This window comes from Grampus griseus (genome assembly GCF_964374135.1).
Source record: "Grampus griseus genome assembly, chromosome: 12".
In the NCBI taxonomy this organism is placed as follows: domain Eukaryota; kingdom Metazoa; phylum Chordata; class Mammalia; order Artiodactyla; family Delphinidae; genus Grampus; species Grampus griseus.
The window spans coordinates 58,803,844-58,948,022 of record NC_139006.1 but is presented as its reverse complement, the minus strand read 5'-3'; positions in this window follow the sequence as shown (position 1 = coordinate 58,948,022).

The following is a 144,179-nucleotide window of genomic DNA, read 5'->3' as shown; positions in this document are numbered from 1 at the left end:
TTTTTTGTTTGTTTGTTTTTATTTATTTTAACATCTTAATTGGAGTATAATTGCTTTACAATGATGTGTTAGTTTCTGCTATATAACAAAGTGAATCAGTTATACGTATACATATGTTCCCATGTCTCTTCCCCCTCCCTCCCTCCCACCCGCCCTATCCCACCCCTCTAGGTGGTCACAAAGCACTGAGCTGATCTCCCTGTGCTATGCAGCTGCTTCCCACTAGCTATCTATTTTAGTTTTGGTAGGTATATATGTCCATGCCTCTCTCTCGCTTTGTCACAGCTTACCCTTCCCCCTCCCCATATCCTCAAGCCCATTCTCTAGTAGGTCTCTGTCTTTATTCCCGTCTTACCCCTAGGTTCTTCATGACATTTTTTTTCTTAAATTCCATATATATGTGTTAGCATACGGTATTTGTCTTTTTCGTTCTGACTTACTTCACTCTGTATGACAGACTCTAGGTCTATCCACCTCACTACAAATAGCACAATTTCGTTTCTTTTTATGGCTGAGTAATATTCCATTGTATATATATGCCACATCTTTTTTATCCATTCATCTGATGATGGGCACTTAGGTTGTTTCCATCCCCGGGCTATTGTAAATAGAGCTGCAATGAACATTTTGGTACATGACTCTTTTTGAATTATGGTTTTTTCAGGGTGTATATCCAGTAGTGGGATTGCTGGGTTGTATGGTAGTTCTGTTTGTAGTTTTTGAAGGAACCTCCATAGATACTCATTGTTTTGATTTCTCTACTGATTAGCCAGGTTGAGCATCTTTTCATGTGCCTCTTAGTCATCTGTATATCTTATTTTGAAAAATGTCTATTCAGGTCTTCTACCCATTTTAGAGTGGATTATTTGTTTTATTTATATTGAGTTGTATGAACTGTTTATATATTTTGGATAATTAACACCTTGGCAGTAGTATCATTTGCAAATATTTTCTCCCATTCCATAAACCTGGAAAAAGCAAAACCTTTTTGTTTTGTTGATGGTTCCTTTGTTGTGCAGTAGTTTTTATGTCCTATTTGTTTATTTTTGCTTTTATTTCTTTTGCTTCAGGAGACTTATCCAATAAAATATTACTATAATTTATGTCAAAGTATGTTCAGCCTATGTTCTTTTCTATGAGTTTTATTATTTCAGGTCTTACTTTCAGGTCTTTATGAGTTTGTATTTGTATATGGTGTTAGGGAACATTCTAATCTCATTGTTTTACATATGGATGTCCAGTTTTTCCAGAACCACTTGTTGAAGAGACTTACTTTTCTCCACTGTATATTCTTGCTTCTTTGTCATAGATTAATTGACCATAGGTACCTGTGTGTATTTCTGGGATCTCTATTCTGTTCCATTTTTCTCTGTGTCTATTTTTGTGCCAGTACTATGCTCTTTTTTTGTGTGTGTGTGTGGTACATGGGCCTCTCACTCTTGTGGCCTCTTCCATTGTGGAGCACAGGCTCTGGACGCGCAGGCTCAGTGGCCATGGCTCACAGGCCCAGCTGCTCCGCAGCATGTGGGATCTTCCCAGACCAGGGCACGAACCCGTGTCCCCCTGCATCAGCAGGCAGACTCTCAACTACTGTGCCACCAGGGAAGCCCAGTACTATGCTCTTTTGATCACTGTAGCTCTGTAGTATAGTCTGAAGTTTGGGAGGGTTATACTACCAGCTTTGTTCATTTTTGTCAAGCTTATTTTGGCAATTCAGTGGTTTTTTTGTGGTTCCATGTGAATTTTAAGATTATTTGTTCTAGCTCTGTGAAAAATGTCAAGGGTATTTTGATAGGGATTGAATATAATCTGTAGATTGCTTTGGGTAGTAGTCCATATTAACAATATTAATTCTTCCAACCTAAGAGCATAAGATATTTTTGCATTTCTTTGTAATATCTTCATTTTTCTTCATCAGTGTTTTATAGCTTTCAGAGTATAGGACAGTTACCTCCTTGATTAAGTTTATTCCTAAGGATTTTATTCTTTTTGAAGCAATTTTAAATGGGATTGTTTTTTACTTTCTCTTTCTGATATTTCATTGTTAGTATATAGAAACACAGACGATTTCTGTATATTAATCTTTTATCCTGCAGGCTTGTTGAATTCATTTATTAGTTTTAATAGTTTTGTAGTGGAGATTAAGGGTACTCTATATAGAGTATCATGTCATTTACTAATAATGACAGTTTTATATCTTCCCTTCCAATTCAGATACCATTTATTTTATATTTTTCTTGTCTGATTGCTGTGGCTAGGATTTCCAATACTGTGTTAAGTAGAAACATGAAGGTAGGCTTCCTTGTCTTGTTTCTGAATTTAACAGGAAGGCTTTCAGCTCTTCATTGTTGTGTATTATGTTGGCTGTTGGTTTGTTATAAATGGCCTTCATTATGTTGTGATATGTTTCCTCTTTAACCACTTTGATGAGACTTTTATCATAAATGAATGTTGAATGTTGTAAAATGCTTTTTCAGTGCCTGTTGAGATGATTATGTGATTTTTATCTTTCCCTTTTGTTAATGTGGTGTATCATATTGAATGATTTGCAAATGTTGAATCATCCCTGTGACCCTGGAAAACATCCAACTTGATCATGCTGTATGATCCTTTTTATGTATTGTTGGATTCAGTTTGCTAAAATCTGTTGAGGATTTTGCATCTATATCTCTCTATATTGATAACTTTATTTTTTTATAGTATCTTTGTTTGCCTTTGGTAACAGGGTAATGGCAGTCTCATAGAATAAATTTTGGAGTATTCTCTCCTTTTCAATCTTTTGGAATAGTTTGAGAAGGGTAGATGTTAATTCTTTATATGTTTAGTAGAATTTCCCTGTGAAGCTGTCTGGTCATGGACTTTTGTTTGCTGGGAATTTTTTAAAATTACAAATTCAATTTCACTCTTAGTGACTGGTCTATTCAAATTGTTTGTTTTTTCTTGACTTAGTCTTGGCAGGCTGTATGTTTCTAGAAATTTGTCCATTTTTTCTAGGTTGTTCAATTTGTTGGTATATAACTGTTCATAGTATTATCTTATGACTTTTTGTTTCTCTGGGGTACCAGTTGTTATTTCTCCTCTTTCATTTTTTATTTTGTTTATTTGTGTCCTCTTTTCTTCTTGGTGAACCTGCCTAATGTTTCATCAATTTTGTTTATATTTTCACAAAGTTAGCTCTTTGTGCCACTGATCTTTTCTAATTTTTTTTATCTCCTTTTTATTTATTTCCTATCTGAACTTTATTATTTCCTTCCTTCTGGTGACTGGGCTTTGTTTGTTATTCTCTTTCTAATTCTTTCTGGTTGTAGTATAGGTTGTTTATTTGAGATTTTCCTCATTTCTTGAGGAAGTCCTGTATTACTATGAACTTCCCTCTTCAAACTGCTTTTGCTGAATCCCATAGATTTTGAAATTTTGGGTTTTCATTTTTGTTTGTCTTGAGGTATTTTCTGATTTTCTCTTTAATTTCATCATTGACCCATTCAGTTTTTAGTAGAATATTGTTTAGTTTCCTGGTGATTCTTCTTTTTTTTTATTGCAGTAAATTTTCCTTACACTGCTGTGTAAGTTTCTGCTGTACAGCAAAGTGAATCAGCCATATGTACACATATATCCCCTCTTTTTTGGATTTCCTTCCCATTTACATCACCACAGAGCACTGAGTAGAGTTCCTTGTGCTATACAGTAGGTTCTCATTCATTATCTATTTTATACATAGTTGTCATTATTTTTCTGTAGTTGATTTCTTGTTTCATACCATTATGTTTGAAAAAAATGCTTGGTATAATTTCTAACCCCATAAGTTTGTTGTAGCTTATTTTGTGACCTAGTATGTAATCTATCCTGTAGAATATTCCAGGTGCAGTTGAAAAAATGTGTATTCTGCTGTTTTTTGAGGGAATATCTCATAGATAGCTTTTAAGACCAACTGATCAGTTGTGTCTTTATAACCACCGTTGCCTTATTGATTTTTCTGTCTGGATGATCTGTCTATTGATGTCAGTAGTGTGTTAAGGTTCCCTACAATTATTGTATTATTGTCAATTCCTCCCTTCATATCTGTTAGTATTTGCTTTATGTATTTAGGTGCTCCTATATTGGTGCATATATGCTAATGAGTATAATATCCTCTTCTTGTATTGATCCCTTTATCATTATAAAATCCCCTTCTTTGTTTTTTGTTATAGCCTTTGTTTTAAAGTCCATTTTGTCTGATATGAGTATTGCTATCCCCTCTTTCTTGCAGATGTTCTGTTCACATGAAATATCTTTTTCCGTTTCATAACATTCATTCTGTGTGTATCTTTAGCTCTGAAGCAAATGTCTTGTAGGCAGTATATTGAATGGTCTTTTATTTTTTCTCTTTTTCTATCCAATCAGCCATCTTATGTCTTTTCATCAGAGAATTTAGTTTATTGACATTTAAAGTAATTATTGATAGATATGTACTTACTGTCATTTTATTCCTGTTTCCAGTTGTTTTTGTAGTTCTTCTATGTTCACTTCTTTTTCTTTTTGTTTCTCCTGTTGTGATTTGATGATTTTCTTTTATTGTATGCTGATTTCCTTTCTTTTTGATTTTTGTGTATCTATTGTAGGTTTCTGATTTGTGGTTACCGTGAGATTTGTAAACATTGACCCATAATTATATCTATTTTATTTAAACTGGTAGTCATTTAAGTTCAAATACATTCTAAAAGATCTACATTGTTTTACTATTTTTCCCCACATTTTGTGTTTTGGATGTCATATTTTACAACTTGCTTATCCATTTTCTGTTGATCATAGTTATAGTTGCTTTTACAATTTTTTAAAAAATCTACATACTGACTTATTTATGTGATCTTCAATCCTTACTATGTATTTCCTTTTCCCATAGGGATTTTTCCTTTCCCATATACTTTTACATCTTTTCCATTTAAAGGTGACACTTCAACATTTCTTTTAAGCATAGGATTAGTATTGTTGAGTTCTTTTAGTTTTTGCTTGTGTGAGAAATTCTTTCTCTCTCCTATTCTGAGTGATAATCTTTCTAGGTAGACTATCCTAGGTTGCAGGGTTTTCCCTTTCAGCACTTTAAATATATCAAGTCATTCCCTTGTGGCCTGCAAAATTTCTGCAGAGAAATTGACTGATAGCCTTATGGGGATTCTCTTGTATATGACTCTATATGTTTCTCTTTTTGCATTTAGAATTCTCCCTTTATTTTTAACTTTTGTCATTTTAATTATGATATGTTTTCATGTGAGTGTCTTGGATTTATCTTGTTTGGGACCCTCTTAGCTTCCTGTACATTGATATCTGTTTTCTTCTTTAGGTTTGAGAAGTTTTCAGCCATAACTTCATCCTTCTTTCTCTCTTCTTCTTCTGGAACTTGTATAGTGTGAATATTGGTATGCTTGATATTATCCCAGAGATCCTGTATGTAGCACCTTTTTTTTTTTTTTTTTTTAGCTATTTGTCTTTCTGTCTGCTATTCTGATTGGGTGAGTTCCATTATTCTATCTTCCAGATCACTTATGTGTTCTTCTGTGTCATTTAGTCTGCTGTTCATTGCTTCTGGAGTACTTCTAATCTCAGATATTGAATTATCTATTTTTGATTAAGTCTTCTTTATAGTTTCTAGTTCCTTTTTAAAGTGATCTGTGTTTAGATGAATTATCTTCCCTAATTCATTTAGCATTTTTATTACCAATGTTTTGGATTCTTTTTCTTGTAGATTGTTTATTTCTGTTTTATTATTTTTTCAGGGGTTTCCTCTTGCTCTTTCAATTGAGAGTAGTTCTTCTGTCTTTTCATTTTACTTAAATTTCTCTGTCTCTATGAATTTAGGTGACACAGTTACCTATTGTGGTCTTGAAAGGGTGTCCTTATGTGGGAACATCCCTATGCTGATTCTGTGTGCCCAATGCTTTTGATGGGAGGGTTTGTTTTGTATGGATGCCAGTTATATCTTTCCTCAGGATGTGCTGGTTGCTCTCAGCTTGGTAGGGGCTGTGCCTAGTGATGGAGGAGCTAGAGCCTGAAAAGAGTGAAATAGGACTTCCTCTCTGCTCAGTGGCCATCACCATCCTGTCAGGGGTAGGGTCTATTCCCAAGTTGCTGGAGAGGAAGATCTGAAGCTTGGACTCAAGCTGGCTATGTTCCGTCTAGGTGTGTGATTTTTCTTCTCCCTGCACTGGAGCATTTGCCCCAAAGGAAGGGAGTGATGAAGCAAGTGGGGCTTATGTGCTTACAGAGGTCAAATGTTCTGCCTGTGTAGTCATCTCCACTCAGATGCAGCCTATGGTCACATAATTTCCCCTGTTGTGGTTTCCCCAGATCTAGTGCTATGCTGTCATGTGAAGTGGGCAGGGCCAGAGCATTTGCCTGGCTTGTGCTGGGATGCACTTCAAGGTGGTTTTGGGAATTCTGAGCCACCACAGTTGTCAGAAGTCTGAGCTGTTTCTAGGGTGCTCCTTGAGTAAGCACCAACTATGGCTGCCACTACCCCACCTGGGCTAGCCCTAGGTCCCTGGTTCACCTCTGTATTCCTAGATTAAGTCTTTTCCCAGGTCCTGGATGCCCTAGATCCAGGGCCAAGCTATGGTAAGGAGTGGGCTAGGTTCAGGTTAGCTTGGCTTGCTCTGGAAAACAGAACAAGGAGGCAGCTGCTAGGGCATAACTCTCTCCACCCTGCCTGAGGGCAAGACAGTACTTGTACACACCTCATAATTGGAGTCTAGATTTCTCCAGCATTTCTATCTGTCCCAGTGGTTTTCTGAACATTCAAGGGAGCTTGTCTCATATGCATAGGACACCAGGACTGGCTTGACCTGCTCACTTCCTAGGGTGAGGGTCTGCCAATGTAGTATTCTCTTTTCTTTTACTCTCTTCTCAGTGAGACACAAGTCCCCACCTGATGATTTTCTTCCCATCCTACCCAATTATGTCTTTATATTTCCTACAGCCTTGGTTGCATAGGAGCCCTTATACTAATTTCCAGTTAGTTTTCCATGAGAATTTTTCCACATATAGATGTATTTTCGATGTGTTCATGGCGGGAGGTGAATTTCATATTCTCATACTCCATCATCTTGATCTCCCTCATATTTAGAAGTTAATCTTACATTAATCTTTTTTATGTCTGGATTATTACACAAAACATTTCCATGTGAAAAAGCCTTAATGCTCTTACAAAAGACATTTATATTCTACAAACTGATAATAAAAGTTTTTAACTCAAGCAAATGTTGGTCTGATGGTGGAATAAAATAAAATAAGTTTGAAGCAAAAAGTTTTGGGAAAATTTTTTCTCAGTTTCAAACATAATAGTTTATTTTTCATTCACATAATCCAAACCAAATATTTCTGATTACTGGCTGAACTCTTCTTCAAATGGAGCTTCAGGGAAAATTTTGTGGCTCCAACTTTTTCAGTATATGGCTTTCAAAGTCCCCTTTATTACACTTTAAAAGATTTCAGGATTAGAAAGAGCGTGACAAATTGAGAATGGGAAGGTTTTATGGGAAGGACCTGGAAAAGAAGCAAAATACTACATTCATTACATTGACTGGAGCTTCTTCATATGGCCACATCCTACTGATTTATTTTTTAAGAAGAAGTGAAAATTGGTTTAGTAAAATGCTTGCCAGTTTCTGCACAATAGACATGCAAATAAATATCAGCTCTCTTTTGTTAAATCAAAATATACTTTCTTTTGACTTCCTCTGAGAGACAATTCATCATACATATATTTAACAGAGGAGTATTTTTACAAAAGCTTGCTCTAGACTATTCATTTTTCTCTGTCAGTTTATCCAAAGGCTGCCCAATATCTATAATAAGTAAATAATCTCTCCAAATTTCACTATTTCGTATTTAAGAACTTTTGCTAATCTCACAGCAACATAACTTGGTAACATATGCTTTTCTTCTTTAGGCACACTATACTCAGATTAAATAGAATAATATATCTATGATAGTAAAGGTCCCATTCATGCCATCCTGAATTTGGTTCATGTATTTACATCTCTAGGAATTTATTCATTTCTTAGTTTGAACTTATCCAAATTCTATCTTTAGATATCACTCATGGACCAGTGGTATATACTTTAAGGTGTAGTATATAAACTTAGCTAGAAAGGAATAATACCTTTGTCTATAGTTGTGGTGTATTATACTGAGGGTAAAATATTGGAATAAATTATGAAAGATGGGAATCGGGAAAGAACCAGAGATGCCCTAATAATCTTGGTTACTGACTCTAAACACTATTGGGTAGGATCAAAAAAATTGAATTAATGATAAATGAAAGGAATTCTAAAGGGTTGAAGAAAGATGGCCTGGGCAAATGCTGTGATCCCAAGCATGCATTTCCCTTCATGTCATTTTTCAGCCTGCTCAGAGTCAATATATATATACAGCAAGGACTACTTAGAGCAGCTGAAATGCAGTATACTCTCATTATCTTTCAGTTTCAGGACGAATGTTGACATTTCTATGAAAATTTCCTTTATTCCTTCTATTAAAAGTCAAACATCTTTTGTGAACTCACTTTTACCAAATAGCTCCTATATATGGTTTGATGTTTATATTTTTGTAGTATTATTTGTGTGCATGTTATAACTCTAACAAGTCATTTACATACTAGAATTTTATAAAATAAATAACATATTTAAAATATCAAACAGTACTAAGAATATAGTGTTAATTCAAAAATATATCCTCTGGAGGATCCCAAATTCTCTACCTTCTTCATTTATTAAAAAAGAGTTGATTAAATATTTTTTAATAAACAAATCAAAAAATTAATAAAGTAGATGATTAGGAGACTAGCATGTAATAGTAATGATAGAGTCACTTATAAACTATGACCTTGGGTAAAAGTTTAACTTTCATTAAAGCTCACTTTCCTTATGAGTAAATAAAAGTGTTGAACAAGAAGCTCTCTAGGAATCTGCATACTTCTAATTTGCATTGTCTTTCTACTCTTTTAAACCGAATTGCCACTAATTTGCTGCTTAAAACAATACCCATTTATTATCTCACAATTTCACGAGCCAGAAGTCTGGACATAGAATGACTCAACTGGGTTTCCTGCCCAAGGTCTCAAAGATTGAAATCAATGTGTCAACAGAGCTGCAATCTTATGTGGAGACTCTGAGGAATAATTCAATTCCAAACTCCTTCTGATGGGTGGCAGAATTTGACATGGCAAATTGAACCTTTCTCTGACTTCCCTTTCTGCTTCTAATTACATCTACATGATAAAGTTCCCTTACCATGTAACATAATATAACTGCAGGAATAAAACCAAGGAGAGAAGATAATGGAGCCCCAAAATCTATCTACCATAGATATTATATTCAAAAAACCTCTAGAGATGTACAAAGCCAGAATGAGTAGATTTCAGAAGTTATTATTGCCCACTACTTTGAGGACTGCAGTTAGCAACATTTTAGAGAGAGAATGGTTGAAACATATTTTCTTTTGCCGCGGGTGGGGTGCTTGCCAACCCTGCGAACAAATGATTCTCTGACATATAATTGTGATTTAAACTATTAACGAATAAGATTTTTCTATTTACTGAAGTCTACTGGCTATCCTAGGCAGCCTAAGGGTGGTGCGAAAAATAGTCCAGGGCATGGCAGGGTCAACACAGAAAGAGTTCTTTGAGCACCTTTCTCTCTTTCCAGTGCTAAGAAGCCATAACAACATACTATCCACTGAATGTTAAATAAATGTGCACTTAATTTATGCCGCATTTAATTCATATGTCTAAGTTGGCCTGACACAAGCTTAAATATTAATGTACATATTGCAGTACAGCTAGTAAACTTGGAAAATTATGTAAAATGTATTTAGAAATAATGCAAATTGGAGAAAAAATTTTTTCAAAAATATGTGGGATACCTCTGAATACAGAATGAGCACCTTCTGGGAATATTCCAATTTTACCTGCTGTCATCTCCCTCCAAATTACTTCGGAAATGCCAAGTTTGGTTGAGTATTGTATACACAGGTGGCTCTGTATAATTGCATTTAATGCATAGGGGAAAGAGAGGAGGAGTAAAATACCAATTTAGAATGTATGACTTTTAATAGAACTACATTAGCAAATGTAAAGCACATTATAATAAAATCTCCATATCTGGAAATCTACTGACGAAGGAAGAGTGTTCCAACCACCTGAATTTCCTGGTCTGTGGATGATTATCCTGAATTCCCTTCCTGCTTTGAAATACTTTGTAAAATGCATGTATTCACTTATATGAATTAAAAATTTGGCATTAGATATACTGTTGAATTATTGATTAAGGAAATCTGTCATAGATCTTTGTCAAAGATTGAGAGTAGAAATAAATGAGCTACAGTAGCGTGGATTGAACTGCCCAGAGCCCAACACGTGTCCCAGAAATGGAGTGCACAAGCGACAAATGGGGTGTCAAATATATTTGTAATACTGACCTTTGTTGTTGCCATTTACTGACAATATTGTAATGTGGTTAATTCAATTAGTTGAGGGTATTGGTGAATAGAAGCTTTTTTTGCTGCATACATGCACTCACATGCAAAGTGAAAAATCAATGCTGGTGCTTGTAGTCTATTTATTTAGTCCTTCCTGGCTCTATGGCTAGGTGGAAGTTTGGGACAGATATGCATTATAGTTATTTGAAAATCCTTTTGATAATTCTGTGTGGGGCATCAAAGGAATGATTTTGGAAATCATAAGGCAAAGTGTCAGTCTAGCCACGAACTAATGATGTGACTTTGAATGCCATTTTTCTATTTTTCCCAGTTGTATTAAGATATAATTAACATATAATACTGTATAAGTTTGAGGCATACATTATAGTAATTTCAGTTACATACATCATGAAATGATGTTTAGTGAACATCCATCATCTCAAACTGATACAAATATGAAGAAATAGAAAAAAAAAGATTTTTTTCCCTTGTGATAAAAAGAGTTTTTCCCTTGTGATTTTTCTCTAACAATTTTCGTATATAACATACAGCAATGTTAATTATATTTATCATGTTGTCCATTAGATCCCTACTACGTATTTATCTTATAATTGGAAATTTATACTTTTTAAATGCCTTCATATAATTCCCTCACCCCCAAACCCCACTTCTGGTAACCACAAATCTGATCTCTTTTTCTATGTGTTTGTTTGTTTTTGAAGTATACTTGACTTATAGCACTATGATATTTTCTATTACACAATATAGTGATTCAATATTTCTATACATTTCAAAATGATCACCATGATAAATCTAGTTACATTCTGTCACCATACTAAGATATTATGTAATTATTGACTATATTCCCCACACTGTACATTTTATCCTCATGACTCATTTACTTTGTAGCTGAAAGTTTGTACTTCTTAACCTCCCTCACCTATTGCTTTCTTCTCCTCATCTCCCTCACTCCTGGCAATCACCTTTTTGTTCTCTGTATGTATAATTCTGTTTCTGTTCTCTGTATGTATGTTTCTGTTTCTGGTTCTTGTTTGCTATGTTTATTCTTTTTATTTTTTATTTCACATATAAGAGAAATAATATATTATTTATCTTTCTCTGATAATTATTTCACTTATCATAGTACCCTCTAGGTCCATCCAAAGCAAATGGCAAGCTTTCATTCGTTTTATGGCTGAGTAATATTCCTTTGTATATATACACCAAATCTTCTTTACCCATTCATCTATTCATAAGCAATTAGGTTGCTTCTATATCTTGGCTATTGTAAATAATGCTGCAATGATCATAAGGGTGCATATATCTTTTCTAATTAGTGTTTTGGTTTTCTTTGGATAAATACCCAGGAATGGAATTGCTGGATCATATAGTAGTTCTACTTTTAACTTTTTGAGGAATACTCTTACTGTTTTCTATAGTGGCTGCACCAATTTACATTCCCTTCAGCAGTGAACCAGGGTTCCCGTCTTAGTCAACCCTTTTTATTTGTGGTCTTTTTTTTTTTTTTTTTTTTGCGGTACATGGGCCTCTCACCGTTGTGGCCTCTCCTGTTGCGAAGCACAGGCTCCGGATGCGCAGGCTCAGCGGCCATGGCTCACGGGCCCAGCCGCTCCACGGCATGTAGGATCTTCCCGGACCGGGGCACGAACCCGTGTCCCCTGCATCGGCAAGCGGACTCTCAACCACTGCGCCACTAGGGAAGCCCTATTTGTGGTCTTTTGGATAACAGACATTCTGACAGGTGTGAGACGACATGTCATTGTGATTTTGATTTGCATTTCCATGGTGATTAGTGATGCTGAGAAGCTTTTCATGTGATTGTTGGACATCTATATGTCTTCTTTGGAAAAATGTCTATTCAGACACTCTACCCATTTTTTTAATCCAGTTGTTTGTCTTTTTTTCTTTTTTGGGGTGTTTGGTTGATTTACCTCTCTTGCAATTAAGAAACATGAATGCACCAGGGGTGTGGTGAGCTCTCTTACATGGTAAAATGACTGCAAGGGGTCATTCAATTCACCCTCTTCTTTGTTTTTTATTTTAATATATCTTATTGGAGCATAATTGCTTCACAATGCTGTGTTAGTTTCTGTTGTAAAACAAAGTGAATCAGCCATATGCATACATATATCCCCATATCCCCTCCCTCTTGAGCCTCCCTCCTAACCTCCCTTCCTCTTAAGCCTCTCTCCCAAACTCCCCATCCCACCCCTCTAGGTCGTTGCAAAACACCGAGCTGATCTCGCTGTGCTATGCTACTGCTACCCACTGGCTATCTATTTTACATTTGGTAGTGTATATATGTCAATGTTACTCTCATTTTGCCCCAGCTTCCCCTCCCCCCATCCCATGTCTTCAAGTCCATTTTCTATGTCTGCATCTTTATCCCTGCCCTGCCACTAGGTTCATCAGTATCATTTTTTTTTAGATTCCATATATATGTGTTACCATACTGTATTTGTCTTTCTCTTTCTGACTTACTTCACCCTGCATGACAGACTCTAGGTTCATCCACCTCATTACAAATAAATCAATTTTTGTTTCTTTTTATGGATGAGTAATAGTCCATTTTATATATGTGCCACATCTTCTTCATCCATTCATCAGTTGATGGACACTTAGGTTGCTTCCATGTCCTGGCTATTGTAAATAGTGCTGCAATGAACATTGTGGTGCATGTCTCTTTTTGAATTATGGTTTTCTCAGAGTATATGTCCTATAGTGGGATTGCTGGATCATATGGTAGTTCTATTTTTAGTTTTTTAAGGAACCTCCATACTGTTCTCCATAGTGGCTGTATCAGTTTACATTCCCACCAACAGTGCAGGAGGGTTCCCTTTTCACCACACCCTCTCCAGCCTTTATTGTTTCTGGATTTTTTGATAATGGCCATTCTGACTGGTGTGAGGGGATACCTCATTGTAGTTTTGAATTGTAATTATACTTGATAATTATAAAGTTGTGTAAAAATTGTATTTGTATTTGTAGGAATAAGAGAAAAGTTAAAGATCAACATTCATTTGGTTAGAGACAGCATAACAGATGCCAAATAGTTTATGTGATGATTCAACAAATAAATGCTACAGATTTTTATGTAGTAGCAATTAATTGAAGAGTGAAATCACTTCCAAATTCAACAAGAAAAAAATTAATAAAGCTATTCTAATTTTCAGTCTTGTTTATTTTTTTAAAAAACACATTAGATAACCTTATTTGCTGGGTTTGGAGGCCAGTACATTAGAAAAATAAAAAGCACAAGACATAATTTCTCTGTTTTGAGCAAAGTTAAATGGACCCCCAAGTGAAAATATTTTCTCTGGCTAGCCCACATGTTTATTTATGACAATGAATGGGTCATAACACTTGAGGGTGAGGAGGGTTCCCTTTTCTCCACACCCTCTCCAGCATTTGTTGTTTGTAGATTTTCTGATGATGCTCATTCTAACTGGTGTGAGGTGATACCTCATTGTAGTTTTGATTTGTCTTTCTCTAATGATTAGTGGTGCTGAGCAGCTTTTCATGTGCCTCTTGGCCATCTGTATGTCCTCTTTGGAGAAATGTCTATTTAGGTCTTCTGCCCATTTTTTATTGGGTTTTTGTTTTTTCAATATTGAGTTGCAAAAGCTGTTTATATATTTTGGAGATTAATCCTTTGTCTGTGATTCTTTTGCAAATATTTTCTCCCATTCTGAAGCTTGTCTTTTTGTCGTTTATAGTTCCCTTTGCTGTGCAAAAGGTTTTAAATTTCATTAGGTCTCATTTGTTTATTTTTATTTCCATTACTCTAGGAGGTGGGTCATAAATGATCTTGCTGTGATTTATGTCAAAGAGTGTTCTTCCTATGTTTTCCTCTAAGAGTTTTATTGTGTCCAGTCTTACATTTAGGTCTTTAATCCACTTTGAGTTTATTTTTGTGTATGGCGTTAGGGAATGTTCTAATTTCATTCTTTTACTTGTAGCTGTCCAGTTTTCCCAGCACCACTTATTGAAGAGACTGTCTTTTCTCCATTGTATATCCTTGCCTCCTTTGTCATCATTGACCATAGGTGTGTAGGCTTATCTCTGGGCTTTCTATCCTGTTCCACTGATCTATATTTCATTTTTTGTGCCAGTACCATACTCTCTTGATTATTGTAGCTTGGCAGTGTGTTCTGAAATCAGGGAGTCTGATTACTCCAGTTGTGTTTTTTCCCCTCAAGTTTGCTGTGGTTATTTGGGGTCTTTTGTGTCTCCATAAAATTTAAAGATATTTTTGTTCTAGTTCTGTAAAAAATGCCATTGGTAATTTGATAGGGATTGAATTGCATCTGTAGATTGCTTTGGGTAGTATAGTCTTTTTCACAATATTGATTCTTCTAATCCAAGAACATGGAATATCTCTCCATATACCATGTTTGTGTCATCTTTGATTTCTTTCATAAGTGTTTTATAAAAACTTGATAGTTTTTTTATGTTATAAAATTAGAGATAAATGGTGGTTCATAATTATTGTTTAGCCTAATATTGGGCTGAATTTCTTAGCATTTTTAATAGAATCTGTTCAAATACATCAGAGGAAAAAATAAATTTACCAACAACATAAATTAGCTATAAATATAATTCACTCAGATGTACTAAAGTCTAATACACAGCAGTCTCTTTAAAGTGGCCTTAAACATGATATATCCATAAGATGATATGGTTATTATAGCTGAAATAAGAATGAGAATAAAAGGAACCACAGAAAGTGGAAGAATATTCATCTATGTTTAAAGAGAATTTCTGACATTTGGGGAGTAGTATTTTGGAGTAGGATAAGTTAAGCACTACATGATTCGCTATGAACCAGCAAAGAAGATTAATCTCTACTCATCTATCAGGAAGACTGATGGTCTTCTTTGGCTGGTTAATGCAGGGTCCTTTTTCAGTATCAGTTGTCTTAGTGATGTAAGTTTTATGGCTCAACAATTTTCCAAGGTTACTCTATTTATAGTGGACAGTAATTTGCCAATTTAACCACTGTTGCTTGGAGTAAAATTCATTCTGATCTTCAACTATATGTTCATATTTATTGTGATATGTGATGATTATATATCACGGCTGAGTAAGATCCAGAACGTTTACTATGGTGATTAAAAAGCTGTCAAAACACAACCTCAAATTTGTTTCTTTGGATTTAATATATAATAGAGCTTATATACATATTTGTTTTAACTAATTCTCTTATTTACCTCTTTATGCTACAGCATTTCTATTATCTTTGTTCTGTTCTTTGTTACAATTGGTAAAAATAGAGCCTGTACTTTTTAAAACTTCTCCTGGGAATTTGTATTAAAATTTAGCCAGTTTAAATTATGCTTTATAAGATGTATTTGGTCTGGAAGGAAGAAAAGGCTAAAAATAAAACCAACATCTATTAGGAGCTTCCTGTCGCATGTATTATTTCATTTAAATTATAAAATATTTTATTACTGTGAATATTTCATAAGTGGCTGTAGGATGCAAGGGTGAGCTGTCTTTTGGAAACAGTGTAATAAATATATGTATGGCTCAAACACAAAGCATTTCTACAGCTAAATTGCAATGTTATTCTAATTTAAATGTGAGTGGTAGCCAATCCAGAAATCTGGAATAAAACACATAGAAGGTCCTGAATTCAACTATTTACAAAATGCTGCTGAGGGAGCAGCACTATTAAAGTCTGCGTGGCTATCAAGTGATGATTTAAAAATTCATTGAAGGGAGATGACACCATGGACCAAGTAGTTTGAGAAGCCTAGAGAGGGATATTTGTAGAGAGAAAGGTAAGAGAAACAAGGGGTGCAAGGTAGAGATAAGGAGAAAGCACATGAGTCAAAAAGCAGAGGTAGGAAGGAGCAGGTGGGAATCATATTTCTAAGATAAGGACAAAGTGAAGATTAGATAGACATTGGATAAATATATGTTTCCTCATATAGTCCTTTTAATTTGATACCTTTTTTCTGTCAGTCTCTGATTTCTCAATAAAAATGTTTCCACAGGTCCCTTGTAATATCAATCAGTGAGAGCTCTCCCAGAGATCTCTGTCTCAACGCTAAGACTGAGCTCCACTCAACGACCAGCAAGCTCCAGTGCTGGACAACCCATGCCAAACAACTAGCAAGACAGGAACACAACCCCACCCATTAACAGAGAGGCTGCCTAAAATCAGTCTAAGTTCACAGACACCCCAAAACACACCACTAGATGCAGTCCTGCCACAAGAACACAAAATCCAGCCTCATCAACCAGAACACAGGCACCAGTCCCCTCCACCAAGAAGCCTATACAACCTACTGAACCAAACTTACCCGCTGGGGGGAGACAGCAAAAACAACAGGAACTACGAACTTGCAGCCTGTGAAAAGGAGACCACAAACAGAGTAAGTGAAGCAAAATGAGAAGCCAGAGAAACACACAGCAGATGAAGGTTCACGGTAACAACCCACCAGACCAGACAAATGAAGAGGAAATCAGCAGTCTGTCTACCTAAAATTGATTTCAGACTAAGGATAGTAAAGACGTTCCAAAATCTTGGAAATAGAATGGAGAAAATACAAGAAACGCTTAATAAGGAACTGGAAAAATTAAAGAGCAAACAAACAATGATGAACAACACAATAAATAAAATTAAAAATTCTCTAGAAGGAATCAATAGCAGAAAAACTGAGGCAGAAGAATGGATGACTGACCTGAAAGATAAAAGAGTGGATATAACTACTGAAGAGCAGAATAAAGGAAAAAGAATGTAAAGGACAGCCTCAGAGACCAGTGGGACAACATAGAACACAACAACAATTGAATTATAGGGGTCCCAGAGGAAGAAGAGAAACAGAAAATGACTGAGAAAATATTTGAAGAGATTACAGTTGAAAACTTCCCTAATATGGGAAAGGAAATTGTAAACCAAGTCCATGGAGTGCAGAGAGTCCCATACAGGATAAATCCAAGGAGAAACATGCCAAGACACATATTAATCAAACTATCAAAAATTAAATCAAAAGAAAAAATATTAAAAGCAGCAGGGGAAAGCAACAAATAACATACAGGGCAATCCCCATAAGGCTAACAGCTGACCTTTCAGCAGAAACTCTGCAATCCAGAAAGGAGTGGCAGAACATATTCAAAGTGCTGAAAGAGGAAAACCTACAACCAAGATTACTCTACCCAAGGATCTCATTCAGAATAGACAGAGAATTAAGACATTTACAGACATGCAAAAGCTAAGAGAATTCAGCACCACCAAACCAGTTTTACAACAAATGCTAAAGGGACTTCTCTTGGCAGGAAACACAAGAGAAGGAAAAGACCTACAATAACAAACCCCCAAAATTAAGCAAATGGTAATAGGAACATACATATCTATAATTACCTTAAATGTACATGGATTAAATGCCCCCAACAAAAGACATACACTGGCTGAATGGATACAAAGAAAAGACCCATGCATATGCTGTCTACAAGAGACCCACTTCAGACCTAGGGACACATAGGGACTGAAACTGAGGGGATGGAAAAAGATATTCCATGCAAATTGAAATCAAAAGAAAGCTGGAGTAGCAATTCTCATATCAGACAAAATAGACTTTAAAATAAACAACATCACAAGAGACAAAGAAGGACACTACATAATGATCAAGGGATCAATCCAAGAAGAAGATATAACAATTGTAAATATTTATGTACTCAACATAGGAGTATGTCAATACATAAGGCAAATGCTAACAGCCGTAAAAGGGGAAACTGACAGCAACATAATCATAGTAGGGTTTGCTGTCACACCCCACTTTCACCAATGGATAAATCATCCAAAATGAAAAATAAATAAGGAAACACATGTTTTAAATGACAGATTAAACAAGAGAGACTTAATTGATATTTATAGGACATCCCATCCCAAAACAACAGAATACATTTTCCTCTCAAGTGCTCATGGAACATTCTCCAGGTTAGAACACATCTTGGGTCAGAAATCAAGCCTTGGTAAAGTTAAGAAAATTGAAAACATATCAAGTATCTTTTCTGACAAGAACACTATAAGACTAAATACAAATTACACGAGAAAAACTGTAAAAAATACAAACACGTGGAGGTTAAACAATACACTACTAAATAATGAAGAGATCACTGAATAAATCAAAGGGAAATCAAAAAATACCTCGAAACAATTGACAATGAAAACACAAAGAGATAAAACCTATGGGATGCAGCAAAAGCCATTCTAAGAAGGAAGTTTATAGCAACACAATCCTAGCTCAGGAAACAAGAAAAATCTCAAATAATCAACCTAACTTTACACATAATGCAATTAGAGAGAAAAAAACAAAATTAAGCTACAAAAACCCTCAAAGTTAAGAAAAGGAAAGAAACCATAAAGATCAGATTAGAAATAAATGAAAAAGAAACAAAGAAAGCAATAACAAAGATCAATAAAACTAAAAGACAGTTCTTTGAGGAGAGAAACAAAATTGATAAAACATTAGCAAGACTCATCAGGAAAAAAAGGGAGAAGACTGAAATAAATAGAATTAGAAATGAAAAAGGAGAAGTAACAACTGACACTGCAGAAATACAAAGGATCATGAGAGATTACTACAAGCAAGAATAGACCAATAGAATGGACAGACTGGAAGAAATGGACAAATTCTTAGAAAAGAACAACCTTCTGAGCCTGAACCAGGAAGAAACAGAAAATATAAACAGACCAATCACAAGCACTGAAATTGAAACTGTGATTAAAACTCTTCCAACAAACCAAAACCCAGGACCAGATCGCTTCACAGGTGAATTCTATCAAACATTTAGAGAAGAGCTAACACATATCCTTCCCAAACTCTTCCAAAATATAGCAGAGAGAACACCCTCAAACTCATACTATGAGGTCACCATCACCCTGATACCAAAACCAAAGATGTAACAAAAATAGAAAACTACAGGTCAATATCACTGATGAACATACATGCAAAAATACTCAACAAAAATGCTAGCAAACAGAATCCAACAGCACTTTAAAAGGATCTTACACCATGATAAAGTGGGGTTTATCCCAGGAACACAAGGATTCTTCAATATATGCAAATCAATCAATGTGATACACTATATTAACAAACTGAAGGATAAAAACGATATGATCATCTCAATAGATGCAGAAAAACTTTCAACAAAATTCAATACCGATTTATGAAAAAAACCCTCCAGAGTGTAGGCATAGAGGGAATTTACCTCAACATAATAAAGGCCATATACGACAAACGCACAGCCAACATCATTCTCAATGGTGAAAAACTGAAATCAATTCCACTAAGATCAGTAACAAGAAAAGGTTGCCCACACTCACCACTATTATTTGACATAGTTTTGGTAGCTTTAGCCACAGCAATCAGAGAAGAAGAAATTAAAAGAATCCAAGTCAGAAAACAAGAAGTAAAGCTCTCACTGTTTGAAGATGATATGATACTAAACATAGAGAATCCTAAGGATGCTACCAGAAAACTCCTAGAGCTAATCAATGATTTTGGTAAAGTAGCAGGATACAAAATTAATGCCCAGAAATCTCTTGCATTCCTATACACTAATGATGAAAAATTTGAAAGAGAAATTAAGGAAACACTCCCATTTGCCACTGCAACAAAAAGAGTAAATACTTAGGAATAAGCCTACCTAAGAAGACAAAAGACCTGTATGCAGAAAACTATAAGACACTGATGAAAGAAATTAAAGATGATACAAACAGATGGAGAGATATACCATGTTCTTGGATTGGAAGAATCAATATTGTGAAAATGACTATACTATCCAAAGCAGTCTACAGATTAAATGCAATCCCTATCAAACTACCAATGGCATTTTTCACAGAACTAGAACAAAAAATATCACAATTTGTATGGAAACACAGAAGATTCCAAATACCCAAAGCAATCTTGAGAAAGAAAAATGAATCAGGCTCTCTGACTTCAGGCTATTCTACAAAGCTACAGTAATCAAGACGGTATGGTAACTGGCACAAAAACAGAAATATAGATCAATGGAACAGGATAGAAATCCCAGAGATAAGCCCACGCTCATATGGTCACCTTATCTTTGATAAAGGAGGCAAGAACATACAATGAAAAAAAGACAGCCTCTGCAATAAGTGGTGTTGGGAAAACTGGACAGCTACATGTAAAAGAATGAAATTAGAACACTTTCTAAAACCATAAACAAAAGTAAACTCAAAATGGATTAAAGACCTAAATATAAGGCCAGACACTATAAAATTGTTAGAGAATAACTTAGACAGAACACTCTATGACATAAATCACAGCAAGATCCTTTTTGACCCACCTCCTCGAGAAATGGAAATAAAAACAAAAATAAACAAATGGGACTTAATGAAACTTAAAAGCTTTTGCACATCATGGAAACCAAAAACAAAATGAAAAGACAACCCTCAGAATGGGAGAATATATTTGCAAATGAAGGAAGTGACAAAGGATTATCTCCAAAATATACAAGAAGCTTATGCAGTTCAATATCTAAAAAACAAACAGCCCAATCCAAAAATGGACAGATGATCTAAATAGACATTTCTCCAAACAAGATATACAGATTGCCAACAAACATGTGAAAGATGCTGTACATCACTAATCATTAGAGAAATGCAAATCAAAATTCCAATGAGGTATCAACTCACACTGGTCAGAATGGTCATCATTCAAAAAATCTACAAACAATAAATGCTGGAGAGGGTATGGAGTTTTACCCTCCTACACTGTTGGTGGGAATGTAAATTGATACAGCCACTATGCAGAACAGTATGGAGGTTCCTCAAAAAATGAAAGTATAACTACCTTATGACTCAGCAATTCCACTACGGGGCATATACCCTGAGAAAACCATAATTCAAAAAGAGTCATGCACCACAGTGTTCATTGCAGCTCTATTTACAATAGCCAGGACATGGAAGCAACCTAAGTGTCCATCAACAGATGAATGGATAAGGAAGATATGACACATATATACAATGGATTATTACTCAGCCATAAAAAGAAATGAAATTGAATTATTTGCAGTGAGGTGGATGGATCTAGAGTCTGTCATACAGAGTGAAGTAAGTCAGAAAGAGAAAAACAAATACCATATGCTAACACATATATATGGAATCTTAAAAAATATGGTTCTGAAAAACATAGGGGCAGGACAGGAGTAAAGATACAAACATAGAGAATGGACTTGAGGACGTGGGGAAGGGGAAGTGTAAGCTGGGCGAGGTGAGAGAGTGACATGGGCATATATACACTACCAAATATAAAATAGATAGCTACAGGGAAGCAGCCACATAGCACAGGGAGATCAGCTTGGTGATTTGTGACCACCTAGAGGGGTGGGATAGGGAGGGTGGGAGGGAGGCACAAGAGAGGGGAGATATGGGCATATATGTGTATGCATAGCTGATTCACTTTGTTATAAAGCAGAAACTAACACACCATTTTAAAGCAATTATACTCCAATAAAGAAGGTAAAAAAATATATAATTTAATTAAAAAAATAAATTTTCATGGTCAGTTTTATCTATTGTTCTAGTAAATAACCAATTTTTCACTATTTAATCTTAGAGAAAGGGTAATTTTCAGCAAATTAGGGGACATTGTAAATTATATAACAATCTATAAGTACAAGGCTTTATTTTAGACAAAAAAGAAAACCCCCAAAAGACATAAATGACAATGAACAAGCAGTCAATTATTAAATTGTTTGAAAATGAGCTAAATGACAATAGGCTTCCTCAAGAAAGCACAAGTTAAATAAATAAAATCTATTTATTATTTCTATTTTATGGCATATTATATACTCAAGAATAAAATCAAATCAGCAAGGAATACAAACATAGAGAAAGTAAAAATCACCCAAAATCCATCACACAGAGTTAATCACTATTTTGCTAAACAAAATTCCAGGCTTTTCTCCCTTCGTGTGTGTGTGTTTGTGTATGTGCGTGCTCGCGCATGTTCATGTGTGTGTGAAATTATATAGAAGTATTACACATGATCCTTTTTGATGTGCCTTTTCTATTTTAAAGTACATCTTGGAGATGTAGCTTTCAATTTCAATAGGTAACTTATTTAGTTAGTGATTATTTCCTCATTGGAGATACCAACAAATAAACTCCGACTGTAAATGAAGGATACATTATATATAACATCAATATTAATATCTGCATGTACACACATACTTATTTTATTCTCTTCTGAGAATAAATGCTTATAATTAATATTTTCTGTATAAAATGCAACAGATAGTTTTAAGTTTATTTACTTTTGACAAATGTTCATTGATCAACTATGATAAGCCAAGCATCTTCTACACTCAGGATGCAGCAACAAACCACATACAGTCAAACTCCCTACTCTTGTGGTTTTTACATTCTGGTGGGGGTGAGACAATAAAGAGATACATACTAAATCAAGAAAGGAAATGTGCTATGAATAAAAAGAAAGTAGGCTGTTGACATAAAGTTGACAAGGGAGAGCATTATTTTAGGTGAGCTTTGAGCAGTAACCTGGATGAAGTGAACACTTAATCATCTGGTGTTTGGGGAAGATCTATTCCCACAGAGAGACTGGTAAGTGTAAGTGCAATGCCTCAGGAACACTGTTGGCTCATCAAAGCAGAGTGGTGGTGCTGGATTGAGCAAGGTGGAGATGAAGGCCAGGGTGGCCATGGACCAGATCACACAAATGCTGGAAGGTCACCTGTACTACTTTATCTCCAAAGGATACCCCAGTAACCAAGTCTGCTGGGAGGATGTGGACCCATACCCTTTCACACAGAAGCTGGCTGGGCTTCTGGCACAGATTAGTAGATACACGGTGACAGAAGTGAACTTTTGGGCCTATATCCCTAACAGGCCTACAAGTTTCTGCTAGTGGCGCTCTGGGGAGGCCTGAACCTCCATACAAGGATTCGAACTACCCTGCTGGAGAGGCCACATGGAGGTAAAGAGGACTTGTGATCACACGTGACATACATTCCTCAATGGTGATAAAAGGGTTTGTAAATTTTAATTTTTATATAATAAAATTGTGTTCCAACATATTTACACAAATTCTTGCTCACCAACAATGTGCAAGCTATACCCTTTCTTAGAGAATTATTCTTGGCTGACAGGAGCCTTCTGGTCAGGGAGTTTAAGGATGTCCTGTACTCCACTTCTTCTTCCCAGCCACCTATAGCAAATTACTGACTGAGGGAGGAGGGGGATACAAAAACCTGTTCATCTGCCTAAAGAGGAAATAACCGTGCAGGGTTCTGCTCCAGATATTCCCCCCTCCCCACAATAGATGAGGCAAGGCTAGGCTTTTCCTGAGGTCACATCCTTTCTCTGCTCCTTCATCTTCCCTATCCTGCCTTATTCCTCAATTTTGGTTTTACTCACGAGCCCAAAGTCTTGTCTCAGGCTCTGCTTCAAGGAAATCCAACTTAAGACAAGTAGAATCTTGTGGAAAAGAGATCAGCAAACTACTACCTGAGGGACAAATTGGGTCAGTTGCCTGTTCTAGTAAATGAAAGTCTTATTGGAACATAACTATGCCCATTTATTTATTGCTATGGTTTATCTATATATTAAGTAGCTATCTTCTGTACTTCATAAGGTATAAAAAATAGTAAGAGCAAGTTTTGCCTCTCAGAAAATTTGCCATCTAAAACAGGACAAATACCATGAAAACCAACACTAAGTTTTGCCAGAGTAGATGTTAACTCTTTCCTCCTCTACACTCTATTCCTGGACTTAACCATCACTTGGCATATATTAATTAATCACATACTTGTGGAATTAAATAATAATATGACTATTAAATTAAATATGGTTTCATGTTAGACTAAACATAACTAGACTAAACATAAACAACTTATTGGAGTTAATATGTGTTGAATAGTATTTTTTAATACTAACAACCACTTTTGTGATATTTTTGTATTTGCCTTGAAATATGTCTTTACTAATTTTCTTCCATCTTAATACTATGTATATAAGAACTTTCATACTCATTGTCTTTAAAATCCAAAGGATATTAGACATTTTCATGGGCACTAGGTAATTCCTTAGTGTTATGTATCTCTTCTTCAGTCATTCTACCTCACCATTCTCGCCAGTAGAATATGATCATGAAATTATTTGAAAAATATTTAGTAGAATTGGGACATTTACTCCTATAGCCACATTCATCATTGAAATGATGGGTAAAATTTCAATTTAAGCAATTTTAAAAGAAATAATCCTTAGTAAAAAAGACAAAGTAAGTGTCAAGGTTGGATATTACTAAGAAATGAAACTCCAGTCTTCAGTACCTCTAATTTTCCTGTTTCCACTGATGAACAGCCATTTGCAATCTTGTTTCACTGTCTTTTCTGGTAAGATACAGATTTTGTACTTTTGGAAAATCAAAAAAGATACACTATTTTAAAAAGTCTAATACTGATTTAGCTGTTTATGAATAGTAAATATATAAAAGACTGTAACATGGAAGATCATATAGATAGATAAATGAGAAGTTGGCTAATGGGTGGAGACAACATATACATAGAGTTGAAACATAATAGCTTATGATCACTATTGTCAACAATTATAGTTAAGACTAGATGAGTTGAGAAGGTAGGCCAAGATCATGCCCAGAATTTTGTAGACTAAATAAACTTTCCTGTATCATCATTAAAATGACCTTTACTGCTGGATAAAAGGGCAGTGTGGGAACAGTGTTGAGGTGTTGTCACCCTAAAGATGTAAGACACTGATAAACACTGAGATTATTTTAGTGAGGATAGAAAACTTCACAGAGGAGCAGCTTTAGAGGGTTTTGCCATGGAAGAGGGGCTTATAAGTGTATAACTGTGAGAATTCAGTAGGCCTGAGTTGTCTATTTAAGGTGTCATGAGACTGTTTCTAAAGCTGAACTGAAAGAAAGGATGGTTTAGAAGTTGTGTTCACTCTATTACTTTGGATACCCAAGGAGATATCAGTGATTTTCTGGACAGGGTCTCAGAGTAAAAACTCTCCCAGGATTTTAAGGTCATTTGTGGAGAGGATTTTTAGATGTTTATTTACATAGCACCAGTAACTAATTCAGAACCTTGCACATGGTTGTTCAATAATTTTTTTAATTTAGATCAGTGAGTAACATATTTATTTGAAAGTGAAGCTTTAAGGAGTTTAAGAAAGTTTCAGGGGAAAAAGTAAGGAAAAAATTTTTTTTCAGTAAAATAACAGCAATAAGTCCAAAGGAACTTGACTTTGTCAAGCTCTAAATTTGGTCACTCCATTTTGGTGAAAATTTGAGGGTTGAAATGTTTCTGAAAACTCAACTACAAATGACTTAGGTTTCTTGAATGGTTTATACAAAAGGAATATAATGTTTTAGACATCTAAGAATATTTTATGTCTTTCCCCTTAGTGGTCATAATTCTTACAGATTGCTTATTTCTCATGCTATAATCCAGAGCCAAAATTGAAATTAAAAAAGTAAAAAGTAACTTGTGAAACTCAGTCCTGTTTCACAGTGGCCCTGGGTTAATGTGAACCATTAAGAATAAGCATGTTAAATATTCACGTGCATTTTTCTCTGTATTTTATTATTATTTTTTACTTTAAAATTTTAATTTATCTCAAAAGCTTTTAGAATATGGTATAAGATGAGGTGATAACTTGATTATTCCCCTAAATAATGTGTTAGGTAATAAATAATGTGATGCTTCTCTTGTCTTGCTTGTATTTCTTTATTTATATGCTAATATATATATATATATATATATATATAGACATAGACATGGCACAGTATCTGTTTTATTCCAATAATCTATCAATTTTTACATTGTTGTTTGAATATTGAGTAAAAATACCCCCTTTTATTAATTTTTATTTTTTCAAAATATTTTAACTGCTCATTGTTTCAGACAAATGCATTTTATTTATTTTATTCAAGTAAAGTCTGATTCCCATGACACCTTAATTCTCTTACTATAGTGTGGGATCAATAACTCACCAGATCTCTGGTTTTCCAGGATGCTTTGAACTCAAATCCATGCCCAATTTCAACAAGTGTCCCTAGCTGAAATTTTCTGTTAGAATTACCACACCCATTCAGTTATGGCTCTCTCTTTTTGTACTTTCGCAAGAATATGGTGTTAAATCTAAGATCCTTTTGTGAAACCTGATAAAAAATAATAATAATAACACATTAATAACAACTGTAATTAAAATTTACAAACATCTTTGTACTCTTAAGCAAATTAAATTTAAATATAAAATAGAATTTATCTTTAAGATAAACTATTGCCTTTTATTCTTAGAAAACCTTTTAGCAGAGTTTTGCCTCTGTGGTCTTTAATGAAGCTTTCAGGATAGAAAGCAACATATGCATTTGTCCACACTTCCTTTATATTATAGACTATTTACTGGCCACACTGAGTTATGTGTTTTAGTGGACATGCTCTGTTGGCTACTGCATACTCTCCTTCCTTCTTTCAGTGCTGACATTTATAGACTTCATCAATGGGGTCCCTTATACTTTGCTTCTAGTTGGGTTCAGCCAGGTGATATATCAATACTATCAAGAGATAAGGAGGGAGATAAAAGAACTTAGAGTATTTATTCCCTTAGTTCTCTCTCTTGTTGGTGGGTGATTGTACAGCAGTGGCTGAGTTTCTATACACTGTGGTGTGAGCATCTCCTACCTATGGGTCTCACTTGGTCCATAAAAGCAGTCTTTACTTATAATTGGTCCCTTGCTGCCACTAGCTTTACCATTCCCTGTTAGCCTCCTTTAGTATTGCTCAACATTATAAATAGTCTTTATTAAATACTCTTTAATTACCTTCTCTGAGTTTTCCATCTCTTTCTTGTCTGTGCCTGAACAATACATGTGAGTTCTTATTTGCTTGAGCAGGAAGAGTTGACATCTCTGCTCATCCAACACAGTCCCTCCAGTCTGTAAAAAGTCATGAGTTTCACCTCACGTGGGAGAAGTCAGAAAAAGTAGCTGTATTGGACAAATGATGTGATACATTACACAACTGATTAATTTATAACGTACTAAATAGAATAGTTCATTATATTTTGATGTAATTTAAATTGTCCTAATGAAGATTCTACACTGATATAGTAACCCATAGAAGTGTTTTTTTTTTTTTTTTTTTACTGTTCAACAGCAGCAGAAGGAATTGGTTCTATTAAAGGACATTAGAAGGTGGAAGATGGGCCTTGCCCCAGGGTGAAGAAGGAACATTGTCTTCTTTCTGAGACGTTACGTCAGTTGGGCCTGGGTTACAGGGCTTGATGGATCCTCAGCATTTTTTGTAGGTGTAAGCTGAGTTTGCATGAAGTAGAATATTGGATAGAAATACTCCATTCCAGCCTTGGAATGTCCAAATACTACTGCCATTTCAGTTAGCAATGAATAATTCTTTATATTATACCTTTTTTCCTTAGCATGATTTTAACAAAAGTTGTCAGATTAATAGAATGATCTAGTAATTCTAGGCCTATGGACTGATTAAGGTGTTGGCAGCACAGAGTGACAACTGAAGGATAGTTGTGTCCAGGATAAAGTCATTTTAAGAGGGTCATAATCACAATAGGAAGCAGCAAAAACATTGATATCAGGAACTTGTTCTTGAACCTGCAGAAAATTGGGAACCATTTGAATAGGCTAATTTCTGGCAATCAAGCTGGCAAGACCTCATGCATGTGAACCTTGGTTCCTGGCAGAATCTTTGACTCTATAATTAATCATTGATAAAACTAGACTATTTGTACTACAATGGTTTAATGTCTGATTATAAGTTCTAAGTTCATTTCAAACTGGCCTTTTACATTTCTTCAGGTTTTTTTGGCTATCAGGATATGAATACAAAAAAAAAGTTAGATACACATTAAATTAATATGTATAGAAAGGAAAATAATGGATAGATGAAAGAGGCAATATTGTATAGTGGGTGAGGACCATGAGTTTTAATAGCTGTGAGACCACAGGAAATTTGCTTAACACCTCTTTGCCTCAATTTCCTCATTGTGAAGTAGACCTAATAAAGTACTTAATACATAGAGTTATTGTGAAGAATTAAACCTTTTAATATATGTAAAGCACATAGACCAGTGCCAGTCATACATAGTAAGCTCCAAATAAGACAGCTATCAATTATACAACTATAATTGTTATTATTACCATTACTACCAATATTTAAGAAAATCATTATATAAAGAAATTGGATTGAAATTGAATAGTAGTGACAGTTGAGACATTTGTCTTCTAAGATATATTTCATTAATTATCACTAATTGTTTTAGTTAGCAAACTCCTATGTTTGAACTACTCTTGTTTTATTATACATATACACAACTGTGTACAGAACCTTCCTTTTTCATCTGTCTCACATATTTTACAGCCATGGAATTTCCCCACATTTATCATTTCCTAGAGACTGGGCATTTTCTCATGCTCCCTTTCCATTCCTTCTTGGATCTCTTACGTTGTTGAATAGAGAGCTCCAGCACAAATTGTGCTTACAAAACCACAGGAAGTGATTAGACAGGAAATTGTTATGAACACTAAAAGAATTACTAATATCTCCACATTATTAATTTAGACAGTAATTAGAAATTATAATTATTGCATCAATAAGACTTAACAAATAAAGAATTTGATTATTTTTCTCTTTATGTTTATAGTTTCTCTTTCAGTATATTACATTAGATAATACCAAAATGCAGGGGTTAGAAAGCCAGAATATACCTGTCAGCTTTAGGAAAAATGATGGTGAACATGATATACGTGAAATATGTTTTATGTCCAGCATGAATGCCCTGAAGGCAGAGGAGTCCAGTACACTTAGACTATAGCATTAACACTATCCCAGCAAACTCCCTGGGGATACTGGCTTTACATAAGCATAAATGGTAGCTGTTTATATTTTTATACAACTTATGATATTTGAAAAAAGGTCCTATTTGATCAAAGACATCTCCCCAATAACTAAATGCCTGAAATTTAATTGTTATTTTTTTTCCAGAATATGATGCATTTCTCCCCCTACCTCCTTTAAAAATGCAAAGAATAAGGAAGAGAGAGAAATTAAGGCATTGTACAGGTTAAATATATTTTCAGGCCTTCCCCAAAGTAAACAATACCTTGGAGTGAGATGCAATGGATACAGGTAATAAAGGAGAAAGAATCTGGCCTCATGAGTCAGGCAACTTGGATTCTAACGCTGAGTCTCCCACTACATTGGAATACAAAGTTTTGCAAATGTGTTCATTGCTTTTAGTATCATTTGCTCATTTATAGAACACTTCTAGGTGCAAAACATGGCTTCCAGTCTTGAGAATATTTCAGTCTATTCAAAGAAACTGGATGGCCCATGTCAAAAGTTAAATACCAGGACAATACAATATGTGATTCTCAAATGACTGGTATAAAAATATAAAAACTAAAAGGATAGGAGATTACTATGAACTGAGGTAAGGAATATAGGATCTAAGGAGTCTGTAAAGGATGAAATGGGCAAAAAGTACAGTGTGAACTAGTAAAGTCTGGCAAAAAGTACAGTGTGAACTAGTAAAGTGAATTATATTAGGTAAGTCTTTGGGTATACACTTGGGATACAAACTTTTTATGACTTATTTGAAATTATTATAATGAGAACATTTAGTTTTATGTTCTCATTAAAATTCCTGATAGCTTATATAGAATCTATACTTCAATCTTTATTCAGTTTGTTAGCTAAGAGTTAGCATTTGCTGTTTAACTCAGAGTTTATGTAGGAGAGAAATAATTGGGAGATCTATTTTCTCTCTGCTTTAATAAAAGAAAAAAAATTAAATGTCAAATGGAGCCATCAATTTTTGTTTCAAACTAAGCAACTACAGTCTCTGATAAAAATGAAGAATTTCCTTTTCAGCTGATAAGGCACAGAGTATTTACCTTTGGTTGATCATAGAAAGAAGTTGGCCTGGGCTATCCATCTGCCTTTTGAGGCTTTGTTAATATAAAAGAGACAATGAGACTGAAAGCGGCTTTTGACTTATTGAATCCTTTTCATATCCGGCACCCCTTCATGAAGGAAAAAAGAAGTCAGGTGGCAGTTAAATTAGATGAACTTTTCTAAAATAAAAACAAATGTGGGAAATTATAGGTTTCTCTCATCATTCTCAGGAGCTATATGAGAATTAATGTTGCTTGTGATTTCAAATAATACAGTTCACTTTATCTCCCTGGCCTTGCTGGCATGTGCTTAGCACAGCATGTGAAAAAGGAAAGAAACATAAGTACTAGTCCCACACCAATACATTTTAAAAACCTCCTTGACAACTATCTCAGTGTCCAGGTTGTCCTCTGTAGCCAAAAGTTGAGATATAGCCACTACATAGTGAGGCCAAATGCACCATAGGAAGAGAATATAGTTTTTGCTCTTTATTGAAAGTTAGCTCTATAGTGTGTGCCGACCTCCACAAACATTTTTTAAACATATTAAGAATTAGAATGTCTCAAAAGCATTGACTATTTTAATGATAACCTTAAGTTTCATTTTGGAAGTGAAGTCCACTTTCGTAGTCCTTTATTTTTGCATCTATACCTCAGGAAACAACCTCAGTGTCTACCTTATTTGCAGAAATAGAATCCCTTTTAAGGATTCTTACGTGTTTCTTCAATACCTGTTTGAATAGCACACTAAGTGGGGGTCCTACCCATGGAGTCATCTGGTCCCATTGTGCATAGTTCAATTTGTCAGGCAACCTCTCTCTTTGGCTGAACCTTCTCTTAATATACACTGATTAGCAATAGTTTTTACAACATAAACAATGCTCTGTCTATATATTACTATTTCAGACATTTTAAGAACTCCTCTTTTTTTTTTTTTTTAACATCTTTATTGGGGTATAATTACTTTACAATGGTGTGTTAGTTTCTGCTTTATAACAAAGTGAATCAGTTATACATATACATATGTTCCCATATCTCTTCCCTCTTGCGTCTCCCTCCCTCCCACCCTCCCTATCCCACCCCTCCAGGCTGTCACAAAGCACCGAGCCAATATCCCTGTGCCATGCAGCTGCTTCCCACTAGCTATCTACCTTACTACGTTTGTTAGTGTGTATATGTCCATGACTCTCTCTCGCCCCGTCACAGCTCACCCTTCCCCCTCCCCATAACCTCAAGTCCGTTCTCTAGGAGGTCTGCGTCTTTATTCCTGCCTTACCCCTAGGTTCTTCATGACATTTTTTTTTCTTAAATTCCATATATATGTGTTAGCATACTGTATTTGTCTTTTTCTTTCTGACTTACTTCACTGTGTATGACAGACTCTAGGTCTATCCACCTCATTACAAATAGCTCAATTTCATTTCTTTTTATGGATGAGTAATATTCCATTGTATATATGTGCCACATCTTCTTTATCCATTCATCCGATGATGGGCACTTAGGTTGTTTCCATCTCCGGGCTATTGTAAATAGAGCTGCGATTTATCTTATTTTTCTTAGCTTTCTCTTTCACTGATATTACCACCTGCTGTAACTCTTAATCAAGTAACTTGGTTTCTAAGCTTCTTATCACCCTGGCCATTCTGCTGCAGATTTGCCTTAATGTATCGGTAATTCTTTTACATATTTTATCTAGAACTGACCACTGTATTCCAGGTGTGAGCTGATAAGTGTAGAATACAGGAAAGTGTGATATAGACCGTATTTTTGTTAAGATAAACTAATGTTGATTTTCATAGCAGTCATATCATGTAACTTGTCAACTAAAATCTTGAAATTTGTTTTCAGTCTCATCTGCTGAAAAATACTTTTAGATAGATACTTTAAAAATTTTAGGTAGAAGATTTAACATTACTTCCGTTAAATTTCAACTTGTCTTTTGGGCTTGAATTTGCTATTCGCAGGTGTTGTACATTTATGATCCTAGGATTTCAAGGACTTAATCTCAAACTCTAATTACAAATATCATAGAAAATTCTTATGGACTGTATTTTCAAATAAAATGAAGCCCGTCAGTACTTCATTGTCAATAGTCATAGCATAATGCTTTCCTCCCACAGACTTTCTCTTAACCTTCCCTAAAGAATTTAGGCCTAACAGTCGTGTTTCAGTTCAAGTCAGGTACAGACTAAGGGGATGCTTCAAGAACTAAGGCCTGTCCTTTTCTCTTAAATTCCAAGCTTTTGACAAAAATTTTAATTATTCCCAAAGAAAGTAAAATGAAAGAAAGGAGAGTATTAATAAAGATGCAGTACTTTCAGAAAGGGGATTTTTACACCTATAAAATAAGTAAGTCCATGTAAGGAATTCTCATCAAAATAATCAACAAGTAACATTAAAGCTATTCATGGTATAAGAGAGGGCTAGACATGATCCAAACTCTAAAGGAACAAACTTTCTAATCAGGGTATTTAGAGAGAACAAGATGAACAAGTGAGGGAATTAAGAAAAGTTAAATGTTTTAAATAGATGTTTCAGCTGACAACATAGCAGAAGTTACAGATAAGTGGATGAGTAATTGTGAAATGAGTGTCATAGATAATGAATGAGGTGGTTGTGTGGCAGCATGGTCCAAGGAAGCTCTGACAGAAGGGATATCTTGAATGGGGCTTTTAAGAGTAAGATTTTGGGGACAGTGTTCTAAGCAGAAGAACAGAATGAATTGTCTTCATTGACACCTACTTAGTTCATACGATTAAGGTCTAAGGTCATGTTTATTTTGGAAAATCAATTTAATTGCACTACAACTCTTGAGACAAGTGATTATTAGTGGTTCCAAGTAATGAGACTAAGTTTTAAACAAACACTGGAATTATGTAACCTAATGAAAGTTATTTTTCCTTTTGTTCCAAATGAGGACCATGGCAAGCTACACATCATTCCTGGAATGCTCAGAAGGAAATTGGAAGAGCAATGATACAGAGCAGTACCAGCATGCTAAAGGATACAGGCTATGTGCAACTCATAGAGGTCAGGTCTGGAAAGGGTCATGAGTCTCAGTAAACAGAAATTCAAAGAGGTCCACAGAGTTTTCTAGAGAGTTTTGAACCACCAATTCCAGGAATAAGACTAAATTCAGGAGTGTTGCACTTTGTCAGGAGGTAAAGAATGTAAATTTGATCTTATATAAGTTTAGAATTTGTTCAGATCTCCTTCCTCTGAAATGTTTTTATCAGTCTCCTTACCTTAGATGCTCTTAATGGGTACCAATGGGCCTATTACTCTATATACTTAGACCAAAGATGCTGTTTTGCTGAAAACAATCTCAGATATTCTCCTTGGGAATTTCCATAAAGCCTGAGGTACACTGTTTGGAATATGGTCATTGGATTGCTTAATTAACAGTTTAAAACACAGTAAATTCATGAGACATGTTTTTCACATTTTGTGAACTGGATCTGAAGATAAGCCCAAAAGAAGAGTTGCTGTAATATTTGAGCACCTTGTGAATAGCTACAAAACTATAACAGTGTCATACAGTGAGTGCTTTAAATAATAACATTCACCTGAGTTCATAAGCTTTAATCTACTCATAAAAATATCAGTTCCATTAATTTAAAATCATATCAGGTACTATAATTATGAGCCTACAGGATTGAGATGCAGATAATTATATGTTTTTTGAAAAACATAATGTATCTTTCCTTTCAGTTTATAAATAATTTTCCCCATATTAAAAGGCAAAAAAAATATATATTCATGGTTTTCTTATAACTAAGATAATTGCAATTTTAAAAACTGAATTATATTAAATTTGGTTGCAACATCAAAATGCCAAAATTTTATTTTTTTAAATTGGAGTATAGTTGATTTACAGTGTTGTGTTAGTTTCAGGGGTACAGCAAAGTGAATCAATTATACATATATATGTATATATCACCTCTTTTTTAGATTCTTTTCCATATAGGCCATCTTAGAGTACTGAGTAGAGTTCCCTGTGCTATACAGTAGGTCATTATTAGTTATCTATTTTATATACAGTAGTGTGTATATGTTAATCCCAGCCACCCAATTTATCCCTTCCCCCTTTACCTCCTGGTAACCATAAGTTTGTTTTCTATACCTGTAACTATTTCTGTTTTGTAGGTAAGTTTATTTGTACACCTTTTTTAGATTCCACATATAAGATATATTGTATGATATTTACCTTTCTCTGTCTGACTTACTTCACTCAGTATGACAATCTCTATGTCCATCCATGTTGCTGCAAATGGCATTATTTAATGCTTTCTTATGTCTGAGTAATATTCCATTGTATATATGTACCACATCTTCTTTATCCATTCCTATGTTGATGGACATTTAGGTTGCTTCCATGTCCCGGCTATTTCACATAGTGCTGCAGTGAACATTGGGGTGCATGTATCTTTTCTTTTTGAATTATGGTTTTCTGCAGATATATGCCCAGGAGTGGAATTGTTGGATCAAGTGGTAGCTCTATTTTTAGTCTTTTAAGGAATTTCCATACTGTTACCCATAGTGGCTGTACCAATTTACATTCCCACCAACAGTGTAGGAGGGTTCCCTTTCCTCCCCATCCTCTTCAGGATTTATTGTTTGTAGATTTTTTGATGATGGCCATTCTGACTGGCATGAGGTGATACTTCATTGTAGTTTTGATTTTCATTTCTCTAATGATTAGTAATGTTGAGCATCTTTTCACATGATTTTTGACCATCTGAATGTCTTCTTTGGAGAAATGTCTGTTTAGATCTTCTGTCCATTTTTTAATTGGGTGGTTTGTTTTTTTGATATTGAGCTGCATGAGCTGTTTGTATATTTCAGAGATTAATCCCCCATCAGTTGCTTCATTTGCAAATACATTCTCCCATTCTGAGGGTTGTCTTTTCATTTTGTTTATGGTTTCCTTTGCTGTGCAAAAGGTTTTAAGTTTCTTTAGGTTCCATTTGTTTATCTTTGGTTTTGTTTTCATTACTCTAGGAAGTGGATAGAAAAAGATGTTGCTGTGATTTATGTCAAAGAGTTTTCTGCCTATGTTTTCCTCTAAGATTTTTACAGTATCTGGTCTTACATTTATGTCTTTGATCCATTTTGAGTTTATTCTTGTGCATGGTGTTAGGCAGTATTTTAATTTCATTATTTTACATGTAGCTGTCCATTTTCCCAGCATCACTTCTTGAAGAGACTTTCTTTTCTCCATTGTATATTTTTTGCCTCCTTTGTCATAGGTTAGGTGAACCTAGGTGTGCAGAAATATAGATCAATGGAACAGGATAGAAAGTCCAGAGAGAAACTCACACACTTATGGTCATCTAATCTATCACAAAGGAGCCAAAATTTTGTATATTAGAAAAGATATCTGGAAAACTTCCACAAGGTGCTACACTAAGTAATGATGCCAGAGGCTGGAAGGGGGAGCAGAGGATGGAGAACCCATGAGGGATCACATGGACTAGGTAACCTTCACCCCAGTCTAGAAGCACTTTTAAATTAAATTCATTAATTGTCATTTTGGTCTCTATCAACAGGGTAATAAAGAATGGAATATGACAGAATCAAATATAATTTGACCATCCTGAGTCTCCATATACTTGGTGATTGTGTGGACACTTTCCCTTTGTAATGTTTTTCAGTCTTAACACTGACATATTTGACCAACTAAAACTTGAAAGCAATTGTCTTGGAATTTCTGAAGTTTAAATTCCTAGTGCACTTAAGATTATATCCAGCACTTCTTTTCCTTACTATACTGACATGATGTATAAATCTTGAATTTATATGCATCTTAATTAGGGGTAAAATGAGAGATGGTATGAAAAATAGGCTGTCTGTAACAGAAGAACAAGTGTATTAAAGCATTCAAAATTAATTTCCTTTGGTTGAGAAAGTGGAAGTCCCTCTCAGCTACAAGAATTGGTACCAGACTCATGGGGAAGGATTGTGTCTTACTGAGTAGAGAGATCCCATGAATACAATGCTACTGGTTTTTCCTTCAAGTTCTGGGCAAGGTCCCTGCAGGAATATACCCCTATAATGCCATAGCACAAAACAGAAAACTTCAGAAAATGTGCAATCTTTATTTGCTTTTTATAATATACCTATGAAGAAATGAATGAGGAGTCCCAAGGCCTAACTGAAAGACTACAGATGAAATTTTGAATCCTGTCACTGTCATGGTGATCCTGCTTGTGTTACCAAATATCCATAGGCCTTGGCTTCCTCACTGACAAGTGGCAATATTAATCCTTACCTCATGTATACTTAAGTGAGGATTAAATGATAGTAAATGTAGTATCTGTCCAAAATCCAAGTGGGAATAATATTACCACTATTTTCAAGCTCTATGTTTGGGCTAACTTTCCTTTAGTTTATTTTAGTGTGCATTTTTTGTTTCCCTGAAGTCTAAGAGGTTCTCTCTTGGAAGACCAGTCACTAGACTCTTCACAGTATTATAAAGGTTTACTTTCTTTTGAGCTGTTTATTTGCATGGCCATCTTCCTCTGTGGGTTGTTAACTCCATGGCAACAGGCGTCACATGTGTTATACATACTTGTAACTTAGTTCCTCCTACCTTTAATAGCACCCACAGCCAGTCCTCACTCACTTCCTCATCTAGCCAATATTCCTCTCTGGTGAAATGACAAGGTTGGAGAAGTACATACTAACTGAGGGAAAAAAATAACCCCTGCCCAATTTCTTTAAATCCCCTCTGCTATTTTTCCTTTTCTATTTCCCAGCTCAGTTCCTCAGTCGTTCTTGCTTCTTTCTGACCTTCACTTATTCGACAAATCCAGTGCATTTGTCAGCCAGGTTATCATTCTGTTGCTAATCAATCTACTTCTGACCCATTAAAAATTAGCTTGTTCCACCACCAGACGTGGACCTGTACACCAGAAAGACAAGATCCATCCTCATCTACCAGAACACAGGCACTAGTCTCCTCCACCAGGATGCATACACAACCCACTGAACGAACCTTAGCCACTGGGGACAGACACAAAGACAACGGGAACTACGAACCTGCAGCCTGCGAAAAGGAGAACCCAAACACAGTAAGATAAGCAAAATGAAAAGACAGAAAAACACACAGCAGATGAAGGAGCAAGGTAAAAACCCACCAGACCTAAGAAATGAAGAAGAAATAGGCAGTATACCTAAAAAGGAATTGAGAATAATGATAGTAAATATGATCCAAAATCTTGGAAATAGAATAGAGAAAATGCAAGAAACATTTAACAAGGACTTAGGAGAACTAAAGATGAAACAAGCAATGATGAACAACACAATAAAGGAAATTAAAAATACTCTAGAAGGGAACAATAGCAGAATAACTGAGGTAGAAGAATGGATAAGTGACCTGGAAGATAAAATAGTGGAAATAACTACTGCAGAGAAGATTAAAGAAAAAAGAATTAAAAGAACTGATGACAATCTCAGAGACCTCTGGGACATTAAATGCACCAACATTCAAATTATAGGGGTCTCAGAGAAGAAGAGAAAAAGAAAGGGACTGAGAAAATATTTGAAGAGGTTAAAGTTGAAAACTTCCTTAATATGGGAAAGGAAATAGTTAATCAAGTCCAGGATGCACAGAGAGTCCCATAGAGGATAAATCCAAGGAGAAACATGCCAAAACACATATTAATCAAACTATCAAAAATAAAATACCAAGAAAACATATTAAAAGCAGCAAGGGAAAAACAACAAATAACACACAAAGGATTCCCCATAAGGTTAACAGATGATCTTACAGCAGAAACTCTGCAAGCCAGCAGAGAGTGGCAGGACATAACTAAAGTGATGAAGGAGAAAAACCTACAACCAAGATTACTCTACCCAGCAAGGATCTCATTCAGGGTTGATGGAGAAATTAAAAACTTTACAGACAAGCAAAAGTTGAGAGAGTCCAGCACCACCAAACCAGCTTTACAACAAATGCTAAAGGAACTTCTCTAGGCAAAAACACAAAAGAACGAAAAGACTTACAATAAACAAACCCAAAACAATTAAGAAAATGGGAATAGGAATATACATATTGATAATTACCTTAAATGTAAATGGATTAACTGCTCCCACCAACAGACACAGACTGGCTGAATGGATACAAAAACAAGACCCATATATATGCTGTCTACAAGAGACCCACTTCAGGCCTAGAGACACATACAGACTGAAAGTGAGGGGATGGAAAAAGATATTCCATGCAAATGGAAATCAGAAGAAAGCTGGAGTAGCAATTCTCATATAAGACAAAATAGACTTTAAAATAAAGACAATTACAAGAGACAAAGAAGGACACTACATAATGATCAAGGGATCGATCTAAAAAGAAGATATAACAATTGTAAATACTTATGCACCCAACATACAAGCACCTCAATACATAAGGCAAATACTAACAGCCATAAAAGGGGAAATCGACAGCAACACATTCATACTAGGGGACTTTAACACCCACTTTCCCCAATGGACAGATCATCCAAAATGAAAATAAATAAGGAAACACAAGCTTTAAATGAGACATTAAACAAGATGGACTTAATTGATATTTATAGGATATTCTCTCCAAAAACTACAGAATACACATTTTTCTCAAGTGCTTATAGAACATTCTCCAAGATAGATCATATCTTGGGTCACTAATCTAGCCTTGGTAAATTTAAGAAAATTGAAATGATATCAAGTATCTTTTCTGACCACAATGCTATGAGACTAGATATCAATTACAAGAAAAGATCTGTAAAAAGTACAAACACATGGTGACTAAACAATACACCTCTTAATAACAAAGTGATCACTGAAGAAATCAAAGAGGAAATCAAAAAATACCTAGAAACAAATGACAATGGAGACACGACGACCCAAAACCTATGGGATGTAGCAAGAGCAGTTCTAAGAGGGAAGTTTATAGCAATATAATCCTACCTTAAGAAAGAGGAACCCTCTCAAATAATAAACCTAACCTTGCACCTAAAGCAATTAGAGAAAGAAGAACAGAAGACTCCCAAAATTAGCAGAAGGAAAGAAATCATAAAGATCTGATCAGAAATAAATGAAAAAGAAGTGAAGGAAATGAGAGCAAAGATCAATAAAACTAAAAGTTGGTTCTTTGAGAAGATAAAAAAAATTGATAAAACATTAGCCAGACCCAACAGGAAAAAAGGGAGAAGACTCTAATCAATAGAATTAGAAATGGAAAAGGAGAAGTAACAACTGACACTGCAGAAATACTAAGGATCATGAAAGATTAATACAAGCAAATCTATGCCAATAAAAGGGACAACCTGGAAGCCAAGGACAAATTCTTAGAAATGCACAACCTGTTGAGACTGAACCAGGAAGAAATTGAAAATATCAACAGACCATCACAAGCACTGAAATTGAAACTGTGATTAAATATCTTCCAACAAACAAAAACCCAGGACCAGATGGCTTCACAGGCGAATTCTATCAAACATTTAGAGAAGAGCTAAAACCTATCTTTCTCAAACTCTTCCAAAATATAGCATAGGGAGGAACACTCCCAAACTTATTCTACAAGGCAACCATCACCCTGATACCAAAACCAGACAAGGATGTCACAAAGAAAGTAAACTACAGGCCAATATCACTGATGAACATAAATGCAAAAATCCTCAACAAAATACTAGCAAACAGAATCCAACAGCACATTAAAAGGATCATACACCATGATCAAGTGGGGTTTATTCCAGGAATGCAAGGATTCTTCAATATATGCAAATCAATCAACGTAATACACCATATTAACAAACTGAAGGATAAAACCCATATGATCATCTCAATAGATGCAGAGAAAGCTTTCGACAAAATTCAACACCCATTTCTGATAAAAACCCTGCAGAAAGTAGGCATAGAGGGAACTTTCCTCAACATATTAAAGGCCATATATGACAAACCCACAGCCAACATTGTCCTCAATGGTGAAAAACTGAAACCATTTCCATGTAAGATCAGGAGCAAGACAAGGTTGCCCACTCCCACCACTCTTATTCAACATAGTTTTGGAAGTTTTAGCCACAGCAATCAGAGAAGAAAAAGAAATAAAAGGAATCCAATTTGGAAAAGAAGAAGCAAAACTGTCACTGTTTGCAGATGACATGATACTATACATAGAGAATCCCAAAGATGCTACCAGAAAACTACTAGAGCTAATCAATGAATTTGGTAAAGTAGCAGGATACAAAGTTAATGCACAGAAATCTCTGGCATTCTTATACACTAGTGATGAAAATCTGAAAGATAAATTAATAAAACACTCCCATTTACCACTGCAACAAAAAGAATAAAATATCTAGGAATAAACCTACCTAAGGAGAAAAAAGACCTTTATGCCGAAAATTATAAGACACTCATGAAAGAAATTAAAGATGATAGAAATAGATGGAGAGATATACCATGTTCTTGGATTCAAGGAATGAACCTTGTGAAAATGACTCTACTACCCAAAGCAATCTACAGATTCAATGCAATCCCTATCAAACTACCACTGGCATTTTTCACAGAACAAAAACAAAAGATTTCACAATTTGTATGGAAACACAAAAGACCCCGAATAGTGAAAGCAATCTTGAGAACGAAAAATGGAGCTGGAGGAATCAGGTTTCCTGACTTCAGACTATACTACAAAGCTACAGTAATCAAGACAGTATGGTACTGGCACTAAAACAGAAATATAGATCAATGGAACAGGATAGAAAGCCCAGAGATATACCCACGCACATAGGTTCACCTTATCTTTGATAAAGGAGGCAAGAATATACAGTGGAGAAAAGACAGCCTCTTCAATAAGTGGTGCTGAGAACACTGGTCTGGTACATGTAAAAGTATGAAATTAGAACACTGTCTAACACCATACACAAAAATAAACTCAAAATGGATTAAAGACCTAAATGTAAGGTCAGATACTATCAAAGTCTTAGAGGAAAACATAGGCAGAACACTCTATGACATAAATCACTGCAAGATCCTTTTTGACCCACCTCCTAGAGGAATGGAAATAAAAGCAAAAATAAACAAATGAGACCTAATGAAACTTCAAAGCTTTTGCACAGCAAAGGAAACCATAAACAAGACCAAAAAACAACCCTTAGAATGGGAGAAAATATTTGCAAATGAAGCAGCTGACAAAGGATTAATCTCCAAAATTTACAAGTAGCTCATGCAGCTCAGTAACAATAAAAACAAACAACCCAATCCCAAAATGGGCAGAAGACCTAAATAGACAATTCTCCAAAGAAGCTATACATGTTGCCAACAAACACATGAAAGAATGCTCAATATCATTAATCATTAGATAAACGCAAATCAAAACTACAATGAGATATAATCTCACACTGGTCAGAGTAGCCATCATCAAAAATCTAGAAACAATAAATGCTGGAGAGGGTGTGGAGAAATGGGAACACTCTTGCACTGTTGGTGGGAATGTAAATTGATACAGCCACTATGGAGAATAGAATGGAGGTTCCTTTAAAAACTACAGATAGAACTACCATACGACCCAGCCTTCCCACTCCTGGGCATATACCCTGAGAAAACCATAATTCAAAAAGAGTCATTTACCAAAGTGTTCATTGCAGCTCTATTTACAATTGCCAGGCATAGAAGCAACTTAAGTGTCCATCAACAGATGAATGGATAAAGAAGATATGGCACATATGTACAATGCAATATTACTTAGTCATAAAAAGAAACGAAATTGAGTTATCTGTAGTGAAATGGATGGACCTACAGTCTGTCATACAGAGTGAAGTAAGTCAGAAGGAGAAAAACAAATACCATATGCTAATACATATATATGGAATCTAAGAAAAAAAACCAAACAGGTCATGAAGTACCTAGGGGTAAGACGGGAATAAAGACAGAGACCTACTAGAGAATGGACTTGAGGATATGGGGAGAGGGAAGGGTAAGCTGTGACAAAGTGAGAGAGTGGCATGGACATATATACACTACGAAACATAAAATAGATAGCTAGTAGGAAGTAGCCGCATAGCACAGGGAAATCAGTTAGGTGGTTTTTGACCATCTAGAGGGGTGGGATAAGAAGGGTGTGAGGGAGGGAGATGCAAGAGGGAAGAGATATGGGAACATATGTATATATATAACTGGTTCACTCTGTTATAAAGCACAAACTAACACACCATTGTAAAGCAATTATACTCCAATAAAGATGTTATGAACAACAGCAACAACAGAAAACTGGATTGTCATTAAAAGCAATGCTTCTTACTCCTGAAAAAATTAATAATGGTATTTTATGCTATGAAAAAAACCTTAGCTGCTTCATGTTCCCATTTACATTGATTAGTCATGATATTTTATATTAAATATCAAACAAGGCACAATTATAATGGACTTAATAAAATTAGATTGGAGGGAGGAATGCTTCAATATTAAAAAAAGAAGGAAACATAAGCACTTACACACCTGATAAGTAGTTTCCAGGACCTGCCTGTGCCATGTCTCTCTGGGCCACACTTCAGCATGCAGAAAACTCACTTCCACTCTAGAATTGGCATGTGAATGGATCCAGCTTCTTCACCTTGGCATTCATGTTCTTTATAGCATGCCTTTTTCTAAAGACTGAAGATTCAGGGAAGGGAGGATGATGATCAAAATGGGAAGTGCATCATCAGAGAATCCATAGTCTTGAGAAAGCTACAATAGTTTGATTTTATATTTTCTCATTAACTGTAGTTTGTCTACAATAATGTGTTTAGATGGTGCAGTTGAATTGGTCTGGGTGTCTTTTCACCTCCTCCACCTTTTGCGAACTGGGCCATCCTTCAGTTTCCAAACCATCCCTGGCCTCTGGCAGGCACCAATAGCACACCAATAGCAAACTCACATTTAGGTACATTTGAAGGTAAGATTCTCTTCCTAGTATTCTCAAATTCATCATAAAGTTGCCCATATACTGTGCTTATATTGTAAGACCAATTTACACAAGATCCCCATGCAATCTCAGCTAATAGATAACCCTAAGTAATTTATGCAAACTCATTATATGAGTGGATCAAGACAGAAATTGATATCTAAAGCAATATCACAGAAAAACCATGCTGTACACATTCAAAGTGTTTAAGAAATGTCTTTAAGAAAGATGGTTTCAAAATATAATCAGAAAAAGTACCTGAATTATTTTTCATCTGAAAATTGGTAATCAAAATTTGGCATACTTTGTATTTCACAGTAAATTTTTTCTTATTTTCTATTCAAAATTTCCTACTTTCTATCCAAATTAAAATGTGGGTTATATCAATTTCTGTTTTGGAAATGGTAATGAAGCATTTAAACTAAAATAAGATCATTCACCTGTGACATATGCTGATAGGAAGTGCGAAGTGGATTTTTCCAACCCGATTGTCAGTTTACTTCTGCCATATCTAGTGTTGTTGATTCCCAGTTCCTCTTCAAAATTTAAGTTTTTGTTTAAGTTTTAATTTTTATCCTGGCCTTTCTGGGCTTATTAGAATCTGTAAACTGTGAACAAGTATAACTTTTATTAATTTAATTTTTATTATATAAAGAACTAATATTTTTATTTACAAAGAAAAATGACAGGGAAGGAGAATTCCATTAGGCCTGTTTGCATGTATAACTGATTTCTTTCCTTTTTAAAATATAGGATCTGGGAGAGCAGCATGTCGATTTGGGTCATTTTGTGAAAGTCAACTGTTCTCAGCTGAAAATGTAAACACTTTTTGGTGCTAAATCTTCCTCCCCAGCAGTGTGTCATCAGCTGGAAGTGACGGGCTGTTTTCTTTGTTTTGTTTTTTTTTAATACAGACAGCTTGGAGTGAAGACTTCTTGCTCTAAGAGGCCCAGTTTCCCAATTTGAAGAAAACATTCATAACTTCAAAATTCTCTCTAGTGGAGCTCCCTGGGGTGTGGGGCAGTTATTAATCTCAAAATCACAATCCAGAGAAGTCAACCTGAACTTTTACCTCAGAAAGCCACATATTCCCTTAGTTGCAACGGCAGCCTGAGGCACCACGGAGGCAGAAATCCTAAGAGCTTTTCTTACCATTGCAGATGTAAGGAAGCAGCTGGGGTTATTTCTTGTGTATCTTATAGCTGACCTAATCACACCTTCCTCTGTGAAACTCCATCTCCAAATTTAACGGGTGTGACAAAAAAGTCTTCAACTGTCTAAAAACACTCCTCTGATCTAATAAAAATGTCAGAGTTTCTGCTACCACAGGTTTAAATAGCTTCCTAAAATAGCTTTAACAGGTAGGAGAATAGAAATTGCTCACAATTTGGAGCATTAAGAATGCTGAGAGGATGGGCTTCCCTGGCGGCATAGTGGTTGAGAATCTCCCTGCTAATGCAGGGGACACAGGTTCGAGCCCTGGTCTGGGAGGATCTCACGTGCTGCGGAGCAACTAGGCCCGTGAGCCACAACTACTGAGCCTGTGTGTCTGGAGCCTGTGCTCTGCAACAAAAGAGGCCATGATAGTGAGAGGCCTGCGCACCCTGATGAAAAGTGGCCCCCACTTGCCACAACTAGAGAAAGCCCTTGCACAGAAACGAAGACGCAACACAGCAAAAATAAATAAATTACTTAATAAACTCCTACCCCCAACATCTTCTAAAAAAAAAAAGAATGCTGAGAGGAAAATAAAAGAAGGAAAGAAAAATATGAGAAAGAAGGCTATAAGTCATGTAACATATTTACAGAGGATAGAACAAAAGAAACCTCTTGTTGATAAAAAAAAGAGCAGGCTAAGTGCCCAAGACACACTCAGTCCTCTGTAACTTTTGAGGAGCAGCCTTGCTCAGTGGTGGGACTGGATGAGGGCTGGGCAAGTCCACCCAATGTAATCAGTGCCTCCTGCAGCGCGCTGTGAGGACACAGCCTTTGCAAGTTCAACTCTCGCTTGCTTCTGATTTAGATCTTCGTTGCCAGATACTCAATATTTTTCTGATTGACCTTCAATTAGGAGTGGCCCCAAACCCTTGAGCTTTAAGTTTCACTTCCCCTTCTCCTCATTCCCCATGTCTTCTCAATCAAATTGTTGGAGACAAACGTATTGGGAGACTGGGATGCTATTAAGGAACACTTTGCAAGGTGGACTTGTTAAAGGGAACAATAATTTGCTAACGTATTAGCAAGTTTTTATTGAGGTGTGTTCATTTTTTAAAGAGAGGCCAGCATGTCCTAAGTTTTCATGTGATGCAATGGGAGTATTATTGTGTGGATTATACATGAATATTACACTGAATATTCACAGTGTAGGCTTTCATTGAACACAGATTAATTGCATTGGAGGCAGGTGATCTTTGCCAGCCCCCCTCCCCTTTTCTTCTTTCCTGTGATTCAAGTGTTCTTACCTTGTGTGAGAAGAATATTCAAATAAATAACTCTAGGAGGGTGCTGGGACATTAACTAGGTTGTTGTCTGTTGAAGTTTCAAGTACAGTTTAACTCAGTTTAATATATGAGCCCAGCACTATGCCAGGTGCCATTAGGGTTTCAAAGGAATAATCTCCATATTTAAATGTTTGACCATCCATTTAGTGAAATCAGTAACCGTCACAAAATAAACAGTAAAGGGAGGATTTGAATGAACATGAATGTGCAAAGGAAAAGAAAATTATTTTAACAAGTGCATGGCTAAAGATGCCTAAATAAAAGCATAGAATCCTGGTTCTGAGTCATCTCATTGTATCCAGAAGTGCTCAGTGATACTGGAAGTGTTATGCTAATTTTTAGTCCACCATTATAAGAGCAACTCTGAGAAACTGGATAAGATATGCACAGAGGAATGTAAGTAGTATAATAGAGAATGTGTCTGTCAAGAGAAACCCTAATAGTAACAGGGTACTTGTCTCTAAAAGGCAAATCTAATCTGGAGAAAAATAACTACCTCCAAACATGTGACCATTTAGTTTTGAGAAGGATGTATTTGCTCCTTGCTGTTGCACACAGTAAAACCAAAGCAAATGGGAAGAAATTACAAAGAAACCAATTTTACTTCAATATATTAGAGTCCTCAAAAAGAACTAATAATGAAAGAACCATATACTATATGTTTCTTTTACATTTTGTAATAAACAAAATCCAGCTATATTTTTATAGTCTGTGATGGATGTTATTTCTATTTTCATATATATATATATGGAAATTCTAAAGCATAGTGCTTCATCCTTGCAATAAATTGCAGAGTTAAGAATTAAATCATGTCTTTTAGTTCTAGGTCCCTAATTGAGCTATCACTGGCACCTTGGATTCATGCTGAAGACTAGGTTTGCTGTCACTGAAGGGATTCAAGCAGAAACAGCAGGACCATCTGTGGGGATCCCTAATTAAGCGGCAAACTTTGCTGGGACAAACTCTCAACACTCCTGCAGCTCTAAGATTTCTTTTTATTAGTTGTAGAATCTTCATAAGACTATTTCTGTTAAACTTGTTCATTGCTAAGAATGACTTAGATATGTTATTTTCAACTGATCTTTTTCTTGTTTGAAAATCTAAGTTTCTGAGAACTCCTGTCTGTAAAAAAAGCTCAGCTGGGCTTCAAGTTGGAAGACTCTTACTTTCTATTTTAAGCATATATCAGATATCTACTGATATTTCTGCCTCAGTTCTTAGCCAACCTCATTCCTTTCTGAGACTGCAGAGAACTGAAGGCTTGGTGAATAGTAATCCTTTCCCTTATGTATCCTGATATTTCTTCTGCAAACTCAATAATACCTCAGCAATATTTTTGATCCTTTAAAAGGCTTAATGTGTGTACTTAGAGACACCTACCAATCTTAATAAGGACTTTGTCTTACTTTTAATTTGTCTAATATTTAGCTCACATTATTTCCTTAGAGTTCCCAATTAGAGATTAACCACCAAAATCCACTACACTTTATATTTCTGGTCTATTTTGGGGTATTTATGAGATGTACTAAGTGCATCAGCAAGCAAGAAGAAATTCACAGTTAGTGATTATTTCATGGCCTCTGCTTTTCAGGAATTTGGTTGAGGCACTTCTGCATCTAAGCACAATTCCACTTTTGGAAAAAAATGGAGGCTGTGCCATATATATATATGTAACAGCAATTAAACCCAAGAATTACTGCAGTTGGGGTTTGGGGCCACATAGAACAGTACTGAAGGTTTGTTGGATACTACAATTGCATGTGATTTTTATCATTTCTTCCAGACTCACTTTAGAAGGATCATATTTATGTTAGTTATCTGGGTGGACAGACAGACATTATATAAATTTTCTAAGATAAAGCAACAGGAAGAATTTAGAAGAGGCCTTTTATATGAGGGTAAGTAGGATACTGAAGTCTTTAATCCATATCACAAAACCATTACAGAAACCTGTGGTGTTGTGCCCAGATAGAAGAGCAAAAGAGGACACAGTTAATGTGCTAAAGAGTGCAAAGGGCTTTCTCATCAAAGTGGGACTAGACTGTTTCCAATTCACTTCCAAAAGCAGAACTGAAATAAGTAGAAGATATCAAGAGAAAGACTTCAACTCAATATAAATCAACTTTTTGCAATAATCACAATATTAAAACACTGAACTAGTTCACCCTGAGCTCCAAATCTCTGAAGTATTGAGGCAAAGCTACATGAATGCAAATCTGGGATGTGGAGGAGGATGTTAAAATGGGGACTTAGGTCTAGGCGACTGGCAAAATCTTTCTATTCTAGAGTTCAAGACTCAGAGTATTTTCCTGGAAGGTCAAATTTAAACCAGAATTCTGCTCAATAGGCACAGAATTAACATGATACAAGGTGCTTAAGGCAGCTGCAGGTTTTAATGGCTCTGAAGTTTATCACTGAATTAAATTTTAGTCCACTTGCCCAATGTGAAGCAAAGTCAAACAATCTACTGACACCAGGTTGTGGTGAAGGAAAGTACAATGTTTATTGCATAGTGCCAAGCAAGTAGAAGGGGTAGCTTGTGCTTAAAAGATCCAAACTCCCCAATGACCTTCAGGGAAGTGGTTTTAAAGAGAGTGTGATGGAAAATGTCACAGGGTGCCTGATCAGCTCTTGCACAATTCTCTGATTGGTTGATGGTGAGGTAACATGGTGATATTTCAGGAATCTCAGTCATCAACCTTCTTGTTCTGACTGTTCTGGAGTCTATTTGCTGGTAGTCAGCATGCAGTTAACCTCCTCCACCTGGTGGGCATTTTAGTATCTGCAAAGCAGCTCAAGGATGTGGCTCAGGATATTATCTATAACCCTTGAGGAGGCACTGAAGGTCCTTGATTTTGTTTTATGGCTAAGCTCATTATTTTGCCTTGACTGATTTCTTTTATTTCTGGATTTTTCTCACTTCTCTGATTAAATTTGCTCTTTAGAACTCAGGGGAGGCCTTGGAGGCTAAAGTTTTTCTACAAAAAGGAGGCGAGTGACATGGGAGCATGTTCCAAGGAAGTTCCCACAGGGTCATGCTTGGTTTCAAGTTCTCCTCATCACAAACAGAGGCTCTTGATCTGACAAGGTACATGGACTGAGGCTCTGGAAACTCTTTCACCACTGACTCCCGTTTCACTCTTTAGGTCTCATACATCTTTATTTAGATCATATAAATAAAGGCATCTTAATGAACTGTGCTCAGTAGCAAAATAAGACCTCTCACGTGGGCTCAAAACCTGACACATTAATTACTTATTTGGATTGATATAAATAACATATTTTCTGGAAATCAGATCCTCTCTAGGTAAGGTTGGCCCCTGGAGGAGCTATTTCCCATATAACATGTGAAGACATCTAATTAAACATGAATTTGTCAGTTCAGGAAATTTCTCCTGGCTGGATCCCCCCAGTGTCTGATTTGTTTTTGTTTTTGTTTTTTTCCTGATATTTCTTTGTTTCCACAGTATTGGTGTGATGTCAAACTCTTTCCTCAGGCTAACCACTTCTGCCTTCTGTTTTGATTTCTTTCCAAGATACCATTCCTTATATTTCTTCCCCAGGGAACACATGTAGCAGTTAACTGTAAAAATTTTTTTTTACCTGCCCTACACCTGTTCCTACAGCAGCTGGTTTCTGACCTTATCATTTAACTGTTGTGTTGCATCAAATCCAGCACTACACATAGTGTATTCATTCTCCATTTCTCTAAAAGGAATAGTAAGAAAAAGGAATTGGGTGAAAGTCCCATGTCCTCCATCTCTACCACTTCTTTCATCATTGTCATCAACTTCCTTTCCCTCTGAATCTTAACTTTTTCCTCCACTACACTGATTTTAGTTTTAATAATGTCAAATATGATTTTACCATCTTCAATTTGGGTTTAAAATCCGTTATTGTAACACGTTTCTTTTCATTTTTCAATATTACTTTCTATTATTTTTTTATCAGTCTGTTGTCATTGCATACAGGAGCTGATGTTTAATGAGAACCCACTATGTGCCAGTTCTGGTGTTTGGTACTAAAATAACTTGCATCACTTTATGATTGTTATATTGTATCTCCTACCACTGTACTTTAATCTGAGATCTATCTCTTTATACAGCATATATACTACTTTTGTATAAAGATTTTTCCCTTTTTAAGCTTTCTACTTTTCTATAGAGGCCATGTTCTAGCATACTCTTAAGAATTTGTGAATTTTTTTTTGGAGCAAAAATTACAGAATTTGAAGGTTTTCATAGATCTGATTTTTCTCTTTGTCATTGTGATAGCATTTCTTTTACTTGTGCACATATTTTTTTAGAAAACTCCCTTTCTGATTACTGTTCCACAAATGTGTAGATCTATCTAAGCTTATTTGACAAGACTGCTTGGGCCTCACTCTTAGTTTCCTGAACAGGAGTACTTATGTAATCCACAATATCTAGCATGTCTTCTTTCTAGGGCTATTCATTTTTCTGGTTTTGTTGAGACTAACTTTCCAGAGTGCAGTGCTTAACTATCTATGCCTCTCTCATGTACCTGACACACTGCCATTTTCTGTGAGTTGCAATTATATATAGATTTTATTAATGGTGATGGGAAAGTGGGCTTCTGACCATCTCATAAAACAGGAGTAGGAAAGTGGAATAATCCATTTACAATTTCATGTTTAGTTCACACCCTCATCTCTAAACCAAGGGGTAGATTGCAGGAGGTTTCACAGTTTTCCATATTGATTTTTAAGACAGCAGACTGGTTGATTTCATCAAGCCAAGTCCAAAACTGTCAGTGATTTTTTTTTTCCTGATTTTTCTTTGGCTTTGTCTTCAGTGTAATTGTTTCTCTGTTTTTCTACGTCTTGATAAGTATGTTGGTTAGAATTCTGGAGATGCTATTTCTAGGCTTTTTGCTAGATATCATTTCAAACCATTAGCTTTCCACCATAGTTTCTCTTTGTAAAACTGACAAGCTATAGAGAGGAATTGAGAACGCTAAGTGTCAAATTAGTGACCTCAAAAATAATAAATATATAGAAATTTCACTTAGTTCCAAAGCACAGGAATTTGAGAAAGCCCCCAAAATTTAATAGAAGAAAAGTAGCTTCAGTTAGAGAAGATTTTCTTTTAATCAGAAGCTTATGTCATTCACTGTTCTGCTTCAAATTGGACATCGTGCTTTGTGAAAGCTTAGATAGATAGATAGATAAAAAAGAAATTCACACTGTATGCAATAATTTAAAGTTCTTTGTGATTCATCTATAATCCAACTTTTAGACTATGTTTCTATGTTTTTATGCATCAACAACATATCATTAACTTGCAGTTCACCAACCACCCTATTCTCTAAACTTTCAATACCCCTGTTTTTAGTAATTTCCTCCATTTGAATTCTGACTTTAAATCTAGCCTGAGGTACTCTTTCTGGCATCTCACCTTGTCTTCCTATTTGTAATCAGTCTCTCCTTCCCCCGTGTTCCTATCAGACTCTGCTCATTCATTTATTCAATTACCTGAGACATTCTGGCTTATTCCAGTGATTATGCAGGTGTCTTTCTCCCACACGAGGGTATAATCATTTTGAGCTCATGGACTATATTGTGTATTCCTTTATTTTTCTAAAAACCTTAACACATTTGAATAAATGATTTTGAGAATGAGCAAATTAATCCATATTTTATGAATAAATCCATGTTGAATGAATAAATGAATGAATACAGCTTATTTAGATCTCATGTGAGATCCCACTTTTCAGATATTCCAACCTTAATTAGTCTTCTGGAATAAAGTGAATCTTTCCACAACCAGAGGCATTAACACCTACTGTGAATTTTACTGAATATGCTTATGAGGAGATCAGTGTGATAGAGAAGTCTGTACCATGCAAATGGAACTCTGACTCCTATTTACAAAGTTAGCTCTTTTCTGTTAATCCCTTGGCTTTGATGTTTCCAATTCACTTTTTGTCATGAGGCATTGTGCTATCATCTTGTTTACAAAGGTCTTAAATTTCATGCTGAAAATGCACATGACAAACATTAATTTACTCAGAGATTATCAACTAAGTTGCAATTTCTTCCCTCTCTGATTTATCTTTTCATTAGGGTATAAATAGTAAATCATAGAGTTTCAAGGTTAATTTCATTAATAGTGACAATAGACAGTCACTCAGTGCAATTAATTCCTTCATTTAACAAGAATGTCTTAGTCATGTAGCACATGCCAGGTACTGTGCTAAATTCTAGAGAGATAAAGATGAATTAAGGTAGGGTCATCACTTTTTAGTGAGGTGAACTGCAATGTAAATAAATCATGGTAATAAAGATTGTAAATGCTCTAATGAAGGGAAGAATGGCTTTGTAGACACAGGTGTCATGAGCTCTGCCTATCAGTGACTGAAGAAGTGAGAAAAAAACTCTCGATGTGCCAAACTTCCCCCTACAGTGAAGTAGGGTGTCACTTACAGTGACTGGATGCCTTAGCAGTTCCTAGAGGAGTTTAGAAAGATATCCATATAAATAGAGTTAATGCATTCACTTTGAAGGAATTGCTTGTTAAATTAGTTTCTCCTTTGTCCCCGAAGAAGGATTGGAAAGGTGAGCAGCAGCTAACAGAGCTGAGGTGGAGAGTACTTTGATCCTGCTCAAGGAGTTGAGTGCCTCTGAATAAACACTGAACACCTGGGTCTTCACTGATGGAGATGTGCACTCAAAGAGAATCATGTGACATTAAAAAAGGATGGCAAGTGCCAGAGTAGGTTAGAGGAAGAAAATGCAAACGTCGATCATTTAATAATTTTCCCAAGAGCAAAGCAATCTGCCGTGTAATGATTTTGTTTACTTAAATATTCATATCGATCATCATTTACACACCTGGAAGATACTTCTCTCTCTCTCTCTCTCTCTCTCTCTCTCTTCTGCTCCCCACCTTTTCTCTCTCTCTCAGATATACATAGACACATACTCTCAGACTCTTGGGTGCACTCTTCAAGGCATGAGGTATGCAAATTCACAAAAGTTCACTAATAAAACTGAAACTCTGTAACATTAGAATGCTCCAAAATTCAACCATTGTCAATGAGGATGTCTTGTGGCCCTTAGTAACTTAGAAGAAGGGACTAGAGTAGAGTGATATAGAATTTCAAAGCAGAGGCAGAGAAAGAGGACTTTGTACCTAGGAAAGTCCCCTTGCACTTTATGTTTTTCATCTTCCATGTATATAGGGGAAAATCTTCCTTACTTCCATTTGAGGAATATGAACAGATACGTTAAACATTGAGATTAAAGCCAATTCACTAGCTAAATTTTCCTCTCTGTGTCCATTGATATTTGTCAAGCCATTCATTTATTTACTGTAAAAGGACATTTCAATGTACTCCTTTCTCTTAACCAATATTGAAATAAGTGTACCAGAGAAATAAAAGCACCAAGAACACAACTGACATGGCAATTTGTGTGCTTTACCACCAAATCAGAAAGCCTGACATAGAGTAGCAGAATGGTGGGACAGATAACCAGAGGGGCAACATTTTTCTTCTTTTTTCTCCTCTGATTCCTCTGGTAAGATGGAAGTAGAAAATGAAGTCAGCTCTTCCCCCAGCAGATCATCAGTAAGGGTCAGAGAGTACACAGAGGTAATGCTGGGAGCAGGAGGAGTTGGTAAAAGCAGTGAGTTTTAATACCACATGATGGGATCTCTGTAGAGGCAACCCTATAGAGTGAATAATAATAACAACAACAACAAAAACAACAATCCTGATGCTGCCAGAGGTTAGTTAGCTGTGGCTGTTAAATACCAAGTATTTGGCAAAATGTTTAAAAGCATAAGGACTGTAAAAGGAAGGCTGATGGAGAATAGAGAGACAGCAGGTGACAACATATAGAACTTTAAGAAAATCATTTTTTCCTTTGTCTTCCTGCTGGGTGACATTTGATCTTAATTTATATGTCTTTTAAAAAATATTAATATGATATTTATGAAATAACCATGGTATGAGAAAAATGTGCTCCTGATCACAAAAATGCTCATATAAAGAAAGAAGTGCTATGAATAGTCAATGAAATATATACACAAACACAGACACATATATTATTGCTGATTGTTGTGTTTGTTTCTTTGATTAGGAATTTCCTGTCTCCTTTTTCTTATCTGTGATCTGACATAGTATGCGTGGACTTTGGATACCAAAAGGAAAGTTGTTTTTAGAAAGTTACAGGAGTTTAAGAAACTATATTCATTGTGGGACCTATGCAGGGTGATCAAACCAAATTTTATGGTTAATGAATTAAAAGAGAAAGCTACGAGAATAAAGAAATACAGAGTATTAATGAAGGTAAAGACTGGTAATTTGTTTTTTTTTTTTTTTTGATACATAAGAAACAGAAGTTGTCAGTGGTTGGGTTTCTGGAGGAGTTTATAAGGCTGAATATAACAAATTAAAGAAATAGGATTGGCTGGCAAGATGGCAGAGTAGAAGAAGGTGAGCTTATACTTTCTTATAAAAACATCAAAATCACAATTAACTGCTGCATGACCATTGACAAAAAAAAAAAAAAAGAAAAGAAAAAAAGCTGGAATCTACCAAAAGCAATACCCTATACCCAAAGACAAAAGGAAGTCATAACAAGACAGTAGAAGGGGTGCAATCACTATAAAATCAAATCCTATACCTGCTGGGTGGGTGACCCACAAACTGGAAAATAATTATACCACAGAATTTCTCCCACAGGAGTGAAAGTCCTAAACCCTATGTCAGGCTTCCCAGCCTGGGAGTCTGGTAATGGGAAGAGGAGCCCCCAGAGAATCTGGCTTTGAAGGCCAGTGGGGTTTGATCACAGGAATCCACAGGACTGGGGGAAACAGAAACTCCACTCTTGGAGGGTTCATGTAAGGTCCTTTGTGCACCAGGACTCAGGGAAAAAAGCAGTGACCTCTTAAGATACTGGGCCAACTACCTACTTGCTAGTATTGGAGGGTCTCCTGCAGAGATGGGGGTGAGGTGTTGTGACTCACTGTAGGGACAAAGACACTGGCAGCCGTAGTTCTGATGAGTACTCATTGACATGAGCCCTCCTGAAGGCAACCATTTTCTCCTCAAGACCTAACCCCACCTAACCAACAGTAGGCTCCAGTGCTGGGATGCCTCAGGCCAAACTATGAACAGGGCAGGAACACAGTCCCACCCATCAACAGAGAGGCTACTTAAAGTCTTACTGAGCACAGTCCTACCCACCAGAGGGACAAGATCCAGTTCCACCCACCAGTGGGCAGGAACCAGACTATCTCACCAGGAAGCCAGCACAAGCCTCTAAGACAGCCTCATCCACAAGAAGACAGACAGCAGAAGTAAGAAGAACTACAATTCTGCAGCCTACAGAACGTAAACCACAATCACAGAAAGTTAGACAAAATGAGATGGCAGAGTAATATGTCCCAGATAAAGGAACAAGATAAAACCTGAGAGCAACTAAGTGAAGTGCACACAGGCAATCTGTCAGAAAAAGAATTCAGAGTAATGATAGTGAAGATGATCCAAGATATCAGAAAAAAGCATGGAGGCACAGATAGAGAAGATGCAAGAAATGTTTAACAAAGACCTAGAAGAACTAAAGAACAAATAAACAGAGATAAACAATACAATAATTGAAATGAAAAATACACTAGAAGGACTCAAAAACACAGTAACTGAGCAGGAGAATGAATAAGTGACCTGGAAGACAAAATGGTGGGAATCACTGCTGCAGAAAGGAATAAAGAAAAAAGAATGAAGTGAAATGAACACAGTCTAAGAGACTTCTGGGACAACATTAAACACACCAACATTTACACTATAGGGGTCCCAGAAGGAGAAGAGAGAGATAAAGGGCCTGAGAAAATATTTGAAGAGATAATAGCTGAAAACTTCCTTAACATGGGAAAAGTAACAGTCACCTAAGTCCAGGAAGCACAGAGAGTCCAGGCAGGATAAACCCAGAGAGGAATACACTGATACACAGAGTAATCAAATTGATAAAATTAAAGGCAAAAAAAAAAAAATTAAAGACAAAAATATTGAAAGCAACAGGAGAAAATAAAGAAATAACTTACAAGGGAACTCCCATAAATTTATCAGCTGATTTCTCAGCAGAAACTGCAGACAAGAAGGGAGTGGTATTTAAAAAGATGAAAGGGAAGACCCTACAAGAAAAAAATACTCTACCCAGCAAGGCTCTCATTCAGATTTGATGGAGAAATCAAAAGCTTTACAGACAAGCAAAAGCTAAGAGAATTCAGCACCACCAGATGAGCTTTGTGACAAATGCTAAAGGAATTTCTTCTCTACTCTCTAAGCAGAAAAGAAAAAGCCACTACTAGAAACAAGAAAATTATGAATGAAAAAGCTCACCAGTAAAGGCAAATATACAGTAAAGGTAGAAAATTATCTGCACACAAATATGATATCAATACCAGAAATTGTGAGAAAAAGGAGAGCACAAATGCAGGATATTGGAAATGCATTTGAAATTAAAAGACCAGCATCTTAAAATAATCCTGTTTATGTATCGACTGCTATATCAAAATCTCATGGTAACCACAAGCTGAAAACCTACAATAGATACACACAAACAAAAAGAAAAAAATCCAAACACAATATTAAAGTTAATTACCAAGCCACAAGAGAAGGGAACAAAAAAGAAAGGGAAGAAAAAAGACTGACAAAAACAAATCCATAAAAATCAAGAAAATGGCAATAGGAACATATATATTAATTACCTTAAATGTAAATGGATTAAATGCTCCAACAAAAAGACATAGACTGGCTGAATGGATACAAAAATAAGAACATTCTGTAGGATTGATCACATGATGGGCCACAAAGCAAGCCTCAGTAAATTTAAGAAAATTGAAATCATATCAAGCACCTTTTGCAACCACAATGCTATGAGATTAGAAATCAACTACAAGGAAAAAAAACTGTAAAAAACACAAATATGTGGAGGCTAAACAATATGCTACTAAGCAACAAATGGATCACTGAGGAAATCAAAAAATACCTAGAGACAAATGAAAATGAAAGCACGACAATCCAAAATCTATGGGACGTGGCAAAAGCTGTTCTAAGAAGGAAGTTTATAGAAATACAATCTTAGCTCAGGAAACAAGAAAAATCACAAATAAACAAAATAATCTTACACCTAAAGCAACTAGAGAAAAAAGAATAAACAAAACCCAAAGTTAGTAGAAGGAAAGAATCATAAAGACCAGAGTAGAAATAAATGAAACAGAGACAAAGAAAACAATAGAAAAAATCAATGAAACTAAGAGCTGGTTCCTTGAAAAGATAAACACAATTGATAAAGCTGTAGCCAGAGTCATCAAGAGAAAAAGGGAAAGGACTCGATAAAATTAGAAATGAAAAAGGAGAAGTTACAATGGACACCACAGAAATACAAAGGATCATCAGAGACTACTACAAACAGCTATACAGTAATAAAATGGACAACCTAGAAGAGATGGACAAATTCCTAGAAAGGTAAAACCTTCTAAGACTGAACCAGGAAGAAAGAGAAAATATGAATAGACTAATCACAAGTACTGAACTTGAAACTGAGATTTAAAAGCTTCCAAAAAACAAAAGTCCAGGACCAGATGGCTTCACAGGTGAATTCTATCAAACATTTAGAGAAGAGTTAACCCCTATCATTCTGAAACTCTTCCAAAAAATTGCTGAAGAAGGAATACCTCCAAACTCATTCTCTGAGGTCAACATCACCCTGATATCCAAACAAGACAAAGATATCACACACACACACAAAGTTGCAGGCCAATATCACTTATGAACATAGACAAAAAAATCCTCAACAAAATACTAGCAAATAGAAACCAGTGGTATATTAAAAGGATCATACACCATGATCAAGTGGGATTTATCTCAGGGATGCAACATTTTTCAATAATCACAAGTCAATCAATGTGATATATCACATCAACAAATTGAAGAACAAAAATGTTATGATCATTTCAATATATATAGAAAATCAAAATTCAACACCCACATATCATAAAAACTCTCCAGAAAGTGGGCATAGAGGGAACTTACCACCACATAATAAAGGCTATACATGAGAAACCTACAACTAACATCAAACTCACTGGTTAGAAACTGAAAAAACCTCTTAGATCAGAAACAAAACAAGGATAGCCACTGTCACCACTTTTATTCAAAATAGTTTTGGATGTCCTAGCCATGGCAATCAGAGAAGACAAAAAAAAAAAAAAAGTAAAAGGAATCCAAATTGGAAAAGAAGAAGTATAACTGTCATTGTTTGCAGATGACATGATACTATACATAGAAAATCATAAAGATGCTACCAGAAAACTACTAGAGATCAACAATGAATTTGGTAAAGTTGCAGGATAAAAATTAATACACAGAAATATTTTGCACTGCATTCTTTTTTTTTTTTTTTTTTGTGGTATGCGGGCCTCTCACTGGTTTGGCCTCTCCCACTGCAGAGCACAGGCTCCAGACACGCAGGCTCAGTGGTCATGGCTCACGGGCCTAGCCGCTCTGTGGCATGTGGGATCTTCCCAGACTGGGGCATGAACCCATGTCCCCTGCATCAGCAGGAGGACTCTCAACCACTGCGCCACCAGGGAAGCCCTGCACTGCATTCTTATACACTAAAAATGAAATATCAGAAAGAGAAATTAAGGAAACAACCCATTTACCATTTCAACAAAAAGAATAAAATACCTAGGAATAAACCTACCTAAGGAGACAAAAGTCCTGTACTCTGAAAACTATAAGACACTGATGAAAGAAATTGAACATAATGCAAACAGATGGAAAGATATACCATGTTCTTAGATTGGAAGAATCAATGTTGTGAAAATGACTATACTACCCTAAGCAATCTACAGATTCAATGCAATCCCTATCAAATTACCAATGGCATTTATCACAGAACTAGAACAAAATATTTTACAATTTGTATGCAGATCCAAAAGATCCCAAATAGCCAAAGTAATATTGAGAAAGAAAAACGGAGCTAGAGGAATCAGGCTTCCTGACTTCAGACTATACTACAAAGCTACATTCATCAAACAGTATGGTACTGGCAGAAAAACAGACATATAGATCACTGAAACAGTATAGAGAGTCCAGAGATAAACCCACACACCTATGGTCAATTAATCTACAACAAAGGAGGCAAGATTATAAAATGGAGAAAAGACAGTCTCTTCAATAAGTGGTGCTGGGAAAACTGGACAGCTACATGCAAAAGAATGAATTAGAACACTCCCAAGAACTTCTGCTGCCACTGTCCTTGTCCCCATGGTGAACAGAGCCACCCCCCGCCTCTGCAGGAGAACCTCTAACACTAGCAGCTCACAGGGAGACATTCTGACAATGTTCACCCATGAATGGCTGCAGAAAAGAAGAAATTAATACATCCCCTCCCAAATGCTATTCAAGCCAGGAGATATTTTTTTACTTTAGGAATCAGGAAGATGGCAGAAGAGTAAGATGGGGAGATCACCTTCCTCCCCACAGATACACCAGAAATATATCTATACATGGAACAACTCCTAGAGAACACCTACTGAATGCTGGCAGAAGACCTCAGACCTCCCAAAAAGCAAGAAACTCCCCACGTACCTGGGTAGGGCAAAAGAAAAAGAGAATAAAAAAAAGAGAATAAACAGAGACAAAAGAATAGGGACAGGACCTGCACCAGTGGGAGAGAGCTGTGAAGGAGGAAAGGTTTCCACACACTAGGAGCCCCTTCATGGGCAGAGACTGTGGGTGGCGGAGGGGGGAAGCTTCAGAGCTGCAGAGGAGAGCGCAGCCACAGGGGTGCAGAGGGCACAGCGGAGAGATTCCTGCACAGAGGATCAGTGCCTATCAGGACTCACCAGCCCGAGAGACTTGTCTGCTCACCTGCCGGGGTGGGTGGGCCTGGGAGTTGAGGCTCGGGCTTCGGTCAGAGCACAGGGAGAACACTGGGGTTGGTGATGTGAACACAGCCTGCAGGGGGAGGGAGTCCGGGGAAAAGTCTGGACCTGCCGATGAGGGAAGAGACTTTTTCTTCCCTCTTTATTTCCTGGTGCGTGAGGAGAGGGGATTAAGAGTGCTGCTTAGAGGAGCTCCAGAGATGGACGTGAGCTGTGGCTAACAGCACGGACCCCAGAGATGGGCATGAGATGCTAAAGCTGCTGCTGCCGCCACCAAGAAGCTTGTGTGTGAATACAGGTCACTATCCACACCTCCCTTCCAGGAATCCTGTGCAGCTGGCCACTGCCAGGGTCCCGGGATCCAGGGACAACTTCCCCGGGAGAACGCACGGCATGCTTCAGGCTGGTGCAATGTCCTGCTGGCCTCCGCCACTGCAGGCTCACCCGGCATTTGCACCCCTCCCTCCCACTGGCCTGAGTGAGCCAGAGTCCCTGAAGCAGCTGCTCCTTTAACCCCGTCCTGTCTGAGTGAAGAAGAGACACCCTCTGGAGATCTACACGCAGAGGCAGGGCCAAATCCAAAGCTGAGCCTTGGGAGCTTTGCAAACAAAGAAGAGAAAGGGAAATCTCTCCCAGCAGCCTCAGAAGCAGCAGATTAAAGCTCCACAATCAACTTGATGTATGCTGCATCTGTGGAATACATGAATAGACATGGAATCATCCCAAATTGAGGAGATGGACTTTGAGAGCAAGATTTATTATTTTTTCACTTTTCCTCTTTTTGTGAGTGTGTATGTGTATGCTTCCATGTGAGATTTTGTCTGTATAGCTTTGCTGTAACCATTTGTCCTAGGGTTCTATCCGTCCATTTTTTTGTCTGTTTGTTTCACTTAAAAAATTTTTTTTCTTAATAATTATTTTTCATTTTAATAACTTTATTTTATCTTACTTTTTATTTTATCCTCTTTCCTCTCTTTCTTTCTTTCTTTCTTTCTTTCTTTCTTTCTTTCTTTCTTTCTTTCTTTCTTTCTTTCTTTCTTTCTTTCTTTCTTTCTTTCTTTCTTTCTTTCTTTCTTTCTTTCTTCCTTTCTACATATTTCTCACTTTTATTCTGAGCTGTGTGGATAAAAGGCTCTTGGTGCTGCAGCCAGGAGTCAGTGTTGTGGCTCTGAGGTGAGAGAGCCAACTTCAGGACACTGGTCCACAAGAAACCTCCCAGCTCCACATAATATCAAATGGCAAATATCTCCCAGAGATCTCCATCTCAACAACAGCACCCAGCTTCACTCAACGACCAGCAAGCTACAGTGCTAGAAACCGTATGCCAAACAACTAGCAAGACAGGAACAAAACCCCACCCACTAGCAGAGAGGCTGCCTAAAACCATAATAAGTCCACCGACTCCCCAAAACATACGGCCAGACGTGGACCGGCCCAGCAGAAAGAAAAGATCCAGCCTCATCCACCAGAACACAGGCACTAGTCCCCTCCACCAGGAAGCCTACACAATCCACTGAACCAACTTTAGCCACTGGGGACAGACACCAAAAACAACGGGAACTATGAACCTGCAGCCTGCAAAAAGGAGACTCCAAACACAGTAAGATAAGCAAAATGAGAAGACAGAAAAACACACAGCAGTTGAAGGAGCAAGATAAAAACCCACCAGACCTAACAAATGAAGAGGAAATAGGCAGTCTACCTGAAAAAGACTTCAGAATAATGATAGTAAAGATGATCCAAAATCTTGGAAACAGAGAAAATGCAAGAAACATTTAACAAAGACCTATAAGAACTAAAGATGAAACAAGCAATGAAGAACAACACAATAAATGAAATTAAAAATACTGTAGATGGGATCAATAGCAGAATAACTGAGGCAGAAGAACGGATAAGTGACCTGGAAGATAAACTAGTGGAAATAACTACTGCAGAGAAGATTAAAGAAAAAAGAATGTAAAGAACTGAGGACAGTCTCAGAGACCTCAGGGCCAACACTAAACACACCAACATTCAAATTATAGGGGTTCCAGAAGAAGAAGAGAAAAAGAAAGAGACTGAGAAAATATTTGAAGAGATTATAGTTCAAAACTTCCTTAATATGGGAAAGGAAATATTTAATCAAGTCCAGGAACACAGAGAGTCACAAACAGGATAAATCTAAGGAGAAACACACCAAGACACATATTGATCAAACTGTCAAAAATTAAACACAAAGAAAACATATTAAAAGCAGCAAGGGAAAAACAACAAATAACACACAAGGGAATCCCTATAAGGTTAACAGCTGATCTTTCAGCAGAAACTCTGCAAGCCAGAAGGGGCTGGCAGTACATATTTAAAATGATGAAGGAGAAAAACCTACAACCAGGATTACCCTACCCAGCAAAGATCTCATTCAGATTTGATGGAGAAATTAAAACCTTTACAGACAAGCAAAAGCTGAGAGAGTTCAGCACCACCAAACCAGCTTTACAACAAATGCTAAAGGAACTTCTCTAGGCTAGAACCACAAGAGAAGGAAAAATCCTACATTAACAAACCCGAAGCAATTAAAATAAGAGTAGGAACATACATATTGATAATTACCTTAAATGTAAATGGATTAAATGCTCCCACTAAAAGACACAGTTTGGCTGAATGGATACAAAAACAAGACCCATATATATACTGTCTACAAGAGACCCACTTCAGACCTAGAGACACATACAGACTGAAAGTGAGAGGATGGAAAAAGATATTCCATGGAAATGGAAACCAAAAGAAAGCTGGAGAGAAGCAACACTCATATCAGACAAAATAGACTTCAAAATAAAGACTATTAGAAGAGACAAAGAAGGACACTACATAATGATCAAGGGAGCAATCCAAGAAGAAGATATAACAATTGTAAATATTTAGGCACCCAACATAGGAACACCTCAATACTTAAGGCAAATTCTAACAGCCAGAAAAGGGGAAATCGACAGTAACACAATCATAGTAGGGAACTTTAACACCCCGCTTTCAGCAATGGACAGATCATCCAAAATGAAATAAATAAGGAAATACAAGCTTTAAATGATACATTAAACACGATGGACTTGATTTATATTTATAAGACATTCCATCCAAAACCAACAGAATACACATTTTTCGCAAGTGCTCATGGAACATTCTCCAGGATAGATCATGTCTCGGGTTACAAATCTAGCCTTGGTAAATTTAAGAAAATTGAAATTGTATCAAGTATCTTTTCCGACTACAACGCTATGAGACTAGATATCAATTACAGGAAAAGATCTGTAAAAAATACAAACACATGGAGGTTAAACAATACAGTACTTAATAATGAAGAGATCCCTGAAGAAATCAAAGAGGAAATCAAAAAATACCTAGAAACAAATGACAATGGAGACACGACGAACCAAAACCTATGGGGTGCAGCAAGAGCAGTTATAAGAGGGAAGTAGATAGCAGTACAATCCTACCTTAATAAACAGGAAATATTTTGAATAAACAACCTAACGTTGCACCTATAGCAATTAGAGAAAGAACCAAAAAAAACCCAATGTTAGTGGAAGGAAAGAAATTATAAAAATCAGATCAGAAATAAATGAAAAAGGAATGAAGGAAATGATAGCAAAGATCAATAAAACTAAAAGCTGGTTCTTTGAGAAGAAAAACATAATTGATAACCCATTAGCCAGACTCATCAAGAAAAAAAGGGAGACGACTCAAATCAATAGAATTAGAAATGAAAAAGGAAAAGTAACAACTGACACTGCAGAAATACAAAAGGTCATGAGAGATTACTACAAGCAACTCTATGCCAATAAAATGGACAAACTGGAAGAAATGGACAAATTCTTAGAAATGCACAACTGCCAAGACTGAATCAGGAAGAAATTGAAAATATGAACAGACCAATCACAAGCACTGAAATTGAAACTGTGATTAAAAATTTTGCAACAAAAAAAACCCAGGACCAAATGGCTTCATAGGCGAATTCTATCAAGCATTTAGAGAAGAGATAACACCTACCCTTGTCAAACTCTTTCAAAATATAGCAGAGGGAGGAACACTCCCAAACTCATTCTATGAGGCCACCATCACCCTGATACCAAAACCAGACAAAGATGTCGCAAAGAAAGAAAACTACAGGCCAATATCACTGATCAACATAGATGCAAAAATCCTCAACAAAATACTAGCAAACAAAATCCAACAGCACATTAAAAGGATCATACAGCATGATCAAGTGGGGTTTATTCCAGGAATGCAAGGATTCTTCAATATTCGTAAATCAATCAACGTGAGAAACCATGTTAAAAAATTGAAGGAGAAAAACCATATGATCATCTCAATAGATGCAGAAAAGCTTTCGACAAAATTCAACACCCATTTCTGATAAAAACCCTGCAGAAAGTAGGCATAGAGGGAACTTTCCTCAACATAGTAAAGGCCATATATGACAAACCCACAGCCAATATCATCCTCAATGGTGAAAAACTGAAAGTATTTTCAATAAGATCAGGAACGGGACAAGGCTGCCTACTCTCACCACTCTTATTCAACATAGTTTTGGAATTTTTAGCCACAGCAATCAGAGAAGAAAAGGAAATAAAAGGAATCCAAATCAGAAAGGAAGAAGTGAAGCTGTCACTGTTTGGAGATGACATGATACTATAAATAGAGAATCCTAAAGATGCTACCAGAAAACTAGTAGAGCTAATCAATGAATTTTGTAAAGTAGCAGGATACAAAATTAATGCACAGAAATCTCTGGCATTCCTATACACTAATGATGAAAAATCTGAAAGTGAAATCAAGAAAACACTACCATTTACCATTGCAACAAAAGAATAAAATATCTAGGAATAAACCTACCTAAGGAGACAAAAGACCTGTATGCAGAAAATTATAAGACACTGATGAAAGAATTTAAAGATGATACAAATAGATGGAGAGATATACCATGTTCTTGTATTGGAAGAATCAACATTGTGAAAATGACTCTACTACCCAAAGCAATCTACAGATTCAATGCAATCCCTATCAAACTACCACTGGCATTTTTCACAGAACTAGAACAAAAAATTTCATAATTTGTATGGAAACACAAAAGACCCCGAATAGTGAAAGCAATCTTGAGAACGAAAAATGGAGCTGGAGGAATCAGGCTTCCTGACTTCAGACTATACTACAAATCTACAGTAATCAAGACAGTATGGTACTGGCACAAAAAAAGAAAGATAGATCAATGGAATAGGTTAGAAAGCCCAGAGATAAACCCATGCACATATGGTCACCTTATCTTTGGTAAAGGAGGCAGGAATGTACAGTGGAGAAAGACAGCCTCTTCAATAAGTGGTGCTGGGAAAACTGGACAGGCACAAGTAAAAGTATGAGAATAGATCACTCCCTAACACCATACGCAAAAATAAGTTAACGGATTAAAGACCTAAATGTAAGGCCAGAAACTATCAAACTGTTAGAGGAAAACATAGGCAGAACACTCTATGTCATAAATCACAGCAAGATCCTTTTTCACCCATCTCCCAGAGAAATGGAAATAAAAACAAAAATAAACAAATGGGACCTAATGAAACTTCAAAGCTTTTGCATAGCAAAGGAAACCATAAAAAAGACCAAAAGACAACCCTCAGAATGGGAGAAAATATTTGCAAATGAAGCAACTGACAAAGGATTCATCTCCAAAATTTACAAGCAGCTCATGCAGCTCAATAACAAAAAAACAAACAACCCAATCCAAAAATGGGCAGAAGACCTAAATAGACATTTCTCCAAAGAAGATACAGACTGCCAACAAAAACATGAAAGAATGCTCAATGTCATTAATCATTAGAGAAATGAAAATGAAAACTACAATGAGATATCATCTCACACCAGTCAGAATGGCCATCATCAAAAACTCTAGAAAAAATAAATGCTGGAGAGAGTGTGGAGAAAAGGGAACACTCTTGCACTCCTGGTGGGAATGTGAATTGGTGGAGAATGGTATGGAGGTTCCTTAAAAAACTGCAAATAGAACTACCATATGACCCAGCAATCCCACTACTGGGCATATACCCTGAGAAAACCATAATTCAGAAAGGGTCATGTACCATAATGTTCATTGCAGCTCTATTTACAATAGCCAGGACATGGAAACAACCTAAGTGTCCATCATTGGATGAATAGATAAAGAAGATGTAGCAAATATATACAATGGAATATTACTGAGCCATAGAAAGAAAGAAAATTGAGCTCTTTGTAATGAGATGAATGGATGTAGAGTCTGTCATACAGAGTGAAATAGGTCAGAAAGAGAAAGACAAGTACCGTATGCTAACACATGTCTATGGAATTTAAGAAAAGAAAAAAAACGTCCTGAAGAACTTAGGGGTAAGACAGGAATAAAGACAGAGACCTACTAGAGAATGGACTTGAGGGTATGGGGAGGGGGATGGGTAAACTGTGACAAAGTGAGAGAGTGACATGGACATATATACACTATCAAACCTAAAGTAGATAGCTAGTTGGAAGCAGCCACATAGCACAGGGAGATCAGTTTGGTGTTTTGTGACCATCTAGAGTGGTGGGATATAGAGGGTGGGAGGGAGGGAGATGCAAGAGGGAAGATATATAGGAACATATGTATATGTATAACTGATTCACTTTGTTATAAAGTAGAACTGGCACACCATTGTAAAGCAATTATATTCCAATCAAGTTGTTAAAAAAATAAAAGTTACTCTGAAAAAAAAAAGTACTCTCCCTTACACCGTACACAAAAATAAAGTAAAAATGGATTAAAGACTTAATGTAAGACCTGATACTCTAAAACTCTTAGAGGAAAACATAAGCAGATCACTGTCTGACATAAATCACAGCAAGGTCTTTTATGATCCACCTCCTAAAGTAATCAAAATAAAAACAAAGATAAACAAATGGGACCTAATTAAACTCAAAAGCTTTTGCACAGTGCAAGAAGCCATAAACAAAACAAAAAAACAACTTACAGAATTGGAGAAAATATTTGCAAATAATGTGCCTGCCAAAGGATTACTCTCCATAATTTATGAACAGTTCATGTGGCTCAATATCAAAAAAAACAAATAACCCAACAAAAAATGGGCAGAAGACCTAAACAGAATTTCTTGGCTGGCCAAGAGGAACATGAAAATATGTTCAACATCACTAATTATTAGAGAAATCAAAGCTACAAAGAGGTATCACCTCACACCAGTCTGAATGGCCATCATCGAAAAATCTACAAACAATAAACACTGGAGACAGTGTGGAGTAAAGGGAATACTCCTACACTGTTTGTGGGAATGTAAATTGTTACTGTCACTATGGAGAACTGTATGGAGGTTCCTTAAAAACTAAAATAAGAGCTACCGTATGATCCAGCAATTCCACTCCTGTCATATATCCAGAGAAAAACATCGTTTGAAAGGATATATGTGCCCCAATGTTCACTGCAGTGATGTTTACAAAAGCCAATCCATGGAAGCAACCTAAATTTCCATCAGCAGATGAATGTATACAGATGTGGTACATGTATACAATGGAGTATTACTCAGCCTTTAAAAAGAATGAAATAATGACATTTGCAGCAACATGGATGGATCTGGAGATTATCACACTAAGTGAAGTAAGTCAGGCAGAGAAAGACAAATATCATATGATATTGCTTACATGTGGAATCTAAAAAAATGGAAATAATACAAATTTACAAAGCAGAAATAGACTCACAGACTTAGAGAATGAGATTTTGGTTACGGGGGGGGGAAGACTTCGTGTGGGGGAGAGATAGATTGGGAGTTTAGGATTGACATGTGTACACTACTATATTTAAAATAGGTAACCAACAAGGACCTACTGCATAACACAGGGAATGCTGCTCAATATTCTGTAAATACCTAAATGGGAAAAGAATATGAAAAATAATAGATACATATATATGTATAACTGAATCACTTTGCAGTATACCTGAAAGTAACACAATAGTGTTAATCAACTGTGCTCCAATATATATTAAAAATTTTAAGAATAAAGAAATAGATATGTAGTAGGTTTTGAGGTGATTAAATGTTGACTATCTTGAGGCTACGGATATCACTAGAAAACAAACAGGTAAATATAACTTTTTATATAAATATAAAAAGACCCCCATGGAGAATATATCTTTGGGGATGCCAAAAGAAAGGAGAAATATTCGAGTTAGCATGGAAAAGATATATACAAAAGACTCAATAGTTTTAGTGCTTTACAAAAGGACTCAAAGTCGAGGCAACATTCTTGGCATACCAAAGAATAGTATAATCCCCATAAAGCTGATTATTTTTGTAGTGGGTCCACAGGTGATAAGAAAATTGATCCATAAAGAAGAGGAAAAGGGAATATTCCTTTCACAGACAGCAAAGGTAAAGAGATTGGAACAATAGCAAGAGACACAAAATTAAACACCCTAACACCCTTCCAGCCCCACCCCAAAAAAAAACAAAACACAGGGATAAGTAAAAAGAAAATAAATAGGTAGATCTGGATGTGGTCAATCACTAAATTCTTGTCAGTGTGAAGTGAAAACTTCACAACTGTATGTGAATGAGGAATTTTCTAAAAGGTTTCCTTTAAAAAGATGTAATAGTTTGAAGGAGCATGAATCAAAATAGGTAAGGATTAGGGAGGGAGGTAAGGTTGAAGGATGAAAAGAATATAATCTATATAAAATAAAACTATATTTTGAGAGAATACAGTAAGTCTGACTCAATGAGGAAGAACAATATGAAACTAAAATGGAGAGATGAGAGAAAAAGATCTAAGTAAAAGGTGACGGCCTAATCAACAGAATTGTCATGAGCAGTATGTGAGGTCAGAGAGGTGCTGTGTGGGTCCCATAATGTGCCCATGTAGTCCCCTTTTTTTGCTGACTTGATATTTTCTTGTTTCACCAGGAGCTTGGGAGATGTGGGAATAGAGCGATTAGTTTTCAGTCACTTATTCCAGGGAAATGGAACTTGGAGAGATGTTGAATAGGAGCATCCTTCAGCAATATACTTACCCTGGAGGTGATATTTTCTATTTTGACCCCGCCTCAGTATTAATTGTACTGACTGATCATTGTCACCATTCCAACCCCTGAAAATTTTTAACATAACAAATTGGCCAGCAGTGAGACCTGGGTTACTCTCACATTCACTATGTACCAAAGAAGTCAGTTCATAATTAAATATTTGAGCAAACTCTTCTAATGTGATAAAGACAGGAGTAGCCAGCTTACCTTAGAGATGGTTAAGAATGAAAGAGTGTAAATAGTTCAGTTGTACTGATTTTATAAATAACATACTTGGCTATAACTTCAGAAATAATTCATAGTACAGTTCCAGGCCTGGAAAATGCTGTCCTGATGGCTTGGTTTGGAATCAGAGTGATGGAATCATATCTTATCCTTTGGCTTTGTCCCTATGATGCATTTGATGTTACCAGTATATAAATGTTCAAACATTGATTCTCAATATAGCATTCTTTTGAAGGTTAAAATGTTTCCTTTCAAATGAACTGTTGATAAAATATTTTTAAAATTATAAAGCCACTTTTTGTATTGCTGAAGATCTGTATCAATACAGGTACAATTTACTTTCCTTCCCACAATTTGAGTGCTTATGCAAAAGGACTGTACATGCTAATTGAAGTGGGTTATATGAAGGGATTTGAAAAAGGCTGCTTTTCTGAAGAATCTAAAGAAGATGTTTCTATTTCAAATCCTGAGTTAGTTCCATGTCAGCCTTAACATGAATGAGAAACTCAATTTACTGGGACCATATGTTTTATTTTTTATTTATTTATTTATTTTTTGCGGTACGCGGGCCTCTCACTGTTGTGGCCTCTCCCGTTGCGGACCACAGGCTCCGGATGCGCAGGCTCAGCGGCCATGGCTCACAGGCCTAGTTGCTCCATAGCATATGAGATCTTTCTGGACTGCGGCACGAACCCATGTCCCCTGCATTGGCAGGCAGACTCTCAACCACTGCGCCACCAGAGAAGCCTGGACCATATGTTTTAAATGAACAAAATCTTGGAGATTTTCCATGCTTACTAAGAAATTAAGGTTTTTTTCTATCTATATTGTACTAAGATATAGTTTTGTGAGTAGGGAATTTTGAAAGGATTTGCAACTTTACTGGAGCACAAATTCTCACAAGATTTAAAATGTATAGGTAAATAAATAAACTGTGTGTGAGAAATTTCAAAGCTCAAGTAATTGATCAGCAAGTTATTGAGTACATACTATGCATAGATCCTGTACTAGTTACTATAGAGGGGAAACAAGAAGGATGTAAATATTTATGAAGCACCATTGTGTAGCAGGTATTAGCTACATTGTTTTCATGCATATATTCAATCCTTATCACAATCTGACTAGTTGTTCTCATTTTATGGACGAAAAAGCTGAAGCCCAGGGCAAAAACTTGTGCCTGGAAGTGATAACTTGTGTCATGGAGGTAATAATTTATAGACTTCTGTGAGATTTTATCTAACTCTTTTACATTATTTTTAACACCCTGGAGAGGAAGAGAAAGAGTTCTATCAGTCACTATTAAGAAGAAAATAGGGCTGTTCGTATTTCATTCTCTACCTCCTGAAGGTTATATTTAGAAGAGATCTAAACCCTCTGGACTAACACTGTCTTTTATACATTCATGCCTTTTTAATATTTAAATTAATATAATTGAACATTATTATATCCTATATAAATAAAAATGTGTTTACTTTGTTTTATATGTGAAAAATTACACCTAATATTATCTAAGAATTCTATAAGTGCTGAGAAAACAGGATAAACCAGAGTCCCCACTGTATTTGAAAGATGGTGAAACTGAGGCCCCAGGAGTTGAAGGGACTTGCCAAATTCATGTACACAGTAGTATCAGAGTCACATTTAGAATGCAGACTTCATGACCGCCATTTAAGCTGTTTTTGTACTACACATAAATTTTTACACAGGGTAAGCTAAATAAAAGTTGAACCAATTATCCAATGAATTTCATGTAACTTGGGCCCATTCTTAGATTTCTCTCTTTGTTCCATTGCCTACCATCCCTTCCCCTTGCTCAGAAAACAAAACAAATATAAAATCTCACAGCTATACTTTAAGATTTAAATGGAGTTTTTAAAAACCCTATAAGTGTTTTAAATATTGATCTTTCTATGTGTTTGTGGTTTGATATATAAAGGTTGTTCCTCAGTGATAGAGCATGATTAGGGTCTACTTACTTTCCCTGCATTCACATCTGGTTCTTCCAGTGCAGACTCAGGTTTTTCAGCAAATCTTACTCAGTAATTATAAGATTTTACTTCCAACATGCATTTTATGTATTATGATTTTTAATCTTATTTGAGGATAAAGAGGATAAATCTTATTATAAAATAAGATTTTATAATCTTATTTGAGAAGGCAAATAAATGATCTATTCCCTATGTTCACATGAGACATCTGAGGTCCAGAAATGTTAACAGATTTGTTCAGGAGTACACAGAAGTAAGTAAGAACTATGAAAGGAATTCAAGTTTTCTAACAATAAATTGTTTCTCCACCAAATTTCATGAGAAAAGTAGAGAAATATCCAAATATCAGATGAGATCTACATGTTCTTCTCTAGTTCTGGGACACATCTTAAAATTACCTTGATAAAATTTTGTCAAGTGCAAAGTATGTATGAAATATTATACAAACCATTGGGCAGGGAGAGAGTGTTATTCCTACATACTGTTCCTGACATGACCCCTTCCCTCTAGGAGTTCAACATCTCATGGGAGAAAATAATGTATACTATAATAATAATGTATATTATAAAACGATAAGGTTATATTAGGACTCTGACATAGAGCTGTGTAAACTCAGGATAAGGGATGCTAAATCTGCATGCTAAAGTTAAGAAGGAATCACAGCAGTGATGATATTTGAATTGTGTACTAAAGGATGAGAAGTATTTCTTGAGGTTGAGAACAGAAAGTAAAGGGAGTGCTGGGGGTGGAAAGGATGAGAATTTAATGGTAACAGAGCATGCAAATACAAAAAGGAATGTGAGAGTTAGTTACAATTTTTTATGAAGATCTTGATAGCTTGATGTCTTTTGGGGCAGTTGGAAAAACCTCTCCTGAGATTTGCTTAAAACCTACTTAGGAAAACTGAAAGCTAAAACAAAACAAAACAAACTGAAAGCATATAACTTATTAGGGAACTCAGAATTTATTAGAATGCATCCGTTGTGGATTTTTTTGTAATGGGAAAACTGATTTGTAAAGTAAGTAATCATACTCTGCCCCACACCTTTCTTCAATTTGGCTCTTTTTTACATTGAGTTTTGTGTAGCAGGATTCTATAAAATGAAAGCGATAGGGATATTTTCTGCTGTAAACAGAAAGCAGCACAAAGCCAATTCTTCAACCACAAAGAATTGGTATAAGAAGGTAGAAGATCAAGCCTTTATCTGATGAATTAAATCAAGGCCAACAACCAAGTGCATCAATCACTTCCTTAAGGCACTGTGTTTTACCTCGTTAGTAGAACTTTGGATCTGACAAAGCTGAATAATTGTCAAATCATGACCATGTGTTATTTGAACGTTCTGAATTGCAAAGACAAAAGAAAAGATAAACAAGGGAAAAATTAAAATATTTCAAGACTTAGTGAACTCTCTGCTGTCACCCTTAATTGTCACCACCTTAATTATACTGTTGATCATCATTCACTTGCAATATTGTCAACAAGAATTATCCAAGTCCAAATAAGGCTCAGTAGTAAAGTAAATTGGTGCCTACCCACTGAAGTAATGATTGAAAGTATAATTCATGTAAAAGATGTTGACTGATAATATGTCTAAGATTATATGCACTCTATAGATTTTAAATTGATTTAAAAAAGGAGTTAGTACAGCTATGTCTTTACCAGAGAAAGGGCCTGGAGATGGATATGCTTGTATCGGTCCCTAACTACCCACATGTTGCTGGGCTCCTTCACAGTCATACATTTACCCTGGTGTCCCAATGGTTAAAGGTCTCTCAAATTCACCTGGCCCCCATTTATTCCCTAATTTGATCTTGTGAGGTAAGCATAAGTGTCTACACTTTGTATGTGAGGAAATTGAGGTCCACATAAAAAAAAAAAAAGTAATATGCCCAGAGAGACAGAGATATTAAATGATGGTCCTGAGGTGCCTACACATACATGTCTAAGTTCAATGGTTACACTATTTTAATTTCCTACCCTAAGAAATTTTATTTTATTTCTTGAGGATATGATACAAAGAACCTGAGTTCTAATTCAGCTGAATCTTCATAGATACATTTTAAACATCAGACAAAATCATGTACACCAAAATACTTGAAAAAATTTAATTTTCTATGCAAACAACACGGAGTGTTACCTTTATTAGGTGGGGTGGGGGAAAGTATGGGAAGGTCTGACCAAGCATTTCAACATGTATGGATCAAAGACATTATGTTCTGGTCCATTCAGGAACCCCTGGAGACCTCGACCACATAGAGAAGGGATGATAATTCTCTCAATTTGAGAAAATCAAGTACTAACCCAGTAATAATAAGAAATTAGTAAAGTCTGCTATCATACGAATGAAGAAAGTAAACAAGGTCTACTAGGTGCTCATCTATTACAGGGACAGTGTTCTTTCTTTCTCTCTCTCTCTCAATCCCCGTGTGTGTGTGTGTGTGTGTGTGTGTGTGTGTGTGTGTGTGTGTGTATGACAGAGTAATTGATAGAAACTGTAGGTCACAAATAGAAAATACCTTCCCTGTCCATTTATTTAACAAGATTAAGGGTTGTGGTGTGTCTGTGTGTGTGCCCAGACCTTGAAAGGCCCTGAACTGTTACCAAGAATTAGACATAATCCTCACCCTGTCCAGTGGGATAAAAAGGATGTATAAATAGAGAATTATAATGCAGTGGGGTAGGCACAAAGATAGAGATGTATACGTGGTATTTTGAAAGCAATGCAAACTGTGGCTCAGGAAATTAGTTACCTACCACAGGTTGCTCAGCTGTTCAGGCATAGCATTGGGACCAGAAGACTCTTAAATTACTGGATCATGGATTTTTTTTTCCTTTAGATCATACTGCCTCCCATAAACCAACATAAAATCTACTTCTCCTAATTGGAGTTTAGGTTGCTTATGGTGACTCTTTTTGAGTGTGTATGTGTTTGCAGTGGTGGAATTGTGACTGTATACACTGATAGGTGGCAGTCCTCTGCATTGCTTACAAGCATGTAAGAAATTCTCTTATCACTGATTTTGGCTGTTATTTGCAAAGCCCATCAATGATCTCAACTCAGTCACTCAGGCTTTGCTCATAAATGTCAGCTCTTTGATGACTGTCACCAAACAGTACTACCTGCTCTTCTGGTTCATCAGCAGGCATCAGCTAAGTGCTGTTACTGGCAATGTGCCAGGTAATCTGTTCTGCCCTTTCTGCTTGCTATAACCCTACTCCAGCTGACACAATCACATTATCATTGAAACATGACCTATTCTTGTCTCCACACTCTCAGGTACTTCAATACTGCCACTACCAAGTGTATTAGAGGGATAGAAGTATGTGCCAGATTCTCCCTAGAGTATGTGTGAAGGATGGATTATGCTGGAGTATGCTGAGGATGATGGTTTATCTAGGGATGTTGTATTGAGGTGGGAATCAGAAGATACACACAGTTCAGAATCCCAGGAAAAAAATCTTTAATTAAACCGTAGTGAAATTGTATGGAAAATTTGTGGTCTCACAATGGAGCACCAGACAAGAACTTTTAACTGGTTATATAAGTTGCAGAGGCCTTTATTCAGTGGACTGCTTGAATAGGGAAGTGATTCTTTGGGTAGTCACTAACTGAATGGATAAGAAAACCTTAGATAGTTTATTACCACATAGTTCCTCTTAATATGCTTTCAAATGAGAAACAATTATGTCAGAGTACATGTCATGTATATAAATCTCTGTGCACTCACAAGGAGGAATGATTGTTGTTTTGTCTAAACTATTTCTCTGTCTTTTAATTTCTTCCCCCAATGAAAAGCAGAATGAGAACCCACATCTTTGAGTCTTACATATGTCTGACCTTGTTCAACGTGCTTTATGTACATTATTTAATTGAATCCTCACAAAAATGCTAAGCATATTTGTGGTGATTATCTGTAATTCACAGATGAGTAAAGTGAGGCTTGAAGAGGGTGAGCAGTGTGCTCAGGAACACAGAACCTGTGTCTGGGCAGATCTTAGTCACCTCCAAATCCCAGGTCCTTAACACTGTCTACTATGCCACTCACCATCCCATGTTCTTAATCTATCCTTGATCTTCATTATAAGGCCTCAGCATAGAAACTATGACAGAATAATGTGAACTGGAGGCTTTAACATCCTAGCAAATACAGATTTGTGTTTTCTCATCTGTAAATAAGGAATAACAATAATAGATACTGCAATGACTGCTTTTTATAGAGCAGTTATAACAAAGCCTGACACATGGTAAGTGCTGAGTATGCTTGTAACATAAAGGCATAACTTTGTTTTTAATTATTTGTCTTAACAGAATTTGACTTTGAGCAGGTCACTTAAGCTCTTTGTTTTTCATTTTTATTGAGGTATAGTTGATTTAAAATATGTTAGGTTTAGGGGTACAATATAGTAATTAAAATTTTTATAGATTATAATCCAATTAAAGTTATAAAATATTGGCTATATACCCTATGTTATAAAATATATCCTTGTAGCTTATTTATTTGTACATAGTAGTTTGTATCTCTTAATCCTTTACCCCTATCTTACCCCTACCGGCTACCCTCTTCACACCGGTAAACAATAGTTTATTCCCTATATGGGTGAGTCTGTTTCTGTTTTGTTATATTCACTCATTTGTTTTATTTTCCACAAGTAGTGATAACATACAGTATTTGTCTTTCTCTGTCTGGCTTACTTGACTAAACATAATATACACTTCAGATTGAACTGTGTTGCTGCAAATGGCAAAATTTCATTCTTTTATATGGCTGAGTAGTGTTCTATTGTGTGTGTGTGTGTGTGTGTGTGTGTGTGTGTGTGTGTGTGTATGACATCTTCTTTACCCAATCATCTGTTGATGGACACTCAGATTGCTTCCAAATCTTGATTATTATCAATAATGCTGCTATGAACATTAGAATGCATGAACCTTTTCAAATTATTTTCATTTTCTTCAGTTATATACCAAGGAATGGAATTACTAGATTATATGGCAGTTCTATTTTTAGATTATTAAGGAAACTTCAAATTGTTTTGCACAGTGGCTGTACCAATTACATTCCCACCAACAGTATACAAGGGAACCCTTTTATTTGCATTTTGTTATTTGTGGTCTTTTTGATGGTAGCCATTCTGACAGGTATGAGGTGATATTGTGATTTTGACTTGCATTTCTCTGATTATTAGTGATGTTGATCATCTTTATATATGTCTATTGACCACCTGTATGTCTTCTTTGGAAAAATATCTATTCAGGTCTTCTGTCCATTCTTTAATTGGGTTGTTTGTTTGGGGGATATTAAGTTGTATGAGCTGTTTATATATTTTTGATATTAACCCCTTATCTGTCATATCATTTGAAAATATTTTCTCCCATGTAGTAGTTGTCCATTTATTTTATCAATTGTTTCCTTTGCTATACAAAAGTTTTTAAGTTTTATTAGGTCCCATTTATTTACCTTTGCTTTTATTTCCTTTGCCTTAGGAGAAAGATTAAAAAAAAAAGCAACAATGCTATGATTTATGTCAAGGAGAGTTCTGCCTATTTTATCTTAGAGGAGTTTTATGGTTTCTGGCCTTATATTTAGGTCTTTAATCAATTTTGAGTTTATTTTTGTATGCAGTGTGAGAAAATGTTCTAATTTATTATTTTACCTGTAACAAATGACTTATTGAGTGTGCATTTTTCCTCATTGTACATTCTTGCTTCCTTTGTTGTGGATTAATTGACCATAAGCGTATGGGTTAATTTCTGGGCTTTCTGTCCTGTTCCATAAATTTTTGTGTCTTTTTGTTGTTGTTGTTCCAGTACCATACTGTTTTGATTACTATAGCTTTCTAGTATAGTTTGAAGTCAGGGAGTGTAATACCTCTAACTCTGTTCTTCTTTCTCAAGATTGTTTTAGCTATTCAAGGCCTTTTGTGTTTTTATAGAAAATTGTAAATGATTTGTTCTAGTTTTGTGAAAAATGCCCTTGGTATTTTGATAGGGATTGCACTGAATTCCTTGGGTAGTATAGTCAATTTAACAGTATTAATTCTTCCAATCCATAAACACAGTTTATCTTTCCATTTGTGTCATCATCATTTTCTTTCATCAATGTCTTATAGTTTTTTGAGTACAGGCCTTTTACTTCCTTAGCTAGATTTGTTCCTAGGTGTTTTATTCTTTTTGATCTGATTGTAAATAATATTGTTTACTTAATTTCTCTTTCATTATTAGTTTATAGATATGCAATAGATTTCTGAATATTAATTTTATATCCTGCAACTTTACTGAATTAATTGATGAGCTCTAGGAGTTTTTGGGTGGTGTCTTTGGGATTTTCTATGCATAGTATTATGTCATCTGCAAACAGTGAAAATTTTTCTTCTTCCTTTGCAATCTGGGGTCGTTTTCTTCTTGTCTGATTGCTGTGCCTAGTACTTCCAATACTATGTTGAATACAAGTGGTGAGAGTGGTCATCTTTGTCTTGTTCTTGTTTTTAGAGAAAATGTTTTTAGCTTTTCATCATTAAGTATGATGTTAGCTGTGCTTTTGTCATATATGGCCTCTATTATGTTGATATATGTTCCTGCTACACCCACTTTGTGAAGAGTTTTTATCATAAATGAAGGTTGCATTTTATAAAAAGCCTTTTCTCCATCTATTGAGATGATTACATGATCTTTATTCTTCAATTTGTTAATGTGATATACCACATTGATTGATTTTCAGATATTGAACCATCCTTGTACCCCTGGGATAAATTCTAGCTAATCATGTTGTATGATACTTTCAATATATTGTTGAATTTGGTTTTCTAATATTTTGGTGAGAATTTTGCACCTATTTCTTCAGTTTTATTGGCTTAAATTTTCCTTTTTATGATATCTTTGATTGGTTTGGAGATGAGGGTGATGATGACCAAATGAGTTTGGAAGCATTCCTTTCTTTGCAATGTTTTAGACTAATTTGAGAAGGATAGATGTTAACATTTCTCTAAATGTTTGGTAGAATTCACCCGTGAAGCCATCTGGTCCTGGACTTTTGTTTGTTGGGAGTTTTAAATTACTGTTTAAGTTTCATTACCAGTAATTTGTCTGCTCATATTTTCTAATTATTCCTGGTTTAGTCCAGGGAGATTGTATATTCTAGGTATTTATCCGTTTCTTCAGGGTTTTCCAATTTATTGGTATATTGCTGTTTGTAGTAATGTCTTATGATCTTTTGTATTTCTGTGGTGTTGGTTGTAACTTCTCTGTTTTCACTTCTGATTTTATTGATTTAGGCTCTATCTTTTTTTCTTGATGAGTCTGGTTAAAAGTTTATCAATTTTGTTTATCTTTTCAAATAATTAACTTTAAGTTTCATTGATCTTTATTGTTACTTTAGTATCTATTTCATTTATATTGGCTCTGATCTCTATGAGTCTCTTTCTTCTACTAACTTTGGGTTTTGTTTATTTTTCTTTTTCTTGTTCCTTTAGGTGTAAGATTAGGTTTTTTATTTGTTTTTCTATTGTTTCCTGAGGTAGGCTTATATCACTTAAAATTTTCTCTTACAACTGGTTTCTCTACATCCCATAAATTTTGGATCACTGTGTTTGCAATTTTATTTTTCTCAAGTTATTTTTTGATTTCTTCTTTAATTTATTCAGTGACCCATTGGTTGCTTACTAGCATGTAGTTTATCTTCCATTTGTCTGTGTTTTCTGCAGTTTTATTTTGTAGTTATTTTCTAGTCTCATGGCATGGCAGTCAGAAAAGTTGCTAGATATAATTTTAATTTCCTTAAATTTATTGCAACTTGTTTTGTTGCCTAGAATTTGATCTATCCTGGAGAGTGTTCCATATGCACTTGAAAGTAATGTGTATTCTGCTGCTTTTGTATGCAGTGCAAACATACAAATATATAGAAACATGAAAAAAATTATATATATGTACTAAACCTTTTGGTCTAATGTGTAATTTAAGTTCAGAATTTTTTATTGATTTTCTGTCTGGATGATCTGCCCATTGATATAAGTGGGGGTGTTAAAGACCCCTATAATTATTGTATTACTATTAATTTCTCCCTTTATATCTGTTAATATTTGCTTTATATATTTAGGTGCATATATATTTACAATTGTAAATATATTCTTATATATTGTTATAAAATTGTTATATCTTCCTCTTAGATTGACCCCTTGATCACTATGTAATGTCCTTCTTTGTCTTATTTTGCAGTCTTTGTTTTAAAGTCTATTTTGTCTAATATAAGTACTGCTACCCCAGCTTTCTTTGATTTCCATTTGCATGGAATATTTTTCCCATCCCCTCACTTTCAGTCTGTGTGTGTCTTTAGATCTGAAGTGAGTCTCTTGTAGGCAGCATATGTACCAGTCTTGTTTTTGTATCCATTCAGCTACTCTATGTCTTTGATTGGAGCATTTAGTCCATTTAAATTTAAAGTAATTATTTTTTTTTTTGAATTTTATTTTGTTAATTTTTTTATACAGCAGGTTCTTATTAGTCATCTATTTTATACACATCAGCGTATACATGTCAATCCCAATCTCCCAATTCATCACCCCCCCACCCGACCCCCCCACCACTTTCCACCCTTGGTGTCCATACATTTGTTCTCTACATGTGTCTCAATTTCTGCCCTGCAAAACAGTTCATCTGTACCATTTTTCTAAGTTCCACATATATGTAGTAATATATGATCTTTGTTTTTCTCTTTCTGACTTACTTCACCTTGTATGACAGTCTCTAGATCCATCCACGTCTCTACAAATGACCTAATTTCATTCCTTTTTATGGCTGAGTAATATTCCATTTTATATATGTACTACATCTTCTTTATCTATTCATCTGTTGATGGACACTTAGGTTGCTTCAATAACCTGGCTATTGTAAATAGTGCTGCAATGAACATTGGAATTCATGTGTCTTTTTGAATTATGGTTTTCTCTGTGTATATGCCCAGTAGTCTGATTGCTGGGTCATATGGTAATTCTATTTTTAGTTTTTCAAGGAAACTCCATACTGTTCTCCATAGTGGCTGTATCAATTTACATTCCCACTAACAGTGCAAGAGGGTTCCCTTTTCTACACACCCTCTCCAACATTTGTTGTTTGTAGATTTTCTGATGATGCCCATTCTAACTGGTGTGAGGTGATACCTCATTGTAGTTTTGATTTGCATTTCTCTAATAATTAGTGATGTTGAGCAGATTTTCATGTGTCTCTTGGCCACCTGTATCTCTTCTTTGGAGAAATGTCTGTTTAGGTCTTCTGCCCATTTTTGAATTAGGTTGTTTGTTTTTTTAATATTGAGCTGCCTGAGCTGTTTACATATTTTGGAGATTAATCTTATGTCCATTGATTCGTTTGCAAATATTTTCTCCCATTTTGAGCATTGCCTTTTCATCTTTTTTATGGTTTCCTTTGTCGTTCAAAAGCTTTAAAGTTTCATCAGGTCCCATTTGTTTATTTTTGTTTTTATCTCCATTACTCTAGGAGGGGGATCAAAAAAGATCTTGCTGTGATTTATGTCAGAGTCTTCTTCCTATGTTTTCCTCTAAGAGTCTTATAGTGTCCAGTCTTACATTTAGGTCTCTAATCCATTTTGAGTTTATTTTTGTGTATGGTGTTAAGGAGTGTTCTAATTTCATTCTTTTACATGTAGCTGTCCAGTTTTCCCAGCACCACATATTGAAGTGACTCTCTTTTCTCCACTGCATATCCTTGCCTCCTTTGTCATAGATTAGTTGACAATAGGTGCATGGGTTTATCTCTGGGCTTTCTATCCTGTTCCACTGATCTATATTTCTGATTTTGTGCCAGTACCATATAGTCTTGATTACTGTCGCTTTGTAGTATAGCCTGAAGTCAGGGAGTCTGATTCCTCCAGTTCCGTTTTTTTTTTTCCCCTCAAGACTGCTTTGGCTATTTTGGGTCCTTTTTGTCTCCATACAGATTTTAAGTTTTTTTTCTTCTAGCTCTGTAAAAAATGCCATTGGTAATTTGATAGGGATTGCATTAAATCTGTATATTGCTTTGGGTAATATAGTCATTTTCACAATATTTATTCTTCCAATCCAAGAACATGGTATATCTCTCCATCTGTCTGTATCATCTTTAATTTCTTTCATCAGTGTCTTATAGTTTTCTGTATACAGGTCTTTTGTCTCCCTAGGTAGGTTTATTCCTAGGTATTTTATTCTTTTTGTTGCAGTGGGAAATGGGAGTGTTTCCTTAATATCTCTTTCAGATTTTTCATCATTAGTGTACAGGAATGCAAGAGATTTCTGGGCATTAACTTTGTATGCTGCAACTTTACCAAAGTCATTGATTAGCTCTAGTAGGTTTCTGGTGACATCTTTAGGATTCTCCATGTAAAGTATCATGTCATCTGCAAACAGTGACAGTGTTACTTCTCGTTTTCCAATTTGTATTCCTTTTATTTCTTTTTCTTCTCTGACTGCCATGGTTAGGACTTCGAAAACTATGTTGAATAATAGTGGTGACAGTGGACATCCTTGTCTTGTTCCTGATCTTAGAGGTAATGATTTCAGTTTTTCACCATTGTGAATGATGTTTGCTGTGGGTTTGTCATATATGGCCTTTGTTATGTTGAAGGTTCCATCTATGCCCACTTTCTGGAGAGTTTTTATCATAAGTTGGTGTTGAATTTTGTGAAAAACTTTTTCTGCATCTATTGAGATGATCATGTGACTTTTCTTCCTCAATTTGTTAATGTGGTTTATCACATTGATTGATTTGTGTATATTGAAGAAGCCTTGCATCCCTGGGATAAATCCCACTTGATCATGGTGTATCATCCTGTTAAAATGTTGTTGGATTCTGTTTGCTTGTATTTTGTTGAGGATTTTGCATCTATAATCATCAGTGTTATTGGTCTGTAATTTTCTTTTTTTGTAGTATCTTTCTCTGGTTTTGGTATCAGGGTGATGGTGGCCTCATAGAATGAGTTTGGGAGTGTTCCTTCCTCTGAAACTTTTTGGAAGAGTTTGAGAAGGATGGGTATTAGCTCTTCTCTAAATGTTTGATAAAATTCACCTGTGAAGCCATCTGGTCCTGGTTTTTTGTTTGTTGGAAGATTTTTAATCACAGCTTCAATTTCATTACTTGTTATTGGTCCGCTCATATTTCTGTTTCTTCTTGGTTCAGTCTTGGAAGGTTATACCTTTCTAAGAATTTGTCCATTTCTTCCAGGTTGTCCATTTTATTGGCATAGAGTTGCTTGTAGTAGTCTCTTAGGATACTTTGTATATCTGCAGTGTCTGTTGGAACTTCTCCTTTTTCATTTCATATTTTATTGATTTGAGTCATCTCCCTCCTTTTCTTGATGAGTCTGGCCAATGGTTTATGAATTTTGTTTATCTTCTCAAAGACCTTGCTTTTAGTTTTATTGATCTTTGCTATTGTTTCCTTTGTTTCTATTTCATTTATTTCTGCTCTGATCTTTATGATTTCTTTCCTTCTGCTAACTTTGGGTGTTGTTTGTTCTAGTTTCTCTAATTCCTTTATGTGTAAGGTTAGATTGTTTATTTGAGAGTTTTTTTTTCTTGAGGTATGCTTGTATTGTTATAAACTTCCCTCTTAGAACTGCTTTTGCCACATCCAATAGGTTTTGGATCGCCTTGTTTTCATTGTCATTTGTCTCTAGGTATTTTTTTATTTCCTCTTTGATTTCTTCAGTGATCTCTTGGTTATTTTGTAATGTATTGTTTAGCCTCCAGGTGTTTGTGCTTTTTAAGTTTTTTGTCTGTAATTGATTTCTAATCTCATAGTGTTGTGGTCAGAAAAGATGCTTGATATGATTTCAATTTTCTTAAATTTACTGAGGCTTGATCTGTGACCCAAGATGTGATCTATACTGGAGAATGTTCCATGCACACTTGAGAAGAAAGTGTAATCTGCTGTTTTTGGATGGAATGCCCTATAAATATCAATTAAATCTATCTGTTCTATTGTGTCATTTAAAGCTTGTGTTTCCTTATTAATTTTCTGTTTGGATGATCTGTCCATTGGTGTAAATGAGGTGTTAAAGTCCCCCACTATTATTGTGTTACTTTTGATTTCCTCTTTTATAGCTGTTAGCGGTTGACTTATGTATTCATGTGCTCCTATGGTGGGTGAATATATATTTATAATTGTTATATCTTCTTCCTGGATTGATCCCTTGATCATTATGTAGTGTCCTTCCTTGTTTCTTGTAACATTCTTTGTATGAGTATTGCTATTGCAGCTTATTTTTCATTTCCATTTGCATGGAATATCTTTCTCCATCCTCTCACTTTAGGTTTGTATGTGTCCCTAGGTCTGAAGCGGGTCTCTTGTAGACAACATATATATGAGTCTTGTTTTTGTATCCATTCAGCAAGCCTGTATTTTTTCTTTGGAGCATTTAATCCATTCACATTTAAGGTAATTATCGATATGGATGTTCCTATTACCATTTTCTTAATTGTTTTGAGATTGTTTTTGTAGGTCCTTTTCTTTGCTTGTGTTTCCCACTTAGAGATGTTCCTTTAGCATTTGTTGTAGAGCTGGTTTGGTGGTGCTTTATTCTCTTAGCTTTTGCTTGTCTGTAAAACTTTTGATTTCTCCATTGAATCTGAATGAGATCCTTGCCAGGTAGAGTAATCTTGGTTGTAGGTTCTTCCCTTTCATTACTTTAAGTATATGAGGCCACTCCCTTCTGGCTAATAGAGTTTCTGCTGAGAAATCAGCTGTTAACCTTATGGGAGTTCCTTCGTATGTTATTTTTCATTTTTCCCTTGCTGCTTTCAATAATTTTTCTTTTTCTTTAATTTTCGCCAAATTGATTACTATGTGTCTCGGTGTGTTTCTCTTTGGATTTATCCTGTATGCGACTCTCTGCATTTCCTGGACTGGACTTGGGTGGCTATGTCCTTTCCCATGTCAGGGAAGTTTTCAACTATAATCTCTTCAAATATTTTCTTGGGTTCTTTCTCTCTCTCTTCTTCTTCTGGGACCCCTATAAGGTGAATGTTCTTGCATTTAATGTTGCCCCAGAAGTCTCTTAGGCTGTCTTCATTTCTTTTCATTCTTTTCTCTTTATTTTGTTCTGCAGCAGTGAATTCCACCATTCTTCCAGGTCACTTATCCATTCTTCTGCCTCAGTTATTCCGCTATTGATTCCTTCTAGTGTATTTGTCATTTCAGTTGTTGTATTGTTCATCTCTTTTTGTTTGTTCTTAATTCATCTAGGTCTTTCTTAAACATTTCTTGCATCTTCTCAATCTTTACCTCCATTCTTTTTCTGAGATCCTGGATCATCTTCACTACAATTATTCTGAATTCTTTTCCTGGAAAGTTGCCTATCTCCACTTCATTTAGCTGTTTTTCTGGGGTTTTATCTTGTTCCTTCATCTGGTACATAGCCCTGGGCCTTTTCATCTTGTTTATTTTTCTGTGAGTGTGGCTTTTGTTCCACAGGCTGCAGGATTGTAGTTCTTTCTTCTGCTGTCTGCCCTCTGTTGGTTGAGGCTATCTAAGAGGCTTGTTCAAGTTTCCTGATGGGAGGGACTGCTGGTGTGTAGAGCTGGCTGTTTCTCTGGTGGGCAGAGCTCAGTAAAACTTTATTCCACTTGTCTGCTGATGGGTGGGGCTGGGTCCCCTCTCTGTTGGTTATTTGGCCTGAGGTGACCCAACACTGGAGCCTACCTGGGCTCTTTGGTGTGGCTAATGGCAGACTCTGAGAGGGCTCACACCAAGGAGTACTTCCTAGAACTTCGGCTGCCAGTGTCCTTGTCTTCATAGTGAGACAGAACCAACCCCCAGCTCTGCAGGAGACTCTCCAACACTAGTAAGTAGGTCTGCTTCAGTCTCCTATGGGGTCACTGTTCCTTCCCCTGGGTCCCAATGCATACACTACTTTGTGTGTGTCCTCCAAGTGTACAGTCTCTGTTTCCCCCAGTCCTGTCAAAGTCCTGCAATCAAATCCCTCTAGTCTTTAAAATCTAATACTCCAGGAGTTCCTCCTCCTGTTGCCAGACCCCCAGGTTGGGAAGCCTGACGTGGGGCTCAGAACCTTCACTCCAGTGGGTGGACTTCTGTAGTATACGTGTTCTCCAGTTTGTTTATCCCCCACCTAGCAGTTATGAGATTTGATTTGATTTCGATTATGCACATCCTACCGTCTCATTGTGGCTTCTCCTTTGTCTTTGGATGTGGGGTATGTTTTTTGGTGAGTTCCAGTGTGTTCCTGTCAGTGACTCTTCAGCAGTTAGCTGCAATTCCAGTGTTCTCGCAAGAGGGAGTCTAAATTAAATATTGATAGGTATGTTCTTACAGCCATTTCTTAAATTGTTTTCTGGTTGTTTTTGTAGTTATATTGTGTTCTTTTCTTCTTATTTTGCTGTCTTCCCTTGTGATTTGATGACTAATTTTTCTCTTTTTTTTGTGTGTGTATCTATTATTGAGTTTTGATTTGTGGTTACCATGAAGTTTATATATAGCAATCCATATATTTATTTGATTATTTTCAGTTGCTGGTCTCAAGTTCAAATGGGCTTTAACAACCCTTCATTTTTAGCCTCTTCCCCAAACAAATGTTCTTGACATCATATTTTACATCTTTTGGCTTAGTGTATCCCTTCTCTACTTATTGCAGATATAGAAGATTTTACTACTTTTGTCTTGCTATTAGATTTGTTCATGGTTGAATTACTACCTTCACTGTATATTTGCCTTTATCAATAACTTTCTTTTTGTGATTTTCATTTTTCTAGTTATGAACTTTTGTTTTTTGCTTAGAGAAATTCTTTTAACATTTATTATAAAGCTGTACTGGTTGTGCTGAATTCTTTTACCTCTTGCTTTTCTGTACAAATTTTGATCTCTCCATCAAATCTGCATGACATGTTTGCTAGGTAGAGTATTCTTCATTGTAGATTTTTTACTTTAGACACTTTAAATATATTATGCCACTCCCTTCTGACCTGCAGAATTTCTGTTGAAAAGTCAGCTTATAGTCTTATGGGAGTTCCCTTGTATGTAACTTATTGCTTTTTCCTTGCTGCTTTTAATATTGTCTCTTTAATTTTAAATTTTGCCATTTTAATTACAATATATCTTCTTTGGGTTAAACCTGTTTGGGGCTTTCTGTGCTTCCTGTACCTGAATGTCTGCTTCCTTTCTTAGGTCAGGCAAGTTTTCAGTTATTACGTCTTCAAACATATTCTCTGTCCCTTTATCTCTGTCTTCTCCTTCTGAGACCCCTATAATGCAAATGTTAGTATGCTTAGTGTTGTCCCAAAGGTCTCTTAAACTGTCCCCATTGTTTTTTTTTTTTTTTTTTTTTTTTTTGTGATATGCGGACCTCTCACCGTTGTGGTCTCTTCCATTGCGAAGCACATGCTCCAGACGTGCAGGCTCAGCGGCCATGGCTCATGGGCCTAGCCGCTCCATGGCATGTGAGATCTTCCCGGACCTGGGCATGAACCTGCGTCCCCTGCATCAGCAGGCAGACTCTTAACCACTGCGCCACCAGGGAAGTCCCCCATTGCTTTCTATTATTTTTATTTTCTTCTGTTCAGCTTCAGTAATTTCCACTACCCTGTCTTCCAGCTTGTTAATTTGTTCCTCTCTACTATCTAATCCACTCTTGATTTCTTTGAGTGTATTTTTAAATTTTAGTTATTGTATTCTTCATCTCTGTTTAGTTCTTTAATATTTTCTAACTCTGTTAAAAACTTCTAATTGCCCACTCTGTTCATTTATTCTTCTCTGAGTTCTTTGATTATCTTTGTCATCATTACCTTGTACTCTTGATTGGGTAAATGCTCATCTCATCTCCACTTCACTTACTTCTTATGGGGTTTTATCTTGTTTCTTCATTTGAAAAGTGTTCCTCTGTTGCCTCAATTTGCTTACTTTGCTGTTTTTATTTTTATGTGTCTGGTAGGTTTGTTTCATTTCCTGACCTTGGAGGAGTGCTTTTTCGTAGATGTCCTGTATGTCTCAATAGCACACTCTCCTCTGGTCAACCAGAACTATATGCTCTAAAGATGTGCCCATGTGTGTTATGTGGGTCCTTCTGTTGTGTCAGACTGACTACTGTGAGCAGTCTTGTATGCATGACTGATGTCTGGTCCAGTTGGTTGCCTGGCTCTGCCTTTTGCAGAGGCTGCCAGCCACTGGTTGTTGGGACTGGATAATGAGGCTTCTGGTTGCAGAACCCCAGGAGGTATCAGACCTAGTGCTGGCTTACTGTTGGGCTGATCTGGGTTCTGGTATGAGTGGTTATGTATCCAGGGTTTTCATATCTAGTGTCTGTCTGTTGGTGGGTCAGGCCAGTTTCTGACATGCCTGTGGGTTCTGGGGTGTCCCAAATTTGGTGCTGGCTCTCTCATGCATGGAGCTGCTTCCTGGTGAGGCTTTCTGAGGAGTCCAAGTTATCTTGGAGCTGGTATTGTCCTCCTGGTATGTGAAACTGGGGCCCCAGGGATCTCCCAGGAGCTTATTCCCACCCACCAGTGGGTGACTTGGGTCCTAGAGACAATGATGAGTCATTGACAGGCAGAGCTGGGTCCTGACATCTCTGGCTGCAGGGCCCAGGATTCCCAGAGCTGGTGTTGGACAACTGGTGGGTGGGGCCAAGACCCAAATGGTTTCAGGGGTATTGCTGGCACACTAGTGACCAGAGTCAGGTCTTGGGATCTCTGGCTGTAGAGCCCTGCAGTCCCAGAGCTAGTGTTGGCCTTTGGTGGTTGGTGCCAGTTTCTTACACAGCTGGCTGTGGGCTCATGAACCTCATGTTGGCCCACTAGTGGGTGTGGTCAGATGCCAGGGAATCTGGCTTGGGGGCCCAAGGTGTCTCAGAGCTGGTATTTGCCTGCTGGTGAGCAGCACAGCCATTACCCAGGCTGTCCAGGGCTAGTGCCAGACTGCTGGTGGTAGGGTTAAGTCCTGCCACAGTATGTTGTGGGTATGTGGTGGTCCTGGGACTGGTGTCTGCCCATTGATGTGTGAGGCTGGTCCCAGGGATAGTGCCAGGCCCCTTGTGGTTAATGTCAGGGTCCAAAGTCTTGGGTTCCAGGGTCTGAGGATCTCAGAGCTGCTGTCGTCCTGCTGGTGGGTAGGGCCCAGGACCTTGGAGGCCCAGGTTTAGTGCTGATTCACTAGTGGGTGGAGCCAGGTCCCAGGGTCTCTGGGCACAGGTCCCTTGAGGTGTGGGGTTGGGTCCTGGACCTTCTGGTGGACAAAGCCATATCCCAGCATGACTGTGAGCTAAGAGGGTCTTACTTCAGCCTCTCTGCTTGTGGGTGGAGCTGTGTCACTTCCTGTCTGGCTGCTCAGCCTGAGGAATCCCAGTACTGGAGCCAACAGTCTGATGGTTTGTTCTGGGTCCTCGTGCTTATAAGCTAGAGGAGGATTCCAAAATGGTGCTTGCCAGCACCAATGTCCATGCAGTAGAATAAGCTCCCAAAATTGGCTGTCTCAGTTTCTATTTCCCTAAGTTGGGCTCCAGTTGCCTCCTGCCTCTCCAGGAGACTGTGATCAGAAGATGGATCTGACCCAGCTTCTTTATTTATTTATTTTGTTTACTTTAATTATATATATATTTTTTCCAACCTCTTTTTCTATTATACACATTTCTATTCCCTGATGGAAATTTACTGAAAGTATATAAACTCATTTATATTATTTCATAGGTGATTATATATATATCACCTGTATATAAGCATCATATATATATATGATGCTTATTAAAATTTAACTAATATATAAAAGAGACAAGCCAACTTAATTATTTATTAACTAATTCATGATGTGATAATTAAATATTTAATGTTTTAATGTTACAAAATAATAATTCTCTTCTTTTATCTTTATTTGTTCTTCCAGTTTTATTGAGGTATATTTGACACAGAAGCACTGTATAAGTTTAAGGTGTACAGCGTAATGATTTGACTTACATACGTTATGATATAATCATCACAGTAATTTTAGTGAACACATATCATCTCATACAGATGCAAAATTAAGGAACAGAAAAAAATTTCCTTGTGTTGAGAACTCTTAGGATTTACTCTCAACAATTTCCATATATAACATACAACAGTGTTGATTACCTTTGTAATGTTGTGTATTACATTCCTAGTACTCATCTAAAACTGGAAGTTTGTACCTTTTATTTTTTTAATGGGAAGTCCTTGTTGGTTATGTATTTTTAAATATAGCAGTCTCCTTTCAAATTACTTCTTCTGCCCTGGGTTCCAGGGCATGTGAGCTTTTATGTGTACCCTTTAATAGTGGAGTCTATTTCTGACAGCCCTCTGGCTCTCCTGAAAGAAAGTGCTGCTGGCCTTCAAAGGCAAACATTCTGGGGGCTTGTCTCCCCAGTGCCAGGGAACTCAATGGGCGGCTCAGACCCATTGCTCCTTGGGGAGAACCCTCTTCAATTATAATTATCCTCTTGTTTTTGGATTCACCACCAAGATATGGTTCTTGAGTATACCACAACTCTTACCCTCATACCTACCTTTTTGTAGTTCACCCTTTGTATCTTTAGTTGTAGAAGATCTATTATGCTAGATTCTGTTTTTTCTCTATCAAAAGTTGCTCTGTAAATAGTTGTAATTTGGTGTGCTCATGGGAGTAGGTGAGCTCAGGGTCTTGCTACTCTATCATCTTGGCCAATCTCCCTTCACTTAAACTCTTTGAGTCTACATTTTCTTCATCCTAACAATGGCACTAATTAAAATTATCTTAAAGAGTTGCTGGGTAGATGATATTAGAAAATATTAAATTAAAAATGTGAATTATAGTGTCCAAGATATTACATCCTCATTAAATCTGTTGTCTGCTGTTCTTTCTTCATTCCTTCATTTGTTCATTTGTTCCTTCCCTCCTTCCTCTCTTCTCTCCCTCCTTCTTTTCTTCCACTCCTCCACCTAAGGCAGTTTATGTCAGTGGAGTAAGGGAGGGTAGTGACAGAAAACCTTTCAGGTGGGTATCAGGAAAAATGTGATTTGGTTTCAACATTATATGTCACTGTATATCCACCTGCTCAATACCTATCCTTGCTGTCTGTATCCTTATATTGATTAGTTTCAGCTTTAGTCTCTTAAGTGGTAATTTCGGTGACAATAGTAATGGTAGCTTGCTAGTTACTCTATTTATCCTAGTTGACCCATCACACACACACACACACACACACACACACACACACACACACACACACACGACTGCCTGTTAGAGAAAGAATTTGTGAACAATTGCTTGACTTGCTACAACAGCTACAAAGGGCCTGATTAGAGTGGCTGTATTTTATAACAGAGCATTCCTGTACATGAGCCTGGACTGTAACTAATTTTTTCCAATACTTGTGTTGTTTTAGTAAATTTTGAATAATAAGATGTTCCCTTTGTTCTACACAGTAACAACATTGCTACCTTTAAATGGAAAGAGTCATATTTAACAGTTGCAGGAAAAGTTAACAATAAGCGACACACATATAGAGTTTTTGTAAAATGAAGAAATTAGATTTTTTATTTAGAAGCACAAGGCACACTCTGTTATTTGAAATTGTAAAGACTTTACAAGTCTTTACAATTACAATTCTAATTGGTTCCTGCCTATTATCTTTTAACAGACCACATCCCACTACATTCTGCTTTCCACTCCACCATCAGGCCAATTGTCCTGAGATTCCATTTTGCTTCTCCTGATCAAATGTCTTCAGTGGCTTGCTCACTGCCAACAGACTGACATCAAAAGCCCACAGGATCCCTGATGTTTGAGACTTGTGGGATTATCTGTCAACTAAACAAAAAGGAGGTATCCCTAAGGTGAGTCAGATGGGGAGGACTGTAGTGTTGAATGGCACAGAGAAGTCAAGCCAGAGAAGGCAGAATTGGGAACCAGGTAACAGAGACAAATGTCAGGAGCCAAGAAGGATCAGTGAGATTTGAAACTGTCAAAAACATCTTGACAGTGAAGTTAGGTGAAGTGCAAATGGGAAGATTTAGAACTGAGGTTACAAATGTTGAGTTGCTGCCAAAATATTATTTTATGTGGGCCCTCATATGATATGATTTTTTAGACTGTATCTCTCATCTCACTCTTGGTCTCTCTCTGTGTCTCTGTGTCTCTCTTTCTCTCTTTCCCCTTACCTGAGTGTGAGCTATGCCCTAATTTTAAAAGACCCTTAGCCACTAGAATTATCCTTTTAGCATGTTATCTGTCTTCTAGACAAATTATTATACTCTTATTCTACCCCCAAATACTTGAGACTTCTTCCCTGTATTATTTATATTATATATATAGTTTATATATATATAAATTTATATTATATATATAGTTATTATATTATAATAACTCCAACATAAGCTCTCTTCTCTTTTCTCTCAATTTGTCTGTCTTTATCTGCTCTTCTATATTCTGCACAAGTATTTCCTGCTTCTTAATATTGTCCCTATCTACTTCAGTCTAACATAGTTTCTCCCCTTTATAGCAGTTAAAACTATTTATTTCATAACTGTTTGTAATTATATAGGTTTTTCCAGCATCTGGTTTGTGGTCTTAAAATGTTATTTAAATCTTGTATTTTTATTTCACTTTGTGTCTTTTAAAATTTATCTCCCCATCTTGGTTACAAATTCCTGCAGAATAGGAAATAAACTTTATATAGTTTTTTCTCTCCCATGAAAAGATATGGTAGTAAATTCTCAAACATATTTACAAATGTAATTTCCTTCTTTCACCTTTGGGACAAAGCAGAGAATAAGGCACAATACATACACAGTGAAATAAAATTAACAATATTCTAAAATTTCATGATACAAAGAGCCATGGATATAGAGAAAGAAACTGTCACCAATAGAAATGTAATATGTTGTAGCTTGGGAGGAAAATAGACTCAGGCTAGCATGTATAGACTTTGGTGGCAGTGGTTTTGACCACTCTATGCTTAGGATGTTCAGTAAAACAAAGAAGCCAAGGTAAAAGATTGTGGGCCAAAATTTAACAGATAGGTAAGAACAAGTAAGATGAAAATTCCACGTTGTAAGAAGTGATCATGTGCAAGGCAGATACAATAGGATCAGGAGCTATGCAATTTCCTTTAAAGAAAAAGGACAGAAACAGCTGGCAGCCAAATACAGATGAGATATTGAAAATAACTCATGTTTAGTTTTCCAAATAAGTTTTTCAATTATTCCACCAGGAAGAGGATGGGGAAAGAAAATTATTTTATAAAATGTTATTTTATAAAACGTTATGGGGAAACCTTGGTAAACAAGCCTGCAGAATTTTGTTTACTCCTGTGTTTTTTGAGTTCAAACTGTGTATTAACATCTTAATGAAAAAATATATTTCTTGGTTAACAGTAAGAAAAAACGAGTTAGATTGTGATTGTAAACCTGAATTCTGAAGAAACTACAAGTTTCCACAAATTTTTCCTGTGAGGATGAAAAGCACTCTGGGTGGTGATTTAATTTTGGCAACCTATATTCTAATGTGAAAAGAAAGAGGAACACCTAGCCCCTAAGAATAGCAGACAATCATAGGAGCAGATTATAATCAAGGCATTATACCTTCTCCCTAATTTCAGGACGCTCTAAAATCAAGACAGGAAGAACCATTTTATAGGTAAAATTGTTGCTGCTATTAAAAGAAAAAACAAGCACTTTTTTGCTAGTATTAAGAACTTTTCCTTTCTATTTTTCCCCTTGACTTACCTCACTCCTTACTCCTTTCTTTTGCTTCGTTATAATGAAAGAGCTTAAGCAATCTAATATCAGTTTCCACCAGTTTTTAGACCACTCCACAAAAGCCTTTAATATTTTTTGCCCTTGAAAAAAAAAAAAAAACTGTACCGCTCACTTACTTCATCACAGAAAAGCAAATGGAAAACATTTTTACATAGAATACTCTGTTGTGACAAGCACACAAGTTATCTGCTTCTCTGAGCTTATCTGCATTTTTCTTGAGTATAATTCTGAGACAGCCAAGCATGTTTGAAGGTGGAGAGACAAGCACTGATATTCTGTTCTACTACTTATAAGGCAAATGACTTTGCTGGCTCTTCCTTTTCTTTCTGATCTTTGAATTTTGGAGGGCCCAGGGCTCATTTCTTGGACCTCAAGTTATCTTTAATTTCCTGAATTATTTCATCCAGCCCTATGGATAAATTTATGTGTCTTTATATCTTTAGATTAAATTAAATTAATATCTATATTAAAACTATAAGGAGATAATACTAAACTGACTAAAATTAAAGAGACTAACAATACCAAATGTAGAGTAGGATGTAATGGGAAAGTAAATTGGTAAAACTACCATGGAAAATGATTTGTCACTGTGTGTTAAGTTGAAGAAATACATAAGTTGACCGTATGATCTAGAAATTTTACTCTTAACTATATATACCCAACAGGAATTCACATATGTGTAGACCAAGAGGCATGACCAGAGTATTCTTAGAGCCATTATTCCTAATAGCCTCATATTAAAAGTTTAAATATTCATTAATATAAAAGTGAGTAGAATCAATTATGTTAGAATATTATGTATACTATATATACTGTATACTATATATATACACACATATACATGCATTTGTACAATATATGTGTGTATATATGTGTGTGTGTATATATATATATATATATATATATATATATATATATATATATATAAAATAACCGTAAAATCTGGAATATTAGTTACCTGTTAAGGGAGGTAGGAGGCAGTGATTGGGAAGGGCATGGGGATTCTGGAATTCAGGAAATGTTCTTGCTTTATTATGGGTGGTGGTAGCATAAGTGTTCACCTTGTGATAAACCATAGAACTGTAAAATGTTCTGTTTTGCATCTTCTTAAGGTACGTGAAATTTCACAATAGAAAAGATTTATGAGCTTTTAAAACATTATATCTCCAGTTCAGACTTCCTTTCTAAACTCCAGTCATGTATTCAACTCTCTACTTGACATCTCCAGTTAAATAGCTAATAACAATTTCAAACAAGCAAACAAAAAATGTCCAAAACTGAAGTACTGATCTTCTTCCCAAACTTGTTTCACCTGCTGCCTAGGTCTTATCAATTGAAGACAACTCCAACTTTCTAATTTCTGAGGCCCAAAATCTTGGCCTGATCCCTTGCTCTTCTCCTTCTCTCATATCTCCACATCTAATACATAAGTAAATCCTTTTGCCTTTACCTTTTATACATATCCAGAGGTCTTCTTTTCTCAAAACCAATTATTACCATCTTGGTCCAAATTACCATCCTCTTTTGCTTGTTTCTGCAATATTGCCCTAACTGTTCTCCATGCTTCTACTATAGCCCCCAATAATTTATTCTCAACATAGCAGCCAGAGTGCTTCTTCTAAGTTAAAATTTAGGTTTTGTCAATTTTTTGCTTAAAACCCTACCACAGGTCCTGTTTCACTCACAGTACTCCCAATGGCATATATCACTTCTATGATCTCATGTCCTACTACCCACTCTCTTGCTTCTCTCTCTTATAGTAACACCAGCTTCCTTATTCTTCCTAAAATATTTCAGACATGCACACTCTCCTTTTAAGGACTTTGTTCTATCTTTTCGATCTTCCTGGAATACTTTTCTCCAGATATCTGCTTGACTGCTCTATCTCTTACAATCATTGCTCTTTTTTATCCCAATGGGCCTATCCTGACCAGTCTGTTTTGTTTAAAACCTCACCTCCTTACAATACACCCATACTCTTTTCTCTGGTCCACTTTCTTCTTTATGTAGCACCTATTATCTTCTAATTTAATATTTTTATATTATTGGTTATTGTTGGCCTTCCCCAACTAGAATGTCTATTTTGTTCTTCCAAGTCCCTAGTGCATAAATGAAATAAATAAAATCACCTAAACTTGTGAAGCCTCAATTTCTTCATCTCTAAAGTATGGATAATATACTATATATAATAATATAATATAATATACAATAACTATTTTACCAACCTTGCCTTGGGTTGTAAGATTCAGGATAGTAGCAGTGGAGATAGGAAGTGATAAGATTCTGGATATATATTAAACAAATGCCAAAAGTATTTAATAATTGATAGGAGAGGACTGTTGGCTCAAACAATTGGAAGGATGGTTTTGTCATCAACTGAAATGGAATTATTATATGTAAAGTCTTGGCACTTAAAAAAAACCACAAGATTATTCTTGTAATCTTATGTTAAAAGAAAAAAAAGAGAGAGTGTATGTAACTCTTGACATTGTAGAGAGACAAAATATAGACACATTTTATGATAACTAGATGTTTGTGCTCCAATTGGGTTCAAGACCTTTTCAAACAGAACTTGTACTGATATGAATATTAAATGTAATAATCCAAACAAAGCAATGTGATACTTACAGTAGGTAATGTTTGAAATTCTTCTTTGTTTAAATATTTATTTATTTGTTTATTTACTTGGCTGCACTGCGTCTTATTTGTGACATGCAGGATATTTGTTGTGGCATGCAGGATCTTTAGTTGCTGCATGGGATCTTTTAGTTGTGGCATGCAGACTCTTAGTTGCAACATGCAGGCAGGATCTAGTTCCCTGACCAGGGATTGAATGGGGACCCCTGCATTGGGAGCACAGAGTCTTAACTGCTGGATCACCAGGGAAGTCCCATAACATTATTCTTCTTTATATGAATAAAAAGGCTGATACTTGAGGTGAGTAAGAAAGGGAAACATTTGTAAGTATAAGATAAAAATGTAAATTTACATTTACACATTCTAACGGAAAGAGAGTAGATGAAAGTTTATTTATAGATCATAGTAATCTTGGAAATCTTCCTCTGTTAAGGAGGTTTTGAACCAAGCCATTCTTTCATTTTATATGCAGCTTAGATGTATTCAGCTCTTGCTTTCCAGCCATTGTTCTGGATACTAGAAACCCAGCATTGAAATTAGGCTCCACCCCACCTTCAAAATACTCTGTTATAATGGTAAAGAAAGACAAATAATTTGGAAATTACAATTACATAGCTTAAAGCTGATTTTGTTGGTGTTCACTTTCCTGCTTATCTTTCCCACATAAATTTGCCTTATGTTATTTGTCTAGAGCCAAAACAGAAAATAAGAAAACTCCATCCTCTCCTCTCCTTAATTGATCCTTTCTTGTCACAGTCATATGCCAATAGCATGGATGTTTTCCCCATGTGCGCAGCTCAGATATCACCTTCCTGTTTCTATATTTCATTCCAAATGCTCACATGACTTCACTCATCCAACATAGGGTATGTTTTGCATAGAGTGTGCTTTAGAGCACAGATTTGAGACCCTGCTACCAGCATTTAAATCCTGGTTCATTCATTTAGTGTGATCTTAGGCACATTACTCAGCACCTATGAATCTCAGCTTCCATCTCTGTCAAATGGGGGTGATAATACAATGGTTTTGCAATGAATTAATAATTTGACTTCCAGGAAATTAGTGAGAATAAAGTGCTCAGAATAGTACCTGGCCCTTCTAAGTATATGCTCATTACTGTTGTTATTGTTGCCACCATTGTTATTATTATGTCTTTCCATAAACACTATTCAGTTCTACTCAGGTTGAAGGTTATGTTTTCTACATTTTGTTCAATGTTGTTATGACTTTCCTTTCCTCATATCCTCAGAAAAACACTTCTCATTTACTTCCCTATAACACGTTACTTTGAGTTTAGGGTAAAAAAAATCATGCATTCCTAAGCAAATGGGCTAGAGGGATCAGGACCGAAGGTCACTTTTACTAACTAGTTTCTAGGGAAGAAAGTGTCTTCTGATTTCTAAGATTTTGGTCCTAACCAGAAAGGAAGATATAGTTTTCTGCAGTTTTTAAAAACTCTGACCTTAAAGAGTCAGGACCTGGAATCGTTCTGAACACTCAGAGAAGGACTTTCTCATAGTTTTTTTCAACATTGCAAGATTCGTTTAGTGTTTTTTTTCTGTTAATGTGGAAAACCTAATGTGTAATGAAATTGTATATCAAGAGATTCAAAGGATAATTAGAGAAACAAAGATACTTTTAGTAGTTTGTGAAATATGAGCTTATCATGGAAGGTCACACCTTTTACATCTCTCTGGGTTGTTCCCCACTGCTACTGGTATCATTTTTATTTCACTTTTTTTATTTTATAGCTAGCACTTAAGCTATACCAGCTAATACCTATTTAACTAATAAGATCCTCGACTTTCACTTTTATTGATTAATCATTTGTTGGAGTTTTTAATATCCATTTGTGTTTTATTTCATAATATTAAAAATGCCTCATTTCTGAAATTGATTAATGGTCTTTCAAAAGATAGGACTTCAGTTTTTATTTATGTAATATTGAGTTCACTGGAGTCTGGCTAGAAATCTGCCATTAATGATCATTGTAATAAAAAGCCCTGCAAGGGACACTTTTCAGGTCTTTAAGAATTTCCCTACTGCCTGGTGGATAAACTGTATTTTTATTCAGATTTTTATGTAGATTCTCCAGCACCAGCTTTCAAAAAGACTCTCCCAAAGGGAACCACTGTTTCCTTGCACAAATCTTTTATTTCGGCCAGTGAGACCTTATTGTCTCCCAAACAAATGGTATACATCACTACCTAATTTTACACAGATATTTCTAGTCAATGAGCTTCCAGTTCTAATGGAGCTTCTGGAATTTCCTCTTGCCTATTTAAATTCCATTTATTCTTCAAAGCCAAGAAGTGAACAACTAAACCCACAGTAATTTATTCGTCCTCTTTTGCTGTCTGTACTATTCATTTAACAATATATCCATGGACGTGTGAGCGATTTGGCTGATCTGTCTGACTGGGCAGGTGTTCCCTTCCTCCCTGACAGCTCCATGTGCATCCTTCGCAAAGCTCCTGGCTAGAGCAGGACCACTCTTAGGTCAAAGGTAGCTGCGCTCCCCTGCTAGAACCTCCAAGCAACCTCCAAACAATCTCATTTAACACATAACATATCCTGATTTGTATATCTAACTTTCTGTGTGTGTGTGTGCTCTGTGCTCATAATGATATAGACTCCTTTACGTTAAAGTCTAGTTTTATATACTCTATGGAAATAGTTCTCAAAGTGTGGTTTCCTGGTCCTTAGCCGCTGCAGCATTTGGGTACTTGTTAGACATGTAAATTCTCAGGTCCCACCCAGATTTACAGAGTCAGAAGCTCTGAGGTTGGGTCCCAACAATTTGTATTTTAACAAGCTGCTTTGGTATTACTGACATAAGCTCAAGTGTGAGAGTCAAACTTGGCTGCACATTAGAATCACCTGAGAGAGTTTTAAAACTACTGATACCAGTTACCAGGATTTTACTTGGTCTGAGGTTCAGCCTGGGCATTGAGATGTTTTCAGAGCTCCCCGTATGATTATATTGCACAGCAATATTTGGGAATCACTACCCTACACCACACTGCTTTCTTTTTCTGCCAGAATAGACAGGCCTAAGCATATACTGGACACACATATTAGTTTGTTAAAATTGGTTTCTTCTAAGAAGAGCTAAAACCCTTTGGATCGAGACAAAGAAACACATTTTTCTGAGCACAAATCTGATTTTGGAATTCTTTCTCTGTTTCTCTTAATTTCTCCATTACCTTCCCCTTTCAGTCCCTTATATTTCATCTTCATACTTTCCCAGAGAACCCCAAATGTCGCATATAATATACATAAGCAACTGTGGCATAAAATATTTTATTAATTATGGTAAGCAATTTCCCTAGGATTTTATTTTTTATATATTTTAGTATAAAATACTTGATACATATAAAATAATATGTAACCTAAAAGTCAAGAAGAGCAATAAAACAAACACCATTGAGCTCTACCATTCAACTTAGTGGGTAATTTTAGTTGTTTTATTAGATACCTTTAATCAGTAAACAAAAACATTTTTTAAATCAATTTAGATATTATTATAGAAAGATATAAAGGCAAAAGTATCTCTTCAGCAGTCATCAAAACATAATACCTATTCCCGTGCTAGCATGAATCTTTGAATAGTATAAATATAAATATATGTTCTCACTTGAATAGGAGTTTGTCATATTATGAAACAATCTTCGCAATCCTTCTGTGGTATGATGAACATGTCTTGCTCTCCTTGAAAATGTGGATTCATTTTTGGATTTAGGAGGCTTGTCACCCTTCTAAATCTCAAGAGATATTGTTGATAACCTAACAGGGGCAGCATGACTGCTGACTCAGTTCTACAAATTGCTAACATATGGGCCAATGGAAATTCAAATAGGCCAAATTTTACAGTTTCAATCAATTTATCTATGTCTGTTTTTCAGTGCTTATCTAGATTGTCTTCATTAGAAATGTTCCTTCCCAGACTTCCTTAACAGACCCTAAGTAAACACTTGTTGACTAATTAGTATTTATGCTTACTCTTCTGTTTCTTTCCTTCCATTTTTACTCCAAGGTAAACTATTCTCCTTGCTCTGGTTGTTCTGTTTTTGAACACGTACTCTATAAAAGACTTTCTGATTATCAATACCTCTGCAGAGTTTTAATTATTGTAAATATGCATGTTTTTGTGTATAAGTGTTCACTGTGTCCTGATAAGCCAGAGTCTTTCAACAGAAAGTTGAGAGGCCAAACATCACCTAATGATAAATTCCTCATCTTTAATATTAGAGTAAGAAAAAAAGGTAGATTAGATAATATCCAAATTCCTTATGATTTTTTTCAGAAATAATAATGTTAAATATCTTGTTCAATCAAATCATCATGGCACTTTACACACTTAGAATGTGCATCTTTGAAGTATTACTCAATTTACCAAATCAGTCAGCACATGAAATTACACTGCAGATTATTGCATAGAGATATATTACACATATAATCTTCCTTATGCCATTTTAGTTTAGATAAAATGATTACACTGAATTTAAAATAAAGTTTACTTTTTTACATATAAGCTAATGATTAAAATGTTTGCTCTCAAGTAGTAAGTTTTAACTTTATTTGTGTACTTGTCTATGTTTTCAATCTGAATTTACCACCTCAGATTCTCTAATTGATGGGAACAACAGCTTGTTAATTTATGTCTAATATTTTGACCATTTTTTATCCCTCATTTCTTGAAGTCATTTCTCCATATGCTGTTCCATAACATATATAGTAATTCATTAATTGTGAAGTCTTTATATAAAAAAGGTAGACATTCTCAACACAATTTCTCTATATCTCCATGTGATCCTCATGTCATTTTCTATATCATCAAACCCATGTTGTCTTGCATGTTTTCTTTAGTCCTTCTAATGACATTCAATTCAAATCAAAGTAATTAAAAATTCAGTGTTATCAAGTACCAGGTAAAGAAAAAATATATTGCAGAATCTATGACTAGGTACTGATAAACAGTATGAGATATTTAAAAGCAAAAGTGAATTTGAAGAAGCTGATCTACACACAGGTATTTTACATTCAGCTCCAATCAAAATTCTGTAAATAGTTATTCTCTATAATCCCACTCCTATGATATTTAACACCACAAAAATATATAGTCACTCAGTTTCCTTCTGGCTTGCCTTGATCATCCGTATCTTTGGATTGCTTTTTGAATTTTAAATAATTGCATTATAGTTATAATTTCTCGATTACTGAATTTTTTGACATCCTCTAAATTTTGTGTCTGCCTCACCCTAGTCTCAGGCTGGTTTCCATTTTCAACTTTGCTTTACACGTACATTGTTTCCTATGTAATCCAAAACTCAATCTTTCATAAATCTCTCAATATAATGTAAAATGAAGATTTTGTGTTGAAAGTAAAACAATATTTCCATGTCAGTGGCAACTAGATCCCACAGCAATTTGCACGGTCTTCACCAGTTTTCACAGATCTCTCTGTCTCCCATATCTTCTCTTAACAAAAGTGATAGAGTTAACTTATGCAGAAACCAAATTTTCTTTTCTTTTTCACTGAGCTAACAAAGACCTGATTTCATTGGAAATTTCTGGTCTGAAGAAAGCATTGACTTCACCATGATGATAGGTTCCATCACCTGCAAGATATTTACTCTCTATTCCCTTGTCTTATATTTAAATATTTCTTCTTCTGAGAAACACATCTCCCAACACTCCTCAGTTGCTTGAAATGGAGGGGGCTCAGTAGATGAGAAGGGTCTATAAAATAAACTGTTGATGCTAATAAACATTAAAAAAAATACTTTTCCCTGAGATATAACTGAAATAAAGTGAAGCACATTTTCATCTTCTCAATGAAAACCAGTTGTTCGGCTTTGCCATTGTTAGTGGAGTGAGTTACAGCAGATTGACAGTGGCACAATTTAATATGAAATACCACAGTGACCTTCACTTCTTCGGGGCTCAGTTCTCTTATTTCAAAAGAGAAAACACTGAATTATTTTAATTAGAGATGTTTTCCAATTCTTAAAAAATTCTCCTACCGGCTTCCCTGGTGGCGCAGTGGTTGGGAATTTGCCTGCCAATGCAGGGGACATGGGTTTGAGCCCTGGTCTGGGAAGATCGCACATTCCACAGAGCAACTAGACCTGTGAGCCACAACTACTGAGCCTGCGTGTCTGGAGCCTGTGCTCCGCAACAAGAGAGGCCGCGATAGTGAGAGGCCGCACTGCGCAATGAAGAGTGGCCCCTGCTTGCCACAACTAGAGAAAGTCCTCGCACAGAAACGAAGACCCAACACAGCAAAAATAAATTAATTAATTAATACTATATTGCTTGCAATTATATAATACTATCTTGTCTCACATTTGCTTGATAATAAGCAAATGTGCTTGGGCACAAAAGTACGTGTTGAACTTCTGTCCTTACAAGTCAATACAAAGCTTATATTTGGAACTATGATCCTTCCTGTTTGCAATCACAGTGGTCTTTCATCTGAAGGAGAATTTAAGATGTCTAAAATGCTCCCAGAATACCTACAGTTAATTTAGAGACTACATTTAAATCTCACAGACTCAAATGTATAGTCCATATTCAGTGATACACTATTTTACCATTGTCATGTGATAACACATTTGAGTTAGTTAAACAGATTTCAGAGAATAGCATCACCTTTACCTAAAAGTATCTCAAGGCATCTCATCCAAGCCTTCTGTCATTGTGAACTGGTCAGGCAGGTGTGTTTCCTCCATTTTTATGATGAAGAAACACATCTTAGGTTGTGGGTCTTGAGTCTTCTAACTCAAAGAGCCTCAATTTGGGGGATTAAGGAGTTAGATCTCTACAGAGCTCTTGCTAAAAAAGCATGTTTCCTGGAATGAGGTAACTACATGGCATCTTCAGACCAAAGAATCTCTTTCTGTGTCCTCTAACAACTTTACAATGGTGGTGGATATCCTGATAGCTTGGAAAGTAGGAATGTTTTTAATATTGTATCTGCATGTGATGCCATAGATGGAAGAATTCTGTGACCTGTTCTAACCATAACTGTCTCTAAAATTATCCAGGAAGTAATGCATATGGAGTGACAAATGCATCGGGACATCAATGTTTGGAATTCTTTCAATGTTTGGAATTCTTTCAACTTAAATATATGTAGCTACTGCTTAGCTAGATATAGCTAAGATCCAAGGGAAAATGAACTCATCACATGTTTTTAAAATATTGCTTAGGAAGGAAAGGTTAAATTAAACAGATAATATCATCTCTCAATCATCATAGGCAGGAATGGGACCAGGTGAACTCAGAATCCTAAATAACAAATAATCCAAAGGTCATCTTTGTCTTTGGAGCATATAATGCAATTTCTTCTGCAGCACATCTTCTTCCTGCTATGTAACTGGACAGCCAATTTTGTTTTAATTTCCAGAAAATGAGCCAGTTTAAGGTAAAGGGCAGAAGCACATGTGGCTACCAGGAAATCAGGCTCACAGTCCCAGTCACAGGAGAGGGTTTGAATGAAGATGGTCACCACCTACAGCTCATGGCCACATTTAACATCTTGGAAGCAAGGAGTTTCCAAATGAGGCTATGAAAAGACTGCATTATTCAGCACTTTATTTTTTGCAACAGTTTTAATATCCTTATTTGCTATATCATCCAAAGCAAATCCACAGTTTAAGTGTTAAGATGAATAATCAAACCTCTAACTAAGGATGTTAGTGAAACACATTGGTGTTAGTGAGAAAAAAACAAAGCATGCCTCTGTCACAGGATTTGCATTTATAGGCTGGTCTCCCCCATGAATTAGTACATAAACATTTTGAGGGCAACAATTACATTCTCTTTGTCTTGTATGGAACACAAGTTTGTGTGCCCACCACACAGTAAGGCCAAACAAACCAAAACATCGAAGTTAGGAGCAAAAAAGTTTTATTATAGGGCCAAGAAAGGAGAATGAGTGGCTCATGTCCACCCAAACTGTAAACTCCCTGAAGCATTTCAGCAAAGCATTTTTAAAGGTCAGGTGAGGGAGAGGTGAGTCACAGAGTATGTGATCAACTTGTGCACAATTCTCTGATTGGTTGATGTTACGGTAACAGTATTATCAGTGCTTAGGCACCAGTAAGTCTGGGAGCTTATGATCATCAGGTAGTTAATTTATTTCATTTGGTGGTTATTCTAGCATCTGTGAGACAATTCAGGAAGTGTGCATCATATACTGTTATCTAAGTACTTCAGAGAGGAACTACAAAAAAAGATATGAGGTAAGGGTCTGTCCCAGGAAGACCCCATAGAGTCCTGCTCATTTACAATAGCATAGAAGTCAGTGCCTTAAACAGAGTAAATATTAAATTAATATATGTTAAAAGAAAGAATGAACAAAACATGTTTCTTTATTTACTTTTAAATTTAGGAGAAAATACTTGGGAACTTGATAAAAAAAAAAAAACTCCCTGGAGAAGTATAGATTAACTTTTAACTGTATTCAATGTGTTTTTAATGAAACTTCATTCTATTTTCCCCCAATAATTGATGATAAAACTTTTACAAAATATTTTACGCATATTAACACTTTTACATACATCCCCTTAGATTGCCTCTGTCAGGACCAAATATTACATGGAGAATATTGAACATGGATATATTCCAATTAGGTCCCAAGACTGAACCAAGAAGAAATAGAAAATATTAACAGATTAATTACCAGTAATGAAATTGAATTAGTAATTTAAAAACTCCCAAAAAGCAAAATTCCAGGACCAGATAGCTTCACAGGTGAGTTCTACCAAACACCTAGAGAAGAGTTACCACCTATCCTCCTGAAACTATTCCCAATATTGAAGATAAAATAATGCTTTCAAACTCATTCTACAGGACCAGCATCCCCCTCATACCAAAACCAGACACATATATACACAATGGGATACTACTAAGCCACAATAAAGAATTAAATTGTGCCATTTGCAACAGCATGGATAGTCTTGAGGGTATTACACCTTATGAAATAAATCAGATAAAGCCAAATGCTGTGTGATATCACTTATATGTGGAACATAAAAAATAAAACAAACTAGTGAATATAACAAAAAGGAAACATCTTAAAAATATAGATCTTAAACTTGTCATTACCAGTGAAGTGAAGGAAGGGGGGTGGGGTAAAATAGGGGTAGGGGATTAAGAGATACAAACTTTTATGTATAAAATAAACTATAAGGATAAATTTTACAGCACAGGGAATATAGCCAATATTTCATAATAGCTATAAATGGAATATAACCTTTAAAAATTGTGAATCGGGCTTCCCTGGTGGCGCAGTGGTTGAGAGTCTGCCTGCTGATGCACGGGACATGGGTTCGTGCCCTGGTCCAGGAAGATCCCACATACCGCAGAGTGGCTAGGCCCATGAGCCATGGCCGCTGAGCCTGTGCGTCCAGAGCCTGTGCTCTGCAACAGGAGAGGCCACAACAGTGAGAGGCACGCGTACTGCAAAAAAGAAAAACAAAAAACTGTGAATCACTATGCATTACACCTGTACCTTATATAATATTGTAACATCAACTATATCTCAATAAAAAAAGAGGTAAAAAGGAAAAAAAAAAATGCCCAGAACACAAGCTCAGAGGCTACACTGACAAGTCAAATAAATCATGCAATGGGAGCCTCAACTATGGCTGCAGACATACAGTAGGAAGCCTGAGGATGTCAGAACTCTTGATGAGAAGACTATGCATGGTGACATTTTGATATGTTTCAACATTTGTTGTAAATAATAACATACTTTTATTGCTATGTGTCAGGCACTATTCTATTTTCCTAATATCAGTGCAGCTAATTTTCAAAATGACTCTTTGAGGCACATAACTACCTTCTCCGTTTGAGCCCAAACAAGGTTTTTTTTGGTTTTTGATTAGTTTTAATTAATTGTGAGTTTACATTAATCAGTCCCATCCAAAAGTAACAGTGTAGTTCTTTTTTCTCTCGTATCATGGAGTATCTGTATTCAATAATACAATATCTGAAAAACACAAGTGACTTGATTTCAAAAGTGTCTTTCATCAGATAACTTTCTTTTATCATCTTTGTCCTGCAATCATTTGGTGATTCTTGGTGGAGTAGTGCTGGAGGTCTACTGCTACTCTGCTCACCAGTCTAAACACCATTATGCAAGTGGACACAGAGGAGCTGGAATGGAGAAGCAGAGAGGTAAGGAGGGAGTAAGGAAAGAGACCCCACTCCTGTATTGTTTCAGTGGCATTGACAACTATAACAACCTCTTTTTGGAAATACACCACGTAAATGTGATACAGGAGATACATCTAGAAGTCAAAGTATACCTCAAGTTAAGCACATTTATTAGGCCATTGTGTCATAATAATTGGTTTTTCTTAATAATTTTACTACTCAATCACCAGCCTCATCCAGGAACAGCTATATAAGTAAAAGCCAATAATCAGAAGGACTGGACTCCAATTCAGTTCCTGCCATATAATACCTGTGTCTCAGACCTGTAGTATCAGTTGTAACCTCTCCTTTTTCATTTCTGATTTTATTGATGTGGGCCCTCTCTTTTTCTTGATGAGTCTGGCTAAAGTTTATCAATTTTGTTTATCTTTTCAAAGTTTTATTGATATTTTCTATTTTTCATTCTTTATTTCATTTATTTCTGCTCTGATATTTATGATTTTTTCCCTCTTCTAACCTTTTTTATTATGTTTTTTACATGTAAGGTTAAGTTGTTTATTTGAGATTTTATTTGTTTCCTGAGGTAAGATTGTATTGCTATAATTTCCCCCTTGGAACTGTTTTTGCTGTGTCTCATAGATTTTGGATCACTATATATTTTTTTCATTTGTCTCTCTCGTTATTTTTTGATTTCCATTTTGATTTCTTCAGCATTCATTCATTGTTTAGAGCTATAATGTTTAGCCTCCACATGGTTGTGTTTTTTGCAGTTTTTTGTTGATTTGTAGTGTCATAGCATTGTGGTCAGAAAAGATGCTTGATTTCAATTGTCTTAAATTTGCCAAGGCTTGTTTTGTGGCATAGCATGTGATCTATCCTGAGGAATGCTCCAGGTGCATTTGAAAAGAATGTGTATTCTGCTGTTTTTGAATGGAATGTTCTATATATTTTTTTCTAAGTGCATCTGTTCTAATGTGTTATTAAGGCCAATGTTTCCTTATAGATTTTCTGTCTGAATGACCAGTCCATTGATATAATGGGGTTATTGAAGTAGCCCTACTATTATTGTGTTACTCTCAGTTTTTCCCTTTCTGTTTGTTAATATTTGTTTTTGTGTTTATGTGCTCCTATGTTAGGGACATATATATTTACAAGTGTTATATCCTCTTCTGGGATTGATCCCTTGATCATTATATAATGTCCTCCTTTGTCTCTTTCAACAAACAATCTTTACTTTAAAGTCTATTCTGTCTAATGTAAGTACTGCTAACCTGGCTTTCTTTTAATTTTCATTTGCATGCAATACTTTTTTCCATTCCCCTCACTTACAGTCTGTGTTTGTTTGAAATCAACAGTGACTCTCTTATAAGCAGTATATATACAGATCTTGTTTTTGTATCCACTCAGCCACTCTATTGATTAGAGCATTTAGTCCCTTTGCTTTTACAGCAAGTATTAATACCTATGTTCTTACTGCCATTTTGTTAATTGTTTTGGGATTGTTTTTGTAGGTATTTTTTTTCTTTTCTCCTTCTTTTTTTCTCTTGTAATTTGATGACTTTCTTTAGGGTTATGTTTGTATTCCTTTTTCTCTTTTGTGTGTGTATTTGTTATAGATTTGTGGTTTCAATTCTAACAACCCTGTATTTTTATCCCCTCCCCTCATGATTACTGTTTTTGATGTTTATCTAATAGTTTTGTATATCCATTAACTGTTTATTGTTGGTATAGTTGATTTCACTACTTTTGCCTTTTAAGCTTCCTACTGGCTTTGTGCACGGATGATTTCCTACCTTTATTGTACGTTTGTGTTTACAAATGAGTTTTTCATTTAGTAATTTTCACGTTTCTGGTTGTGGTCTTTTCCTTTTTTCTTAGAGAATTTCCTTTAACATTTCTTGTAAAGCTGGTTTGGAAGTGCTGAACTCTTTTAGCTTTTGCTTGTCTGTAAATCTTTTGATCTCTCCATCAAACCTGAGTGAGAGCCATGCTGAGTAGAAAGGTTTTTCCCTTTCATCACTTTAAATATATTGTACCACTCCTTTCTGGCCTACAGAGTTTCTGCTGAAAAGTCAGCTGATAGCCTTATGGGAGTTCCCTCATATGTTATTTGTTGCTTTGCTCATGCTGCTTTTGATATTCTCTCTTTATCTTTAATTTTTGCCATTTTAATTACTATGTGTCTTGGTGTGTTCCTCTTTGGGTTAATCTTATATGGGTCTCTCTGCACATCCTGGATTTAGGTAACTGTTTTCTTTCCAAGGTTAGGGAACTTTTCAGTTATTATGTTTTTAAATATATTCTCACTCCCTTCTCTCTGCCTTCTCCTTCTGAGAACCCTATGATGCAAATATTAGTGTCCTTGTTGTTGTCCCAGTATTCTTTTAAACTTTCTTCATTGCTTTTCATTCATTTTTCTGTTCAGAATCAGTGATTTCCACTACTCTGTATTCTAGCTCACTGATCCATTCAGCTGTATCATTTAGTTTACTCTTGATTCTTTCTAGGTATTTTTCATTTCATTTATTGTATTCTTTATCTCTTTGTTTTTTCTTTATATTTTCTAACACTGTTAAAAACGACTAAATTGTTGTTCTGCACATCAAGTTTCTCCTGAGTTCTCTGATTATCTTCACAATCTGAATTCCTTCTCAGGTAGATTGACTATCTCTATATCACTTAGTTCTTCTGTGACTTTTTCTCATTCCTTTGCCTGGAAAATGTCCTCTGTTGTGGTCAACTCTTGTTTGTCTTTTGTGGAGTGAAATGTCATCTTCATGCCCAGACTTCACAATAAAGTATAAATCCTAGAATGTTTCATACAAGGCCCTCAAGATCTGTTCCCTCTTTTGTTCCACTTGCCACTTTTAGCCACTGACCACAGGTCCCTCTACAGAGACTCTCTTCTCCCATTCTTCTTCTGCCTTCCTGCACTTCTATAACACTTCCTCAAAAAGACTCCCTCTTCCTCCATTCTTTCATTTCTTTTTATTCATCTTCCTCCTCATTCCATCTCCATCTATAGGAGTTGCTCCCACTGTTTCTCTCACACATCACTATGGCACAGGCTATAGTAATTCTTGATTTATAGATATGCAATCCTCAACAGATTGTAGGTCTCTTAAACAGAGTGTCTCTTAAGCAGGAGATTGTCTTTGAGTAGACTGCTTGTAGCCTAGTGCTGGGAAGAAAAGAGTTACTCAAAGGTATTGGATGATGGCAAGGTGGGGAGAAAATTAGAAAAGCTAAGGATTGCAAGAGTAAATCTAACTGGTGTAGGTCTTGAAGTACACATTGAAGTGTTAGAGCATGATCCCATGAGCTATTATGTTGATTAAAAGTAATTATTCATGAAGCACTGCATGGTAAAAGAGGAAAGCAGGAAATAAAATTACCTGAGTTTTAAACAGAGCTCTCCCACTTAGTAACAGGGAGACTTTTCAGAAGTGATCAACCTTTCTGTGCCTCAATTTGTTCATCTGTGAAAGAAACAGGTAAGATGAAACATGCCCTATCTATCTCAGAGTGGAGGAACTAATAACATATAACAGTTAAGAACACATAAATGATGTTGGGGAGAAAGAAATGTTCCTCTGCCTTTCTAGATTCTTCTCACTTGTCTAAGAGTTAAATTGACATGAGACTAATTGACATAAGAAAATTATGGTTTAATAACAGGTATACATGGGAGAGACCCAGAAAAACTAACTTGCCAAAAAGGTTGAAACCCTCACTTTAAATGCTATTTTCAGCCAAAGACAAAAGAGGATGTTGGGGGTAGTATTTGAGACCTCAAAGGGAAGAAGGCAATTCACATGGAGATGGAAAAGCAAATTTTTGGTAAAGAAAAGTTTGCTGGGCCATGCAGAGAAAATGGGACACAGAGGGAAATTTTAACAAACAGACTTTGCTAGATTTGTCTGTTTTTAACACACCTACTTCATACTATAATTGTCTATGGAGATAACTCCCTTCCTGGAACAGGTCTTCTATCTAGGCAGTTATGTGAAATGTCAAAGTTTCTTCCTGAGTTTTCTGGGCCTGTTTGCAGCTCAAGATAGTATGCATGTCAAAGAGACATTTTGTGGTGGCATATTTTGCTCCCTTAAATTGGAAATCAGATGTACCAGCAGTGAGACAAGGAGGTCATAATACCTCTGTCTCTCAGTTTCCATCTTTGTAACATAATATAGACAAAATAATAATACCCAGTCCTTAGTTACAGAGAGGATTGAGTGACAGAATGTATTTAAAGCAGTTAGGACATAGTAGTTGCTCAATAAACATTAACCATCATCATTGTGATTATCGTGAAAATTATTACATAGTTTAAAAAATAATTATGTTAGCTGCTTACAATGGTGGTATATAAATCATAAAATGTGGCTCAAGAAGTGTTGTAATTATTATTCTAAGTGCATTATAAAAGGATGAGTTCAAAAGCCTAAAGAGTAAACTATTGTGAAGCCTTCTGACTAGTATTAGTACATATCTGTTAATAGACCAATATGCAACAATTATTATATCAATTACTGAGGAAACTGGATTACTTTTGTTACATAACAGTGTCCATCACATGTCACTGTAACTTCTGGCATTTTAGTAATGGGTCATTTTTTTTGAAGAGAACATTATGTTCATTAAGACTAAGGTGACCATCTGTTCAGTTTTGCCCAGGAGTCCAGGTTTATTCCAGTCGTGCTAGCTTAATTATCTTATTTTATTTATTTATTAATTTATTAACATCTTTATTGGAGTATAATTGCTTTACAATGTTATGGTAGTTTCTGCTGTATAACAAAGTGAATCAGCTATATGTATACATATATCACCCTCTTGTGTCTCCGTCTCACACTCTCTATGCCACCCATCTACATGGTCACAAAGCACCATGGTGATCTCCCTGTGCTATAAGGCTGCTTCCCACTAGCTATCTATTTTACATTTGGTAATGCATATATGTCAATGCCACTCTCTCACTTTACCCCAGCTTACCCTTCCCCCTCCCTGTGTCCTCAAGTCCATTCTCTACGTCTGTGTCTTTATTCCTGTCCTGCCCCTAGGTTCTTCAGGACTTTTTTTTTTTTTTTAGATTCCATATATATATGTTAGCATATGATATTTGTTTTTCACTTTCTGACTTACTTACTTCACTTTGTATGACAGATTCTAGGTCCATCCACCTCACTACAAATAACTCAGTTTCGTTTCTTCTATGCCATTGTATATATGTGCCACATCCTCTTTATCCATTCATCTGTCAATGGACACTTAGGTTGATTCTATATCTTGGCTATTGTAAGTAGTGCTGCAATGAATATTTTGATACATGACCTTTTTTGAATTATGGTTTTCTCAGGGTATATGCCCAGCAGTGGGATTGCTGGGCAATATCATACCTCTTTTTTCAGTTTTTTAAAGAAACTCCATACTGCTGTCCAGAGTGGCTGTATCAATTTACATTTCCACAAAAAGTACAAGACTGTTCCCTTTTCTCCACACCCTCTCCAGCATTGATTATTTGTGAATTTGTGATGATGGTCATTCTTACAAGTGTGAAGTGATACCTCATTGCAGTTTTGATTTGCATTTCTCTAATGATTAGTGATGTTGAGCATCCTTTCATGTGTTTGTTGGCAATCTGTATATCTCCTTTGGAGAAATGTCTGTTTAAGTCTTTTGCCCATTTTTGGATTTTTTTTTTTTTTTTGATATTGAGCTGCATGAGCTACTTATATATTTTAGAGATTAATCCTCTGTCAGTTACTTCATTTGCAAATATTTTCTCCCATTCTGAGGGTTGTCATTTCATCTTTTGTATGGTTTCCTGTACTGTGAAAAAGCTTTTAAATTGCATTAGGTCCCATTTGTTTATTTTTGGTTTTATTTCCATTTCTCTAGGAGTTGAGTCAAAATGGATCTTGCTGTAGTTTAAGTCATACAGTGTTCTGCCTATGTTTTCCTCTAAGAGTTTTAAAGTGCCTGGTCTTACATTTAGGTCTTTATCCATTTTGAGTTTATTTTTGTGTATGGTATTAGGGAGTGTTCTAATTTCATTCTTTTATATATAGCTGTCCAGTTTTCTAAGCACCACTTATTGAAGAGGCGGTTTTTTTTCCATTGTATATTCTTGCCTCCTTTATCAAAAATAAGGTGACCATATGTGTGTGTGTTTATCTCTGGACTTTCTATCCTGTTTCACTGATCTGTACTTCTGTTTTTGTGCCAATAGCATACTGTCTTGATTACTGTAGCTTTGTAGTAAAGTCTGAAGTCAGGGAGCTTGATTCCTCCAGCTCCCTTTTCTGTTCTCAAGATTGCTTTCGCTATTCGGAGTCTTTTGTGTTTCCATACATATTGTGAAATTTTTTGTTCTAGTTCTCTGAAAAATACCATTGGTAGTTTGATAGAGATTGCATTGAATCTGTAGACTTCCATGGGTAGTCTAGTCATTTTCAAAATGTTGATTCTTCCAATCCAAGAACATGGTATATCTCTCCATTTATTTGTATCATCTTCAGTTTCTTTCATCAGTGTCTTATAGACCTTTTACAGGTCTTTTGTCTCATTAGGTAGGTTTATTATTAGGTATTTTTTGCTTTTTGTTGCAATGGTAAATGGGAATGTGTCCTTAATTTCTCTTTCAGATTTTTCATCATTAGTGTATAGGAATGCAAGAAATTTCTGTGCATTAATTTTGTATCCTGCTACTTTACAAAATTCATTGATGACTTCTAGTAGCTTTCTGGTAGCATCTTTAGGATTCTCTGTGTATAGTGTCATGTCAACTGCAAGAAGTGACACTTTTACTTTTTCTTTTCCTATTTGGATTCTTTTATTTCTTTTCCTTCTCTGATTGCTGTGGCTAAAACTTCCAAAACTATGTTGAATAATAGTGGTGAGAGTGGGCAACCTTGTCTTATTGCTGATCTTAGTGAAAATGCTTTCAATTTTTTACCATTGAGAACAATGTTGGCTGTGGGTTTTGTCATATATGGCCTGTATTATGTTGAGGTAACTTCCCTCTATGCCTAGTTTCTGGAGGGTTTTTATCATAAATGGGTGTGGAATTTTGTTGAAAGCTTTTTCTGCATCTATTAAGATTAGAATATGGTTTTTATCCTTCAATTTGTTAATGTGGTGTATCAAATTGATTGATTTGCTTATATTGAAGAAGCCTTGCATTCCTGGGATAAACCCCTCTTGATCGTGGTGTATGATCCTTTTAATGTGCTGTTGGATTCTGTTAGCTCACATTTTCGTTGAGGATTTTTGCATCTATGTTCATCAGTGATATTGGCCTCTAATTTTCTGATTTGATTTTGGTAACAGGGTGATGGTGGCCTCATAGAATGAGTTGGGGAGTTTTCTCGCTCTGCTATATTTTGGAGGAATTTGAGAAGGATAGGTGTTAGCTGTTCTCTAAAATTTTGGTAGAATTCACAGTGAAGCCATCTGGTCCTAGACTTTTGTTAGTTGTAAGATTTTTAATCACAGTTTCAATTTCAGTGCTTGTGATTGTTCTGTTTATATTTCTATTGTTTCCTGGTTCAGTCTCAGAAAGTTGTGCTTTTCTAAGAATTTGTCCATTTCTTCTAGGTTGTCCATTTTATTGGCATATGTTTGCTTGTAGTAATCTCTCATGATCCTTTGTATTTCTGCAGTGTCAGTTGTTACTTCTCCTTCTTCGTTTCAAATTCTGTTGATCTGAGTCTTTTCCCTTTTTTTTTTTTTCATGAAGAGTCTGGTTAATGGTTTATCAATTTTGTTTATCTTCTCAAAGGACCATCTATTAATTTTATTGACTTTTACTATTGTTTCCTTCATTTATTTCTTTTTTAAAAACATCTTATTTGGAGTATAATGATTTCTTTCCCTCTGCTAACTTTTTTTATTATTATTATTCTTTCTCTAATTGCTTTAGGTGCAAGGTCAGGTTGTTCATTTGAGATTTTTCTTGTTTCCTGAGGTAGGATTGTATTGCTATAAACTTCCCTCTTAGACGTGCTTTTGCTGCATCCCATAGGTTTTTTTGTCCTCGTGTTTTCATTGCCATTTGTTTTTAGGTTTTTTTTTTTTTTTTTTTTTTTTTGGCTGTACGTGGGCCCCTCACTGTTGTGGCCTCTCCCGTTGTGGAGCACAGGCTCCGGACGCGCAGGCTCAGTGGCCATGGCTCACGGGCCCAGCCGCTCTGCGGCATGTGGGATCTTCCCGGACCGGGGCACGAACCCATGTCCCCTGCATCGGCAGGCGGACTCTCAACCACTGCGCCACCAGGGAAGCCCTGTTTCTAGGTATTTTTGATTTCCTCCTTGATTTCTTCAGTGATCTCTTGGTTATTAAGTAGTGCATTGTTTAACCTCCATGTGTTTGTATTTTTTACAGATTTTTTTTCCTGTGATTGATATCTAGTCTGATAGCATTGTGGTCGGAAAAGATATTTGATAGGATTTCAATTTTCTTAAATTTACCAAGGCTTGATTTGTGACCCAAGATATGATCTATCTTGGAGAATGTTCCATGAGAACTTGAGAAGAAAGTGTATTCTGCTGTTTTTGGATGGAAAGTACTATAAATATCAATTAAGTCCATCTTGTTTAATGTATCATTAAAAGCTTGTGTTTCCTACTTTATTTTCATTTTGGATGATCTGTCCATTGATGAAAGTGAGGTGTTAAAGTCCCCCACTATTATTGTGTTACTGTCAATTTCCCCTTTTGTGGCTGTTAGCATTTATTTGCCCTATGTATTGAGGTGCTCCAATGTTGGGTGCTTAATTATTTACAATTGTTATATCTTCTTGGATTGACCCCTTGATCATTGTGTAGTGTTCTTCTTTGTCTCATGTAATAAATAGACTTTCTTTTAAAGTCTATTTTGTCTGTTTTGAAAATTGCTACTCCAGCACTCTTTTGATTTCCATTTGCATGGAAAATCTTTTTCTATCCCCTCACTTTCATCTGTATATGTCCCTATGTCTGAATTGGGTCTCTTGCAGATAGCATATATATTGGTCTTGTTTTTTTTATCAATTCAACCAGTCTACGTCTTTTGCTTGGAGCATTTAATCCATTTACATTTAAGGTAGTTATCAGTTCCTTTTATCATTTTCTTAATTTTGGTGGGTTTGTTATAGAAGGCCTTTTCCTTCTCTTGTGTTTCCTGCCTAGAGAAGTTCCTTTAAAATTTGTTATAAAGCTGGCTTTTTGGTGCTAAATTCTCTTAGCTTTTGCTTGTCTGTAAATGTTATAATTTCTCCATCAAATCTGAATGAGATTCTTGCTGGGTAGGGTAATTTTGTTGTAGATTTTTCCCTTTCATCCCTTTAAATATGTCCTGCCACTCCATTCTGGTTGCAGAATTTCTGCTGAAAGATCAGCTGTTTCCCTTGTATGTTATTTGTTGCTTTTCCCTTGCTGCTTTTAATACTTTTTCTTTGGATTTAATTTTTGATAGCTTGATTAATATGTGTCTTGGCATGTTTCTCCTTGGATTTATCCTGTATGGGATTCTCTGTGCTTCCTGCACTTTTGAGTATTTCCTTTCCCATATTAGGGAAGTTTTCAACTATAATCTCCTCAAATATTTTCTCAGCCCCTTTCCTTTTCTCTTCTTCTTCTGGGACCCTTATAATTCAAATGTTAGTGTGTTCAGTGTTGTCCCAGAGGTCTGTGAGACTGTTCTCCATTCATTTCATTGTTTTTTCTTTATGTTAAAAAGTCCCCTGTTATTATTGTGTTACTGTCGATTTCCCCTTTTATGGCTAAAACATATGCTCTGTGGTAGTTATTTCCACTATTTTATCTTCCGGGTCAGTTATCTGTTCTTCTGCCTCAGTTATTCTACTATTAATTCCTTTTAGAGAATTTTTAGTTTCATTTATTGTGTTATTCATAATTGTCTGTTTGTTCTTTAGTTCTTCCAGTTCCTTGTTAAACGTTTCTTGTATTTTCTCCATTCTATTTCCAAGATTTTGGATGATCTTCACTATCATTACTCTGAATTCCTTTTCAGGTAGACTGTCTATTTCCTCTTCATTTGTTTGGTCTGGTGTGTTTTTACTTTGCTCCTTCATCTGTTGTATATTTCGCTGTTTTACATTTAGCTTATGTGTTTAGGGTCTCCTTTTCACAGGCTGCAGATTAATAGTTCCCATTTTTTGTGTGTGTGTCTGCCCCCAGTGGGTAAGATTTGTTCATTGGGGTGTGTAAGCTTCCTGGTGGAGGGGATGGGGCTTGTGTTCAGGTGGATGGGGCTGGATCTTGTCTTTCTGATGGGCTGGACCATGTCCAGTGGTTTGTCTGTGAACTTATTATGGTTTTAGACAGCCTCTCTGTTAATGGATGCAATTGTGTTCCTGTCTTGCTAGTTGTTTGGCATGGGGTGTCCAGCACTGGAGTGTGCTGGTGGTTGAGTGGAGCTGGGTCTGTGCATTGAGAAGGAGATCTCTGGGAGACCTCTCACCAATTGTTATTATGTGGGGCTGTGCATTCTCTGGTGATCCAATGTCCAGAACTCAGTTCTCCCGTCTCAGAGGCTCAGGCCTGACACCCGGCCAGAGCACCAGGACCCTGTCAGTCACACAGCTGGAGGATGGGCAAATCATAAAAGAATCAGGTTTCTGGCCCTTTGATTGTGGCCAACTTGGGATTGGGCCTCTACATCTCCACCTCAGCAGTTGAAGTAGCCTCCCCAGTAGCTTCGGGGCATTGGTTCTCTACCTTAATTATTAAAAGAAGCTCCTTTCTTTTTTAAGAGTGTCCTAGTTTGGATAATAAACTATATGAACATCTCTTTAAGAAAAAGTAACCCCAGGAAAGTACATAGGACATGATGGAAATAAGAGTACTGTCTTTAGAGCAAGTAAGTGAGTGACAACAAGTGATCTTAAGCCAGTCACCGATCAGTTGCTTTGGATTTTAAGAAGTTTCCTCTGTAGTAAATTGAGAGACTTAGAGTTCCTCTTTCTACTTTGCTTTTGAAAGTATCAAATGAAATATAATGGGTTTTGAAAAACAAAATTAGTATTTTATTGTCAGTGTTAATTTTCAAATCTAATGGCAGAAAAAACAAAGCAGCAGGAATGCAGTAAAGGGGGAGGTAGGTAGGTATTTTGTCATTTAGTTTGAGGTTGCTCTGGGCTATATGTCTGTGTTAGTGTGATCAAACATTTAAATGTTCCACAAAAATTGTGAAACTCAGAACCAATAACTAAGAGACAGGATTGTGTGAGGAATCAGAAAGTTTTGGATTCAAGTTCTACATTTATACTTTACCAGGTGTGTGGCCTTGGGCAATACACTTAGACCCTCCTTGGACCTCATTGCTCTCATCAGTAGAATGGACATTAAATAACTTGCTTTTGTAGAGTTGAGGTGAAGAATTAGGAAATGTGCATACATTCTCTAACAGATGAAGGTGTTCCGGCACGGGGTAAGAACTCAATAAAGATTGGTGGCCTGAAAGTCAATGAGACACAGAAATCTTAGTTCCTAATAAATAAATAGAAAAATAAGAACTGAATGTGGTGAATAATAAGTGAAATTTAAAGCTTTATGCCTCAGTTCCCTCTCTTTGATTTTTTTGAGATGGAAATTAACAAATATTTTGATGAAGTTGTAATATCTTAAAAACATTTTTATCTCACTTGTGATGATAGTGAATGATGTTTGCCGTCTCTGTGACAGGAGCCAGGCATATGACAGAGGCATTTTTTAAAAAGCTGAACCAGCATACTAAAGCTCAGGAGTCTTTCTCATATTCTACCTTGACAAGAGTTCTGAAATTCAAACATAGAAGATACCTCATTTTCTTGGTAGATAAGAAGTGCAAAAACGAATTCACTGACCTATAGTGAGCATGATGAAACTAGATTATACATTCCAAACTTACTTTTAAACATAGTATATCTCTAGCTTGCTTAAACATGCTGCTGGAGCTGAGAATACAAAATGGAAAAATAGCATTGAGTTCAGAGATGGGGAAGCATCTGCCTTTGGACTCCCTTGTCATAAATCACATTTTCCTCACTTGTAGTTACTCCATGGCTTTAGTTTTCATCACAAATCCACTTACAGATGACCGTTGGACATCTTTCCAGTCCTATAGAAAAACTTGGAAATTTTCCATTTGCAAATAAGTTTTGTCTTAATACAGATGAAAGCATCAGGGTGATGTACATTTTCTTATATTTGGTCTCTTGGCCACCAAAAATTTCACAATGGATTAGAAGTATAGTAATTACATTGTACCCAATAAATCCTTTCTAATTTTTCAGTTCAATAATCTTTGTCTTATTTCCAGTTTTATAGGTCAAAACCACACAACCCCAAAACAGAAATAAAATACCACACACACAAGTGTCCTCAACTCCAGCATTCCGCTAACACATGAACATGAGTGACTTGTACAAACCTTTTGTTTTGTTTTTCAGTTTTTCATTTGAGAGAAAGTTAAAGGATTGAATTCAATGATAATAAGGCTCTAAATTTCTATAAATAATCTGAGACTCACTTATAAAAATATTTATAAAGCTACTTCAACACACTTGGTTTCTTTTTAAGTGAAACAAATTATCTTTGATGCTTGCCTGAGAGAGAATGCTAAGTATCCAAACAGAATGCAATATATCTAACTTGGCTTTGTTCTGTCACTGGAATTACTTTTAATTATGGCGTGTATCCCACAGTCCAGCCAAGGCACACCCTTTAGATTGTCCATGTCCCTTCCTAGACTGTACACTGGCCTCCCTTGGCTCTACAGGTGCCTCCAAACAAAGACTGATGCAGTTCAGGTAAAAGGGGCATAGTCATAGAGAAACAAATCAAAAGAATATTAAGAAAGAAAATCTGAGACTTTGTTTCTACCTCTCCTGGGCCCAAAGCTCCATTGCTGAGGCCAGTAATGTCTGAAGGAGCAGGGGTCCAGGATGGCCCTCACCCTTCTCCTTGCTTTGCCTCAACTTTGTATCCATACTTGTTTCTGGCCTCTTCTGGAAGTTAGGGTGTGCTAGATAGTATTTGGAACCAGTAATATTTGACATGTACACAAGACAAGTATCAATGTGGCTTAAGGGAACTTACAAGCTATTGGCGGATGTTGAACATATCTATAAAAACAAATTTTAGAGTTTCTGGAATTCAGAGGTTATAGATTTATAGAGGTTGCAGTGATCAGGAAAGGTTTTCTTGTAAAGGTGGGAATTTAGCTATACCTGGAAGGACAACTTGTTGAAGGAAATAGACCAGGCTTGGGCAAAGATCTAGAAGCAAGAACACACCTGGCAAACAGAGTGGTCAGGGAGAGAACTGTCTCAGTATGTGGAGAGTTTAGGTTTTTAGAGAGCTTAGGTTTGTGGAGAGCAGAGGTATGGTTAGAGGAATGGGATGAGGTCAGACTATGATTTAAAATATCAGCCTGGGGCTTCCCTGGTGGCGCAGGGAAGTGGTTGAGAGTCTGCCTGCTAATGCAGGGGACACAGGTTCATGTCCTGGTCTGGGAAGATCCCACATGCCGCAGAGTGGCTGGACCCGTGAGCCATGGCTGCTGAGCCTGTGTGTCCGAAGCCTGTGCTCCACAACAGGGGAGGCCACAACAGTGAAAGGCCCACGTACCGCAAAAAAAAATAAGAAAAAAAAATATATCAGCCTGGAAGTTTGAAATTAGCAAGTTAAATATTAGCAATGCAAAATAATTATCCACAGTATTAACTTATATGTGCATGAAGTGCAATATGCTGGAGGTGAGTATGAAATTGGACCTGAATATAGAAAGACTCTTTTCTATGTGCATGCTTTTAGGGGAAAATATCTTTGGAAAAGCAAGGAATGTCTGTTTGAAAAACACAAGTGTTTTTCACATTGCTACATGGCAATATTAGGCTGGATTTCCTGATAAGAAGTCAACATCTAGGTAATATTTACCTCACCTGACACAGAAAATAGAAACATAATATTATTTTTAAAAATTCAGTGTCCTAGAAGAAATGATACATACTACCTGCTCTAGACATTATTGTTTTAATCTCCAACACAGTCTAGTAAACATAGATTTTGTGCATCTATAGAAATAGACATGATAATAGGATCAAGAGGGCAGAGTTGGAGGATGTGGAGTTTGCCTCCCCCAACAATGCATTAAAAATACAGCTACATATAGAAGAATTCTCCCAGAAAACTAATTGGAGATGGACATAAGACCTCTTATACAACAAAAAGTGCAAAACCAGGTAGGATGGGAGAAAAAAGACATCAGCATGGAACTAGAGCCCCTGGGAGGGATCTGTGAAGGAAGGAAAGTAGCTATGGGCAGGACCTTGTCCTGGAGAGACGCTTTGCCTGCTGGGATGTCCACTGGGACAGATAGAGGGGCTGGAGGAGCCTGCACTGTGCTCATGAGGAGTGCACAAATGCTGGCTTGCTAGACTGGCTCTGATGGTTGCCATCTTGCTGCACCTCCCAGCCTGAAATATGCACTGGACAGGGCTATTAGTATGTGCAGCACATAAGCACTAAATCTTGGGCAGACAGGCCCTGGAAGAGGACTTTGTCTAGCTGTGCAGAGACAGCCTGGAGGGCCTGGGGTGTGTTCTGAGCCAAACCTTGGAGCTCATTGCCAGCATGCGCACATCAGGTATGGGTTCACCATCAGAGCACATTATCAATTCTCACACGGTGGGAGCATGTCCAGCAGTGGTGGATTTTGTTGGTGCACACATGGTGTAGCACCACAGAAGAGCACATCTAGGGAGGACAGCCCTTGGACAGGAGTATACAGTGGTTTGGTTCCTGGTATAAGCACTCATGTTCTGCCTACCCCACACTGCAGCTTAGATCAGGATCTGGGGCAGACAGGTCCTGGGAGAGACCTGCCACAAAGGCAGTCCAGGTCCAAGGAAGAAGCATGACCACCCTGATTCCTGCAACCACAGTGTCCTGGCCCCCAGCACCAGCCTAATACTAAATCTGGGGAAAAAATGAAGAACAGGAAGTGACCTTGGGCTACTTCTGGGCAAAATTGTGGATGCCTGCACTGGCAACACATGGGTTTGTTGTGACCATACAAGCCTCTAGCTTCAATGTTTACTTCCTTTGGGACAGAGCATGCACTTAACGCCAACAGACCCTTAGTGAACACAAGCCCCAGGCCTCCTACTCCAATGACTGGGGAGCAGACTGCACCCCCAACAGGGCTGTGTGAGCCATAGAACAAAGAGGAGACCCCATCCAATATCTAGTGCAAGCTCTGGACACCACAATACCAATAAAACACTCTATCAAGGGAATAATGGCCAGCATACTTTGAGGAAAAATATGGCTGCATCCATACAAAAAACAGCCCTCACACCAAAAATATTAGACTATTCTTGCTCCCTTTAAGATCACAGTAGATAACTGTTTCTCATAAATTAATAGAGACAGATAGAGTTAAGTAAAGTGAAAAAGGAGAGGAGAGCTTCCCTGGTGGCACAGTGGTTGAGAGTCCGCCTGCCGATGCAGGGGACACAGGTTCGTGCCCCGGTCCAGAAAGATCCCACATGCCATGGAGCAACTAGGCCTGTGAGCCATGGCCACTGATCCTGCACATCTGGAGCCTGTGCTCCACAATGGGAGAGGCCACAACAGTGAGAGGCCTGCGTACTGCAAAAAAAAAAAAAAGGAGAGGAATTACTCCCAAGTAAAATAAATAAATAAGTAAGTAAAAGAAATCCCCTGAAAGAACACATAATGAAATGGACCTCACCAGTCTACTAGATCACAAGTTCAGAAAGGTAGTAACAAAATGCTAAAGGAGTTTAAAAAGATTATTGATATAAATGCACATCACTGCAACAAGGAACTTGAAACTATAGAGGAACCAATAAAAATTAGACAACTCAACTGGCAAGATAAAAAACAATCTAGAATAATAACAGACTAAATAGCACAGAAGAATGAATACGTATTCTGGAAGATAGAATAATGGAAATCACCCAATCAGACAAAAGACAAATTAAAAAAAAAAAATGAGATCTATTGACTAGTATTAGAGTTCTGAATTATGCATATTACGTGTTCCAGAAGGAGAAGATAGAGAGAAGGGGATCAAAAATGCATTTGAATGGGACCTTCAAGATGGCAGAGGAGTAGATGTGGAGGTCACCTTCCTCCCCACAAATACATCAGAAATACATCTACATGGGGAACAACTCCTACAGAACACCTACTGAATGCTGGCTGAAGACCTAAGACTTCCTAAAAGGCAAGAAATTCCCCACGTACCTGTGTAGGGCAAAAAAAAAAAAAAAAAGAAAAAACAGAGATGGAAGAATAGGGATGGGACCTGCACCTCTGGGAGGGAGCTGTAAAGGAGGAAAAGTTTCCACACACTAGGAAACCCTTTCACTGGTGGAGCAGGGGGGTGGGCAGGGGGGAAGTTTTGGAGCCACGGAGGAGAGCAGAGCAACAGGGGTGCAGAGAGAAAAGTGGAGAGATTCCCGCAGAAATGATTGGTGCCGACCAGCACTCACCAGCCATAGAGGCTTGCCTGCTCACCCACTGGGGAAGGTGGGGGCTGGGAGTTGAGGCTCGGGCTTCAGAGGTCGGATCCGAGAGAGAGGACTGGGGTTGGCTGCATGAACACAGACTGAAGCGGGGTTAGTGTGCCATAGCCAGCTGGGAGGGAGTCCAGGAAAATGTCTGGAACTGCCTAAGAGGCCAGAGACCATTGATTCGAGGTGTGTGAGGAGAGGGGATTCAGAGTTCCTCCTAAAGGAGCACCAGAGACAGGCGTGAGCTGTGACTATCAGCGTGGATACTAGAGATGGGCATGAAATGCTAAGGCTGCTGCTGCAGACACCAAGAAGTCTGTGTGTAAGCACAGGTCACTATCCACAACTCCCCTTCCGGGAGTGTGTGCAGCCCACCAATGCCAAGGTCCGGTGATCCAGGGATAATTTCCCAGAATAACATACGACATGCCTCAAGTTGTTACAAGGTCACACCAGCCTCTGCCACTGCAGGATCACCCCACATTCTATACCCCCTGCTCCCCCATGCCTGGGAGAGCCAGAGCCCCCAATCAGCTGCTACTTTAACCCCATCCTGTCTGGGCGGGGAAGAGAGGCCCTAAAGCAACCTACACACAGAGACAGGGCCAAATCCAAAGCTGAACCCCAGAAACTGCCAAAAAAGAAGAGAAAGGGAAATTTCCACAATCAACTTGATGTAGCTTGCATCTGTGAAATACGTGAATAGACAATGAATCATCCCAAAATTGAGGCAGTGGACTTTGGGAGCAACTGTAGACTTGGAGTTCACTTTCTGCATCTAATTTATTTCTGGTATTATGTTTATCTTAGTTTAGTATTTAGATCTTATCATCATTGGTAGACTTGTTTATTGCTTTGGTTTTTCTCTTCCTTTTATATATATATATATATTTTTTCCCTTTTTCTCTTTTTGTCAGTGTGTATGTGTAGGCTTCTTTATGAGATTTTGTTGGTATAGCTTTGCTTTTACCATTTGTCCGAGGGTTCAGTCAGTCTTTGTTGTTGTTGTATAGTTTTTAGTGCTTGTTATCATTGATGGATTTGTTTTTAGATTTGCTAGCTCTCTTTCTTTCTTCCATTATTTTTAAAAATATTTTTAATAATATTTTTTATTGTTTATTTTAATAATTTTATTTTACTTTTTCTTCCTTTCTTTTTTTATTCTCATTTTTCTTCTGAGCCATGTGGCTGACAGAGTATTGGGTGCTCGGGCCGGTGTCAGGCCTGAGCCTCTGAGGTGGGAGAGCAGAGTTTAGGACATTGGTCCACCAGAGACCTCCCAGCACCACATAATATCAAACAGCAAAAGCTCTCCCAGAGATCTCCACCTCAATACTAAGACCCAGCTACACTCAACGAGCAGCAAACTATGGTGCTGGACACCCTATGCAAAACAACTAGCAAGATGGGAACACAGCCCCACCCATTAGCATAGAGGCTGTATAAAATCATAATAAGTTCACAGACACCAAAAATCACACCACCAGATGCTGTCCTGCCCACCAGAATGACAAGATCCAGCCTCATCCACTAGAACACAGGAACCCATCCTCTCCACCAGGAAGCCTAGACAAACCACTGAACAAACCTTGCCCACCAGGGGCAGACCCCAAAACAACAGGAACTATGAACCTGCAGCCTGTGAAAAGCAGACCCCAGAAAGAGTAAGTTCAGCAAAATGAGAAGACAGAGAAATATACAGCAGTTGAAAGAGGGAGGTAAAACTCAGCCAGACTAAACAAATGAAGAGGAAAGAGGAAGTCTACCTGAAAAACAATTCAGGGTAATGATAGTAAAGATGATCCAAAATCTTGGAAATAGAACGGAGAAAATACAAGAAACATTTAAAAAGGAGTTGAAGAAATAAAGAGCAAAGAAACATTGATGAATAACACAAAAAATGAAATTTAAACTTCTCTAGAAGGAGTCAATAGCAGAATAACTGAGGCAGAAGAATGGATAAATGACCTACAAGATAAAATAGTGGAAATAATTACCACAGAGCAGAATAAAGAAAACAAGAATGAAAACAATGGAGGACAGTCTAGGAGATATCTGGGACAATATTAAATGTACCAACATTCGAAATATAGGGGTCCCAGAAGAACTAGAGAAAAATAAAGGGACTGAGAAAATATTTCAGGAGATTATAGTTGAACACTTCCTTAATGAGTGAAAGGAAATAGTCAGTGAAGTTCAGGAAACACAGAGTCCCATACAGGATAAATCAAAGGAGAAACACAAAAAGACACATATTAATCAAGCTATCAAAAATTAAACACAAAGAAAAAATATGAAAAGCATCAAGGGAAAAGCAACAAATAACATAAAATGGAATCACCATAAGGTTAACAGCGAATATGACAACAGAAACCCTGCAAGCCAGAAGGGCATGGCAAGACATATTTAAAGTGATGAAAGGGAAAAACCTACAATCAAGAAGACACTACCCATCAAGGATCTTATTCAGGTTCTACGGAGAAATTAAAACCTTTACAGACAAGCAAAAGCCAAGAGAATTCAGCATCACCAAGCCAGCTTTACAACAAATGCTAAAGGAACTTCTCTAGGCAGGAAGGAAAAGATCTACTGTAACAAACCCCCCAAAATTAAGAAAATGATAAAAGGAACATACATATCAATAATTACCTTAAATGTAAATGGATTAAATCCTCCAAGCAAAAGGCACAGACTGGCTGAATGGATACAAAAACCAGACCCATATATATGCTGTCTGCAAGAGACCCACTTCAGACCTAGGAACACATAGACACTGAAACTGAGGGGATGGAAAAAGATATTCCATGCAAATTGAAATCAAAGGAAAGCTGGTGTAGCAATTCTCAAATCAGACAAAATAGACTTTAAATTAAAGACAATTACAAGAGACAAAGAAGGACAATACATAATGATCAAGGGATCAATCCAAGAAGAAGATATAACAACTGTAAATATTTCTGCACCCAACATAGGAACACCTCAGTACATAAGGCAAATACTAACAGCCACAAAAGGGGAAATCTACAGTAACACAATAATAGTAGGGGACTTTAACATTGCACTTTCACCAATAGACAGATCATGCAAAATGAAAATAAATAAGGAAACACAAGCTTTAAATGATACATTAAGATGGACTTAATTGATATTTATAGGACATTCCATACAAAAGCAACAGAGTACATATTCTTCTCAAGTGCTCATGGAACACTCTCCAGGATAGATCATATCTTGGGTCACAAATCAAGCCTTGGTAAAGCTAAGAAGATTGAAATCATATCAAGAATCTTTTCTGACCACAATGCTATGAGACTACATATCAATTACAGAAAAAAAAAACAGTAAAAAATACAAACACATGGAGGCTAAACAGTATGCTACTAAATAACCAAGAGATCACTGAAGAAATCAAAGAGGAAATAAAAAATACCTAGAAACAAATGACAATGAAAACACGACAACCAAAATGTATAGGATGCAGCAAAAGTGCTTCTAAGAGGGAAGTTTATAGCAATATAATATTACCTCAAGAAACAAGAAATATCTCAAATAAACAACCTGACCTTACACCTAAAGCAATTAGAGAAAGAAGAACAAAATACCCCCAAAGTTAGAAGGAAAGAAACCATAAAGATTTGTTCAGAAATAAATGAAAAAGAAATGAAGAAAATGATAACAAAGATTAATAAAAGTAAAAGATGGTTCTTTGAGAAGATAAACAAAATTGATAAACCATTAGCCAGACTTATCAAGAAAAGAAGGGGAGAAGACTCAAATGAATAGAAATAGAAATGAAAAAGGAGAAGTAAAAACTGACACTGCAGAAATACAAAGGATCATGAGAGGTTACTACAAGCAACTATAGGCCAATAAAATGGACAATCTGGAAGAAATGGACAAATTCATAGAAATGCACACCTTCTGAGACTGAACCAGGAAGAAATAGAAAATATGAGCAGACCAATCACAAGCACCGGAATTGAAATTGTGATTAAAAATCTTCCAACTAACCAAAGCCCAGGACCAGATGGACTCACAGGAGAATTCTATCAAACATTTAGAGAAGAGCTAACACCTATCCTTTCAAACTCTTTCAAATTAAAGCAGAGGAAGGAAAACTCCCACACTCATTCTACAAGGTCACCATCACCCTGATACCAAAATCAGACAAAATTGTCAGAATAAAAGAAAACTACCGGCCAATATCACTGATGAACTTAGATGTAAAAAATCCTCAACAAAATACTAACCAACAGAATCCAACAACATATTACAAGGATCATCCACCATGATCAAGTGGGATTTATTCCAGGAATTCAAGTATTCTTCAATATAGACAAATCAATCAATGTGAGAAACCATATGAACAAACTGAAGGAGAAAATCCACATAATCATATCAATAGATGCAGAAAAAGCTTTCAACAAAATTTAACACCCATTTATTATAGGAACCCTCCAGAAAGTAGGCATAAAGGGAACTTACCTCAACATAATAAAGGAAATATAGAACAAATCCACAGACAACATCATTCTCGATGGTGAAAAACTGAAAACTTTCCCACCAGGATCAGGAATAAGACAAGTTTGCCCACTCTCACTGCTATTATTCAACATAGTTTTGGAAGTTTTAGCCACAGCAGTCAGAGAAGAACAAGAAATGAAAGGAATTCAAGTTGGAAAAGAAGTAAAACTGTCACTGTTTGCAGATGACATGATACTATACATAGAGAATCCTTCCTAAATATGCTACCAGAAAACTGCTGGAGCTAATCAATGAATTTGGTAAAGTAGCAGGATACAAAGTTAATGCACAGAAATCTCTTGCATTCCTATATATTAATGATGAAAAATCTGAAAGAGAAATTAAGGAAACACTAGCATTTACCACTTCAACAAGAAAGAATAAAATACCTAGGAATAAACCTACCTAAGGGGACAAAAAAACTGTATGCAGAAAATTATCAGACACTGATATAAGAAATTAAAGATGATACAGATGGAGAGATATAGCATGTTCTTGGAATAGAAGAATCAACATTGTGAAATGGCTGCATTACCCAAAGCAATCTACAGATTCAACGCAATCCCTATCAAACTATCACTGGCATTTTTCAGAGAACTAGAACAAAAAATTTCACAATTTGTATGGAATCACAAAAGAACCTGAATAGCCAAAGCAATATTGAGAAAGAAAAATGGAGTTGGAGGAATCAGGCTCCCTGACTTCAGACTGTACTACAAAGCTACAGTAATCAAGACAGTATGGTACTGGCACAAAAACAGAAATATAGATCAATGGAACAGGATAGAAAGCCCAGAGATAAACCCATGTACATGTGGTCACCTTATCTTTCATAAAGGCGGCAAGAATATCTAATGGAGAAATGACAGCTTCTTCAGTAAGTGGTGCTTGGAAAACTGGACAGCTACATGTAAAAGAATGAAATTAGAACACTTCCTAACCCCATACACAAAAATAAACTCAAAATGGTTTAAAGACCTAAACGTAATGCCAGACACTATAAAACTCTTAGAGGAAAACATAGGCAGAGCACTCTATGACATTAACCACTGCAAGATCATTTTTGACTCAACTCCTAGAGAAATGGAAATAAAAACAAAAATAAACAAATGGGACATAATGAAACTTAAAATCTTTTCCACATAAATGAAACCATAAATAAAATGAAAAGATAACCCACAGAATGGGAGAAAATATTTGCAAACGAAACAACTGACAAAGCATTAATCTGCAAAATTTACAAGTAGAGCATGCAGCTCAATATCAAAAAGCAAAGAAGACAATCCAAAAAAGGGCAGAAGACCTAAATAAACATTTCTCCAAAGAAATTGCCAACAAACATATGAAAGAATGCTCAACATCACTAATCAATAGAGAAATGCAAATCAAAACTACAATGAGGTGTCACCACATACCAGTCAGAATAGCCATCATTAAAAAATCTACAAGCAATAAATGCTGGAGAGGGTGTGGAGAAAAGGGAACCCTCTTGCACTGTTGGTGGGAGTGTAAATTGATACAGCCACTATGGAGAATAGTATGGAGATTCCTTATAATCTAAAATAGAACTATCATACAACCCAGCAATCCCACTAGTGTGCATATACCCTGAGAAAACCATAATTCAAAAAGTGTCATGTTAAAAAAAAATAAAACATTGTGTCAAAGTTAAAAAAAAAAATTGTCATGTACCACAATGTTCACTGCAGCTGTATATACAATACCCAGGATATGGAAGCAACCTAAGTGTCCATAAACAGATGAATGGATATAAGAGATGTGGCACAATGGAATATTATTCAGCCATACAAATAAAGAAAATTGAGTTACTTGTAGTCAGGTGGATGGACCTAGAGTCTGTCATACAGAGTGAAGTAAGTCAGAAAGAGAAAAACAAATACCATATGCTAACACATATATATGGAGTCTAAAAAAAAATGTTCTGAAAAACCTAGGGGCAGGACAGGAATAAAGACACAGACGTAGAGAATGGACTTGAGGACATGGGGAAGAGGAAGGGTAAGCTGGGATGAAGTGAGAGAGTGGAATGGACATATATGCACTACCAAACGTAAAAAAGATAGCTAGTGTGAAGCAGCCGCATAGCACAGGGAGATCAGCTTGGTGCTTTGTGTCCATCTAGAGATGTGGTATAGGGAAGGTGGGAGGGAAATGCAAGAGGCAGGAGCTATGGGTATATATGTATATGTACAGCTAATTTACTTTTTTATAAAGCAGAAACTAACACACCATTGTAAATCAATTATACTCCAATAAAGATGTTAAAATTTTTTTAACACAATGTGAACTCTAAAAAACAAATATATATTTTAAGAAATTATGCTGAAAACTTCCTAAGGAAGGAAGCAGATATCTTCATAGAAGAAGCATGGGGTTGGGGTGTTCCCAAACAAGATGAACCCAAACAAACCCACACCAAGACACATCATAATTAAAATGGCAAAAGTTAAACAGAGGTTAGTAATGGCAGCAGGAGAAAAGCAAGTGTCAGTTACAATGGAACCCCCATAAAGCTATCAGCTGATTCCTCTGAAGAAATATTGCAGGCCAGAAGGGTGTGGCATGATATATTCAAAGTCCTGAAAGGGAAAAAAAACCCTGGAACCTAGGATACTCTACCCAGATAGATTATATTTTAGCGTAGAAGGAGAGATAAAGAATTTCTCAGGCATGCAAGAATTAAAGAATACAGCAGTACTAAACCTAACCTAAAATAACTATTGAAGGGTCTTCTCTAAATAGAAAAGAAGCAAGAATCTACAGGAAAGGAAAAATCACAATAGGAAAAGCAAATATATAAAAGAATGGAAGATCACTTAAATAAGCCAGAACATATATTTTTTAAAAAAATATATATGTAATAGCAATTATAAGTACAATCAATTAACAGCAAAAGGATATACATGAAAATGTAAATATCAAAATCACAAAATGTGAGGGAGAGGAATAAAAAAGTGGACCTCAGAATGTGTTTGAACATATACGCCTATCAATCTAAAGCAAGTAGATATAGGTATGGGGTAGCATACTTGAAAACCAAGGTAACCACAAATAAAAAACATACAATAGACTTACAAAATCCCAAAAGAAAGGAACTCAAACATAATATAAAAGAAAACTATCAAACCACAAAAAAAAGGAAATGAACAAAAAACCCTACAAAATTGACTAGAAAACAAATTTTAAAATGGTAATAAGTATACAACTATCAATAATTACTTTAGGGCTTCCCTGGTGATGCAGTGGTTGAGAGTCTGCCTGCCAATGCAGGGGACACAGGTTCATGCCCCAGTCCGGGAAGATCCCACATGCCACAGAGTGGCTAGGCCTGTGAGCCATGGCCACTGAGCCTGCGCATCCAGAGCCTGTGCTCTGCAATGGGAGAGGCCGTAACAGTGAGAGGTCCATGTACCGCAAAAAAAAAAAAAAAAAAAAAAAATTACTTTAATGTAAATAGACTAAAAGCTCCAATCAAAAGAAAACAGTAGTAGATTGAATAAAAAAAAATAAGGACCTACAATAATATGCTGCATATAACAGACTCATTTCAGGGCAAAAAACACACATAGATTTAAAGTGATGGGATGGAAAAAAGATATTTCATGCAAATGGAAATAACAAGACAGTGGGAGTAGCAATACTCAAAGTCCATAAAGAAAGATGAAGAAGCATATGATATAATAATAAAAGGATCAAAAACAAAAAAGGATAGCACACGTGTTAACATATACGCACTTAATTTATGAACACATAAATATATAAAACAAAAACTCACAAAGATAAATGGAGAAATTGACAGGAACACAAAAATAGAAGACTTCAACACACCACTGACATCAATGGACAGATGTTCCAGATAGAATGTCAGTAAGGCAACAGAGATCCTAAATGACACAATACATCTGTTGGACTTCACTGATATATCATTACTTCAAAAAAAAAAAAGAAAGAAAAGAAAGAAAAAAACAATAAACATTCTTTTTAAGCATGCATGAAATAGACCACATACTAAGACACAAAACAAGTATCAACAAATTTAAGAGAATAGAAATTATTTCAAGTATGTTCCCTGACCACAATTGTATGAAACTAGAAATAAACCACAAGAAATGATGGGGGGAAAAAATGAACACATAGAGGTCAAACAACATGCTACTAAAAAACATGGTCAGTGATAATCTCAAAGAGGAAATCAGAAAATACTTCCAAACAAATGGCAATTAGAACACAACTCTACAAAATATGCAGAAAAAGCAGTTCTAAGAGGCAAGTTCATAGTGATACAGACCTTTCTGAAGAAAAAACAAAAATCTCAAACAACCCAACTTATCACCTAAAATAATTGGAAAAATACAGAACAATCAAAATGTAAAGTCAACAGCAGAAGGAAGGAATAAAGATCAGAGAGGAAATAAGTGAAATGGAGATTAAAAAAATAGAAAAGATCAATAAAACCATGAGCTGCTTTTGTTGAAAAGATAAACAAAATCAACAAACATCTGGTCAAGTTCACCAAGAAGAAAAGTAATAGGACCCAAATAAACCAAACAAGTAATGAAAGAAGAGAGATAACTACTGATACCACCAAAATATGAAATATCATAAGAGAATACTATGAACAGTTATATGCCAACAAATTGTACAACATAGAAGAAATGGACAAATTTCAAGAAACAGATAATTTGAACAGACCAATCACTAAAAGTGAAATAGAATCTGTAATTTTAAAAACTCCCTGTAAAAAAAGGTCAAGATCAGATGGCTTCAACTTAGGAATTCTACCAAACATAGAAAGAAGAACTTATACCTATCCTTCTCAAACTATTCCAAATATTGAAGAGGAATTAACACTTTTGAACTCATGCTACAAGGCCAATATCACCCTGATATCAAAACCAGACAAAGCTGTCATAAAAAAGAAAATTAGAGGCCAATATCTTTGATGAATATAAACAGAAAAATTCTCAACAGAATATTAGCAAAAAAAATCCAACAATAAATGGAAAAGCTCATATACCATGATCAAGTTGGATTCATTGCAGTGTCACAAGGATGGTTCACCACATATAAATCAATCAATGTGATAAACAACATCAATAAAAGAAAAGACAAAAACCATATGATTATCTCAATAAACACAGAAAAAGCATTTAGTAAAATTCAAAATTCATTCATTATAAAAATTTTCTCCAAAGTGGGTATAGAGGGAACATATCTCAACATAATAGTGATTTATGGTAAGCTCACAGCTAATATAATAGTCAACATTGAAAAACTGAAAGACTTCCTGCTAAATTTAGAAACAAGACAAAGATGCCCAATCTCACCACTTCTATTCAACATGATATTGGAAGTGCTAGCTACAGCAGACAAAAAAAGGAATAAAAGGTATCCAAATTGGAAGGGAAGAGGTAAAACTGTCACTCTTCACAAATGACATTATACTCTATATAGAGAATTCTAAAGACTCCACACAAAACCTATTAGAACTAATAAATGAATTTAGCAAAGTAGCAGGATACAAGATTAATATACAGAAATCTATTGCATTTCTTTACACTAAAAACTGAAATATCAGAAAGAGGAAGTAAAAAAAAAACAATCCTGTATAAAATCAAGAAAAAGTGAAAAGAGTAAAAAAACCTAGAAATAAACTTAAACAAGGAGTTGAAAGACCTATATGCTGAAAACTATAAAACATTGGTAAGGAAAATTGAAGAAGATTCAAAGAAATGGAAAGATATCTTAAGCTCTTGGGCTGGAAGTATTAATATTGTTAAAATGGCCAAACTACCCAAAGCAATCTACAAATTGAACACAATCCCAATCAAAACACCCATGCCATTTTTCACAGAACTAAAACAAATAATACTACAATTTATGTGAAAGCACAAAAGGCCCAAAATTTCCAAAACAATCCTCAGGAAAAAACCAAAGCTGGATGCATAACCCATCCCGACCTCAGACTATACTACAAAGCTACAGTAATCAAAACATGGTATTGGCACAAAAGCATGCATATAGATTAAAGGAGTAGAATACAGAGCCCAGAAATAAACCCACACACCTATGACAAAGGAGGCAAGAATGTACAATGGACACAGTCTCTTCAGCAAGTGGTAAAGAGAAAGCTGGACAGCTACATGTAAAACAGAATTAGAGCATTCCTTCACACCATAAACAAAATAAACCCCAAATGGTTTAAATACCTAAATTTAAGACAAGACAACATAAAATTCCTAGAAGAAAACATGGGCTAAACATTCCCAGATACGAATTGTAGCAATATTTTCTTAGGCCAATCTCCAAAGGCAAAAGAAATAAAAGCGAAAGTAAACAAATGAGACCTAATCAAAATTAAAAGCTTTTGCATAGCAAAGAATTCATAAACAAACTGAAAAGACAACATATGGAATGGGAGAAAATGTTTGCAAAGGATGCAACCAATAAACGGTTATTATCCAAAATATACAAACAGCTCATATAATTCAATATCAACAAAACATACAACCCAATCAAAAAAATAGGCAGATGACCTAAATTGATGTTTCTCCATAGAAGACATACATATGGTCAACAGGCACATGAAAAGATTCTCAACATTGCTAATTATTAGAGAAATGTAAATCAGAGCCACAATGAGGAATCCCCTCACCACAGTCTGAATGGCTATCATCAAAATGTATTCAAATAATAAATGCTGTAGAGGGTGTGGAGAAAATGGATCCTTCCTATACTGTTGGTGGGAATGTCAACTGGTACACCCACTACGGAAAACAGTATGGCTGTTCCTTAAAAAATTAAACATAGAGCTAAAATACAATCCAGTGATCCCACTCCTGAGCATATATTCAAAAAAGATGAAAACACTAATTTGAAAAGATACATGCAACCCAATGTTTATAGCAGCATTATTTACAATAGCCAAAACATGTAAACAACCTAAGTGCCCAACCAACAGAATATTGGTTTAAGAATATATATATATATATATATATATATATAATGGAATATAACTCAGCCATAAGAAAGAATGAAACATTGGCATTGGCAGCAACATGGATAGACCTAGAGACTATCATGCTAAGTGATGTAAGTCAGAGAAACACAAATATATGATATTATATGTGGAATCTAAAAAATAATACAACCCAATCTATATAAAAAACAGAAACAGTTTCACAGACATAGAAAACAAACTTATGGTTACCAACGGGAAAAGGGAGGGGAGAAGAATAAATTAGAAGTATGGGATTAATAAATACAAACTACTATACATAAAATAGATAAGCAAAATAGATTTACTGTATAGCCCAGGGTACTATATTCAATATCTTGTAATAACTTATAATGGAAAATAATCTGAAATATACATATATATATATGAATCACTTTGCTGTACATCTGAAACTAACACAATTGTGTAAATCAACTATATTTCAACTAAGAAAAAGTAATAGACATTATGACAGGATGGTGTGCACAATGGCCATAAGATAAGTGAAGGGCTGTTAGAGAAAAAAGACTTGCTATGCTGCTCATGTCACAATTTAAACCCAAAAGGTGTTACATGAATCATTATAGTGTAAAGCTAGTTAGTATTCAACAATGGACTAGAACTTGATTCTCCTGACAATACGCTATTCTCACTAAAAATGTAATAAAGATGAAATAGATAAGATATCAAGTTACAACAGGCCAAAGAAACTCAACGTGAAGCAGTTTTTCCTTGGGATAGAAGTTATCTGACAACAAAATGTCACAGAGGAACGTGTTCAAAGGGGCCTTTCCTGGTGGCGTAGTGGTTAAGAATCCACCTGCCAATGCAGGGGACACAGGGTTGATCCCTGGCCCAGGAAGATCCCACATGCCATGTAGTAACAAGCCCATGCGCCACAACTACTGAGACTGCACTCTAGAGCCCGTGCACCACAACTACTGAAGCCCGCACGCCTAAAGCCCATGTTCCACAAGAGAAGCCACCTCAATGAGAAGTCCGCACACTGAAATAAAGAGTAGCCCCCGTTTGCCACAACTAGAGAAAGCCCGCATGTATCAACAAAGACCAATCGCAGCCAAAAAAAAAAAAAAAAAAAAAAATTCAAGGAAATGCTTTGGCCATCTGGCCAGAGACATGAATGAAGAATTTCTGCCCCAACTGAGTTTGAACTAGATACTATTAGCTACTGTAGGGGAGCAAACTTGTCATCCAAAAATGTCTCTTTGGCATGTTGGATTATTTTGAGTTGAAAAAAATCAAGGCCCAAAAGTCTCAGGAAGAAACTTTGATCTTCACCCTAACTGACTAAGGAATATAGATAGAGGAACTGTTCCAGGAAAGGAGCTATCACCATAGATGACTATAGTATGAACTGAGTGTAGTAGACAGGAAGGAACATAAGAAAGTCTGTTAAAATTCCTCTCTATGGCCCATTGTCTCGGTATGACCCAGCAAAATTTTGTTTACAAACATTTGCTTTTGTATCTCCATGTCAATTGCCTTCCTCCGCTTTGAGTTCCCAAACCACTACCCCCAACCTCCTCTTTTGGCTTTAAATGAAGATGGCATATAAGGTGAGGATTTCAGCCATTTTGGAGAGTTACTCAGTTTTTCTGGGTCTCTCTCATGTATGCATGTTATTAAATTTTGTTTGACCCTCTCCTGTCTAATGTTAATTTAATTCTTAGACCAGCCAGATGAATCTAGAAAAGTAGAGGATAACTTCTTCCTCTCCAAGACTACCCTTCCTTATTCAATATTATAGAATCTTACCCCTTCTTGGGGTACATATGCACTACATATGCACAAGCAGAATTTTGTCTTCTCAACAGCTTCCTGTAGAAAGCACTCTTACAGGTCTTTACTTCTTGTCATCCCATACCTGGGCTTTCTCTAATAGTATTTGTGAAAAAGCAGAAATTATAGGTCATATAAGATTTGACTGAAGATTTTAGATTGAGCCTCTTAAAAATAAACTACTAAATCTTTGATGTTATTTTGAAAATTTAATGTCCTATTGTCTACTACAAACTGGCACTTGTCCATTGGCACTTGCCATCTACCTCTACAAGGATTAAATCATGTGCTGCTGCAGCTGCTGACTTTTAACACCCACTGAAAGGAATTCAGGATGGAGAGCAGAAATGAGGTACTCTGTGCCCTGGGGAAAACTGGCAGAACAGTTCTTCAGATAGATATTTTCAGAAGACGATTTTATGAGCCCAGTTCTTATATCTCTTCATATCTAGAAAAGCACTAAAATCCTTCATGGTGACATCTGCTCCTCGTGACTAGCAGTAACCTTCACAAGACTAGCAGAAAACTTCTGCAAAAACTATGTGCTTGATTTCATGTACTCCCCCTTCACCAAAATCACATATATACTGACATTTCCCCCTGCCTCTTTGGAGAAGTTTCTCAGAGATATCTGAGACGCTGTCTCCCAGGTTATAGTCCTAATTTTGCCCCAAATAAAACTTAACTCGGGCTTCCCTGGTGGCGCAGTGGTTGAGAGTCCGCCTGCTCGTGCAGGGGACATGGGTTCGTGCCCCGGTCCGGAAGGATCCCACACGCCGCAGAGCGGCTGGGCCCGTGAGACATGGCTGCTGAGCCTGCGCGTCCGGAGCCTGTGCTCCGCAACGGGAGAGGCCACAACAGTGAGAGGTCCGCGTACCGAAGAAAAAAAAAAAAAAAAACTTAACTCACAGCTCTCACGTTGTGATTTTTTTCAAGTCAAAACTCTACAAAAGTAATTCATCCTATCTATGAATATGTTCACACATGCATCTCAAGATGTGTGGATATTTGTATGGCAGAGCAGTCAATAGTTCACAGGCTGGAGGCAGACAGACCCCTTTCTTTGGATCTGGATTTTTTTTTTTTTTTTTTTTTTTGTGGTACTTGGGCCTCTCACTGTTGTGGCCTCTCCCATTGCAGAGCACAGGCTCCGGACGCGCAGGCTTAGCGGCCATGGCCCACGGGCCCAGCCGCTCCACGGCATGTGGGATCCTCCCGGACCGGAGCACGAACCCATGTCCCCTGCATTGGCAGGCGGACTCTCAACCACTGCGCCACCAGGGAAGCCCCTGGATCTGGATTTTTTTGTGGCTCTGCTTTCCACTAGCTAAGCACAGATTTCAGTGCCCTCCCTTTGTAAATAAGATGCCATTGTTTGTCTCAGAGAACTGATGAGAGGATTTAAAAAAACACTTTATATAAATATCTTAAAATGTCTGAAAAGTATTAAGAACTCAAGTGGTTAGGATAATTTTTATTATCACTCAGGAAAAAAAGATAAAATCCAGCTGAGCCTCCATGTGATCCAGTAACTCAGCAAGGTACTCAGAGTTGCAGCAACAAGGAGTGAGAGTCTACGCTCTAAATTCTGGATTTCCCTTAGTTTTTAACTATGCCCAACCCTTTCTGGTTACAGGAATCTTTCCTGCCTTCCTTAGAATCATGGCTACAGATATTTCTCCGAATATCTACATGACTTGTACTTTTACCTCTTTTAGGGCTTTAATCAAATGTTATCTTCTCTAAGAGACTTTCCCTGATGACTGCCCCATTCTCAACTTCGGGTCTCTCCTTAGCACTTACCATAATCCAATATGATTTATATTATTCTTTTCTTTTTTCCTTACTGTCTATTTCTTATCACCTTATCCCCTCCCCTCACCATACAAACCTAATTAGAACATAAACTATGTAGGGTGGGGATTTTCTTTTTTCTATTCTGTTTACTGCTGCTATATCCCAAGCTTGACATATAGTATATGCTCAATAAATACTTATTGACTAAAAAAATATCAATTTTAGGGAAAGAAGGCTATAGCTATGCAGCTCAAGTAGAAGGACATCTCATAGCCACCTTAACTGAACTGCAGAAATCAGAGTCAGCAATTTGGAGACTGCCCTATTTCTGCCACTATCCTGTATATGTAGGTTTCACTATTTTAAGCTCTTTATAAGGAAGAAATAATATATTCTCAGAATCCAAATAATGTGAAGCTGTAAGTAAAACAATACAAAGCAGAGGAAATGAATAGAAGTTAGATATGATCAGAAAAAAGGAACCTTTCTAGGAATGCCAACAACACTCTAAAGTAAGACTATGTTTAATTGTCCTTCATCTCAGCTCATTTCTATTGAATTGGCTTCACATTAAAAATGATAAAAATGATGCTCACTATTGCAGGATTTTGCAAATATTTTATTCACTAAAGCCAAATAGGAAATGAGGTTTGGATTTATACAAAATTCAATCATTTTCAAAAAGCCCATTTTCTCCCCTTTCCTTTATGTCTAGTGCAGTCTGAAAAAAGCTAAGGCATATTGATAAGACTGACAGAGTTCTTAGACAAAGTGGGGGGGGGACAGAATGAAACTTTGTGGCAAGAGGTGAGGAGGCAGCAATTCTGAATGATGATTCCAACCACAATTCCAATTATGATTAAATTATGCTGAAAATAATATGTATGTATATTTAGGCTGAATAACTGCATGCTTTAAATTGTGTGCCTTAAGGCAGAATTCAATTTAATTTCCTATAAAAAAACTAGTCTTTTAAAAATATAAGATATGTATGTATTGAGTATGCTCAAGACTGGCTATATCAAAGCCTCTTACAGTTTCTGAACTAGTTAAACATTAACATTTACAAAGGAGTCAATTTCTTGTAAAGGAATTTATTCATAGACACAGAAGAAAAGAAAATGTCAGCAAACTGTTGTCACCATAACCCCTGTTCATAGCCCTTCATGAGAGGACAAACTAATATTTTATTGCTTGTATCATATAGATTGGTGTGAAGGAATGCATTTTTCACTGGTAATTGTGGTCAAATTAGAAATAAAAGAGGGAGAAGAAATTTAAAATTAAATATACTCAGGGAATATGTAAGCATGATTACAAAACATGATATATTGGTGTTTGAACAAGAACCACAAAACTAAGAATGATAAATAATTTAAGACATTTTGGTGTTACATCTTAAAAAGAGCCTTAAGGCACAAAACAATAAGGGACAATGCACAGTTCTGGATAGGATCCTAGTTGAGACAAATTACTATGATGGACATTTTAGGAATCACTGGGACATTTTGAAATGAGTCTGAATTTTAGATAAAAGAAACATTTACTGAAGTGGAAAGATGGAAATTATTAGCTGAAAAAGTTGTTATAAAACAGTATGTACAGTGTGCTTTAATTTTTGCTTAAAAATACATAAACAAGTTGGAGCCAACATTCCCTGTGTCCACCAGGACTGACACTAAGAAATGGGTGGCTGGGTTGTCATCTGACCAGGAAGGCAGGGGCATTAAATTCTATCAATTATGCAATCCCTTCCCTTTCTCTTCAGATAATTAAGCACGGACCATTGGAGAGTCCAACACATAAGTCACACTTCTATAAGTTAGAAATAGCAATTTACTACTCTAAGGTAACTTTAAAAATTCAGATATTTATAGTATCTGTTAAAACCCAAGGGGGTGGTGAGTAGCATAGTGTAGAAAGAAGAGGGGACTGAGGTGTAAGAGGGACTTGCAGAGAAGCACCATGCTTTATTCTTACTCTCCATCGTGCCTAACCCCTAGAAAGTGCTCAACAAATGTTGAAAGAAAAAAATAAGTGGATGTGAAAATAATTTTTTCTTCTACCTTTCTTTTTTCTATAGTATTAATTCCATTAAGAGATTAATTACCTACAACCTTGGAAGATATGGGAGGTTGCAAAGAGCCTGAGAAAATGAGATTCAGAATAAGCATATGCAAGGTAAAAACAGAGATTTTGACAAGGTAAAGTTTTGTGGAAGAAACCAGCATAGGGGAAAAATTCCCAGTGTCCTCTGACCAAAAACTAGATGACCAATTCAGCTTGCTAGTTGGCTGGAGTTGATGACTAACTTGCTAACTGATTGTTTTGTTTTTCACTGTAACATTAGGGTTGTAATTTCCTGAGGACTTGAAGGGCTTCCTTCCATTTACCTCTAAAAGTGATGTTTTATTTCCTTTATGGAATTCTGTAATAGACATAAAAAGCTCAAAATAATTCTTAGCCCTAAATAATTGGCTGAATTTTTAACTCTGCCAACAATATTAGGAGCAGATTGATCTGGAAAAAAAAATTTGGAAGATAGATCCCAACTCTGGAATTTTTTTGATGTATTGCTGAGGAATAAAACTACCAACAGTTGGAATACGTAGAGGTATGAAGAAATATTCTGAAAACTGAAAATTCTATTAATAATTGTCTGATTTGAAGGGAGACTAAATGTGTGAACAAAAAAGGAACAGGATATCCCAAACCCACCCTGTCATATTTTGAGTAGTAGACACATTTTACAATATGGTGAAGTTTATAGAGCCCCTCCTCAGAATAATGTTTTTAAACACATAAAATAAAGGAGATGAATTTCCAAAGGAAACCAATTATATTGAAATAATTTATCATAGTATTAATAAATGTGATACAGTAATGTAAATGCTTCTTTAACATATTAAATAAGATTAACCAGAAGGAAAAATAACTGCTGTAATTTCAAAGTAGTGATAATCATTAGCGATACCTTGGGTTCTCTGCATAACTTGCAGATGATTTGAAAACTGTCTTTTCTATTGGTGACAAAGTCATAGGTACTGTTAGTAGTGCTCCAGTTGGTTGACTGTATTTATAATGGAACAAATAACAACTGTCAATTAGAGGTTAGTTAAAAATAAATATGTTCTCTTTTTGTTCCATTCAAATACATAGACCCAGTAAATTGAGAACCCGTGATCTAGTTGCATTTATTTAGACCCATCCAGGGATAATACTATAGGTTAGAGTGTAAATAAAAATATGAGACTCTAATAATTCAGATTTCTCAAATAAATTAAGACTGACTGCAAGGCACATTTTAAGAAAAGGATCTTTAGGAATTTTTAAAATATTTACTTCCAAATTTCAGAGGAACTGAGCCATTAAAGCAAGTCTCTAGATTAGAAATTCTCATTCTTCAAAAATGCAATGGAATAAATTTTACATGATCTCTATCATTCAGATGGAGGAATCCAGAAAAGTATTGAGAAAAATAAACATTTTTATTTGAAGTCATATAAACCACAGGAAAATCTAATATTCTTATTATTTTCTACATTAAGTTGCTTCAGAGGCACTTTTTATACAAGTGTAACAAGAAAACATTAATTACAAGATCCTTCACAGTGTCTAAGGGGTGCTAAAACTGGCTGTATTTGAAAAATAAACTGATAAATATAAAACTGGCTTGTAATTGCAGGAAGCATGTGGACTGCTATAGCAATACCCAGATCTGTGGGCAAACATTTGACTGGATTACTGCTGTATTTCTCATAGCCATTATCATTCTATAAAAGGGTTGCTCTGGTGATTTCCAACTGAATATATTCATTATGTTGGAAAAATTTACTACCTAATAGCTGATGCACTTAATGGACACTGTGGTAAATAGGCAAATCATATTTTTCTATTAATATGATAAACAAAAAGACAGCTTCTCTTAACCCCTGCTGCATTCACTCTAGTTAAAAGTACACCCTGTGTGACCTGAGAACAAACATGATTTTTTAGGTCAGCCCATGATTTTCATTTCTAAAATGGCACTTTATTGTTGGTATCTAAAACAGCCCTTGTCACTCAGGGACTAATTTTATTGAGTTGAAATAAAATCATCACCCCTGTAATTTCATTTCTGCTTTGATATAAATGAAGAATTTAGAGGACAATATCAGGTTTTGTCCTATGTGAAGAAAAGGAAATTGTTCTTATAGTTTTCCTTTGCATTCTTAAATTTTCAGATCTTTGTGAATAAATGATACTCTATTGATTACCAATTCCTGCTACCTCATTATGTCTATTTGACAGTGTGATGATATGCCTTCTTAAATATAGCCATGGAAAATTATTTCCCAGTTGAAGAAAACCTCTAAAGGAAACAAGCAATGTGAATCATTGTTATAAACATTATTTCCTTTCTATGTCTATTCATTTAACACACATTTTTGAGAATTATTCTGGGTAATAACTTGTTCTAGCTGTAGGGATATATGGAATTTACATTTTAGAAGAAACAAATATATCTAAGTATTACCTTGGTTACTTTATGAGGAATAGGCTGTCCGCAGGCTTTTATTTGTTTTTGTCCTACGAAAGCAAGGAGGTTGCTTAGTTGGTGGAAACAAGTCAAGCCCAGTTGGGATTAAAGAGGTGCTGATAACTGGTTATATTCCAAGTTAACTGAAATAACACTAAGGATCATTTAGAACAAAGTGAATTTAGGGAAGGTATGGAAGTTGCACAGCCATGCAGACTGGATCCAACACAAATCAAAGCTTAGAATGTACTTGAATCTCTCTTCTTTTTGTCTTCTAAACTTTCAAAACAGTAGTTATTTCAAAACAAGTTAATTATCACTTTGACAATTGTAATATCCCTTATATTCCTAAATTCCACTGAAGCTGCTTTTACAAATGTCATCTCAATTGCCAAACCAAATTATGGATTCTTACTGGCTTCTCAAATTGACAGCTGACCTGACCACCATGACACTATGTAGCCTGGTTCTTTATAAATCTCTCTAATGACTGTCTCACTCATAGGCTCACTCATAGGCTCACCTATATTTTAATAAAATAATAAACATAAAACACTAAATGCTGGTGTTCTCCATCGTTCTGCTATTGGCAACAGCTTCTCTCACTATAGTTTCCCAGAGAAGCCATATGGAGTCAGATTTCCTGAGCTTCTTTCTGAGATCCAACCCTAGCTAGCTTTGAGACCTTGGGCCAGTTCCTCTCTTGACACCAATTCTCACTTTACTGGTCTGTAAAATGGGGATTTTACTAGCATTTACTCCATATATTTGTTGAGTCTTAAATGAGATAATTCATTTAAAGGACTTTGGAAAGAGCCTAGTCTCCTGTAATTGCTTAATAACTTGCACCTATCTTAAACATCAGCAGATTGTTTAACTATTAAATTTTTGAATCTTAAAACTGTATTTCTAAGCCATAGCTTTTGCCCAAGTTTCAGATTTGTATATTCATCTGTCAATAGAGTCATGTATTGGGTAGCCCACAAGCCCTATACTCCCAATATGTCAAAATTAACTCATCATTTTCTCTTCAAGGTTTTTTTCGTCTCATTATAATCTCATTCTCAATTGATAGATATGTCTAAGCCAGAAAACTTATTTATCCTTGACTTCCTCCTTTCAGTCATGCCCCATGCGTAGTCAGTATTCTACTGATTTTACCTCTTAAATGTAATCTTTTTCATTCTGTTATCTATTATCACCCGTGTTCTAGCCCAGGGACTCATCACTTGGGATAATATTAGAATAATCTTCTATCTACTATCCCTATTCCTCTTCTTAGAGTTATCTTACTAAAATATCAAGTCAACTGTGTCATCCCTCACTTCTCATTCCCTAAGAGCTCTCCATGGCCCAAAGATAAAGCCAGTGTCTTAACAGCAATTTACTACAACCACAGGGATTAGCTGCTGTTTACACTCCCAGTTTGATTCCCTAATATCTTCTTCTTCAAACTTTTCATTTTAGCAACATCAAAGGAATGTTTATTCATGCTGTTTTTTTTTCTTCAAGGGCCCCACCCCTGCCCCTACAAACATGCACACACACACACACTCACTCTCAAACTTAAACACAATTTCAATGTACTGTTTAACACTTAGCTTAGTCATTCAGTCTTCTCTGGCCTTCATGCTGGGTTAAATGCCACTTCTCTGTCAATCTCTCTACCATTGCATATTCATATTTTATTATTTTTATAAGTCAAGGACATTTTCCTCACCTAAACCATGAGCTTCTTTATGGCAGAACCATGTATTCATCTTTTTTTCTCTGACACCTAGTATCTAGGTGGAATCTAGGGGATTAGTTAAATATTAGTTGATAGAATAATCTAATGATTAGGAAAGTTCCCCAGTATCTCTTAAGATGAAGTTCTCTAGAATAATTCTTCTAAAGTGACAATTTAATTGTACTTTTAAACTTTAATGGCTCTACATTGACTATAAGACAGTGCCTCTTAAATTGGGGATTACAGATCCTTGCTATCAGGGAATGAATTTTCTCTATGGATTTTCTTCTTAATTATATAAATTCATTAAAATAACAATTAATAAATCAACATAATCATATTCTGGATCATTCTGGATGGCCACTTTGTAATCCAGACTTGCCACTTGGTTTTAGTTCATATGCTTACACTTTTATTACAATGGTGATACTTGAAGTGTTCACTTAGAGAGTTCCCACTCAGATTTTAATTCAACTGGAATCAATGTCTGTGAAACCATTGGAATATTTTTTTTGGAAATACACAAGGTCTTAAATTTGAGAAATAATGCTATAAGTTAAAATCCATTGTCTTACAATTAAAGCACTCTATTGATTTGAATATAATTTTGTAGCCTAAACATAAATACTACCCACTAAACATACCTTAACCATGTCTTTTTTTTTACTTCAAATCCATGCTTT